The 144,179-nt window shown below is 42.1% G+C and overlaps 5 protein-coding genes, 1 long non-coding RNA gene and 2 pseudogenes across 9 annotated transcripts in view; 6 read left to right on the top strand and 2 right to left on the bottom strand.

Annotated features, from left to right (window-relative positions):
* The window catches only part of LOC143102409 (F-actin-uncapping protein LRRC16A-like), a 63,805-nt gene extending 55,462 nt beyond the window's left edge, over positions 1–8,343 (top strand). The window contains exons 32-37 of the mRNA XM_076265966.1: positions 132–241; positions 977–1,457; positions 3,849–3,897; positions 4,089–4,355; positions 4,806–4,928; positions 6,525–8,343. Coding sequence (XP_076122081.1) covers positions 132–241; positions 977–1,457; positions 3,849–3,897; positions 4,089–4,355; positions 4,806–4,928; positions 6,525–6,706 — 1,212 coding nt within the window. The 3' untranslated portion in view covers positions 6,707–8,343. The remainder of the gene's footprint in view (positions 1–131; positions 242–976; positions 1,458–3,848; positions 3,898–4,088; positions 4,356–4,805; positions 4,929–6,524) is intronic.
* Positions 8,344–10,030: 1,687 nt separating this feature from the next.
* On the top strand, positions 10,031–18,419 carry LOC143102408 (secretagogin-like). The gene is made up of 11 exons (XM_076265965.1): positions 10,031–10,200; positions 10,305–10,375; positions 11,392–11,484; positions 12,600–12,689; positions 14,471–14,527; positions 15,559–15,636; positions 16,500–16,555; positions 17,230–17,275; positions 17,448–17,507; positions 17,856–17,924; positions 18,038–18,419. Exons 1-11 carry the CDS (start codon positions 10,131–10,133, stop codon positions 18,164–18,166), a joined length of 819 nt encoding a protein of 272 aa, XP_076122080.1. The 5' UTR covers positions 10,031–10,130; the 3' UTR covers positions 18,167–18,419.
* Positions 18,420–19,439: 1,020 nt separating this feature from the next.
* LOC143102916 (uncharacterized) lies at positions 19,440–21,940 on the top strand (annotated as a pseudogene).
* Positions 21,941–25,595: 3,655 nt separating this feature from the next.
* On the bottom strand, positions 25,596–33,550 carry LOC143102915 (DBH-like monooxygenase protein 2 homolog). The gene is given in 13 exon segments (XM_076266708.1): positions 25,596–25,760; positions 26,115–26,223; positions 26,543–26,673; positions 26,756–26,815; positions 27,104–27,200; positions 27,927–28,003; positions 28,240–28,421; positions 28,841–28,943; positions 29,117–29,266; positions 29,763–29,846; positions 29,952–30,104; positions 33,001–33,147; positions 33,278–33,550. Coding segments are annotated over 13 exon segments (1,731 nt in total).
* A 35,715-nt stretch (positions 33,551–69,265) lies between these two features.
* Positions 69,266–70,314, top strand: LOC143103217 (uncharacterized). The gene is made up of 2 exons (XR_012982751.1): positions 69,266–69,373; positions 70,201–70,314. It is a non-coding gene; the product is annotated as an uncharacterized LOC143103217 (long non-coding RNA).
* A 1,594-nt stretch (positions 70,315–71,908) lies between these two features.
* LOC143102913 (DBH-like monooxygenase protein 2 homolog) lies at positions 71,909–88,434 on the bottom strand (annotated as a pseudogene).
* A 12,279-nt stretch (positions 88,435–100,713) lies between these two features.
* On the top strand, positions 100,714–133,581 carry LOC143102407 (protein MTSS 1-like). 4 transcript variants are annotated; one of them, XM_076265962.1, is made up of 15 exons: positions 100,714–101,324; positions 103,126–103,187; positions 106,627–106,700; positions 119,022–119,106; positions 120,290–120,381; positions 121,165–121,239; positions 125,163–125,320; positions 125,913–126,020; positions 126,461–126,558; positions 126,779–126,998; positions 128,585–128,653; positions 129,024–129,278; positions 130,066–130,248; positions 130,716–130,884; positions 131,254–133,581. In XM_076265962.1, the coding sequence occupies exons 1-15, from the start codon at positions 101,253–101,255 to the stop codon at positions 131,886–131,888; spliced, it is 2,355 nt and encodes a 784-aa protein (XP_076122077.1). In that variant the 5' UTR covers positions 100,714–101,252; the 3' UTR covers positions 131,889–133,581. The 4 variants fall into 4 exon arrangements, with proteins under 4 accessions (XP_076122077.1, XP_076122076.1, XP_076122078.1 ...); XM_076265961.1 differs by having other exon boundaries at positions 121,165–121,248; XM_076265963.1 differs by lacking the exon at positions 128,585–128,653 and having other exon boundaries at positions 121,165–121,248.
* Positions 133,582–135,723: 2,142 nt separating this feature from the next.
* LOC143102406 (transmembrane protein 65-like) lies at positions 135,724–143,750 on the top strand. Its single transcript, XM_076265960.1, has 8 exons — positions 135,724–136,125; positions 136,307–136,612; positions 137,202–137,246; positions 138,766–138,833; positions 139,122–139,176; positions 141,592–141,634; positions 141,949–142,054; positions 143,060–143,750. Exons 2-8 carry the CDS (start codon positions 136,339–136,341, stop codon positions 143,189–143,191), a joined length of 723 nt encoding a protein of 240 aa, XP_076122075.1. The 5' UTR covers positions 135,724–136,125; positions 136,307–136,338; the 3' UTR covers positions 143,192–143,750.
* The last annotated feature ends 429 nt before the right edge of the window (positions 143,751–144,179 follow it).

The following is a 144,179-nucleotide window of genomic DNA, read 5'->3' as shown; positions in this document are numbered from 1 at the left end:
CACTCTTTGTCTTTTTTTTTTGTTGCTTTTTCTGTTTGTCTATTTGTCTGATTTGTGTCGTCACGTTTGAATGCATCCTCGTGAAGGCCTTTGAGGCCATGTTGAAGAGAATCTTCTTGTTGTTTTCGCAGCAAATCGCCACTGCTCCTCCCCAGGAGGGCGAGCAGAACGGCCTGATGGGACGGGTGGACGAGGGAGTGGACGAGTTCTTCTCCAGGAAAGTCAGCAAAATGGACAATAAGTGAGCGGTTTGGCTGCCATTTCCATTTCCTGTCTAATTGTACAATGTGTGTCCCCACCACCACCTCCACCTCCCCCTCTCTGTGGTTACCGAACCTCGTTTTCGTAATTATGTCAATTATGTCATTTAGTTTTTCATCTGTGTACAGTATGGCAGAGTCTCTTGGATTACCCTTGTGGCGCTATGCCAGACAAGTGGAGTTACAAGCCATGCTCACTCAATTGATTTGAGATAAACTGTGTTTGACCATTTAATCACTCTGACGCATTCAACTTGTGTATGCCACTAACGACACATAAATAGTTCTGTTAAATTCACCATGTATATCAATCAGAGAAAGAGCTTTCTATCTCTCACCCAGCTCTCCTTTTTAATGTTGGCCTCAAAAAACGTACCTTAGGCAACACAGAGTTGATGCCTTGAATGTTGAGCATTGGGGAGCATTCCAGAAAATGAAAAACAACAATGTTGGCTTGGAGGCTGTGAACCAGAAATATGTTGGTTTTGAAATATTTTGGCATGGGCTACCTCCTGCTTGGTTTTTGTTACGTGCCTGATCCCATCAGTATGTCTCTGAGGTTTTGATAGTTTTGACTTGTCTGAATGAGCTAGGGTTTGGTGTGCTTGTGTGTGCGTGTGTGTGCGTGTGTGTGCGTGTGTGTGTGTGCGTGTGCATGCGTGTGTGTGTGCACTGCTCTGAGCTGAGTGTTTGACTCTGACTGACCTCTGTCCCAGACGGCCTTCCCTCCGGAGCTCCGACTCCCAGGACGGAGAGAAGAAGAAGAAAGGAGGCTTCCTGAACCTCATCAAGTCCCGCTCCTCCAGGTCCGACAAGAGCCATGCCTCCTCCAGCCCAGCCCCAGCCCCAGCCCCTGCTCCAGCCCCGGCCGCCGCCACCGCCACCGCCACCTCTGGCCCCTCGGCCTCCAGCTCCACGCCTGCCTCTGCACCAGCGTCCATCCCCCTGATCTTGGAGGAGCCGTCCTCACCCAAGGTCAGGAGTCCGGCACCGGAGACCAGGGGCCGACCCCCCGCGGCGGAGCGCAGTAGTAGCTCGGACCGCTCGGAGGAGCTGAAGACGCCCGACTCCATCGACTCGCTGGACTCCGAGGGCAGCCCCCAGAGCGGCCGGCGCTACGGCGTGCAGGTGATGGGCTGCGGCCTGCTGGCCGAGATGAAGGCCAAGCAGGAGAAGAGGGCATTTGGCTCCCCGAAGGTTTGTTTCAGTGAGCGTGTGTGTGTGTGTGCGTGTGCGTGCGCGTGCGTGCGTGTGTGTGCGTGTGTGTGTGTGTGTGTGTGTGTGTGTCTGCACGTGGTTGCTCTGGGTCTGCTCCAGATGGATCACTATCACTTTCACCAGCACATAGATTAACACAGGATGACAGTCAGTGTGATAAGTGTGCTAATGGGCTTGGTTTGGGAGTGAGTTGAGTGACAGAGAGCTTTTTTTCAGTTTGATTTTACATTTGTTTTTTTATATTGATTATTATATTGACATTCTAATGTGACACTATGGTATGATCACTGAATTTTAATGTGGGTTGTGCTGCTGTGTACGTCTGGACAGAAAAAGGTTTGACTTTTGTCTTCAAATTCATCAGTTAGGTGGTGGTTCCCCCTAGTGGCCAAGTCGTAGTTTGCAGTCCAGCTGCAGGCTGACTGAAGTCTAAAGTGTTATTGGGACTACTGTATGCAGTTGTATGCCACTTTTTGAATGCCATGTTTTCATAGGCATTGAACATGGCACAACTGCACTTTTTTTTCCACTATGGAATGCAATGGGTCTGGATGCAAATGACCAATACCAGCTGGCCTGAATGCCTTTTGAAGTTGTCTCTGGGCCATTTGTGACCAAAGCATTTGAGTAGGATCAGGCGACGTGGAATTCAGAGCGCTTTCAGAAAGAGGAGTGTGTGTGTTGTGCTCTCTGTGTAGTGATAGTTTAAAAGGCGAATACAGCCACAGACTGTGCAACGTTAGGAAATAACAACAACAGAGATAGTATAGAGCTGTCCACCACAGAGAAATGACACAGGTGTGTGTGTGTGTTTGTGTGTGTGTGTGAGAAAGTAAGAGGTTTATGGTGTTTGCCTGAGTTATGTTTGCTCTGACCTGGCCTCACTGTGCAAAGCTGTGCCTGCCATCTGTTGGCCAGATTGTCACTGGTGTCAACAGGCCTTAACTCTGTCAGTGGAGCGCCATCTACAGGGGATGGAGAGAAATGTTGACCATGACACACATGGGTGTCCTGTTGTGTTGATGGCAAAGTGATATTATCACATACAATCAAATATAAGCCAGCATAGCTCATTATTTAAATGGTACAATTTGATTTGTTTTAGCTTAAAGAGATTATCAGGCAACCAGGGTTTTACAAAACTATCAGTCACCCAAATGCAGAAGCACTTTGTCAAAAGAAGAGAGTGATGTGTATTTTTTGGTATTACTTTAGATTTGCATTTAGCAGGCTGTCAGAATCATTTTAAAACTCGTTCATGGGGGGCGCTGTGGCGCAGCAGGCTGCAGCTCCCCTACCATATACGGGTCCGAGTGCCCACGGGGACCCAGGTTCGAATCCGACCTGCGGTCATTTCCCAATACCACCCCCATCTCTCTCTCCCACTTGCTTCCTGTCACTCTCCACTGTCCTGTCCAAATAAAGGCAAAAAAGCCCCAAATATATAAATATATAAAAAAGACATGTTCATGATCAGAACCTTCAATTTTCAAAGTTGAAAGTCAAGCGTTCCCCTCTTTCTTCACCTCCTTCACCCCGTCCGAACCTCCTGCTCGCCTGCCTGTTGTGGGAGACGCTGGGGAGACCTAACTAATGGGTGGCGTAGCCGTTCCGCCACCTTAGCTTGTTAGCGTTAGCACGGGCCATTGCCGCTCACATTGAGCCTGCAGAAGTGAATGAGGCTTGTAATGTGCTGTTGAAACCCCTTTCCCCCCGTGAGCGTCACTCTGGTCTTTGGCCTTTGGAAAAAAGGTAGAGCAAACAGAGCGTTCTTGCTAAGCCGTGCTCATAACTCTTCCTGAGGTGTAGCAGTGCTTCCAACTGATGTTTTTGGCTCTGAGTTGAGTTGACATGCCAATACCACAGCTGTGAAATATGTCAGGGCGAGGTGTGGCGGTTGGTGCCGCTGGTTAAGCCTTTGCTGTGTCTAGGTGGTACCGCCTAAGGCCCGGCGCCTGGAGGAATGCTCTTGGCTGGGCTCCGGATGGGAGGGATGGAGTGTGGGTGCTGGTGGACTCCCTATAGAGACAGAAGTGATGTTGATGGAACTATTTGTTCCTCTATACGGGTCAAATTCGTCCATGCAGTGCTTCCCCCATGTGGTAAATTATGAGTTAGTTGATGGAATAGGCTACTGCTGTGGTCTAGAGGAATCTGATGTACTCTACTGTAGGTTTCAGATTGTTGATAGATCTGTTAAGTTCTCAGGGTTCAGATGTTTAGGTCATGACTGCTGTATCTATGAGTATATTAACAATGCATGGAGACAGCTGTTATGTGATGGAGTGGATTATAAACTATGTGTAATAAATGTGACCTATCTGATGTTGTTAACTGTTGTCTAATGATGTTTGTTTGCTCTGTTCACAGATGCCAGACTCAGGGTCCAGTCTGGAACGACCAGAGACTCCTTTGGCAGGTGGGTGCTGAGGGTTTAATTCGCAGATGTGGTCAGGGGACAAAATGAGAAGAGAAATGTAGAGTAGTCAATAGTTTGCTCCAAAAGTCTTAATATGTTTTGTATAAGTGTGTTGAAGTATTCAGATTCCCATTGTTTTCAAAGAATGTCATGTGTATTCTCTACCTCACTCTCTGTCTCTGGCTGGTCAGTTAAGGGCCAGTCCCTCAGCACTGAAAGCAGATCTGCTTCTGGAGTGAAGAGTGACGGAGCCGTCAACTTAGAGAAGCCTGCGCTGGCCGAGGCCAAGCCAGACAAGCCCGAGAGGCCGGAGAAACCCGACCCTTCTTCCAAACCCAGGGCCCCGTCCACCTCCCAGACGCCGCCCAGCCCCAAGCCCCCACCGCAGGGCACCAAACCGGCGCTGGCCGCCCGGCCTGCCATCCCTCAGAAGCCGCGGCCCGGCTGCAAGAGCACCGGTAAGCAGCCAGGGGCACAAGCCCTGAACTGGTACTGCACAGCGCTTATTCATTATGACAGTCCTATAACTGGAATTTGCAGAGCAATCAATGGACCCAAAACCACAGGCCTCACCTGCCATTTAACGCCGCCTGCTGGGGTTTTCTCTGGGCTGGCATTACGTGGAAGGGAATTGGAGAGCTCTTAGAAAGTGAAATGCTGAAGTTTGTTTATGTGTGCGAATTAGGTTTCATGTGTCTCATATCCTGAGATTTATGTCAAAATTGGACTGTTATTTCAGTACACTACAGTCTGCCTGTCTGTCTGCCTCTCTGTCTGTCTCCCTGTCTGTCTCTCTGTCTGTCTCTCTGTCTGCCTGTCTGTCTGTCTCTCTGTCTGCCTGTCTGTCTGTCCGTCCGTCTTTCCGTTTGTCCATCTCACTGTCACACCGTATCCCTCTCCTCCTTCAGACGAAGCCCCTGACTCTCCTGGCGCTAGTGCCCCTAAAGGGCCTGGCTTGCCCCACAGCCTGAAGAGAGTGCCCTCACTGAAGGAGGGGACCACACTGGCGAGCCGGCGCTCCCCTCAGGACGGTAGGTACCAGGGGGAGGGAGCTGGAGAGGAGCTGCCTCTGGCTAGGGAGGTTCTCCTCTTCGAGAACAGAAGGTTTTAACAAATGAATTTATGCGGGTTGTTTTGGGTTCTTTTGAAGGTCAGTGTGCGATGCATGTTAACGTCTTTCACTGTCAGTGCATTGTCTTTTGTCTTTTGCCTGCTAGCTCTGTTGTCCTGAATTCAAAATGTCTTTCCATCTTCACTTTTCATTTCATGTTTTGCCATTATGTCAACACCACAACTCCCCCAGTTTAAGGAAATCTGCAGAATTTGTGCAGAATCTGCAGAATTAGTGTTTGTGGTCATTGATACCTGGTCATTTCAAGAGAATACTGGGGCCATGTCCTGTTTTACTAGACTACATTACTGGTCAAAATCATATCCCTCTGACCATCTAATAATCTTTCTTCAAATCAAGTCATTTTCTGTGAGCTTGTGGTGGCCTGGTTTCACTACATTTATACAGCAAGGATGGCTCCATGTCATCTCCCCACTATAGACTCTTCTAAAAACATGTTGGTTAAGTAAAGATTGACACTACTAGTTCTGTTTAAAGAGTGTTGCTTGAAGCGTAGTTTCATTCACAGCTGGACTTAATGTGGTTGTTTTTCTTCAATGCAGAACTGTGGAGGTGGGTTTATTTAGTGTCAAACAGTTGTTAATTATTAACAGACCGGTTACACCAGGGGAATATAAATGACTTGGTAGTTAGAATAGACCATAGACCTTGCTGACTGATTATCTAATTTATTTCTGAAGGTTAGGCTATAAAATGGGGAGAGCTAGGGTAAGAGTCCACAAAGCCTTTACTCTAAGGAGAAAGCCATCCTCACTGAGTAAAAACATTGAACGTAGAACTCTAACCGTAAGAGTAGGAGGTCGGAGCTGGTTGGAGATTGAGGCTAAATGGCAGCCTGCGCCCCCCTTTTCTTCAGCGGAGCTTCCATCAGAAGGTAGTGTGTCCAGCCTAGGCCAGGACCCCGAGCGTCCAGCCACGGCCCCCAGGGTCCGATCCCTGCGCCGAACCTCCAGTGCCACAGCTGAGGAGGACACCCTGCAGAAGGCAGGCCGGACGTCACACACATGGCCCGGTTAGACCTCCCTCAACCCCCAACAACACCAACACAGTCTGCACACCACACACACACACTACCTACGCCTCCCCACCCACCCACTGGCCCTGCATCTCTGTGTGTCCAGTTCCACATCACATCTTCATCCTAGCGCACTCAGATTCTTGCTCCTTTCTATGCTTCTTCCTGCAATGCTTCTTGTCGCCTTATGGATGTTAATTGTAACGTCATGCTTAAGTTACATGTCATGTTTAAGTGTCATATTTTAAGTGTCATGTCCTGTTTAAGTTACGTGTTTAGTTTCACACAATAGTCATTCTGGGTTTGCCATGTATTTCATTAAAGTGTCAAGTAGACAGAGCCCAATAAGAAGCTGAATGTGATGCCTAGTGGTGTGTAGAGCCGAGCACTGCTGTGGCTGTAGGCCTCTCCTGAGTGCTGCCCCCTGCTGGTCAAGCTCTTTTGTAACCTCTTTTATTTTCTCTCCCGTTGAACACACAGTGAAGCAGGGATCCACGTCCACATCTGACCCCCCACTGAGCTCCAGCCCAGGCCCCGGCCGACTGGCCGCCCGAGAGAATGGCACCAAGCCCAAGGACCGCTCACCCGCTGCTGACCGGGACAAGGACAAAGACAAGAGCAAAGGGGAGGACGGGGGCAACAAAGACTTTGTATTTATCTGAGAAGCATGTGCAGCGACGTGATGTCCCCCCACTGTGTCCACTTCCTTCCTTCTCCACAAGAGCCATCAGGAATTGCTAAGAGACTGTTTGAGAAGCTGCCTTCCACCTCTGCTGTAGCGTTAACCCTCAGGTTCCACCCTTTACACCAGGCCTCTCTTTGTTTCGGAGGGCTAAACTGGGATCAGTTTAACCTTTTTGACTTTCAATTAATGAGGTTAGTAATGTGCAGGGAATCCCTGGTCACAGGTCAGCACTCTTTTAAGAGTTTTCATGAGTACTGGTCCAGGTTTTGGACAGGCATGTGTGCGGACGGTGTGCATGTTCTAGAAGTTTGTGCTGTGTGAATCTGAAAGGACAGTCCTGGACTGTCCTCTCTCTCCGCCGCAGGGCCAGTGTTTGTCTGATTTGCCCACTCCTCACGCCCTGTGCTTCACCGGCACATTGGTAAGGGAGATTTGATTGTTCTTCCAGAAGTTTCCATTTTCTTTTTCCAGGCCTTAATCCTAAGATACTGATCTTAAAACCTCCTCCTCCTCGATCCCGTCCTTTACTGGGGTTACCTGCCATTGCAGTGAAGTGTCAGGTGTCTGCAGTAGACCTACTGCAGTGGATCACCTCAGCCCTGTAATGTGGCAAAAGGGCTCAAAGCACTGTGATCAAAAGAACGGCGTTTAGCCACTGTGTTCAAACCAGTTACTCTAAGGTCATCACACCCCAAATGCACTGACATGGAATCTTTATCATGACATGGCGTCTTTCCTGAGCTAGTCAGTACTGTGATGTTCCTCCCAGACATAATGGCTGGACAAGATATAGACCAGGAATACAGACCACCTCTCATACACATCCCCTCTTTGCCTCGGGCCTCTATTTTTCTAGATTGCTTTCCCTGTCTCTCTCTATTTCCCCACTCGCACACACTCAACGCTTGCACACACAGTCCCAAGTCCACGTGCTCAGCTGCATTATTAGTGCTACTGCGGAGTTCTAGTCGGCATGTTGTTGAGCTCAGCCTGTGTGTGGAACTAAAGCAGCTGGCAGATTTCTGTTGTGTCTCATGAATGAAGGAGTCATGTTTTCTTTTCCCAGAGGACAAGCGATGTGCTCTCACATGTCCTCTTAACAGCCCATTCTATGTTTGCCACTTACGGTTTGCGACATGCATGTAAGGTTTATGTGTATATATGTGCATCTCTGTCTGTATATGTATGTGAAATGTACAGTACCTTGGTAAAAAAATAATAATAATGTAATATATGCACACAAGTGTGTGTAAACAAAGTCCTATATTAATATGGTACTAAGCACACTGTCATCAAGACAGTTTATGATTTGTTGTTATACAAACTGGTTGTCGGTGATGTCTTTTTTACCCATTGCAATAGGCTTATCCTTCTTTCTATGTACATAATGTCAATACCATATAAAATCAATTAATTTTAGTTTTGTTGTTGCGCTGTAAGCACAATAAACATTGTTTTCTTTATGGGCTAGGAAAATAAACATGTGAGATGAATCTGAATTGTTTACTAAAAGAACTTGAATTGATGTTACTTATTGAAGTAACCACATTATGTTTGTCCCTTTTGTCCTGCTGGTTCTGATTATGGCACCTTCTATTCATAATGCATTCTAGAGAGTGGACATTTATTTGTGTATATTTATAACAATTAAAATTCTTTTACATAGCAAAACAATTGACCCTGTGTCCGTTATCTACATGCACAATGTTAATAGGGAGAGAGCAGGTTAGAAGAAGTGAATCCACTGACTCTTCATTAAGGAAACTATATGTACCGCAGAGCGGTACAAAATATGACCGCCGCCCAGTCCAGCACATTTTTTCCACAAAAAGAAATCACGCTGAAAGGCCTATATGATTCTAACTGTCTCACTAAATTGCATTATCCACACTCAATTCTCACTGGTATCTGCTAGACAACAAGTCCCAAAACATGATTAGTTCATAGATTTCACATGTAAAATTCATTTTATACAACCCCACCTCCATCTTGCCTGTTAATAATTCTGAGAAATTCTTGATTGTTTGTGTTATGTTTATGTTATGTGTGTGGGTGTGTGTGTGTGTGAGTGTGTGTGTGTGTGTGTGTGTGCGTGCTTGTGTGTGTGCCTGCGTATGTGCCTGTGCATGGAAGCGTACATATGTCTACTGTGTGAGTATATGTCATACGTATGATTACTGTGAATGTGTGTGTGTGCGTGTGTATCTGTTTGTGCACATGTGTGCACATGAAATGGGTTAACATGACCCCTGGAGACAAATATACGGAAAAGTAACATAAATTAATTTATTGTGTGGCCCCCCATGAACGGAATTCCACGAAACTTGGCGTGCATTCAGAGGGTGTCATAATGATCCTACACTTCCAATTTCGTGCAGTTTTGACTATGTTAGGTCACAGATACCTGCGATTACAACACCTCATTTTTACTTTTTTGTGTTTAACTAGGTGGCGCTATACATGAAATGAGTGGTTATGGAATGGGTTGACATGGCCCCTTGAGATCAACTTGGTCCTCCTAAACCTTACGGTTCTCGAGATATTCACAGAAAACTGTGTCTGCCCTACCCTCCTTTCGGGGGGTGCAGTCCAGCGGGGGGGCTACAGATCAAAACGAAAAATGATGGTTCCATGCTATCCATATGGGGTTACATGCCCACCAAGTTTCGTCTACCCCGGTCTTTCAGTGTCCCGGGACTCATTGACGGAAATTTGGACATGCGAAAAAGAAAAAAAAAAATCTGACTAAACCTATATGACCGCCGCTTCGCTGCGCGGCGGTCATAATTATATATGACGTGTAAGGAGGACACATTTGTATTGCCTTACACACCCTACCCATTTGTTTTATTGGCCCATACTCTGAGGTAGGACAGCATCGTGGTTAACTAGACACTAGATGGTGCTATAAAGCATATTTTCCCATTGTGTTCTCGTGTTTGCAGCAGTAATTACATCACTTTTATTCCCGCAAAACCACCACTTGAAATTGTATTTTTAGAAAAACAATATTAGACATACATTCACATTTATTCATTTGGCAAATGTTTTTTGCAAGACTTTGCCTACAACGGAAAGGCAACAATCAAGCTATATAGGCGATTGTGCTTACTCTGAAAAGGTTTCCTGACTTGCAAAGTAATTTGTATCAGTCTGACAAAGGTGCCGTACCAAATGTGTGCAATATAATGTGAATGTCTTTAGGCTTACAGTAATATGTTGAGAGACTTCTTTGGGTTCCGGAAGTGGGACATAATTGCACGGCAAACCTGACCACAAGTTGGTTGTCAAAAGCTGACAGCAGTCAGTTGCTTCCAGTTTCTCAGTGGAGAGCATACGCGTAAAGTCTCTCGCCTCTTCTCTCCATTCACTTGACTGGCATCCGAGCCCAGTTCTTCGCAATGGAGAGCGCTTTCGACAACTTGGACGCAGCAGGATTTCTGGAAATTTGGCAACATTTTGATTCTGATGGTGAGTACTTTTCTATTTTGATAAAGCTGTTTGTATAGAATGTTTAACCACAAAACTCGGGCAGCATTTAAAGACGATGTAAAACGGAGTTCTTTTTTTCCTAGATAATGGCTATATTGAGGGGCAGGAACTCGACGATTTTTTCCGGCATATGATGGAGAAACTGGCACCCCAGGTGCGGCACCCAATTGTCTCTGCAGTTGCAAGTCTTATGGAATCATTTGCATAGATCACCAGATGTTGTTACCTAATTGGTAAAATGAAATTAGCTGTTGGTAAAATGAAAATAGCTTTCTTTATTTCACCCATGTGTGACATTCAAATACAGGCTAAAATTGTTATAGTCAGGAAATGTTGAATAACATCCTTTAAACATTCATTTATTCTGCTTCAGCGGGCACATGGATCCACCCATAATGTAATAAAAAACACAATTATGAGGTTCTGCTTAGTGTCAGAGAGTGTGGCCAAAGATGCAGCCTGAGCTGCATGAGATGGGATTCATTATTGCCAGCACAGGCAATCAGCATATCGAAAGCTCCCACTAAAAGCGGGGGTTGTGGTCACAAAAGCAAACATTTATTTAGTTATATACTCTATGTTTTAGGCTTTAAAGATTATTCTCTTATCTTGACAAATGCAATGTAGCCAATTAGTCAATTCTTGAATTTCCCCTTGGGGATCAATATCTATAAATCTATCTATCTAGCCTATTATATCTGTTGAACCTCACTTAAAAGGCTTGACAGATCTACATGAAACACTTTCTGTTACAGTTTATGGCACCTAATGTACTACAGTGTAGTGTTTTAATGAATTAATTCTGCAGCATATCCTCATGAATCTTGTTTAACAGGAAGACATTGTTCAGGAAGTGATTTCTATACTGATAATCAAGAAACTGTAGTCAGATTGCCTTCCTTGACAGCCATAAGTACACAGTGTTTAGTTCTCCGTGAGCTCTCATGAGGCACAGGTCCAGGATGATGTTTCAGAACTCACAATTCAGGATACTCACATCTTTACTGCAGACCTTAGTGAACCCAAAGTGTATGACTCAATTGGATCTGTGTTTGTTGCATCCACGATAAAAGGGACACTCTTGAGCAGTGACATAATAATATAAGGGCACCCTGTGTCCAGCGGTGAACACTGTCATGGCAACCCTGTTAATGCCATGTCTCCCACTAGGATCAGGTAACAAAAGAGAAGGTCCAGCAGCTCAAGCAGCGCTTCATGTCCGCCTATGACGACTCTGCAGACGGGCGCCTACAAATTCAAGAGGTATTCCGCCAGTCTTGACCCTCACCTGTTCCCTGTCACCTGAGCGCTAACTCCCTCTCTCGCCACCTCGGGCCTTTATGTGTCAGTGTGCTAGCTGTCATGAGGACTGTTGTTGCACAGTCTGTGAGGTCTTCTGATATTATCTCTGACACAATTTTGAAGCCATAACTGTCACTTCCTGTTTTCACTGAGTGGGTTGGTTTACACTAGTGCCATGGTAATAGGGTCTTACATAGACATGGTCATCAACCTAAAATTACATAAATCAGTCAACTTCATTTAATGTAGCATACCTCAAGAAGCGTAAGGACCGATCTTTCAACCTGTAAACCCACTGAATCCACACTTAACAATACCCTATAGTCCAGCACATTGGTGCACTTGAATCACTAAGCACTTCACTGAGTGAAAAACTATTATGTATAGTTAGCTTGCTGATTGCATTTATATCCACACAAAGTAGATGGTTCACAGTTTTTCTGTTTGATAGCATTCATACATATACGTTTGATCTTTAATAAAAGACAAGAAATGTAGTCTCCACTTATTCTTGGTATATTATCTGCCGTGAGGTCTGCAGTGATAACTTGGGCACAGGCTGGGTCTATTTAGCTTATGTGAGTTTTGAACGCAGTCCAAGTCATTCGTCTAATGCATATGAAACATTGTTAAAAACAGACACAAGGAGGATAGCCAGGGCGGGGCCGCAAATGGTCAGCTCTCTGCCCACATGCATTACCCTTGAGTGGTTGGACAACTGCTGTCTTGGGCATGAAAGTGATTTAAAGGGTGGAGCGAAGAGAAGAGGGAGATTTCGAGGGTGCGGTGAAAAGCAAGTCTTTATAGGGACATAGATAACAGGTGGTGGTGCTGATGGATATGATACTAATATATGGCCATTTATGCATATGCATATGCACAGGTTGTTATGATATTGTCTTAGTATCTACTTGCCTCGGTTGCATAATGAAAGTGTATAGTTTGCATGTTTTGTTGATTGTATTCAATTTTCATTTGAACAGGATGTGGTCCCCAGCATCACATGTTCAGCATATGAGGACTACTCGGTGACTTGAATGTCATGAATCACACTCTATATTCATGCTCTGTTCTAGCTGGCAAACATGATTCTCCCAGATGATGAGAACTTCCTGTTGGTCTTTCGTAGGGAAGCCCCTCTGGATAACAGCGTTGACTTTATGAAGGTGAGCTCACAACTTGCAAGTTGGTTTTGCCATTCTTGGAATTCAAGGAATTCTTGTTATTCTAATACACCAGAGTAGAAAACAGAATGTTGTGGCCCTAAAAGTTGAACATCATCAACCAGTAAACTCTTTTTACCACCTACAAACACTTAACACAACCTCAGAAGCAGCGTGACATTAGAGCATACATGGGCAACATACGGCCCGCGGGCCACATCCGGCCCGTGGGCTTTCCCTGACCGGCCCGCGTAGGTCCGTGAAAAAACAATAGTCAAGAGCCTAGCATAAAGATAATGCACAAAAAATCAATATCGTTGCTTTTATTTTGAAAGCGACTGCTAATTGTATGCCCATACATTTGTGCGTGGATGCAGGCGCGCCTGCAGGTGTACGTCCGTACGCACTGTGCGTACCATCAGGCTCAACAGCGAGATAAAATTTCCCTTGTGTGTGTGTGTATTCACACCAAATTGGCCTACCATACCTTCCCAACTATGCACAGTATCCCATTAGCTGCATGCCATCAGGCTATTTACCATTTTCTATTACGTAAAGTTAGTGAACACGTTATCAAAATTAACGTGCACACATTTTGTTTGAGCAGGAGAGAGAATACGCACGCAGGCACGCAATAGGCTACTTGTTTTATTTTACTCGGCGTGGGTGTGCGTACCATAGCATTAATTCCTGCAGGCGCCCCTGCGTGGATGCATAGGCTACTCGTAAACACCCTCACTGATGTGCTGGTGAATATAATTTATGCTTCTGCGTCGACACAATGCAGCTGCCTTCACGTCGGCTTAAACCTTTCAAAGTTTTGTGTCTCTTATGTCTGCGTGGCTCACCACCGCAAAGGTTGTTAGAACGAACTCCTATACTACTGCTCGTTGGCGATACGAAGTGTTCATTTCAAAACGTTACTGGCAGATAGACAGTTTACAATCGGATAACCCCGTCATTGTAACCAAAATATGTCTGAGTTTATTCGCAAAGCTTATGTTAGCGAACTGGTATGATGCTATACCCACAGGTTGCTTGAAGCAGCCTGCTCAACACACAGGGCGAGTTGACCAATCACAGTTTTGTGCATAAAGTTAAAACAAAAACAAAGCCTACATTTTCGAAATAGTTTTATTTGTGCATGTTGATTAACTAATGACAGCCTACTATTGTCTGCTCCACATTTTCATAGTCTAATTCGGCATAGAGTTAATTTAATGATGGTAATGATTTAATGATGAAATATTGCTGAGTGTTGATGAAATGGTGGCACAGGCCTGGTTGTACTGACTCCTTCACATTAGGCCTAGCCTAATTATATAGATATTGTAGTACTTTTTAATATCAGTCTTTGAAAACTGAAAAAAAATGTCAAAAAAATCATTTTCGAGAATGAGGATTAAATACTGGACATAGATTAAATATTGCTGTTCTCATTTGTCTCCCTCACATTTTCATCTGTTCTTACGAGTAGTAAACAAAACCATATAATTTACTTAATGTTATACAAGAACAGAATAGAATTTAACAGAATTGAGTTCAGACTTGAGTTTGGTATTTTGGGTCCGGCCCTCCTCAACAGTCCCAGTTTGTCATGTGGCCCCTTGGGGAAATTAGTTGCCCACCCCTGCATTAGAGTGATTAAGCTCGCTAGATCCCTCCATTGCTTAGACACTGGTGTAGATAGTCAGGCAACACTTTCAGGAATACTGGATTGATCAGTTCAACCAGACAGGTGGCATGTTTCGATGGGTGCAATTGAGTTCTTCATCTCTCCACAGATCTGGAGGAGGTATGACATGGACAGCAGTGGCTATATCAACGCCATGGAGTTAAAGGTAATGTCAGGGCAAAACAGCCAACACAAGTCACATGACACAGCACACTGGCCTTACCACTTCTTATTTTATACTCTGTGGTATAGGGCTTTCTGAATGTGGCAATATGTTGAGTGACGAATGAGTTGACGGTCATATTCAAAATTAAGAGACCACTGCAAATTTGAATGTGACCTTCAACTCATTCGAATGTCACTCAGCAACCATAGGATGATATCAAAAACATGTGCAGTTGTGAAGAACAGTGAAGTGAAGAACAGAGCACCCTGTATTTTACCCTGTATTTTAATGAAGAATATTTATTTATTTATTTACAATACATTATTCATTCACAAAGAAAATCGGTGTCCTTAAAGGTTGGAGTTTTCCTTTTTTCCTTTCCTTTTTTAATTAAGGCATTAAGATCAATTTCCAAAAGATGATTTTTTTTATTCCTCTTCTTAGTCAACTTTAGCATGGGGGTGAATACTTTCTACTGCAACCCACTGTATGTAAAAGCATATATTATTTACATGGAAAAGCAATAACAAAATGTGATGTAATAGAAAATTAGTAGACTGAAAAAGGAAATCAAAAAGAGAATAGAGAAGAGTTACTGTATGAGCAGAGCTCTTGTTATCTAAACAGACATGCATGCATGCAGTTACAGACTCAGATCTCCATAAGTGGAATATCTCTTCCTGCAATTGTATTTTAGCTAATGAATTGATCATTATTAAACCTCTCCATGTTTTCACATTGCAACATACTGCAGATGCATGCATGGCCTTGTCTGTGTTCTTAGAAGCCTGAGAGTAAGTGCGACATTTGGCACTTCCCGTGTTTAACACTTAGCTGAAGTGCTTGAAGTGCCTGCTTAGATGCTATGTCTGTGTATTTGTGTATTTACTTGTGAAAAATAGAGTTGACACTGCTGTTATTATAATGGACATCAAATGGCGCCAATTCATCCATTCAAGTCATTGGTGGTCCTGTATTTTTATCAGTAAACAAATACTTAATTTATTCTCTCCCCCCCCACCCCCCATCAGAGTTTCCTAAAGGACCTGTTTGCCCAGCATAAAAAAGATGTCCCCTCCTCTAAGTTGGATGAATACACGTATGCCATGGTAACCACAGCCTCCTAAGCAACACATACACATTCCAGGCCCACATTAAAATTGTGACTCTTTCCTTATAACCAAGACAACACACATGCTAGCCTGTAAAATGTTGCATTCCCAGAGACTATTGCATGCAAAACAAACCAAAACCAAAACAAGTGTTGAGTGATATAATTTCCTGTTTGAGAGACCCATGACTGGGTTTCAGTCTGAGACATGCCTTTGTCATAGATAGTTGAGCAGTAGATTGAAATGGATATGATATCCTTGCAACATATGGCCCAGTTGAGGCAAATTTGAATTTATTGACCAGAGTTGTTTTCTTAATGCAGTGGAAGGCGTGCTTGGAAGTGTCTGAAGTGAGGGTAGGAATTGACTTGACATAAGTCACAAAATATTTAATTCAATGAATGTCAAATCCATTTTCTACTGGTTATAGGAAGTATCTTGAAGGCTACCATTTTTTATCCACAGAAATGATTGTTGGTTTAAAAAAAAGCTCTCCAGAGTGCCCTTTGCAGAGAACAATAATTTTGCTTGCAGGTCTCCATCAAGACTGAGATGTAGGACTGAGGATCAGTTCAAATCAGATTTGCAAATGTCTCCTTCAGTACAGATATACTGTCGCTCTCTTGAAAAAGATTTTTAGTTTATAGCACAGATTCAAGCTGGCATGTGAAGAGCAGCATTAGTCAGCAAACTAATCTGATTTTAATATTAATGTTAGATTCCTTGTCCATTTGAATATAATATTGAGTACCTACCTATATGTGCAAATGTATAATGTTTGTCAAAATTCCATTCTTTGTGCTAATAATTGTGTGTGAACCCACTAAAATCATTTACATACCTGCCTTGTGTCTTTACAGATTAAAACTTTTGACAAAAATAAAGATGGGCGTTTGGATCTAAATGATTTAGCCAGGTATGTACATCCCTGGATGTTTATACCCAAATCACATAACAGCACAATACTGCACTGTTGTGAATGTACGGGAACCCCATGTGGCTACAGGGCTTGATTCATTTTTGACCAGGAACTCAGCTCTTGTTTTTCTCTAAACTATTGATCAATATTACACCCCTAATGCAGTCATTATCTTCACAATCTGCCTCACTCAGTCATTCATTCTGTAAGGACTGATGCTCCTAAAAGGATGAAAGCATTGCCAGTTGTTTATTAAATGAGTGAGGTTGCATTTTTTGTGTGCATCTCTAATGCAAATGTAATAAGTCCATTTGGAATCCTACAGTTTACATCTCACTTCTCACTGCAGCACTGCTCCTTTCTCTGTTAGCGATTAATCATAAATTAACTTCCAAAAAGACTGGCACCCCCACCAGCCACTTCTGTTGTATGTGTGATCTAGTATGTGCTGTACAACATTTAAAAAAAGGCTTATGATTCTCATTGTATCTATGCTTGGCAGTGGTTAACCAAACCCATTATGTCGACCACAGTCGGTTTAGGTTACCTGTTTCTCAGTGAACCTACGATGAATGTATGGAATATCAGATGATCCTTGTAACAGTTAAGCCTTATGTATACTACATGTGTTATAAACGCTGTGTGATGTCCACCTTTGTATATTTTTACAGGATTCTGGCTTTACAAGAAAACTTCATGTTGCAGTTTAAGATGGATGTGAGTTGTTGTCCTTGTAGCTTTGCCAGTAATCCAGCCATAGAGCCAGAAACAAACTGAACTTTTCATCTTAAATGTGTAAATCTTCATTTATGCTTCCTGCTCTTCCACTGCCACAATGCACAATGAAATAAACATGAAAAAGAAAAACATTTTTTCCTGATATTCACAGGCATCCAGTCAAGAGGATCGGAAACGTGACTTTGAAAAGATATTTTCCCACTATGATGTTGTAAGTACTTACTATTAAAGAGGGAGATATCCTGGCAACAGTATAATGAAACTATGTTGCCTATTATGTTTCTCCTGGACCTCGTGGGGTCCATTATTGAAACAGCAAGTCCCCCTATTCAGTTTGCTGATATTAAGACTGATGCCTAGCAACTATTTCTAGCCATCTCTTTTTTTCCTATCACTCTCAGATGTGTTCTGTGTCCATTTATTTTCCTCTCTGCTGGTCTCCATGCTGTTTAGCTTTGTTATGTCTGTGGCTCGTATGATTCTTCCCAGTGACATCAGTCTTAGTGCTCTCTTAAATTGGGTTATTTTCCGTTTGGTCCTAATGGTTTCTGTGTTCCAGAGCAAGACTGGAGCCCTAGAGGGGCCGGAGGTGGACGGCTTCGTAAAGGACATGATGGAGCTGGTCAGGGTGAGTCATGGGGTCAACACTGTTCAATATCATCTCTGTGGTGTCTTGAAATCAGGTTGTAGTTCGTTATTGATCACATAATGAAACAGATTGCCATGTCCTCTGCCCTCCAGCCCAACATCACTGGACCTGAGCTGGACAAGCTTCGGGCCATCCTCTTGCGCCACTGCGACGTCAACAACGATGGGAAGATCCAGATTAACGAGCTGGCCCTGTGTCTGGGGTTGAAGTCCAAACCCTGAAGTTCTGACCCACTGCTCGGGCTCATCTGGGTATCTGTGAAAAGCACTGACAGGATCTGCATGGGTCAATGGACCAAGTTAGGAAGTGTATGTATTTGTGTTAGACTTATATGAACTGAAGAGATGAAGCTACTCGATATTTCCCTTGGTAGCAATCCATTTTTAAGCTTTGTGAATTGTGAGTGTTGTGTTACTACTTCAGATAGCTTTCTTGGTGTAGGTAAATACCTATTAAAACTGCAAATCAATTGAAGTGCTCTGAGCCTCTGCTTTTGATGAATGTCCAGCTGGTGTGACTGCTGCCTCTCTCCAAGTGCCCCCACTGCTCAACACACCTCCGTGCAGGCAATCTGCCCTCAGGCTTCACTCTGCTGATATCAGCCCATTAGCTTCCAACAGATAAGAGTGGCGACATACAGCAGCTGTTGGCAGCCCTGGGCTTTCACAGACTAGCGTGACACTGCAGCAGGTCTGCAGCACTTAGATACCACTGGAAACTACTGTGGACACCGGGCACAGAGAGGGGGCACTTAGCGCTGTGTTGAAACTAGTCACTGGTCAGATGGTGGCTGCCACTCGTTGCAAGTGCAGACATTCATAATCATCTCTGTTCTCTGCGCAGCTACTGCTGCTGCTGAAGGCCAGTGTGCGAAAAAGCCAGCAGCTGTTCGGTCCGGCAGAGTGTTTACTGTCTGCCTCCCTCGTGGTTGCCAATAGCACAGCTGCCTCTAAGTCAACAAACACCGCTAGTGACAGTCAGGTGTGCCATGCATGACATGGTGCTGTGTGGGAGGGGAATCCGACATCAGTGATCTATACATGCACCTTATGGTTTCTTATAAAAATGACAGAGTGTATTGTTTTCAACAGAGCAAGATATTAATCTATATAAATTCTGTTAAATACTTTAGTGCAGGGGTTCTCAACCTTTTCTGCTTCAAAGCCCACCTATTCATACTTGTAACAGGCCAAGGCCCATTAAAAAAGATCCCCACTTTGGGCTAGATTTTTTCTATAGCCGAAGTCTGTTTTCTTTTCTTTTGAAGTAGTTAACCGGCTTGTCTCTAGATGCCGCTTCAGTTTTGAAGGCTCATTTGACAGCATTAATACACATGCAATACACTGCGCTTTGGACTCAATATCATCACCTCCATTGACAAATTCATATTTTATGGAATCCAGATTGTATTTTCGCAGAACCTTAGTAGTTTTAGGTAAAATATTAGGCCGCTGGCTTCTCCGCGGGCTGGAGAGGCTAATCAAGTGGGCAAGAATGGCCTTCAAGCCAGCCAAATCTTGGTCCTTGGTCCTGAGGAAAGGGAGGGTGACAGATAAGTATCGCTTCTACCTGGATGGAGTTCTAATCCCATCAGTGTCTGACAAGCTGGTGAAGAGCTTGGGGAAGATCTTCAACGAGACCCTGAAAGACACCGCAGCGGTCCAGTCAACACAGAAGGAACTGAAGACATGGCTATCAGCTATGGATAAGTCAGGGCTTCCAGGGAAGTTCAAGGTATGGATGCACCAACACGGTATCCTGCCAAGACTCCTTTGGCCACTGCTGGTATATGAAGTCCCAATAACCACTGTGGAGGGCTTCGATCGAAACATCAGCCAGTTCCTGCGGAGGTGGCTGGCCCTGCCAAAGAGCCTCAGCAGCATTGCACTGTATGGGCACACCACTTTCATTTTCTCCCAAGCTTTTAATCTACCTTAATACCCCCCCCCCCACACACACACACACACACACACACACACACTTTATTCTTTATTTTATTTTTGACCAATTTGTTTATTATTTCAATTATGTATTTATTTTTCCCCCATGTTATGTTATTATTGTTGTTGTACCATTGTCATTGTTTTATGTTTGTTTGTAAGCACTTTGGTTCAACATTGTTTTTAAATGTGCTATAGAAATAAAGTTGACTTGACTTGACTTGACCAACAAGCTCCAGCTTCCCTTCTCCGGCCTGACAGAGGAGCCAGGGGAGGTGTTACTTTACAGAGACTCTGTTGACACCAGCATCTCCTCTGCTGGCATCATAGTGAAAACTGGGAGGAAGTGGCCGGCTCAGGAGGCAGTCGAGCAGGCAGAAGCAAGGCTAAGGCATGGCGTTCTGGTAGGCTTCGTGGCAGTCGGACGAGCAGGGCTTGGTAGTCATACAAGACCACAGTACCACAGTGTTCAGGGGAGAGAGAAATGGCGGCTAATCCAGGATGAGATTTGTGCAGGGGTGGAGGAGAAGCGCCCCAGCAGCACAGTGACCATGCGCCAGCAAGGAGCTTGGACCAACTGGGACCATGTTTCTACCTGGAAGATCACCTGGACTTGGAAAGGCAGAAACAGCGAGACTCAAGTTCTTAATTCAGTCTGTGTACGATGTCCTCCCAAGCCCTTCCAATCTGCATTGTTGGAGCTTGGCAGAAACACCTGCGTGCCCATTGTGCTTAGCAAGAGGCTCCCTGGAGCCTATCCTAAGCTGCTGCCCAAAAGCCCTGGGAGAGGGAAGGTTCACATGGCGCCATGACCAGGTGTTGAAGGCAGTAGCGGAGACCATCATCACGGGTATTCAGCAGAGCAAGCATCAGCTCCCAGCAAGGCACAACATCGCTTTTGTCAGGGCAGGAGACAAAACACAAACAGGGCTGAAGACCTCAACAGGGCTGCTAACCTCAGCATGTGATTGGCAGCTGAAAGCGGACCTCGGGAGACAGCTGAAGTGCCCGGAGCACATCGCTAGGACATCACTCAGGCCTGACTTGGTTTTAACATCTGACTCCTCAAAACAAGTGGTGCTTATGGAACTTACAGTTCCCTGGGAGGACCGGATGTAGGAAGTCCATGAGCGGAAAAAGGCCAGATACCTTGAGCTGCTAGAGGCCTGCAGAGGGAATGGGTGGAAGGCATGCTGTGAGTATTGAGGTGGGCTGCAGGGGATTACCTAGGCAGTCTCTGCACCGGGCACTCAGGCTCCTTGGCATCAGAGGGTTGCAGGAGAGAAAAGCCACCAGGAACATCACTGAAGCTGTAGAAAAGGTGGTTGTGGATGAAGAGGGGGGATCCATGGTGTAGCGTGCCACTTGGACACAAGCCGGGGACTGATTATCCCCGGTTGGGTCGCCCAGGTGAGGGTGTCTGATGATCAAAGACTTGACACACCCAATGACCTTGGGTCCATTACTGATGATTTGTCCAAGCTGCACCATCTACAGGTAGATGGTGTTTCTCCGAACTGGCCTGTCACTAACATCACTATCTGTCCTACGTGCACCACAGCACAGAAAAATGTTTCTCAAACGTTTTCATACCAAGGACCACTTAACCAATAAAAAAAAACCTCACGGAAAAAAAGAGGCCTACTTCAACAGTATTATACAATAGGCCTACTCACTGAACCACCTGCTTATGATCTTTGCACCTTGTTTATTGTATCAGAAGATTATGATTTAAACTGGCATAGCTTACTTAACTGTTTGGATTTACATACAAGTTGCTTCAATATTGCAAACAACTCATCTATATTATATTTTACCACGTCTGCTCGCGGACCACTTGGGATAGCTTGCGAACCACACTTTGAGAAACACTGGCATAGAACATTAGCTTGTCAAACTGAGCGTCTCAAATTGATGAAGTTTAAACATTTCCCGACCCACTTAATTGCTCTACACAGCCCACTAATGGGCCCAGTGTTGAGACACACTTTAGTGAACTTCCTTTTCTCTGATACAATTATGTAAACTTCCTTTTCCAGATACAATTATGCTCAAATAAAACCAACTTACTATTATTATTCTTTTTTTCATGTGTAGATATATATTTACTGTATATAAATGAACTTTGCAGTTTTGTGTTTGGGAAAATTCAGAATTTGATTTACCTAGATAAATGATAAACTCTATCCTCCTATCAAACTTTTTTTATCTTCATTATATCTTCATCGTGTGATATTTCATCATTTCAATATCTATTTATTTGATATCCATTTTAACTATGTCTATTTCTTTTGGTGTATCTGTATAATTATTAGTTCATCTTCTGAACACTCTAGGTGTACAGAAAGAGACATTAACAAAGTAGACCCCCTGTAAATGAGAGAGATTGAAAACTACAAGTGGTCTCAGAAACGGTTGTGTGAGTCACAACCCCAGAAATGATCTAGCTGATTTATGGCCTGTATCCATAGAAACACTGCTCTGATATAATAGGAAGGGTTAACGTCCTGAGACCCGGGGTATAAATTTGAATGCATTTTTTATTTCTCTCAGTTATTTTGGTTTATTAGGGCTTCATGAGTATACAAAATAAATTTCACCTCTGTACATCAAGTAGTTTTTGAGAAAAGTGATGTCCTCATTTGAGGACATTGGATCTATTTTACCATAAAACACAACTAAATCGCCATTGTGTACAAAAAATAACTCTGTTTATTTCATCAGAATAGAATAGAGTTAAGAGTAAAACAAACGTATAAAGTGTGTGTGTGTGTGTTTGTTAGTGTGTGTGTGTGTGTGTGTGTGTGTGTGTGCGTGCGCGCATGTGTGCGTGCGTGCGTGTATACACAGGTATATGTGAGAGAGTGCACCTATGCATTTTAATTGATTTTTTTATTTATTTAAGTAACAAAAACAAAAACAATGAAATTAAACACTAAATTCAAGGATGTGCAAAATAATGCAAACTGTGTGTGTGTGTGTGTGTGTGTGTGTGTGTGTGTGTGTGTGATAGTATGGCACCCTGGAGGTGTCGTTGCAAGATATTTTGTGTGTATATCAAGATAATGTGCACTCATTTTACTAAAAATGTGTGTAATTTAGCTAAATGCAAGTACAATTTAGCTAAATGAGCCCACAATTTAGTAAAATGAGCACACCATTTATGAAACTGAGCACATCATTTGCTAAATTCAGTGCACATTCTAGTACAATGAGAGCATGATTTAGCAAAATTAGCTATTTTTGCCAAATGAGCTCACAGTTTAGTAAAATGAGTGAACTATTTACTAAAAAGAGTGGACAATTTAGTAAAATGAGCACACTATGTACTAGAATGAGTGCACAACTCAGTAAAATGAGCGCATGATTTAGTAAAACGAGTGCATATTCATTGGAACATATAATTAAAAAAATCAATTTTAAGTTTAGTTGACAAAACTTTGTGAAAACAACAGTGCAAAATGGAAAAAAGTGAGTGTGTGCATGTGTGTATTGGAAACTGCTAAACTTTTAGAACTAGCACCATAGGTCTATTATGTGGAAGCAATCTGGAAGCATACATTTTAAGTCCCGATGTGTAGCACCAAGTTTATTTGCGTACTCCCACAAAGAAAAAAAACAACAACTCTATTCTTTAACGCTACTGTATGTGTTGACAGGGCCATCAGTATTCCCTCATAACTTTGAAGACTCATTTGTGTTACCATGTTAGCACTGTGTCACAACAGGCATTGTTAATTTATTTGTGACAGCTTACTAGCGGTGACACATCTGTGGTGTTGATTGGTGGATGACATGTAGCAGCAGACCTTGTAGGTAGGCTATCCAAATAGAGTCTAACAGGGACAGGTGGAAGGACCTGCTGCACTTTACAATCAAACGTGCATCGTTCAATACAAATATGTTTAAGTATGCTACACTATTAAATATTTGTGTAAGGCTTGGATTTTGGGCCAACGCAGCCAAATGCGAGCCGATTTGAGGTTTGTTTAAATGTTTGATGAATTGTTTTATCTGGTGTATTTGACATTCTAACTTGTTAACTTGTTAAAGGAATTATATGTAAGATTGTGGCCAAAACTGGTACTGCAATCACTTTCAAATTACTGTAGAGCGATGTATCCCCTCCCCCCTGACTCGAGGTTGCCAACCCGGATGCCAAAACACTACTGACTTTGTGATTAGTAGATAGGTGGAGGGTGGCGCATCAGGCCAAAACACAACATGACATGACAAAACACAACATCAACATCAACATCAGTTGAGGGCTGCAAGTTCACTTTTTAAATGACAATATCCTGGCCGGACTACAGTTGTCAGTGATATAAGTATTTGAAATGAACATGATTTCTTAATGTCTAGTGACATATTAGGGCCATTTTCTGATTAATTGAAATACATTTCTTACATACGGTTCCTTTTAGTTTGCATTTAAGTTTGTTGTTTGGTTAAGCTTACTTTGTTTCTTTGTTCCTTTGATACAGCACCGTTGTATGCCTATCTGAGTTTTACCTTACATTCAATTTAAGTGATATTGGTCACATTTACCTTTAAGTTTTACTGGTTAAATAAATTGTAAATTTACCCACCAATTACATATCTCTTTTCTCATATGCCATATCAATACTCCGCTATAGTTGATACATTACTTGGTGATAATTCGAGATGCAAGTTCTTAATTTTATGGAGTCAGATTAATAGTGGTTTCTCGTAATATTACCATTGCTTCACCAGTCTGTCTTATTGTTCAACATGTACAAACTTGTGAGCGCCCAACACAACTCTCCTCGTGAGGAACGTGTCTGTGGCCTCTCTCTACTTTCAGTGCTGAGCCAGACGTGATCTCATGTCGCGGCCTCTCTTACACTTCCTATAAGCAGTTTCTGTTTTGGTAACAATAAACAGCAAAACATGATTTGAACGGACTATAACATGAAAAAGAAGTAAGGACTATTAGGATTGGGAATTAGGAATTAGGATAGGCCTATTCATCATTGTGAAGTTATACCTGTCTGAATTGCATATTTGTGGTTATCAGCTGTAGGTCAATGTTCTATTAAGTATTAGTTTGAGCATACGGTTTTAAATCTTACTGAAATTATTGAGTGTTTTTAACTCAATGTTATGAACTGAAAGTGCATATCTATGTTTTTCATTTTCCATTTCTACTAAGTGGGCTATGATGTGTGAGAGTTTGAGTGCCCCCTTGTGGCCTAATATTTTCACTACAGATGGTACTGCTCTACTGACTAAAATCCTTTGACCCTCACCTCACCATCTCAAATGTCCAAACGTTGATTTCAACAAGAAGATGATACTAAGATGAAATGGATCTAAGACTAATATTCTAGGAGGAAACACTGTACAACCAGTACTGCTGCATCAGTCCATTTACTATGTTTTTAGTAATGCAAACATACAGAATTACAAAATTACAACTGAAGCTGTGAATCATATTTTATTGCAAAATGAACCAGGAAAATTATATATCAGATGAAGAGCAGGATAAAATCTTAATCTCATTTTATTTTATCTCACACAAATCAACTGCTTAATAAACTACATTTAAAGTGTACAAGTATTAGATTACAAGGTATCACTGCATGACAGAACAACTAGGATTTAATGTGACCAAACACTTGATTTATATGGTGCTTGGTGTGGAAATTTCAGACACCTGACCTGAAAAGACACAGGGATGGTGCTAACATTAGAATGCACAGATCACTGCCCAGATCAACAGCAGCAGAATCCAGGACACGCTGGCCATGTTGGATGCGTTTGATGGCGCTGGTAGCGGTGGAGTTCTGTCACAGCTGGGTGTCGGGCTCTCCATCATGTCACTGATCTTGTCAATGGTGCCCCAGTAGGTGTTCTGCCAAAATAAGAGAGGGAAGTATATCTGTTTATTTGCATTTTAGATTTGTAATTATATATGTTTGAAATAGGCCTAGGGTATAAGGTCTCCAAGAGTGTGTAAACTGATGTTTGTGCTTTCACAATTTCAGTGAAAACTTGAGCCTTGAAAGAGTCTCATTGAGAGGGAGGTCAGTATCTAAATATGATATGAATATGAAATTTATGAAGAAAATGCATGCCTTGAATAATCTGTCTATGCTATGATAGGGCGTTTTGATGACCATAGAATATGTTGTCATGATTTGAGCTTGGGTCTTGGCCTACAGAAACAAATATGGCATTTTGGATGAAGTATTTGTGTTTCACTTGCCTCTCCATCATCTACCATAAGGTCTTGCGGGATATCTTTCAAGGTCCTCTCATACTCAGTGACTGCCTCTTCATCCCATGTCTTCTGGCTGAGTATCATGTAGAATTCACTACAACACAGTCAGCACAATATTAATACAAGCCACCCAGATATAGTAGAGATGGAACAGGTTTTCCATTCTATTTCATAGAATTCCAAGATATTATGTAAGGGATAATGGACGACACAGCTTCGGTTCATAGAAATGAATACACGTTCGAGGTTGTAAAGTGGCCCCGACGCGCAGGTGTGTATATGGTTAATACACGTTCTAAAGAATGTAGGACAGTGGGAAATTCAACCAAGCAGTGTAATAAATTAAAATAAACCAGGGTAATTAGTGAGGTACACTCCAATTGTTATGTTTAAGTCATAGTCCTGTGTCTTACTTATTGTTTGATGCTCCCAGGTTAGTCTTTAGAGCGTCCATGTTAGGAAAACTGACGCAGTTGGTTAAATTGGAGGCAGGATAATAGAAGAGGAAAGCCAGACACATCTCGTCCTGTGTGCCCAAGCCACCCTGATGAGAGAAAGTGACAAAGTTTTAGTGATAAAGTGGAATTCAAAGCTGTGGTTAAAATACTCAATATTTTCATACTGACCCATGTGAGACCTGTGCGATTAGCGGTGTCATACGTGCACTCTACCAGAAGAGTATCTCCCTACAAATTAAAGCCAGGCATAATCAGACAGCAGTTAGCAGCAAGTGTTAGCACAGACTTTTAAGAAAGTTTGAAATATTGTTATACTGTCACAATCTAAACCATATCCATATTCTCTAGGTCTCTCCAGGTCCTATTCACCTAGAGAACACATTATAATACACCAACTGTGAGGTCTACATTTAAAAAACAACACCCTCACATTTAAGTAGGCCTACAAATATTTGATCTGTCATGCATGTCAATCTCATAAAACAATCTACATGATAATAAACCATAGATGCAAACCATTTTAAGAGTTTTTGTTTTGCCCAGGTTTTTGACTTCCTGATATTCAAATTCGTAGTGATCATCAAAGGCCATAAATCCAATCTGTTCGCCATCCCTGAAACATAGTAGATAAGAGACTGAAGAATTTGCAAACTGTTTTGTTCCCTCCAGTGATAGATCCTCTTCCTCTAACTGCATAGTTTACATGGACATTAATATACCGATATTAAACCAATTTAGACAATATTTTAATACACTGGCATATACCGGTAAACAACATTTTCTGATTACCTTAACCCAAGTAAGTTCATAGTTGGAATAAGCAATAATTGAATAAAGACAGGAGTATTCCGAATCGAATAAAGACAGGAGTATAATTATAACGTCCTATAACAATTTTCATTGCAGAAACTTTTACAGAATCAACCGTCTTTACTAGTAATAATTGGGTTATGCTGCATTACATGTACACAGGAATATGACTGGAATAGTCAATCAACAAATAATGTAAACCCCATAATTGCAATATTGACTTATTCTGAATAAGGTCAATAGTTAGAATATTAATGTCCATGTTAACATAGTCACTGATGCAATCATATCCCTTTGCTGCCTTTGGTATATTTTAGTATAAAATTCTTCATGTAAAGTGGTGGTAGTATTGTGGCTAAGGAGCTGGGCTAACATGCAGCAGCCAGAAAAGATGTGGGTTCTATTCCCAACAAAGACCTTGAACCTTGTGCCCTTGGACAAGGTACTTAACTCTGAGTTCATCTGCTTTCATTTTATACTTGTAGTTTTCTCTTATATGTTTTGTTGACATGAAACATCTCCATCTCACCTAAAGTGACCCACCCGAACCTTCCGCCCTGCCAGGTGAGTGTGCAGTCCAGTTGCAAACACCTGCATATCCTTAGCCTGAGGAACCCACACATGCGAAAAAGAAAAAAAAGACAAACAAGAGAGAAAAAAGAGAAAAACAAGAAATAAAAGGATTAAGTCACTCAGTCAAGACGTTTACGTTAGTACCTCCGACGCAGGCGTGATAAACATCTGCAGGATCTGCAGTTTTATGAAGATGACATTTAGCAACTTCCATCATTTCATGAATCGGAACATTCTGCAACATTGCAATGTTACATGATCGGACAAACTGATGATTAAAGTACCTCTGTGTTAATGGAAGTGTTACACACACCATATGTGTGAAAAGATGTGGCATTGGGTGGTATGCTGTACCCAGGGGCCACTGCTAAACCAGCCATCAGAACACCTGCATCATGCTTGCGGAGCTGGGATGTGTAGTGAAAGCGCAGCCCTGAGTTGTCCACTCGACCTGAAAGAGGACGAGACACGGCAGACATTTTGGACATTACCGTTGTGACATCTTACAACTTCGAATAACAACCAAGGGTGTTGCTGTGGTAGCGGATGCCATGCAGTCCACTTAAGTTAACATTAATTAATCCTTTCAAATCATTAATTAATCATTACAAGTCATTTGCTTTGATTTCTAGAATTATTCAGAGCAAGACATTCTTTTATACTTAGATTGAAAGTGATATTCAAACCACTTTCTATCCAACTAGCTGTAGTTTTCTTTTTAAAAAGCCCACAAGAGGACTTTACTGAAGAAGGGTATAGCAGCATTTTTTCTGACATTGTGAGGCAACGTTGTTTAAACTACACAGAATCTATCTCTGTGCAATCACCTGCTATACAACGGAGTTTAGACAGTTCTGCATAGTACTGTACCTTCAATCAAGGTTGGATTATTGTAGTGGATCTCAAGCCTATACAGATAGTCCCCCTCATCTCCTCCAATAGGAATCCCCACATGCTCTGGGACCTCGAAGTCCTGTGATCAAAAAGATTCACATTTCCACATCAGTGTTTAGAGAGAGGTAAAGCAACGTCCTTGCTATTTGAGAGGCATCATGCATGAACCAGACAAAACATGCACTTTGACTCTTACATTTCTTAGTTTATTGTCATGCTTAAAAACCTTAAAAAACAACAACAAAAACTCACCCCGCCCCCAACGCCCCATGCAGCCATGACTTGGAAGCAGACTGTGTGACTAATGTAGCATTGCCCCTGAAAGGTTTCGTTCATCTGCGGCGGACATTTGTAGAGAAGCAAATGGTGCACGAGATCCAGGTGATCAATCAGTGGTTGGATCTAGATTATGGGCAAGGACAGCACAGCATCATCAGGTAGTCTCAGAAAACAACGTCTTTCAATCTAGATAAATCACTTGCATTTAACTTGAGCAAACGTGGATTTACATGTGGAATCATTTTCAACAAAGTAACAAAACCTTGAGTGAAACATGTTTCTTGTTAAATAACTCGATTTGATTCGATTCACTCATATGGAATACACAACATAAATTTAGTTCAAACCAAAAAATATGAACTCTTTCCCTATAAATGTATTACTTCATACATTTTACTTCATCCCACTGTAGTACTAACTTTCTGCCGCAGGATTTATTTTGTGTGCCATAGTGTAGACAGGAATGCATTAGTATCCAACTATAGTCATCCATTAGTAATCATCCATTAATAAACATTATTGATAACTTGAAGCAGAGAAAAAAAAATATTGTAAATAATGAATTTCCATTTTTTCAGTCTCATATCCATTCAGTTCCAATACAAAGTTTCTTGCCTACCCGATAGATGTGCTGTTTCTCAGCAAATGTGGGAGCGTTCATTATCTTGCACTCATAACGGGTTTTCACAGTAGGAATTGTGAACTGCAAAACAAGGAGACATCATTCAGTTCTGATTTCACTGATTGCTTTTTGCCAGGTCTGTTCTCATATTTGGACACAATAGGAGATATGAGAGAGGTCGTTTACATTTAACATGGTCATGTCGAAGTACTGGCTCTGGGTGGGGTCGGAGCGAGGCATGTACTTGAGCAGATTCACCTCCTTGGTGCCCCGGCGCTGTCTGTGATACCCAATCTGATCAGTCTGCCCATACGCATAGATCAGCTTGACTGGAAGCTCCTGCAGTTCAGGTGGGAGGAAGATGTGGTTAGACAAGTCTTAAAGATAAACTGCGCAATAGTGTGTAGATCAAACTGGGAGATGAGCGATGATTGATATTGATATTTGATATATGCCACATTACTGTATAGTCTCCAAGAGGTCTAAGAAAAGGAAGCATTTTGATGAAGGAAATTTTGGTCAAAATATTATAGTGAAAATTCCAACAGTAGGCCTATTAGTGAGATTTATTCTGAGTATTGTTCTCAGTAAGTAAGGGTCATTTATCACCACAAATAAAATGTAGAGTGGTCACCAATTTCCCACTGAACTTTGCCAGTTGTTGACAGTTTGAACTTTCTATAGGCCATTGCCTAAGGTAATCACAGCGTAAGTATTTGTCAAACTGAACACAACATCTGATGATGGGGGGAAACATCGTTTTTGTGGTTGTCTAGGTCATCAAGTAACCTAGAAACTAAACTAACAGTGTTACACAACAAACACAACAAAACCAACTCCATGAGAAACTGATATCCATCTCCACCTCTTCTGAACTCTTCTGAACTTTCCTATCCAGCTTCCACCATGCTCTAGCACTCTCATTTCACACACTCAAATAGCTTCATTTAATACAGCTAAACTCCCTGCACAATGGATGAATCTTTTACATCACACTTTGTGCCTATTACACATAACATCTTATATAACATCTGATGATGGGGCAGTGTTTCCCACAGAATTTAATTCTATTTGTGGTGGTAGGTTTGCAGAATTAACTTGAATGCACCAGTTTTTAACAAATTAACGCAGCGTGGTTATGATGCAGATTTAAGCACAATTTAGCCAGTCGACTTTTATGCCAACAATTGCAGGATTGTTAATGTTTTCTTTAAACATGCATGTAGGTTTGTTGAGAGACAAGGAGAGGCTGCGCAAAGGTGTACATAGCTCTTCAAAGAACGAATTCCATCCAATTTAAACAGTACAACATGGAAAATCATTGTGTGGTGGTCAGTGTTCATATTGTGGTGGGCCGCCACAAATAAGTCAATGTATGGGAAACACTGTGGGGAAACATCATTTTTGTGGTTGTCTAGGTCATCAAGTAACCTAGAAACTAAACTAACAGTGTTACACAACAAACACAACAAAACCAACTCCATGAGAAACTGATATCCATCTCCACCTCTTCTGAACTCTTCTGAACTTTCCTATCCAGCTTCCACCATCCTCTAGCACTCTCATTTCACACACTCAAATAGCTTCATTTAATACAGCTAAACTCCCTGCACAATGGACCACAATGAATCTTTTACATCACACTTTGTGCCTATTATTTACAGTTTATGATCAGACCATGTTTAAGAAGGTGTGCCAAGAACTTGTTTTTCTCCTATTTTAGAATCACCAGTTGTGACATGGGTGGTCCTATGATTCCTTTGAAAAGAAAGTAAACTGATGCCACGAGTGTTCCCACAGCTTAACTGGTAGAGCAATGTGCAAACAACGTCTAGCCCAAGAACTGAGCAGCCAGAGAGCCGGCACACACGTCTGCACTGGACTGTAATGGTCTCCTTTCATTAAGTAATTTGCTATGAATAGTCTACATATAGTATATGGAGGGTAAATGTAAAAACACCATATGTAAAATGAGCCTAAGTCTGGTAAATTACTCTCTACTGTCCTCAATAACCATGATAAATTAAAGACATTTTATGGGCAATGCATCAGAACTGGCTGAGCCTTAAGTGAATGAAGTAGCCCAAACGGTCCAATCAAATGACAGTTCAACAGTCATCCAGATGACAATCATGACTTTATCAATTTCTTTGAGATTTACACAGTAAATATAGGCCTGTCTGTATTGTATATTATTGAATTTATATCGTACATTTTTAGACGCACAATGAACTTTACAGAGAGAACATAATAAAATATAACAAACAATTATTTTTAAAAATCCATAAGTTAATTTAATTATTAACTAGAAATGTAATGCCAGAGGAATTACAATAGTGGATGGAAAGCTGCTGGCTTAATGTTGGTGGGGAGATTCCTGGAAAAAAAAACATTGAATCACTTAATCTTTGAGTTCATACAAACCCTTGTACCAAAAACGTTGTGTGTCAAGGTGTTCTTGAGATATAACACTCAAGGTGTTTTTGACCTTGATATTTGACCTTTGACCTCCAACATCAACTCACTTCATCTTTGAGTCCATACAAACACTCGTACCAAATTTTAAGCATGTTCGTCAAGCCGTTCTGGAGATATAATGCGCAAAGCATGAGATATGACTGACTTTTATTTTGACACACGGGAAACACTTCAACAGGATGTGTAGTTCAGGGAGAGTCAGATTGTATGCTTAGAAGCTGAGACAGTTGGATTCACAGGTGACACCTGTGCCAGTGTTCTGATTAGACCAGGAACTACTCTGGGAGCTTAACGAGCGCAGCTGGCTTTAGGCCATTATGACATCACAGCCTCGATTCAAGTCTATGGGGGAAAAAGCTTTTTAACATTTTTAATTTCCTATTTCTCAAAAGTCTGAAATAATAACTCTCTTGCCCCACTCCAGACCTAGACAATGGTTATTTCAACATGTCTGTACGTTAAGCGGTTAGAGTCGCATTCATTCTTGAAAAGGTAAAAAGAAAAGGTTATAAGAAGAAGAAGAAGCCAGGAGATTTCAAGATAGTGGATTCCATCCACTATAATAATAAGAAGAAGAAGCCAGGAGATTTCAAGATAGTGGATTCGATCTACTATAAATATTGAATATTTGACACAGTGGAAACAGTCAAAGCATATCAACCACAAGCATGTATCGCTAGCTTCACCTAAGCATATCACAAGCTGATCCTAATTAATTAGGGAAAATAACGATTGCTTGGATGAGTTTGTCCCTTACAGTAATAGGATGGTCATCTGTGTCACAAGACTTGATGGACCTCTCGAACCTCATGGTGGTCTGTCCATCGGTCTCAGTGAGAGAGAGCAGACTGTAGCTCTGCTTCTGGTCAAGTACAGGCATCTCATTTCCACTGGCATGGTAGTCCTGCAAAGGGTCATAAGAAGATGGTGGAAGATCTTTGAATATTGCTGGATGAATGATAAAAAAGAAAGATAAGAAAAAAAGATTAAAAAAAGTATGAGTTATCCTCATACTATTTTTTTCTGTTCTTTACCCCAAAATAATATCCATCTGAGTTCACTCCTCCAATGACTATATCAGCCCTAGTCATGCCCCCATTGGGACTCAACCCAAAGCTGATCCAGCCTGTGGTATTTACGCACAACTCGAAGGTAATGTTGCCTTGGACGTCGTCAAAGCCCCATTTCAGCATTACCAGCTTCTCTGCATCCAGGCACTCTGTAAAGGGTAAGAGTGGGTCCTCTTGAGCTCGGGTCTCCATGGCAAGAACCAGGACAAGGAGAGGCACGACTATCGGGCAGGTCATACTGCTGACCAAAACTAATCTTGTGTTCTCACTCTGCGTTCCTTCCAAATTGCCTTGCTCTGCCTTAATCTTCTGCTCTCTCACATCCACCCTTTGTCTGGATAGGTAGGGTCACCTGCTCTCATTCTTATAAAGTTTTTTTTTCTCAGTCCTCTCAAATTTCTGTTTTGGCTCAGGTATCAATAGGTGACAATGTGTGCTGTACATGACACTTTACATGTTATTCATTGCTTCTCTCTGTCTCTCTCTGTCTCTCTCTCTCTCTCCCTCCCTACCTCCCTCTTGACTTCGCAAGACTTTTTAGATAAATTGTTGAAATCAAATTTCTGTTTTGGCTCAGGTATCAAGGTGACGAGGTATGCTCCGTGTATGACACTTTACATGTTATTCATTGCTCCTCTCTCTCTTTCTCTCTCTCTCCCTCTCTCTCGCTTTCTCCCTAAAAATTCCCTCTCCCTAGAAATAGTTGGAATCAAGGTTGGGAGCCTCCTTTTTGAGAAGCTCTCGCTTCATTGAAGTATGGATGTCTACAAATGAATTGTGAAATAAGGTAGCAGTAGGTGGCTGTTAAAGCTGGAGGGTCTTAAGATTTTCCCACATAAATACCAGCTACCCAAAACTCTAAAAATGTGGATTTTCTTTAAAGATGTAGATCTTCAAAAATAATGGGATATCCTCAGAATGCACTGTTGCAATGACAATACAGCTTCCAATCTTGTAGGACACATGGTCTACAGTAATGGATCTGGTTTTAATCGAGTCGAGTGTTATATTCTCTCCAAGTTTGCACTGCAAAGCTGTGACTTAGTGGCACTGGAACGGCATGGAGGGGCACATCTCTATCAGCAGTGACTAATTTTTCCCCAAGCAGTTGGTATTGTCTGTTCCCAGCATTGCCGTATCTGATGTCTCTTGGCTAAACTTTTAGCAATATTCTTGAAATTGCAGGACGTGCGTAACCTGACTCTCGCCAGATGAATTTCGTTCCGCCTAGCTCCACTCATCCATCTGGGATCGATCCATTGGAGTGGTGTTTCAGAAGGCTGGGCCTTATCAAAAATCCTTGCATATGATTGGATAAGCCACTTGCCCGTCATCTATTGACGTGCTACTTCAACCACTCGCATCGAAGCCAACCCGTGACGCTGAGAACAGTCTCACAGTCGCTTCTACGCTACGTCACATCTATGAAACTCCCGCCCTGCGTCCTGATTGGCTCTACCATAAAATCTGGTGCCGAAATCACTCTGAAGCGATCCCAGATGGATGTGAGTGGAGCTAGGCAGATCTAGGCGGAACGAAATTCATCTGGCGAGAGTCAGGTTAGGACATGCGGGCTATGACCTTGAAATACTGCTGCTTTGCTTCAAACGTAAACATGAGAGGTGAATCAAAGGTCCATATGCCATAAGAAGGTGAGGATAATGAATTAGAATATTAGATAATGCATTTTTGCCGTTTGTGTCCCTGGGAAGATTATAAAACTGTTATTCTCTCCTGCAAATATGGTAGCCAGCTTTTCTTCACTACCGGGGCCATGATGAAGTCACCTATATCCCTTAAGCATAGATACACATCCCATGCAGAACTTTCCTGAATTTGATTTCCAATTAATTCTGGGAGTAACCTGAAAAGCGTCCACTTCTCTGTGGCTGTACCAGCCAGACATCCACCAGGCCTAAGTGCATTTTCAGATATTGGAGGGGGTTTGGATACTCTGTCATTAACTCCATAAGGGAAATTTTGGATTTCATAGTTGATCTGTGCCAATTTCATTTTTTTTTCTCTTTCACCAGCTCTCCTAATACTGATGATTTTGGGGATAATGCCTTCCATGAAATCATGCATTATGTCAGGGGGGAACAAATAAACAATGGGTGAAGGAACTAATTTCAATTTCGAGAAGCAGCATGCATGTCTAATTCCATACATGGCAGCATTAGTTGCATTTTCTGTTACAGCCTCTAATTGGTACTGGTAGTGTTGGGAATTTCTCATAACATACAGTAGTCATCTTCTGTAATTTTATGGGAAATGTCCTGCTTGATAGCATTACAACACCGGCAGACCCTTCTGAAGCTAAATGTTCTAGTCAATCCAAGAACAGCATGAGCCTATAGGTTGTCTGCAGAGATTGTAGCTATTGTGCCACGGAAGACCCTCTCCTCCCTTCCATATATCTCAAGGACACTCCACATGTCTTAACATCGGACAGCAAAGGTTGAAATACTTCAGAGTAGTTGGTGAAACCAGATTGATACTTGTGCTCAACAAGTGTTGATAGATATATGTTTTGAAGTTTAGTAAAATATTTAGTGTCCAAAATGCCAATTCTAAAATAGACTGCTGTTAACTTATGTTGGATGGTGTTATTCTGACAGAGAAATGGGTTGCTTTTACAAATATCACCATCTGTGAAGTCTGTAAGCTCATCCTCATCCCTAAGGCCATTGTTTCTGTTTATCATAGCCCATACATCTTCATTTTGTGCGACTAGTTTCAACATGTCAAGCAGTGGAATATACTGAAATGTTGCCCTGGGACCTTGGTCTGCCCCTTTAAAAGAACTTCTACTGGCTTCACCATTCTGTACTGCAGTACTGCTCCAGAGTCCACTCTGAGTTGATTGTTCGAAAACACCTTTGTTTGACTTAAGAGTTCACTAAGATCATCATCATCTTCAACATTAATGTTGATACTCTGCAGGTAAAAGCGTATGGTAGTTGGCTGAAGTTAGTCAAAATGAATCAAAAATTGCCCGGAGATCCTCTATTATGCTTGTGTGGACAACAGCTGGGACACAATGTTTCTCTTTAATTTTTAGGATGAAGAGGCAAATGTTTCTCTTGAGGCCGCTGAGTAGATCCCAGTTCTGCGATTGTACAACATTCTGAGCACAGAGTCCATGACCTCATAATTTTCCTCGTCATACTCCAGGAGGCATTCAGGAGTAGACTGACTCACACCTAACACCCTGTGTTTTCGGTATACTGTATGTGCGAAACCAAGACATGATTTCATGCATCAGTTTAGTCCACATATTAATGAGAAATTTGGTTCACTTTGGTGGTATAATCCAAGGTGCCTAATTTGTTTGATAATTAAAAAGATTTTTTTTGTGCACATAGGACAGTTAAATGAAGTGGCCATTATAAGTCTCTGATCAGTTAGAACAAGAATTCCTCTAAAAACCTCGAAATGCAGTCACACAATCCTCCAATCCATTTAACTCCAGCCACTGTATGACATCTTCCACAGTCCATATGTTTGTTGAACTTGGAACAAACAAAACAATTGCAAACTGTTACTTATAGCAATTTATCTGCACTGCCAGGTAAATGTAGCCATGACGTTAAAACGTCATTGCGTTGTATTGTTATTTTCTAATGGTAATACATAGCCTACAGTACAGTTGAATTAAATAGGCCTATACATTGTTATCGTTGATACAACACAAACAACTTTTGTAAAGAAATGGACATTTCTTAGAATATGCCTACCTATTGGACAAGCTCCCTGTATTAAATTCCATTTTCCTGGCCTGTAGAAAAAGTCAGAGCTCCTGTTTAACATTAGGCGTAGGCTAGCCTACTGATAGTATATTTTTTACTACCATATTTCTCTTGAGACTTAATCAGGACGATGCAGATCAGGATCCAGGCTTCATTCTTTTCAATGAGGGCCAGTGGCCCTCAAGGGAGAGAGGTACATGTTTGGGTCACCCCATCATTGGTTTCCACCAGATGTTCTCAGTATTTCTCTTCCTTCTCTGACTAACAGAGACCATATTTAAAGTTACACACAAAGAGAGGGAGTGACCTACTGGTATGAATATGCAAGGTAAAGGTGTGGTGTATGGGGGATGTGGCCTTTTGGGTGACATCTGGCCAGCTTCTATTGTCTTTTAATTAAAACTACCCCCTTTCCTGGGAAGTCCTTCAGAGGCTTGGACACATGCGGTTCTACAAACATCAACATTTCACACCTGGTGATAGGCAAGGGGCTATAGACAGGCTTTCACTGAATTCAAGGATAAACAAAGGATGCTTGCATACAGACCAAAGACACACACACAGGGTACACATGGGTACAAAATCACAAATGACCATAAGAACTACACAGTATTCAAGTCATAAAGACTTGAATCATTAAACCATTCACATAAAATATGAATACAGAATTATTTCCTTCACTACGTTAACGTTAACTTATTACATAGCTCTTCGCAATGCAAGTACCATGGAAATCCAGAGTTCTCTGCGAGACACTCTGGCAATGAGTCACTCTGGCAATTACCCCTTGCATCGCGAGGAACCAATCACATCGGTGTATCTGATATAGGCGGGCCATGAGGTGAGCTAAACAGATGAGAACAGGGCTGCAACGAGTCAGTAAACATTGGTCTTAGTGTTATCCAATTGCATCGAAGTCCGGAATCAGTCAGTAAACATTGGTTGTAGTGTGATCTAATTGTGTGCAGGGAGATTTTCAAATGCATGCTTGGTGCCACCCCTTCAGTTGGGCCATTGTCATTATTCTTGGTCAGACCCTTAATATTTCTAGATTTCCAGGGTCTGGATTTTCCAGGCTACAATGCAAGTAGAACGCTCCATTGACTTGAATGGGATTTCCCAAAGTTCTAGCGGTCATTGTTTTCGACTAGAGGACCTCTGAAAAAAATAATGACCACTGTCAATGGCAACGGCGTTTGTGCTTCTAATTCAGGTCTTTCATACCACTCCGCAACTACTGGAACTCAAAAGTGAAAAGCAGACGGTTGATCAGCTGTGTTTTAAAGAATGTTTGATTCAAGTTCAGTGTGTGTTGTTGCGAACTATTTGTTTCTCAGCAAAAACCACGACGAATGGTAACAAATAGGCTATAGCCTAGGCTATGTAGGCTAAATAGTCATATCGTGGGGAGTTTATTGTTTCGTTTTGGCAAGTAGCCGTGTAATAAGCGGGATAATGAACGCTGTCATTATTGGGAAAATAAGTCCCTTCAGGGCGGAACAAGTCCCCTCCGCTGCGCGTCGGGGTCCAGTTCGCCATGTCGGGACTTATTTTCCCAATAATGACCGCCGTTTCTATACATTATCCCTTACTTAACGTAGGCTGCAGGACCAGTATGTAGGAAATAATGGAAAATAAATTGTAACCATTCCTAAAATTATCACCATACTGTATGTCGTCAGAGGGAAACACAGTGAATTGAAGTAACGGCTCAGCCTATTTGACAACATTACTATAACCCGGAAAACCCTTGAAAAAATGAGTTAAGGGGCGGAATCTCTTGGAATTTTCATTTATGTTTTGAACGAGCGGAGCGCTCTAGAATCTTTGGTTTAGATTTTGGCCTACAGAACGTTCGGTAACAATCCTACAAATCGCTCCTTTAACTTAGCCTGGCCTCCGCCTGCCTACGTACTTCCGCTCATTTTCTTTTCTCTACAGTACTCCGTCTGGAATTGCTCTCGTTCACTTTGTTTACTTCGGCAAGTTGTGTCCGAACCAACCAGTGAACAGAGGGCGTTCCTGAGAGCGATTACGTTTAAGTTGCAAGCCTATCATTATCGTTGTGTCCCCCGTGGGTAACATACGTCATTACCAAACATTAGTGATTGAACTCCAATGATTTCAAACTTCAGACCAAGGGAGCAAGCGAATTCCCGGAAGTAGAAGAATCAATGGAGGCTGGAGGGACCACTTCTCTGCGAACACCCATAGAAGCCCATTCATTTTAGGATTTTTTTTAAATGCCATAACTTCATATAGCATATATCCTGTGCCGACATTGTATTGTTTATGTAGATAATACAGAAGCTACAAGGCAAAACAGACTCGACTACCTCATACGTAACGTTTTTCCCATAAGAAGAATGTTTAGCATGTCTGGTTGTAGGGAAGCTAACGCACCGTAGGGAGATAACCGTATTATTTGGATAAGAAGCTCAGTCCAGCCAGCACGGAAACTCATGAACAAAGCTATGTAGCCTACAATACCATTGTATGTTAAGGTAAAGCATTGCATAGAGGCAAGTAAACCTTTTGAAACGATAACGATAAATCATTTCAGAGGTTTTCGAGGGATTGACCGTAGGTCGGAAAAGTGGAAAGAAGATTAGCTTCTAGGTAGCCTATAACTTTTTTGTTTGTTTAACCATGACTGTTTTTGAAGATGATCGTGTGTGGTAGTTTCAACATTAACACGACTTGATATCACTTGTGAGGATGATGTTAATAATAATACTTAAATTGATATTAAAATTATATTAATAAATATAGCCGCAAGCGGCAATGGCGGGCCCGAGCACCTGCGGGCCGCAACCCGTGACATGTCGGAATCCAACAAAGCACCGACGTGGTGCGTTTGTGAAATGTACATATTTGATGCGTGTGCTATTTGTTTTTGTATTTTATTTTCTGCCACATTTACTCGCTTGGCAAGGTGGGGGCGCAATGCAAGGCAGGCCCATTGGGTGTCATCATAATCATAATATATATTAACCTGAGAAATTTCAGACCATTCATTTTAAGCAAAGAACATTTCTGATACACTTTTTGGTTGGCCAGATGGTGGCGCTATGTTAGGCATGAAAATTACACATGTGAATATCATCACAATAATGATATCCAAAATGTTTGTAAACTTTCAGATCAATCACTTGAGGCATTGTCCATTTCTGGCACATTTCCTGCTTGGCCAGGTGGTGGCGCTATGCCAGGCAGGCCCATTGGGTGTCTGGATATCATCATAATCATAATATCTATTAACCTGAAAAGTTTCAGACCATTTATTCAAAGCATAGAGCATTTCTGGCACATTTCCTGCTTGGCCAGAAGGTGGCGCTATGCTAGGCCTGTGAATTACGCATGTGAATATCATCACAATAATGATATCCAATATTTTATAAAGTTTCAGATCAATCACTTAAGGCATTGTCCATTTCTGGCACATTTCCTGCTTGGCCAGGTGGTGGCGCTATGCCAGGCAGGCCCATTGGGTGTCTGGATATCATCATAATCATGATATCTATTAACCTGAGAAGTTTCAGACCATTCATTCAATGCACTGTGATTTATGACACATTTCCTGTTTATGTGGTGAGATATTAAAATCATATCAAATATATTACAACATTCCAAAATCCATTCACAATTCAACATCAGCGACATCTTGGCATAATGTTTGCCAAATTTCAAATGAATCTGACAAACCGCCTAGGAGGAGTATGTTCAAATTGATCATGTGAAATCAGCATAATTGCCATTCTTTCTGTTGCCAGTTGGTGGCGCTATGCCAAACATGCATTATGGGCATGTGAATATTATCATTAACATGGTCTTTAATGACCTGTGAAATTTAAAACATTTCAAGCCATGTATGGTGAATTATGACACATTTATTGTTTGTGTGGAACGGTATTAAAATTAACAATTTCGCCATTTTGTTAAATTACAACATATCAAAAAAAGGCTTCACAATTTAGAATCAGGAACATCTCAGCGTCATGTATACCAACTTTGACATGAATCGGATCAACCGTCTAGGAGGAGTACGTTAAAATTAATCATGTCCACAACGTACAAATTCTCAATTACCTCACTTCCTGTGGGCGTGGCTAATGGCATGTTAATACAAAAGTTGTTTGTTTTTGGGAGTTACATACACCCCCCAATTTTGGTGTGTGTATCTAAAACTATATGCCAACCACAAGTCACAGTGACATAAGGGGGCGCTAGCGAGTCTGTGGGCCATGCCCGGGGCCAAGCTTTTTTACCTAGCTGCTTTGTATGACACCTGATGTGTGTGCCAAATTTCAAGACTTTTCGATTATGTTAACCACCTCAAAATATTTGCCAACCACGGGATCAGTCACCTGAGGGGGCGCTAGCGAGTCCCTGGGCCACGCCCGGAGTCAATCTCTTGTTCCTAACTGTGATGCGTAACACTTGACGTGTGTGCCAAATTTCAAGAGTTTTCGACCATGTTAACCACCTCAAAAACAGGAAAGCAAAAAAGTAGAATAACAATAATAATATAGAAAAATAATAATAATAATAATAATAATAATAAATATAGCCGCAAGCGGCAATGGCGGGCCCGAGCACCTGCGGGCCGCAACCCGTGACATGTCGGAATCCAACAAAGCACCGACGTAGTGCGTTTGTGAAATGTACATTTTTGATGCGTGGGCTATTTGCTTTTGTATTTTATTTTCTGCCACATTTACTCGCTTGGCCAGGTGGGGGCGTAATGCAAGGCAGGCCCATTGGGTGTCATCATAATCATAATATATATTAACCTGAGAAATTTCAGACCATTCATTTTAAGCAAAGAACATTTCTGATACACTTTTTGGTTGGCCAGATGGTGGCGCTATGTTAGGCATGAATATTACACATGTGAATATCATCACAAGAATGATATCCAAAATGTTTGTAAACTTTCAGATCAATCACTTAAGGCATTGTCCATTTCTGGCACATTTCCTGCTTGACCAGGTGGTGGCGCTATGCCAGGCAGGCCCATTGGGTGTCTGGATATCATCATAATCATAATATCTATTAACATGAGAAGTTTCAGACCATTTATTCAAAGCATAGAGCATTTCTAGCACATTTCCTGCTTGGCCAGATGGTGGCGCTATGCTAGGCCTGTGAATTACGAATGTGAATATCATCACAATAATGATATCTGATATTTTATAAAGTTTCAGATCAATCACTTAAGGCTTTGTCCATTTCTGCCACATTTCCTGCTTGGCCAGGTGGTGGCGCTATGCCAGGCAGGCCCATTGGGTGTCTGGATATCATCATAATCATGATATCTATTAACCTGAGAAGTTTCAGACCATTGATTCAATGCACTGTGATTTTTGACACATTTCCTGTTTATGTGGTGAGATATTAAAATCATATCAAATATATAACTTATCAAAAATCCCTTCACAATTTAACATCAGCGACATCTTGGCATCATATTTGCCAAATTTCACATGAATCTGACAAATTGTCTAGGAGGAGTATGTTAAAATTGACCATGTGACATCAGTATAATTGCCATTTTTTCTGTTGCCAGGTGGTGGCGCTATGCCAAACATGAATTATGGGCATGTAAATATTATCATTAACATGGTCTTCAATGACCTGTGAAATTTAAAACATTTCAAGCCATGCATGGTGAATTATGACACATTTATTGCTTATGTGGAAGGGTATTAAAATTAATAATTTCGCCATTTCGTCAAATTACAACATATCAAAAAAAGGCTTCACAATTTATAATCAGGAACATCTCGGCGTCATGTATACCAACTTTGACATGAATCGGATCAACCGTCTAGGAGGAGTACGTTAAAATTAATCATGTCCACAACGTACAAATTCTCAATTACCTCACTTCCTGTGGGTGTGGCTAATGGCATGTTAATACAAAAGTTGTTTGTTTTTGGGAGTTACATACACCCCCCAATTTTGGTGTGTGTATCTAAAACTATATGCCAACCACAAGTCACAGTGACATAAGGGGGCGCTAGCGAGTCTGTGGGCCATGCCCGGGGCCAAGCTTTTTTACCTAGCTGCTTTGTATGACACCTGATGTGTGTGCCAAATTTCAAGACTTTTCGATTATGTTAACCACCTCAAAATATTTGCCAACCACGGGATCAGTCACCTGAGGGGGCGCTAGCGAGTCCCTGGGCCACGCCCGGGGTCAATCTCTTGTTCCTAACTGTGATGCGTAACACTTGACGTGTGTGCCAAATTTCAAGAGTTTTCGACCATGTTAACCACCTCAAAAACAGGAAAGCAAAAAAGTAGAATAACAATAATAATATAGAAAAATAATAATAAATATAGCCGCAAGCGGCAATGGCGGGCCCGAGCACCTGCGGGCCGCAACCCGTGACATGTCGGAATCCAACAAAGCACCGACGTGGTGCGTGTGTGAAATGTACATATTTGATGCGTGTGCTATTTGCTTTTGTATTTTATTTTCTGCCACATTTACTCGCTTGGCCAGGTGGGGGCGTAATGCAAGGCAGGCCCATTGGGTGTCATCATAATCATAATATATATTAACCTGAGAAATTTCAGACCATTCATTTTAAGCAAAGAACATTTCTGATACACTTTTTGGTTGGCCAGATGGTGGCGCTATGTTAGGCATGAAAATTACACATGTGAATATCATCACAATAATGATATCCAAAATGTTTGTAAACTTTCAGATCAATCACTTAAGGCATTGTCCATTTCTGGCACATTTCCTGCTTGACCAGGTGGTGGCGCTATGCCAGGCAGGCCCATTGGATGTCTGGATATCATCATAATCATAATATCTATTAACCTGAGAAGTTTCAGACCATTTATTCAAAGCATAGAGCATTTCTGGCACATTTCCTGCTTGGCCAGAAGGTGGCGCTATGCTAGGCCGGTGAATTACACATGTGAATATCATCACAATAATGAAATCCAATATTTTATAAAGTTTCAGATCAATCACTTAAGGCATTGTCCATTTCTGGCACATTTCCTGCTTGGCCAGGTGGTGGCGCTATGCCAGGCAGGCCCATTGGGTGTCTGGATATCATCATAATCATGATATCTATTAACCTGAGAAGTTTCAGACCATTCATTCAATGCACTGTGATTTATGACACATTTCCTGTTTATGTGGTGAGATATTAAAATCATATCAAATATATTACAACATGCAAAAATCCATTCACAATTTAACATCAGCGACATCTTGGCATAATGTTTGCCAAATTTCAAATGAATCTGACAAACCGTCTAGGAGGAGTATGTTCAAATTGATCATGTGACATCACTATAATTGTCATTCTTTCTGTTGCCAGTTGGTGGCGCTATGGCAAACATGCATTATGGGCATGTGAATATTATCATTAACATGGTCTTCAATGACCTGTGAAATTTAAAACATTTCAAGCCATGCATGGTGAATTATGACACATTTATTGCTTATGTGGCAGGGTATTAAAATTAATAATTTCGCCATTTCGTCAAAGTACAACATATCAAAAAAAGGCTTCACAATTTAGAATCAGGAACATCTCGGCGTCATGTATACCAACTTTGCCATGAATCGGATCAACCGTCTAGGAGGAGTACGTTAAAATTGATCATGTCCACAACGCACAAAATATCAAATACCTCACTTCCTGTGGGCGTGGCTAATGGCATGTTAATACAAAAGTTGTTTGTTTTTGGGAGTTACATACACCCACCAAATTTGGTGTGTGTATCTAAAACTATATGCTAACCACAAGTCACTGTGACGTAAGGGGGCGCTATGGAGTTCCTGGGCAACGCCCGGTGCCAAGCTTTTATCTCTGTCTATTCACTGTACCACTTGATGTGTGTGCTAAATTTCATGCGTTTTCGATTATGTTAACCACCTCAAAATATTTGCCAACCACGGGATCAGTCACCTAAGGGGGCGCTAGCGAGTCCCTGGGCCACGCCCGGGGTCAAGCTCTTGTACCTAACTGCGATGCATGACACCTGAAGTGTGTGCCAAGTTTCAAGAGGTTTTGACCATGTTAACCACCTCAAAAACAGGAAAGCAAAAAAGTGGAATAACAATAATAATAATAAATATAGCCGCAAGCGGCAATGGCGGGCCCGAGCACCTGCGGGCCACAACCCGTGACATGTCGGAATCCAACAAAGCACCGACGTGGTGCGTTTGTGAAATGTACATATTTGATACGGGTGCTATTTGTTTTTGTATTTTATTTTCTGCCACATTTACTCGCTTGGCCAGGTGGGGGCGCAATGCAAGGCAGGCCCATTGGGTGTCATCATAACCTGAGAAATTTCAGACCATTCATTTTAAGCAAAGAACATTTCTGATACACTTTTTGGTTGGCCAGATGGTGGCGCTATGTTAGGCATGAAAAGTACACATGTGAATATCATCACAATAATGATATCCAAAATGTTTGTAAACTTTCAGATCAATCACTTAAGGCATTGTCCATTTCTGGCACATTTCCTGCTTGACCAGGTGGTGGCGCTATGCCAGGCAGGCCCATTGGGTGTCTGGATATCATCAAAATCATAATATCTATTAACCTGAGAAGTTTCAGACCATTTATTCAAAACATAGAGCATTTCTGGCACATTTCCTGCTTGGCCAGAAGGTGGCGCTATGCTAGGCCTGTGAATTACGCATGTGAATATCATCACAATAATGATATCCAATATTTTATAAAGTTTCAGATCAATCACTTAAGGCATTGTCCATTTCTGGCACATTTCCTGCTTGGCCAGGTGGTGGCGCTATGCCAGGCAGGCCCATTGGGTGTCTGGATATCATCATAATCATGATATCTATTAACCTGAGAAGTTTCAGACCATTCATTCAATGCACTGTGATTTATGACACATTTCCTGTTTATGTGGTGAGATATTAAAATCATATCAAATATATTACAACATTCAAAAATCCATTCACAATTTAACATCAGCGACATCTTGGCATAATGTTTGCCAAATTTCAAATGAATCTGACAAACCGTCTAGGAGGAGTATGTTCAAATTGATCATGTGAAATCAGCATAATTGCCATTCTTTCTGTTGCCAGTTGGTGGCGCTATGCCAAACATGCATTATGGGCATGTGAATATTATCATTAACATGGTCTTTAATGACCTGTGAAATTTAAAACATTTCAAGCCATGCATGGTGAATTATGACACATTTATTGTTTGTGTGGAACGGTATTAAAATTAACAATTTCGCCATTTTGTCAAATTACAACATATCAAAAAAAGGCTTCACAATTTAGAATCAGGAACATCTCAGCGTCATGTATACCAACTTTGACATGAATCGGATCAACCGTCTAGGAGGAGTACGTTAAAATTGATCATGTCCACAACGCACAAAATCTCAATTACCTCACTTCCTGTGGGCGTGGCTAATGGCATGTTAATACAAAAGTTGTTTGTTTTTGGGAGTTACATACACCCACCAAATTTGGTGTGTGTATCTAAAACTATATGCCAACCACAAGTCACAGTGACATAAGGGGGCGCTATGGAGTTGCTGGGCAACGCCCGGTGCCAAGCTTTTATCCCTGTCTATTCACTGTATCACTTGATGTGTGTGCCAAATTTCAAGACTTTTCGATTATGTTAACCACCTCAAAATATTTGCCAACCACGGGATCAGTCACCTAAGGGGGCGCTAGCGAGGCCCTGGGCCACGCCCGGGGTCAAGCTCTTGTACCTAACTGCGATGTGTTACACCTGACGTGTGTGCCAAATTTCAAGAGTTTTCGACCATGTTAACCACCTCAAAAACAGGAAAGCAAAAAAGTAGAATAACAATAATAATATAGAAAAATAATAATAAATATAGCCGCAAGCGGCAATGGCGGGCCCGAGCACCTGCGGGCCGCAACCCGTGACATGTCGGAATCCAACAAAGCACCGACGTGGTGCGTTTGTGAACTGTACATATTTGATGTGTGTGCTATTTGTTTTTGCATGTTATTTTAGGGCACATTTACTTGCTTGGCCAGGTGGGGGCGTAATGCAAGGCAGGCCCATTGGGTGTCATTATAATAATTATATATATTAACCTGATAAATTTTAGATCATTCATTTTAAGCAAAGCACATTTCTGATAGACTTTTTGGTTGGCCAGATGGTGGCGCTATGTTAGGCATGGAAATTACCCATGTGAATATCATCACAATAATGATATCTAATATTTTATAAACTTTCAGATCAATCACTTAAGGCATTGTCCATTTCTGGCACATTTCCTGCTTGACCAGGTGGTGGCGCTATGCCAGACAGGCCCATTGGGTGTCTAGATATCATCATAATCATAATATCTATTAACCTGAGAAGTTTCAGACCATTTATTCAAAGCATAGAGTATTTCTGGCACATTTCCCGCTTGGCCAGATGGTGGCGCTATGCTAGGCATGTGAATTACGCATGTGAATATCATCACAATAATGATACCCAATATTTAATATTTAATAAGTTTCAGATCAATCACTTAAGGCATTTTCCATTTCTGGCACATTTCTTGCTAGGCCAGGTGGTGGCGCTATGCCAGGCAGGCCCATTGGGGGTCTGGATATTATCATAATCATGATATCTATTAAACTGAGAAGTTTCAGACCATTTATTCAATGCACTGTGATTTTTGAAACATTTCCTGTTTATGTGGTGAGATATTAAAATCATATAAAATATATTACAACATTTCAAAAATCCCTTCACAATTTAACATCAGCGACATCTTGGCATAATGTTTGGCAAATTTCAAATGAATCTGACAAACCGTCTAGGAGGAGTATGTTAAAATTGATCATGTGACATCAGTGTAATTGTCATTCTTTCTGTTGCCAGGTGGTGGCGCTATGCCAAACATGCATTATGGGCATGTGAATATTATCATTAACATGGTCTTTAATGACCTGTGAAATGTAAAACATTTCAAGCCATGCATGGTGAATTATGACTCTTTATTGTTTGTGTGGAACGGTATTAAAATTAACAATTTCGCCATTTTGTCAAATTACAACATATCAAAAAAAGGCTTCACAATTTAGAATCAGGAACATCTCGGCGTCATGTATACCAACTTTGACATGAATCGGATCAACCGTCTAGGAGGAGTACGTTAAAATTGATCATGTCCACAACGCACAAAATCTAAATTACCTCACTTCCTGTGGGCGTGGCTAATGGCATGTTAATACAAAAGTTGTTTGTTTTTGGGAGTTACATACACCTACCAAATTTGGTGTGTGTATCTAAAACTATATGCCAACCACAAGTCACAGTGACATAAGGGGGCGCTATGGAGTTCCTGGGCAACGCCCGTTGCCAAGCTTTTATCCCTGTCTATTCACTGTATCACTTGATGTGTGTGCCAAATTTCATGCGTTTTCACCCATGGGAAGCACCTCTTTTGGCATCATGATTCATCACATATTTCATCACATATTAGTCTGCACAAAATCCCAAATACCTCACTTCCTGTTGGGCGTGGCTAATGCATTGTACATACGAAAGTCATTCATCTTGGGGAGATACAGACACCTACCAAATTTGGTGTGTGTAGCTGAAAGTATATGCCCACCACGGGATCAGTCATCTAAGGGGGCGTAAGGGGGCGCTAGCGAGTCTCTGGGCCATACCCGGGGCCAAGCTTTTTTACCTAGCTGCTTTGTGTGACATCTGATGTGTGTGCCAAATTTCAAGACTTTTCGATTATGTTAACCACCTCAAAATATTTGCCAACCACGGAATCAGTCACCTAAGGGGGCGCTAGCGAGTCCCTGGGCCACGCCCGGGGTCAAGCTCTTGTACCTAACTGCGATGCGTGACACCTGACGTGTGTGCCAAATTTCAAGAGTTTTCAACCATGTTAACCACCTCAAAAACAGGAAAGCAAAAAAGTGGAATAACAATAATAATAGTGAAAAATAATAATAATAATAATCCTTACAAAAACAATAGGGCCTTGCGCCCTTCGGTGCTCGGGCCCTAATAATAATCCTTACAAAAACAATAGGGCCTTGCGCCCTTCGGGTGCTCGGGCCCTAAATATAGCCGCAAGCGGCGATGGCGGGCCCGAGCACCTGCGGGCCGCAACCCGTGACATGTCGGAATCCAACAAAGCACCGACGTCGTGCGTTTGTGAAATGTACATATTTAATGTGTGTGCTAGTTGTTTTTGTATTTTATTTTCTGTCACAATTACTCGCTTGGCCAGGTGGGGGCGTAATGCAAGGCAGGCCCATTGGGTGTCATCATAATCATAATATATATTAACCTGAGAAATTTCAGACCATTCATTTTAAGCAAAGAACATTTCTGATACACTTTTTGGTTGGCCAGATGGTGGCGCTATGTTAGGCATGAAAATTACACATGTGAATATCATCACAATAATGATATCCAAAATGTTTGTAAACTTTCAGATCGATCACTTAAGGCATTGTCCATTTCTGGCACATTTACTGCTTGACCAGGTGGTGGCGCTATGCCAGGCAGGCCCATTGGGTGTCTGGATATCATCATAATCATAATATCTATTAACCTGAAAAGTTTCAGACCATTTATTCAAAGCATAGAGCATTTCTGGCACATTTCCTGCTTGGCCAGAAGGTGGCGCTATGCTAGGCCTGTGAATTACGCACGTGAATATCATCACAATAATGATATCCAATATTTTATAAAGTTTCAGATCAATCACTTAAGGCATTGTCCATTTCTGGCACATTTCCTGCTTGGCCAGGTGGTGGCGCTATGCCAGGCAGGCCCATTGGGTGTCTGGATATCATCATAATCATGATATCTATTAACCTGAGAAGTTTCAGACCATTCATTCAATGCACTGTGATTTATGACACATTTCCTGTTTATGTGGTGAGATATTAAAATCATATCAAATATATTACAACATTCCAAAATCCATTCACAATTTAACATCAGCGACATCTTGGCATAATGTTTGCCAAATTTCAAATGAATCTGACAAACCGTCTAGGAGGAGTATGTTCAAATTGATCATGTGACATCAGTATAATTGTCATTCTTTCTGTTGCCAGTTGGTGGCGCTATGCCAAACATGCATTATGGGCATGTGAATATTATCATTAACATGGTCTTCAATGACCTGTGAAATTTAAAACATTTCAAGCCATGCATGGTGAATTATGACACATTTATTGTTTATGTGGAAGGGTATTAAAATTAATAATTTCGCCATTTCGTCAAATTACAACATATCAAAAAAAAACTTCACAATTTATAATCAGGAACATCTCGGCATCATGTATACCAACTTTGACATGAATCGGATCAACCGTCTAGGAGGAGTACGTTAAAATTGATCATGTCCACAACGCACAAAATCTCAATTACCTCACTTCCTGTGGGCGTGGCTAATGGCATGTTAATACAAAAGTTGTTTGTTTTTGGGAGTTACATACACCCACCAAATTTGGTGTGTGTATCTAAAACTATATGCCAACCACAAGTCACAGTGACATAAGGGGGCGCTAGCGAGTCTCTGGGCCATGCCCGGGGCCAAGCTTTTTTACCTAGCTGCTTTGTATGACACCTGATGTGTGTGCCAAATTTCAAGACTTTTCGATTATGTTAACCACCTCAAAATATTTGCCAACCACGGGATCAGTCACCTGAGGTGGCGCTAGCGAGTCCCTGGGCCACGCCCGGGGTCAATCTCTTGTTCCTAACTGCGATGCGTAACACTTGACGTGTGTGCCAAATTTCAAGAGTTTTCGACCATGTTAACCACCTCAAAAACAGGAAAGCAAAAAAGTAGAATAACAATAATAATATAGAAATATAGCCGCAAGCGGCAATGGCGGGCCCGAGCACCTGCGGGCCGCAACCCGTGACATGTCGGAATCCAACAAAGCCCCGACGTGGTGCGTGTGTGAAATGTACATATTTGATGCGTGGGCTATTTGCTTTTGTATTTTATTTTCTGCCACATTTACTCGCTTGGCCAGGTGGGGGCGTAATGCAAGGCAGGCCCATTGGGTGTCATCATAATCATAATATATATTAACCTGAGAAATTTCAGACCATTCATTTTAAGCAAAAAACATTTCTGATACACTTTTTGGTTGGCCAGATGGTGGCGCTATGTTAGGCATTGAAATTACACATGTGAATATCATCACAATAATGATATCCAAAATGTTTGTACACTTTCAGATCAATCACTTAAGGCATTGTCCATTTCTTGCACATTTCCTGCTTGACCAGGTGGTGGCGCTATGCCAGGCAGGCCCATTGGGTGTCTGGATATCATCATAATCATAATATCTATTAACCTGAGAAGTTTCAGACCATTTATTCAAAGCATAGAGCATTTCTGGCACATTTCCTGCTTGGCCAGAAGGTGGCGCTATGCTAGGCCTGTGAATTACGCATGTGAATATCATCACAATAATGATATCCAATATTTTATAAAGTTTCAGATCAATCACTTAAGGCATTTTCCATTTCTGGCACATTTCCTGCTTGGCCAGGTGGTGGCGCTATGCCAGGCAGGCCCATTTGGTGTCTGGATATCATCATAATCATGATATCTATTAACCTGAGAAGTTTCAGACCATTCATTCAATGCACTGTGATTTATGACACATTTCCTGTTTATGTGGTGAGATATTAAAATCATATCAAATATATTACAACATTCAAAAATACCTTCACAATTTAACATCAGCGACATCTTGGCATAATGTTTGCCAAATTTCAAATGAATCTGACAAACCGTCTAGGAGGAGTATGTTCAAATTGATCATATGACATCAGTATAATTGTCATTCTTTCTGTTGCCAGTTGGTGGCGCTATGCCAAACATGCATTATGGGCATGTGAATATTATCATTAACATGGTCTTCCATGACCTGTGAAATTTAAAACATTTCAAGCCATGCATGGTTAATTATGACACATTTATTGTTTATGTGAAAGGGTATTAAAATTAATAATTTCGCCATTTTGTCAAATTACAACATATCAAAAAAACGCTTCACAATTTATCATCAGGAACATCTCGGCGTCATGTATACCAACTTTGACATGAGTTGGATCAACCGTCTAGGAGGAGTACGTTAAAATTGATCATATCCACAACGCACAAAATCTCAATTACCTCACTTCCTGTGGGCGTGGCTAATGGCATGTTAATACAAAAGTTGTTTGTTTTTGGGAGTTACATACACCTACCAAATTTGGTGTGTGTATCTAAAACTATATGCCAACCACAAGTCACAGTGACGTAAGGGGGCGCTATGGAGTTCCTGGGCAACGCCCGGTGCCAAGCTTTTATCCCTGTCTATTCACTGTACCACGTGATGTGTGTGCTAAATTTCATGCGTTTTCGACCATGTTAACCACCTCAAAATATATGCCAACCACGGGATCAGTCACCTAAGGGGGCGCTAGCGAGTCTCTGGGCCACACCCGAGGTCAAGCTCTTGTACCTAACTGCGTTGCGTGACACCTGACGTGTGTGCCAAATTTCAAGAATTTTCGACCATGTTAACCACCTCAAAAACAGGAAAGCAAAAAAGTGGAATAACAATAATAATAATAAATAATAATCCTTACAAAAACAATAGGGCCTTGCGCCCTTCGGTGCTCGATATAGCCGCAAGCGGCAATGGCGGGCCCGAGCACCTGCGGGCCGCAACCCGTGACATGTCGGAATCCAACAAAGCACCGACGTGGTGCGTTTGTGAAATGTACATATTTGATGCGTCTGCTATTTGTTTTTGTATTTTATTTTCTGCCACATGTACTTGCTTGGTCAGGTGGGGGCGCAATGCAAGGCAGGCCCATTGGGTGGGCCTGCCTTGCATCATAATCATAATATATATTAACCTGAGAAATTTCAGACCATTCATTTTAAGCAAAGAACATTTCTGATACACTTTTTGGTTGGCCAGATGGTGGCGCTATGTTAGGCATGGAAATTACACATGTGAATATCATCACAGTAATGATATTCAAATTTTTTGTAAACGCTCAGATCAATCACTTAAGGCATTGTCCATTTCTGGCACATTTCCTGCTTGACCAGGTGGTGGCGCTATGCCAGGCAGGCCCATTGGGTGTCTGGATATCATCATAATCATAATATCTATTAACCTGAGAAGTTTCAGACCATTTATTCAAAGCATAGAGCATTTCTGGCACATTTCCTGCTTGGCCAGATGGTGGCGCTATGCTAGGCCTGTGAATTACGAATGTGAATATCATCACAATAATGATGTCTGATATTTTATAAAGTTTCAGATCAATCACTTAAGGCATTGTCCATTTCTGGCACATTTCCTGCTTGGCCAGGTGGTGGCGCTATGTCAGGCATGCCCATTGGGTGTCTGGATAACATCATAATCATGATATCTATTAACCCGAGAAGTTTCAGACCATTCATTCAATGCACTGTGATTTATGACACATTTCCTGTTTATGTGGTGAGATATTAAAATCATATCAAATATATAAGTTATCAAAAATCCCTTCACAATTTAACATCAGCGACATCTTGGCATAATATTTGCCAAATTTCAAATGAATCTGACAAACCGTCTAGGAGGAGTATGTTCAAATTGATCATATGGCATCAGTATAATTGTCATTCTTTCTGTTGCCAGTTGGTGGCGCTATGCCAAACATGCATTATGGGCATGTGAATATTATCCTTAACATGGTCTTCAATGACCTGTGAAATTTAAAACATTTCAAGCCATGCATGGTGAATCATGACACATTTATTGTTTATGTGGAAGGGTATTAAAATTAATAATTTCGCCATTTCGTCAAATTACAACATATCAAAAAAAAGCTTCACAATTTTTAATCAGGAACATCTCGGCGTCATGTATACCAACTTTGACATGAATCGGATCAACCGTCTAGGAGGAGTACGTTAAAATTGATCATGTCCACAACGCACAAAATCTCAATTACCTCACTTCCTGTGGGCGTGGCTAATGGCATGTTAATACAAAAGTTGTTTGTTTTTGGGATTTACATACACCCACCAAATTTGGTGTGTGTATCTAAAACTATATGCCAACCACAAGTCACAGTGACATAAGGGGGCGCTATGGAGTTCCTGGCTAACGCCCGGTGCCAAGGCTTTTCCCCTATGTATTCACGGTACCTCTTGACGTGTGTGCCAAATTTCATGCGTTTTCACCGATGGGAAGCACCTCTTTTGGCATCATAATTCATCACATTTTAGTCCGCACAAAATCCCAAATACCTCACTTCCTGTTGGGCGTGGCTAATGCATTGTACATACGAAAGTTGTTCATCTTGGGGAGATACACACACCTACCGAATTTGGTGTGTCTAGATGAAAGTATGTGCCAACCACTGGATCAATCACCTAAGGGGGCGCTACTGAGTCCCTGGGCCACGCCCGGGGCCAAGCCTTTATGCCTGTGTAGCCATTGTGATACTAGATGTGTGTGCCAAATTCCAAGACTTTTCATCCATGCTAACCACCTCAAAAATAGCAAAAAGGTGAACAAATAATAATAATAATAATAATAAATATAGCCGCAAGCGGCAATGGCGGGCCCGAGCACCTGCGGGCCGCAACCCGTGACATGTCGGAATCCAACAAAGCCCCGACGTGGTGCGTGTGTGAAATGTACATATTTGATGCGTGGGCTATTTGCTTTTGTATTTTATTTTCTGCCACATTTACTCGCTTGGCCAGGTGGGGGCGTAATGCAAGGCAGGCCCATTGGGTGTCATCATAATCATAATATATATTAACCTGAGAAATTTCAGACCATTCATTTTAAGCAAAAAACATTTCTGATACACTTTTTGGTTGGCCAGATGGTGGCGCTATGTTAGGCATTGAAATTACACATGTGAATATCATCACAATAATGATATCCAAAATGTTTGTACACTTTCAGATCAATCACTTAAGGCATTGTCCATTTCTTGCACATTTCCTGCTTGACCAGGTGGTGGCGCTATGCCAGGCAGGCCCATTGGGTGTCTGGATATCATCATAATCATAATATCTATTAACCTGAGAAGTTTCAGACCATTTATTCAAAGCATAGAGCATTTCTGGCACATTTCCTGCTTGGCCAGAAGGTGGCGCTATGCTAGGCCTGTGAATTACGCATGTGAATATCATCACAATAATGATATCCAATATTTTATAAAGTTTCAGATCGATCAATCACTTAAGGCATTTTCCATTTCTGGCACATTTCCTGCTTGGCCAGGTGGTGGCGCTATGCCAGGCAGGCCCATTTGGTGTCTGGATATCATCATAATCATGATATCTATTTACCTGAGAAGTTTCAGACCATTCATTCAATGCACTGTGATTTATGACACATTTCCTGTTTATGTGGTGAGATATTAAAATCATATCAAATATATTACAACATTCAAAAATACCTTCACAATTTAACATCAGCGACATCTTGGCATAATGTTTGCCAAATTTCAAATGAATCTGACAAACCGTCTAGGAGGAGTATGTTCAAATTGATCATATGACATCAGTATAATTGTCATTCTTTCTGTTGCCAGTTGGTGGCGCTATGCCAAACATGCATTATGGGCATGTGAATATTATCATTAACATGGTCTTCCATGACCTGTGAAATTTAAAACATTTCAAGCCATGCATGGTTAATTATGACACATTTATTGTTTATGTGAAAGGGTATTAAAATTAATAATTTCGCCATTTTGTCAAATTACAACATATCAAAAAAACGCTTCACAATTTATCATCAGGAACATCTCGGCGTCATGTATACCAACTTTGACATGAGTTGGATCAACCGTCTAGGAGGAGTACGTTAAAATTGATCATATCCACAACGCACAAAATCTCAATTACCTCACTTCCTGTGGGCGTGGCTAATGGCATGTTAATACAAAAGTTGTTTGTTTTTGGGAGTTACATACACCTACCAAATTTGGTGTGTGTATCTAAAACTATATGCCAACCACAAGTCACAGTGACGTAAGGGGGCGCTATGGAGTTCCTGGGCAACGCCCGGTGCCAAGCTTTTATCCCTGTCTATTCACTGTACCACGTGATGTGTGTGCTAAATTTCATGCGTTTTCGACCATGTTAACCACCTCAAAATATATGCCAACCACGGGATCAGTCACCTAAGGGGGCGCTAGCGAGTCTCTGGGCCACACCCGAGGTCAAGCTCTTGTACCTAACTGCGTTGCGTGACACCTGACGTGTGTGCCAAATTTCAAGAATTTTCGACCATGTTAACCACCTCAAAAACAGGAAAGCAAAAAAGTGGAATAACAATAATAATAATAAATATAGCCGCAAGCGGCAATGGCGGGCCCGAGCACCTGCGGGCCGCAACCCGTGACATGTCGGAATCCAACAAAGCACCGACGTGGTGCATCTGTGAAATGTACATATTTTATGCGTGTGCTATTTGTTTTCGTATTTTATTTTCTGGCACATATCCTGCTTGACCAGGTGGTGGCGCTATGCCAGGCAGGCCCATTGGGTGTCTGGATATCATCATAATCATAATATCTATTAACCTGAGAAGTTTCAGACCATTTATTCAAAGCATTGAGCATTTCTGGCACATTATCTGCTTGGCCAGATGGTGGCGCTATGCTAGGCCTGTGAATTACGCATGTGAATATCATCACAATAATGATATCCAATATTTAATAAACTTTCAGATCAATCACTTAAGGCATTGTCGATTTCTGGCACATTTCCTGCTTGACCAGGTGGTGGCGCTATGGCAGACAGGCCCATTGGGTGTCTGGATATCATCATAATCATAATATCTATTAACCTGAGAAGTTTCAGACCATTTATTCAAAGCATTGAGCATTTCTGGCACATTTCCTGCTTGGCCAGATGGTGGCGCTATGCTAGGCCTGTGAATTACGCTTGTGAATATCATCACAATAATGCTATCCAATATTTTATAAAGTTTCAGATCAATCACTTAAGGCATTTTCCATTTCTGGCACATATCTTGCTTGGCCAGGTGGTGGCGCTATGCCAGGCAGGCCCATTGGGTGTCTGGATATCATCATAATCATGATATCTATTAACCTGAAAAGTTTCAGACCATTCATTCAATGCACTGGGATTTATGACACATTTCCTGTTTATGTGGTGAGATATTAAAATCATATCAAATATATTACAACATTCAAAAATCCCTTCACAATTTAACATCAGCGACATCTTGGCATAATGTTTGCCAAATTTCAAATGAATCTGACAAACCGTCTAGGAGGAGTATGTTCAAATTGATCATGTGAAATCAGTATAATTGTCATTCTTTCTGTTGCCAGGTGGTGGCGCTATGCCAAACATGCATTATGGGCATGTGAATATTATCATTAACATGGTCTTTAATGACCTGTGAAATTTAAAACATTTCAAGCCATGCATGGTGAATTATGACACATTTATTGTTCATGTGGAAGGGTATTAAAATTAATAATTTCGCCATTTCGTCAAATTACAACATATCAAAAAAAGGCTTCACAATTTATAATCAGGAACATCTCGGCGTCATGTATACCAACTTTGACATGAATCGGATCAACCGTCTAGGAGGAGTATGTTAAAATTGATCATGCCCACAACGCACAAAATCTCAATTACCTCACTTCCTGTGGGCGTGGCTAATGGCATATTAATACAAAAGTTGATTGTTTTTGGGAGTTACACACACCCATCAAATTTGGTGTGTGTATCTAAAACTATATGCCAACCACAAGTCACTGTGACGTAAGGGGGCGCTATGGAGTTCCTGGGCAACGCCCGGTGCCAAGCTTTTATCCCTGTCTATTCACTGTACCACTTGATGTGTGTGCTAAATTTCATGCGTTTTCGACTATGTTAACCACCTCAAAATATTTGCCAACCACGGGATCAGTCACCTAAGGGGGCGCTAGCGAGTCCCTGGGCCACGCCCGGGGTCAAGCTCTTGTACCTAACTGCGATGCATGATACCTGACGTGTGTGCCAAATTTCAATAGGTTTCGACCATGTTAACCACCTCAAAAACAGGAAAGCAAAAAAGTGGAATAACAATAATAAATATAGCCGCAAGCGGCAATGGCGGGCCCGAGCACCTGCGGGCCGCAACCCGTGACATGTCGGAATCCAACAAAGCACCGACGTGGTGCGTTTGTGAAATGTACATATTTAATGCTTGTGCTAGTTGTTTTTGTATTTAATTTTCTGCCACATTTACTCGCTTGGCCAGGTGGGGGCGTAATGCAAGGCAGGCCCATTGGGTGTCATCATAATCATAATATATATTAACCTGAGAAATTTCAGACCATTCATTTTAAACAAAGAACATTTCTGATACACTTTTTGGTTGGCCAGATGGTGGCGCTATGTTAGGCATGAAAATTACACATGTGAATATCATCACAATAATGATATCCAAAATGTTTGTAAACTTTCAGATCAATCACTTAAGGCATTGTCCATTTCTGACACATTTACTGCTTGACCAGGTGGTGGCGCTATGCCAGGCAGGCCCATTGGGTGTCTGGATATCATCATAATCTTAATATCTATTAACCTGAAAAGTTTCAGACCATTTCTTCAAAGCATAGAGCATTTCTGGCACATTTCCTGCTTGGCCAGAAGGTGGCGCTATGCTAGGCCTGTGAATTTACGCATGTGAATATCATCACAATAATGATATCCAATATTTTATAAAGTTTCAGATCAATCACTTAAGGCATTGTCCATTTCTGGCACATTTCCTGCTTGGCCAGGTGGTGGCGCTATGCCAGGCAGGCCCATTGGGTGTCTGGATATCATCATAATCTTAATATCTATTAACCTGAAAAGTTTCAGACCATTTATTCAAAGCATAGAGCATTTCTGGCACATTTCCTGCTTGGCCAGAAGGTGGCGCTATGCTAGGCCTGTGAATTTACGCATGTGAATATCATCACAATAATGATATCCAATATTTTATAAAGTTTCAGATCAATCACTTAAGGCATTGTCCATTTCTGGCACATTTCCTGCTTGGCCAGGTGGTGGCGCTATGCCAGGCAGGCCCATTGGGTGTCTGGATATCATCATAATCATGATATCTATTAACCTGAGAAGTTTCAGACCATTCATTCAATGCACTGTGATTTATGACACATTTCCTGTTTATGTGGTGAGATATTAAAAGCATATCAAATATATTACAACATTCAAAAATCCATTCACAATTTAACATCAGCGACATCTTGGCATAATGTTTGCCAAATTTCAAATGAATCTGACAAACCGTCTAGGAGGAGTATGTTCAAATTGATCATGTTACATCAGTATAATTGTCATTCTTTCTGTTGCCAGTTGGTGGCGCTATGCCAAACATGCATTATGGGCATGTGAATATTATCATCAACATGGTCTTCAATGACCTGTGAAATTTAAAACATTTCAAGCCATGCATGGTGAATTATAACACATTTATTGTTTATGTGGAAGGGTATTAAAATTAATAATTTCGCCATTTCGTAAAATTACAACATATCAAAAAAAGGCTTCACAATTTAGAATCAGGAACATCTCGGCGTCATGTATACCAACTTTGACATGAATCGGATCGATCATGTCCACATCGCACAAATTCTCAGTTACCTCACTTCCTGTGGGCGTGGCTAATGGCATGTTAATACAAAAGTCGTTTGGTTTTGGGAGTTGCATACACCCACCAAATTTGGTGTGTGTATCTAAAACTATATGCCAACCACAAGTCACTGTGACATAAGGGGGCGCTATGGAGTTCCTGGGCAACGCCCGGTGCCAAGCTTTTATCCCTGTCTATTCACTGTACCACTTGATGTGTGTGCCAAATTTCATGCGTTTTCGACCATGTTAACCACCTCAAAATATATGCCAACCACGGGATCAGTCACCTAAGGGGGCGCTAGCGAGTCTCTGGGCCACACCCGAGGTCAAGCTCTTGTACCTAACTGCGTTGCGTGACACCTGACGTGTGTGCCAAATTTCAAGAATTTTCGACCATGTTAACCACCTCAAAAACAGGAAAGCAAAAAAGTGGAATAACAATAATAATAATAATAATAATAATCCTTACAAAAACAATAGGGCCTTGCGCCCTTCGGGTGCTCGGGCCCTAATAATAATAATAATAATCCTTACAAAAACAATAGGGCCTTGCGCCCTTCGGGTGCTCGGGCCCTAAATATAGCCGCAAGCGGCAATGGCGGGCCCGAGCACCTGCAGGCCGCAACCCGTGACATGTCGGAATCCAACAAAGCACCGACGTGGTGCGTGTGTGAAATGTACATATTTGATGCGTGTGCTATTTGTTTTTGTATTTTATTTTCTGCCACATTTACTCACTTGGCCAGGTGGGGGCGTAATGCAAGGAAGGCCATTGGGAGTCATCATAATCATAATATATATTAACCTGAGAAATTTCAGACGATTTATTTTAAGCAAAGAACATTTCTGATACACTTTTTGGTTGGCCAGATGGTGGCGCTATGTTAGGCATGAAAATTACACGTGAATATCATCACAATAATGATATCCAAAATGTTTGTAAACTTTCAGATCAATCACTTAAGGCATTGTCCATTTCTGGCACATTTACTGCTTGACCAGGTGGTGGCGCTATGCCAGGCTGGCCTATTGGGTGTCTGGATATCATCATAATCATAATATCTATTAACCTGAAAAGTTTCAGACCATTTATTCAAAGCATAGAGCATTTCTGGCACATTTCCTGCTTGGCCAGAAGGTGGCGCTATGCTAGGCCTGTGAATTATGCACGTGAATATCATCACAATAATGATATCCAATATTTTATAAAGTTTCAGATCGATCAATCACTTAAGGCATTGTCCATTTCTGGCACATTTCCTGCTTGGCCAGGTGGTGGCGCTATGCCAGGCAGGCCCATTGGGTGTCTGGATATCATCATAATCAGGATATCTATTAACCTGAGAAGTTTCAGACCATTCATTCAAAGCATAGAGCATTTCTGGCATATTTCCTGTTTGGCCAGATGGTGGCGCTATGCTAGGCATGTGAATTATATGTGTGAATATCATCACAATAATGATATCCAATATTTTATAAAGTTTCAGACCATTCATTCAATGCACTGTGATTATATGACACATTTCCAGTTTATATGGTGAGATATTAAAATCATGACATATTACAACATATCAAAAATCCCTTCGCAATTTAACATCAGCAACATCTTGGCATAATGTTAGCCAAATTTCACATGAATCCGGCAAACCGTCTAGGAGGAGTATGTTAAAATTGATCATGTAACATCAATGTAATTGCCATTCTTTCTGTTGCCAGGTGGTGGCGCTATGCCAAATATACATTATGGGCATGTGAATATCATCACTACCATGGTATTCAAAGACCTGTGAAATTTAAAACATTTCAAGCCATGCATGGTGAATTAAGACACATTTATTGTTAACGTGGAAGGGTATTAAAATTCAGAGTTTCGCAATTTCGTCAAATTACAACATATCAAAAAAAGCTTCACAATTTAGAATCAGAAGCATATTGGCATCATGTATACCAACTTTCACATGAATCGGATCAATCGTCTAGGAGGAGTACGTTAAAATTGATCATGTCCACAATGCACAAAATCCCAATTACCTCACTTCCTGTGGGCGTGGCTAATGGCATGTTAATACAAAAGTTGATTGTTTTTGGGACTTACACACACCCACCAAATTTGGTGTGTGTATCTAAAACTATATTCCAACCACAAGTCACAGTGACATAAGGGGGCGCTATGGAGTTCCTGGGCCAAGCCCAGTGCCAAGGCTTTTCCCCTGTGTATTCATGGTACCTCTTGACGTGTGTGCCAAATTTAATGCGTTTTCACCGATGGGAAGAAGGTCTTCTGGCATCACAATTCATCACATTTTAGTCCGCACAAAATCCCAAATACCTCACTTCCTGTTGGGCGTGGCTAATGCATTGTACATACGAAAGTTGTTCATCTTGGGGAGATACACATACCTACCGAATTTGATGCGTCTAGCTGAAAGTATGTGCCAACCACTGCCTCAATCACCTAAGGGGGCGCTACTGAGTCCCTGGGCCACGCCCAGGGCCAAGCTCTTGTACCTAACTGCTTTGCGTGACACCTGATATGTGTGCCAAATTTCAAGCGTTTTCGACCATGTTAACCACCTCAAAAAAGGAAAACGCTCTGAGACAAAGTTAATATAATAATAATAATAATAATAATAATCCTTACAAAAACAATAGGGCCTTGCGCCCTTCGGTGCTCGGGCCCTAATAATCCTTTCAAAAACAATAGGGCTTCGCACCTCCTCTCGGTGCGCAAGGCCGGGACACCGTCGGTGCTCGGGCCCTAATAATAATAATCCTTACAAAAACAATAGGGCCTTGCGCCCTTCGGTGCTCGGGCCCTAAAAATAATAATAAATATAGCCGCAAGCGGCAATGGCGGGCCCGAGCACCTGCGGGCCGCAACCCGTGACATGTCGGAATCCAACAAAGCACCGACGTGGTGCGTTTGTGAAATGTACATATTTGATGCGTGTGATACTTGTTTTTGTATTTTATTTTCTGCCACATGTACTTGCTTGGCCAGGTGGGGGCGCAATGTAAGGCAGGCCCATTGGGTGTCATCATAATCATAATATATATTAACCTGAGAAATTTCAGACCATTCATTTTAAGCAAAGAACATTTCTGATACACTGTTTGGTTGGCCAGATGGTGGCGCTATGTTAGGCATTGAAATTACACATGTGAATATCATCACAATAATGATATCCAAAATGTTTGTACACTTTCAGATCAATCACTTAAGGCATTGTACATTTCTGGCACATTTCCTGCTTGTCCAGGTGGTGGCGCTATGCCAGGCAGGCCCATTGGGTGTCTGGATATCATCATAATCATGATATCTATTAACCTGAGAAGTTTCAGACCATTCATTCAATCCACTGTGATTTATGACACATTTCCTGTTTATGTGGTGAGATATTAAAATCATATCAAATATATTACAACATTCAAAAATACCTTCACAATTTAACATCAGCGACATCTTGGTATAATGTTTGCCAAATTTCAAATGAATCTGACAAACCGTCTAGGAGGAGTATGTTCAAATTGATCATATGACATCAGTATAATTGTCATTCTTTCTGTTGCCAGTTGGTGGCGCTATGCCAAACATGCATTATGGGCATGTGAATATTATCATTAACATGGTCTTCCATGACCTGTGAAATTTAAAACATTTCAAGCCATGCATGGTTAATTATGACACATTTATTGTTTATGTGGAAGGGTATTAAAATTAATAATTTCGCCATTTCGTCAAATTACAACATATCAAAAAAATGCTTCACAATTTATCATCAGGAACATCTCGGCATCATGTATACCAACTTTGACATGAATCGGATCAACCGTCTAGGAGGAGTACGTTAAAATTGATCATGTCCACAACGCAACAAATCTCAATTACCTCACTTCCTGTGGGCGTGGCTAATGGCATGTTAATACAAAAGTTGTTTGTTTTTGGGAGTTACATACACCTACCAAATTTGGTGTGTGTATCTAAAACTATATGCCAACTACAAGTCACTGTGACGTAAGGGGGCGCTATGGAGTTTCTGGGCAACGCCCGGTGCCAAGCTTTTATCCCTGTCTATTCACTGTACCACTTGATGTGTGTGCTAAATTTCATACGTTTTCGATTATGTTAACCACCTCAAAATATTTGCCAACCACGGGATCAGTCACCTAAGGGGGCGCTAGCGAGTCCCTGGGCCACGCCCGGGGTCAAGCTCTTGTACCTAACTGCGATGCATGACACCTGACGTGTGTGCCAAATTTCAAGAGTGTTCGACCATGTTAACCACCTCAAAAACAGGAAAGCAAAAAAGTGGAATAACAATAATAATAATAATAATAATCCTTACAAAAACAATAGGGCCTTGCGCCCTTCGGGTGCTCGGGCCCTAATAATAATAATAATAATAATAATCCTTACAAAAACAATAGGGCCTTGCGCCCTTCGGTGCTCGGGCCCTAATAATAATAATAATAATAATAATAATCCTTACAAAAACAATAGGGCCTTGCGCCCTTCGGTGCTCGGGCCCTAATAATCCTTACAAAAACAATAGGGCCTTGCGCCCTTCGGTGCTCGGGCCCTAATAATAAATAAATGCAGCGTGCCGGCCAATTTTCAAAACCCAATGTGGCCCTTGAGCCAAAAAGTTTGCCCACCCCTGTGCTATAATGTAGCAGACTCTGAAAAGGAGGACAAGTTATCTATAAAGGGAGGACAAATTGGCCAAAATGAGGACACCCCCAATGTCTGCTCATAGGCCTATTCCAGTTGAGTACCTGTAGCTAGCTGGTACATATCTGTGTAGTGTGTATACTGTGTGAACTTCCTTCCTAACACCTTAACTCATTGAATGCCAAGCTGTTTTCGGGAGCTTTGTCCTAGAGTGCCAGCAATCTAGACCATTGTTGATGATTTTTGTACAGCCACAGCATATAGAGCTGCACAGTCCCGCCCACAGCCGATGCCGGATGTAAAAAGTCAATGCAATTTCTCCATTGACAATTGCGGTGTAAGCCATAAAAACTTAACTGCACGTGGTAGACTTAAAACCAGCTACGGTTGTACTAAGCGATTGTATATGCTCCTATAGACACCAAGAGTTCGTGGGGCACTAACCTTGTTTTGAGATAAATGCCTTTTATTCGCGATCTCTTGGATAAGTACTTCATTACCCACAATCCTGAACAATCCCACACCCACAGTGATGCCTCTGATTGGTGGAAAGGCCGTTATGGTCATAGTTTTAAACTTTCTCAGCGGAAAAATATTGACAAAGATGGAGGAGTTTTTTACTGCCTATGGCGAAAATCTTAATGTGATTAAAAACTTTCTTGACGAATATTGGTACTTGTATCAACAAGGATTGGGGTTTATACATCACACGAACTTAGTCAGGGCCAATACACTATCAAATAGACCACTGTAAATGTTAGTTTAAACACTCAAACTTTTCAGGTAGGCTAGCACTAGCCGACAGGCTAACCTTCGGCATTTCCGATATTGTATGTCATTACATAATGCAGCTAACATTAGCCTACATGCTGCAACACAGACTATGAATATTATGTTTTAGTGAGTGTCCAAAGGGGTGAAAGCCACTTTAAATCGGGTCACATTGTTGACTGTTGTGTGTCCGAGAGTCAGTTTGTGGGTTTTGTAAGGGTCAGCAGCATGAGGGACAAGACCTACAAAGTTGTGGTGAGTTAGCTAAGCAGGGAGGTTGTAATGTTAATGCTGCTAGCAGTGCTAGTTAACATTAGCTAGGCTACTGTAGCCTTCATACTGTATGATTCATATTAATCATTAACCTAGGAATACTTCGTGCATTTAATGAACATTTTGTGTAATAATTCACGGCAAATTAATAAACTGAATATGGTGGTCCAAGAGCAGACCATGCATCAGCCCGACTGAGCAGTGATGACAGCATAGGATGAGTCAGGTAACGTTAACGTTATGAAGCACTGCCGTTAACGTTAACCGCTTTCACACACACGATATAAAATACACGATGATAAATATAAAATTAAATATCAAAACACTATTATTTACACGATTACTCCTGAAATAACTGCTATTAACTGCACAATCACTATATAAATATCACTGTTTGGAGGAAAGGGTTCGCTGCTGTCGCCGGTTGGAAATGAAATATTTCGCGCTGGTTCGTGCTGCTATATATTTTTCAGTGAGGCCCGGTGGTTTATGGGATGAGTAGTTCCTTCGCTCGGAAATGAAAATATGTACACAGTCTTGTACCTTTGACTTTTTTTGGATTTTCTCTTCGTTTTTTCACTCGAAATGATATGTTGTATGCTTATGAGTTATGCCGTAGCTGGTTAGCCTAAGACATGCTGTAAAACTCTTTAGATACGGATTTTTCCAAACGTCAATGGGACAAATGAATGGGAAGCTTACATCCGGCACCTAACCACGTTTTGGCTGTGGGCGGGACTGTGCAGCTCTATTCTGTGTTATAGCTATGAACACATACAATGGCTCGTTTAAAAGGTGAGACTTTAAGCTCTCGGTGGGTGCAAACCGTGTATTTCTACACGCCTCTGTTGCTGAGAAATCCCAAGCTGGCTAGTTTTCATCAAAATCGCTGTTTTTTTTTTAGAAATGGAGATATAACGTCTTTCATGAAATATGAAGTGTTGCCTGTTACTTACTTGTGTAAACTTTCCGGGAAGTGATCAGCGAGACCTGGCGAGACGGCCACCTAGTGATAGACCCACGAAAATGGCCTGGTTTTGACCTGACATGCATGCGTCACTGATTCGACCCAAAGCAGCAACCGAGTTATGATAAAATGTCCAGATAAAATGTCCAGATTGTGCGTTTTCACATTAATCACAGAGTTCCCAAAATCACATATAAGGTGTGTTAGAGTGTCTAGTTTCGTAATTTTAAAAAAAAAACTAAAAACGTAATATTACTTTTTGGCACTCAACGCACGTTTTTGGCATTCAATGAGTTAAGAGTTGTGCTAGTAAGAGAGACAGCAGACCAGGCTTTTAGCTCGATTGTTAGCACGCTTGACTCCCGAGCAAATATGCGGAGCAAATCCATCTGGCGGTCAGGTTACCCGAAATGCGCTAATTAAAGCCCACTACAGCATAATACCCCTGAAGCGTGTTGAGTCCTAATAATAATAGCGGTTTATTGTTATGTGGTAGCAAATAATGTTATCAAAGAAATAGACGTAATGTACACTGATATATTGCAATAGGTAATGGTGTAGGCCTATCTGGCGAAGACCTGGTTGGAACGTCGTACTTGTACACTGGGACTATCTTCACCTTTGCAACTGTCAAAGAAATCCCATATAGCCTACATCAGATGGCCTAAAGATTATGCCTCTGCATAGCATTCAGTGATTTGCATGTGTTGCAGATTCAAAAGGGGAAAGTAGTAGCAGACTACGCCACCTAGGGTATGTCACCACTAGGAAATTAGTCACCAATTCACACACACCCTTGCTAATTGGCAACACAGGTTCGACACATGCTAGACAGAGACGTGTTTTTATAAAAATATATCTATTTATTATACAAATGGAGCTACAGAATTTGACCTAAAAACAATAGACAGGACAGGGGCTTGATCACTGGTGGAACAGCAGAGGGAGAGAGACAGAGCTATCGTGCACACAATTTACACTGCACTGCAAACAAGTTATGACACTTCAACACAACTCACACTGCAACAAGTGACGAAAATTCACGTCAGGCACACCAGGTGAAACTAAAGACTGTAACCACCAGTCAAGCCCCCCTGTTTCTAGTGGTACTGAACTGGGACAAACAAATAACACAAAATACAACAGTTGCACAAAAGAATATAACATCCAGAGACAAAACAGCAGCCCGTTGGTGATGGCAGGCAATGCACCAGGTGGCCAATCTTCGACGATCAAATGTGCCGTCTCTATAAAAATACAAAGATTATAGTTAGGCTACTCCTTTTACCTATTTGATAAAAAAAAACGGCGAGTAGGTGAGCCTCAGCGTGAAGGAGCTTACCTTCAAGCCACACAGAATAAAATCCTGGGAGGGACCAGCCCTGTCCAAATCACGTCGCCCAGTAGCCGCAACTCTGTCAATCATGGTAATCAGTGAGAGACAGACAACAGCTAGCAGGACCTGAGGGGTATTTCACAAAGGCAGAATTAAGACATCCAAGATAAGTGATAAAGTGATTTTTGACATAGCGTTGTCTGGTCATCCTAGCTCAACTCATTTCACTAACGCCAATCCATGATCAGTAGAAGCGACTATGTCAAGCCAGGTGTAAGTAATTCAGGATGTGTGCGCGTTCTCGTTTCTGCCCCAAAGAACTCACGGTTGGAATAAAAAAAGACGCGGAAAATAGCGTCATTCTCACAAAGTGAACAGCCGCTTTTGATATAGACTAACAATGAAGTAAAGTTGTCCTTTTTGGAATGGGGAATCATGGCTATTTCTGTACAACAGCAGGAGTAGGCGTGGTAGACCAACTGAATGCAAATTTACGTATGCACCGACGTGTGAATGCTTCCTTGTCTCGACACCCAACGTCATTAAAAAAAGCGCTTTCCATTACAAAGATGCACATAGTATGATATACCTTTATATTATAGTTGAAAACACCTTCGAAAACTTGCCCCTCCACTTCCAATCAACTAGCCTACAGTAGGCTATTCATCAAACGTCTAATAAAATAAGTAAACAATGAGTACCTAGTCCTATGTTAATAATTATAAGGCTATCACAATTAAAATAATAACCATATGGTAGTAGGCAGACAATCCTTTTTGTTTTGCGAGCAAATACATTTAGCAAATAGTGTATAAATGGAATAAAGCTCTTTAAAAATGAGCACGGAGGTCTGATGTGAATGACAGCTAGCTGAACCAATAAGACCACATAATTACCATTAGAATTAACTTAGCTTGGCTGTTAGCCTGGTCGGGACCAGGCTAGGTGCAGAGAATAAATCCCCATGGTAACTGTGCCATCTCTTTTGTGAAACCTAGGCTAAATTCATCCAGGATAACCAAAAAATCCCAGCTTAATCCCTTATCTAGGTTTTGTGAAATACCCCTCAGCTTACCCTGATACATGCAGTAATTTCAACACTGACCTTGATCTAGCTACTTTGGCTTTTTAAAGGTACTTTATTGCCAAAACACAACACAATGTAAATGAACTATAACAAACAATAAAGGACTTAATCACAAACAAATTACTATTTGACTGACTATAAAAAATAATCATCATGTAGGAAGTTTAGAACCCAGAATTTACCTGCACACTACAAAAGTGCACACTCTAAAAAATACTGGGTTATTTTCTCAACCCAAACGCTGGGTTGAGGCTGTCAGGGCATTTTGTGGGGTTGTTTTTACTCATGTTGGGTTATTTTCTGTAACCCAGCTTGTTGGGTTGATAGTTTAGGACAGCGCCCCTCCTCTCTCCCACCTGACGTGGAGTACACTACCCATATATCTATGCACTACCCAGCACCTGGGTGACTTTAACACAGCTGCATAGTTATTTGAGAGTTCGAAAAAACATCGTTATTCTTCCAACTGTCCAGTCCACCAGCTGTCAGCATGCAATGGAAATCAGGCGATTTCGTAAGGTATGTGTCTTTAACTTTTTTTAAATGTTTTATCCAGACGGATTTTAAAAGTCCACCCAGAGATGTAGAAGCTACCCTTCATGATATGAATGGATATTCTGCCTGCCCATTTCGTTCAGCCTCAAACAGGTTATATAACCTGTTATGAGTCTGCTAACTAACGTTAGCTAACATTAACTTACAATTACTGTTCATGTTAAATATACACAAAGACAGACTCATAAAAACATAGTTCTTTGTTCACTGGGTATGAACTGCTGACAGAAACAAAACGAACTTTTACAACGAACTAAAATGAGCATACCAAGCTGGTTAACATTAGCAGACCATATAGTTAGCATCAATGCTAATTAAATATGCTTCGTGGTGGTTGTAGCCTAGACTTGCAGCTAACGTTTGTCAGCTAATATTAGCCAACACAGTTGAAGTAATGTTAGTCTCTTCACAAGCCACACGTACGGTAATAATAATGGCAAACAACATCTTATTAATTCATTCAGGGTAGCTTCATATTATAGCCATGTAACTTAACGTTACTGGGTGTTTTTGGTTGTAGCAGAGAAGACGGGCTCTGGTTGTAACATCAGACAGTCATTTAGCTAACGTTACCCGGTAACGTTAGCATAGAACTTCTAGAAGCTACAAGTTATTATAACAACTCCTAGGTGGTCATGGTTTCCGAGTGTGTTGCGCTAATATTTTGTCTCCTGGTGGATTTTTAATGTTTGTCAACATCATTCAATGATAATGGTTCATGAAAATCTTGATATAAAGTTCTGTAAATAACAGTGATTAATGCACTCTTTTTTTTTTTCTTTGATTCACAGGGGTGATCCCCAAAACAGACGGTGGAATCTGCCTGCCTTCATGGAAGTATCACAAGCTTTTTCTAGCTATCTGTTCAAAAAATAAACTGCCAAATAAATAAATGTCGAACTGTTTTATTTCATTGCATGGCTATTGTTGCCCATTGGATGGATTTTAAAACATTATATTGTAACATTAATGATTTGCAAACATTTATTTGAATTATTATCAATTAATAGTGATTGGATTAAGGAGAAAAATAAGATACTTAGAATAACCCATAGATTAGGTCAGCATAACCCAGAAATGACAGTGAAAATAATATAAATCCTGGGTTGTATAAGATAGCCTACCCAACAATTATGTAGGTTTAACCTAACAGTTTTGTTACGATAACCCAATGTTTGGGTTAGACTATCAACCCAACTCATTGGGTTGACCGAACAACCCAATTTTCGGGGCTAATATAACTCAGTGCTGGGCTCGACCACTATTTACCCAGTGGGTGGGTTGAAATTGGGTTGTTTTTAACCCAATGTTTTTTAGAGTGCACCAAATTCAACACAAATGTCTCAATACACAAAGGAGGTCTGCCTCCTTTCTTTTCCAGATATTTTAGGATTTCGCCGTGGTATCGTTTCAGTATCGAGCATCGAGATATTTGCAGGTATCGTATCGAAGTCATAATTTTGGTATCGTGACAACACTAGTTTCTCGTAATATTACCATTGCTTCACCAGTCTGTCTTATTGTTCAACATGTGCAAACTGAGCGCCCAACACAACTCTCCTCGTAAGGAACGTGTCTGTGGCCTCTCTCTACTTTCAGTGCCAGACGTGATCTCATGTCGCAGCCTCTCCTACACTTCAATAGTATAAGCTGTTTCTGTTTTGGTAACAATACACAACATTTTTTTAACTGACTATAACATGAAAAAGAAGTAAGGATGGCTTTTATTTTGAATAGAATAATTAGGATTGACCCATTCATCATTGTGAAGTTATACCTGTCTGAATTGCATATTTGTGGTTATCAGCTGTAGGTCAATGTTCTTTTAATTATTAGCTTGAGCATACGGTTTTAAATCTTACTTACTTACTACTGAGTGTTTTTAACTCAATGTTATGTACTGAAAGTGCATATCTATGTTTTTCCTTTTCCATTTCTACTAAGTGGGCTATGACGTGTGAGAGAGTTTGAGTGCCCCCTTGTGGCCTAATATTTTCACTACAGATGGGACTGCTCTACTGACTAAAATCCTTTGACCCTCACCATCCCAAATGTCCAAACGTTGATTTCAACAAGAGCTAAAATGAAATGGATCTAAGGCTGATACTCTAGGAAAAAACACACAACCAGTACTGCTGCATCAGTCCATTTACTATTATTTAGAGTCTCACAAAAAAATTAAAAAATAATGCAGCGTACAGAATTACAAAATTACAACTGAAGCTGTAAATAATTTATTGCAAAATGATTGCAAAAAAAATCTTCATCTCTTTTTGTTTTATCTCATCTTTTTGAAAACTACAAGTACATCTCTTTTTGTTTTATCTTTATCTTATCTGTTATTACTGCTTAATTTAAAGTGTACAAGTATCAGATTACAAGGTATCACTGCATGACAGAACAACTAGGATTTAATGTGACCAAACACTTGATTTATATGGTGCTTGGTGTGGAAATTTCAGACACCTGACCTGAAAAGACACAGGGATGGTGCTAACATTAGAATGCACAGATCACTGCCCAGATCAACAGCAGCAGAATCCAGGACACGCTGGCCATGTTGGATGCGTTTGATGGCCCTGGTAGCGGTGGAGTTCTGTCACAGCTGGGTGTCGGGCTCTCCATGTCACTGATCTTGTCAATGGTGCCCCAGTAGGTGTTCTGCCAAAATAAGAGAGGGAAGTATATCTGTTTATTTGCATTTTAGATTTGTAATTATATATGTTTGAAATAGGCCTAGGGTATAAGGTCTCCAAGAGTGTGTAAACTGATGTTTGTGCTTTCACAATTTCAGTGAAAACTTGAGCCTTGAAAGAGTCTCATTGAGAGGGAGGTCAGTATCTAAATATGAAATAGATGAAGAAAATGCATGCCTTGAATAATCTGTCTATGCTATGATAGGGCGTTTTGATGACCATAGAATATGTTGTCATGATTTGAGCTTGGGTCTTGGCCTACAGAAACAAATATGGCATTTTGGATGAAGTATGTGTTTCACTTGCCTCTCCATCATCTACCATAAGGTCTTGCGGGATATCTTTCAAGGTCCTCACATACTCAGTGACTGCCTCTTCATCCCATGTCTTCTGGCTGAGTATCGTGTAGAATTCACTACAACACAGTCAGCACAATATTAATACAAGCCACCCAGCTGAGGATATAGTAGAGATGGAACAGGTTTTCCATTCTATTTCATAGAATTCCAAGATATTATGTAAGGGATAATGGACGACACAGCTTCGGTCCATAGAAATGAATGCACGTTCGAGGTTGTAAAGTGGCCCCGACGCGCAGGTGTGCATATGGTTAATACACGTTCTAAAGAATGTAGGACAGTGGGAAATTCAACCAAGCAGTGTAATAAATTAAAATAAACCAGGGTAATTAGTGAGGTACACTCCAATTGTTATGTTTAAGTCATAGTCCTGTGTCTTACTTATCGTTTGATGCTCCCAGGTTAGTCTTTAGCAGCAAGTGTTAGCACAGACTTTTAAGAAAGTTTGAAATATTGTTATACTTTCACAATCTAAACCATCCATATTCTCTAGGTCTCTCCAGATCCTATTCACCTAGAGAACACATTATAATACACCAACTGTGAGGTCTACATTTAAAAAACAACACCCTCACATTTAAGTAGGCCTACAAATATCTGATCTGTCATGCATGTCAATCTCATAAAACATTCTACATGATAATAAACCATAGATGCAAACCATTTTAAGAGTTTTTGTTTTGCCCAGGTTGTTGACTTCCTGATATTCAAAGTCGTAGTAATCATCAAAGGCCATAAATCCAATCTGTTCGCCATCCCTGAAACATAGTAGATAAGAGACTGAAGAATTTGCAAACTGTTTTGTTCCCTCCAGTGATAGATCCTCTTCCTCTAACTGCGTAGTTTACATGGACATTAATATACCGATATTACACCAATTTAGACAATATTTTAATACACTGGCATATACCGGTTAACAGCATTTTCTGATTACCTTAAAGGAACACACCACCCAATGTCAGTAGAAATATATGTTCTTACCTTAACTTTCACGAGTTGAGTCATACCTCTCCCGTGTCGGTACATGCACTCAAACGCTCTGGTGTGTGGCGCGAATGTGTTAGCATGTTGCTATGCTAGAGGGCTCAGACGTAGCCATAGAGGGAGGAAGATAGCAGTAATCAAAAACATCCACGTTTTCCCTACTTAAATACAGTTGAGAGTAGTTGATAAAAATGTGTAAGGTCACACAACATGAAACATGGCGATTTTCCAAGCGAATAAACAGGAGAACTACAATGTGTGGCGCAATAGCACTTGGGAATACTTCGACCTAGCGTAGTAATATTAATTAACATCTAATTGTAGATCCTTTCCACCACAGAGTTCAGCCGACCCCTCAGCCTCCCCCTCCTCCCCCCCCCCCCCCCCCCCCCCCCCGCGGCACACAGTCATTTCCGTAAATAGAGACAACCTGCCCTGCTGGCGTTAGTTTGAGCTGAACTGACAGGTAGTGGTAAAGTAGATTGTGAACAATCATGGTTAAAACATGCATTGTGAAGGGTTGTGATAACAAGCAGAAGTATTATATTGATTTCATGTTTCATAGAATTCCGCTTTGCTGCAAACGGCGGAAAGCATGGCTGGGATCTACAATTAGGTGTTAATTCATATTACTACGCTAGGTCGAAGTACTCCCAAGTGCTATTGCGCCACACATTGTAGTTCTCCTGTTTTTTTGCTTGGAAAATCGCCACGTTTCATGTTGTGTGACCTTACACATTTTTATCAACTACTCGTGCAACTGTATTTAAGTAGGGAAAACGTGGATGTTTTTGATTACTGCTATCTTCCTCCCTCTATGGCTACGTCTGAGCCCGCTAGCATAGCAACATGCTAACACATTCGCGCCGCGCACCAGAGCGTTTGAGTGCATGTACCGACACAGGAGAGGTATGACTCAACTCGTGAAAGTTAAGGTAAGAACATATATCACTACTGACATTGGGTGGCGTGTTCCTTTAACCCAAGTAAGTTCATAGTTGGAATAAGCAATAATTGAATAAAGACAGGAGTATTCCGAATCGAATAAAGACAGGAGTATAATTATAACGTCCTATAACAATTTTCAATTGTCTTTACTAGTAATAATTGGGTTATGCTGCATTACATGTACACAGGAATATGTCTGGAATAGTCAATCAACAAATAATGTAAACCCCATAATTGCAATATTGACTTATTCTGAATAAGGTCAATAGTTAACATAGTCACTGATGCAATCATATCCCTTTGCTGCCTTTGGTATATTTTTGTATAAAATTCTTCATGTAAAGTGGTGGTAGTATTGTGGCTAAGGAGCTGGGCTAACATGCAGCAGCCAGAAAAGATGTGGGTTCTATTCCCAACAAAGACCTTGAACCTTGTGCCCTTGGACAAGGTACTTAACTCTGAGTTCATCTGCTTTCATTTTATACTTGTAGTTTTCTCTTATATGTTTTGTTGACATGAAACATCTCCATCTCACCTAAAGTGACCCACCCGAACCTTCCGCCCTGCCAGGTGAGTGTGCAGTCCAGTTGCAAACACCTGCATATCCTTAGCCTGAGGAACCCACACATGCGAAAAAGAAAAAAAAGACAAACAAGAGAGAAAAAAGAGAAAAACAAGAAATAAAAGGATTAAGTCACTCAGTCAAGACGTTTACGTTAGTACCTCCGACGCAGGCGTGATAAACATCTGCAGGATCTGCAGTTTTATGAAGATGACATTCAGCAACTTCCATCATTTCATGAATCGGAACATTCTGCAACATTGCAATGTTACATGATCGGACAAACTGATGATTAAAGTACCTCTGTGTTAATGGAAGTGTTACACACACCATATGTGTGAAAAGATGTGGCATTGGGTGGTATGCTGTACCCAGGGGCCACTGCTAAACCAGCCATCAGAACACCTGCATCATGCTTGCGGAGCTCGGCTGCGTAGTGAAAGCGCAGCCCTGAGTTGTCCACTCGACCTGAAAGAGGACAAGACACGGCAGACATTTTGGACATTACCGTTGTGACATCTTACAACTTCGAATAACAACCAAGGGTGTCGCTGTGGTAGCGGATGCCATGCAGTCCACTTAAGTTAACATTAATTAATCCTTTTAAATCATTAATTAATAATTTCAAGTCATTTGCTTTGATTTCTAGAATTCAAATTATACAGAGCAAAACATTCTTTCATACTTAGTTTGAAACTGATATTCAAACCACTTTCTATCCAACTGGCTGTAGTTTTGTTTTACTTACAAAAAAGCCCACAAGAGGACTTTACTGAATAAGGGTATAGCAGCATTTTTTCTGACATTGTGAGGCAACATTGTTTAAACTACACAGAATCTAGCTCTGTGCAATCACCTGCTATACAACAGAGTTTAGACAGGTCTGCATAGTACTGTACCTTCAATAAAGGTTGGATTATTGTAGTGGATCTCAAGCCTATATACAGACAGTCCCCCTCATCTCCTCCAATAGGAATCCCCACATGCTCTGGGACCTCGAAGTCCTGTGATCAGAAAGATTCACATTTCCACATCAGTGTTTAAAGAGAGGTACAGTAAAGCAACGTCCTTGCTATTTGAGAGGCATCATGCATGAACCAGACAATAAAAGCTTTTACATTTCTTAATTTATTGTCTTGCTTAAAAACCTTAAAAAACAACAACAAAAACTCACCCCGCCCCCAACGCCCCATGCAGCCATGACTTGGAAGCAGACTGTGTGACTAATGTAGCATTGCCCCTGAAAGGTTTCGTTCATCTGCGGCGGACATTTGTAGAGAAGCAAATGGTGCACGAGATCCAGGTGATCAATCAGTGGTTCGATCTAGATTATGGGCAAGGACAGCACAGCATCATCAGGTAGTCTCAGAAAACAACGTCTTTCAATCTAGATAAATCACTTGCATTTAACTTGAGCAAACGTGGATTTACATGTGGAATCATTTTCAACAAAGTAACAAAACCTTGAGTGAAACATGTTTCTTGTTAAAGAACTCGATTCGAATCGATTCACTCATTTGGAATACACAACATAAATTTAGTTCAAACCTAAAAATATGAACTCTTTCCCTATAAATGTATTACTTCATACATTTTACTTCATCCCACTGTAGTACTAACTTTCTGCCGCAGGATTTATTTTGTGTGCCATAGTGTAGACAGGAATGCATTAGTATCCAACTATAGTCATCCATTAGTAATCATCCATTAATAAACATTATTGATAACTTAAATAATGAATTTCCATTTTTTCAGTCTCATATCCATTCAGTTCCAATACAAAGTTTCTTGCCTACCCGATAGATGTGCTGTTTCTCAGCAAATGTGGGAGCATTCATTATCCTGCACTCATAACGGGTTTCCTCAGTAGGAATTGTGAACTGCAAAACAAGGTGATATGATTCAGTTCAAAACACTGATTGCTTTTTGCCAGGTCTGTTCTCATATTTGGACGCAATAGGAGATATGAGAGAAGTCGTTTACATACATTTAAAATGGTCATGTCGAAGTACTGGCTCTGGGTGGGGTCGGAGCGAGGCATGTACTTGAGCAGATTCACCTCCTTGGTGCCCCGGCGCTGTCTGTGATACCCAATCTGATCAGTCTGCCCATACGCATAGATCAGCTTGACTGGAAGCTCCTGCAGTTCAGGTGGGAGGAAGATGTGGTTAGACAAGTCTTAAAGATAAACTGCGCAATAGTGTGTAGATCAAACTGGGAGATGAGCGATGATTGATATTGATATTTGATATATGCCACATTACTATATGATCTCCAAGAGGTCTAAGAAAAGGAAACATTTTGATGAAGGAAATTTTGGTCCAAATATTATGGTGAAAATTCCAACAGATGTAGGCCTATTAGTGAGATTTATTCTGAGTATTGTTCTCAGTAAGTAAGGGTCATTTATCACCGCAAATTAAAATACAGACCTCTTGATTAAGTGGTCACTAATTTCCCACTGAACTTTGACAGTTCTTGACAAACTTTCTAGGCCATTGCCTAATCACAACACCTAATAATGGGGAAACATTTTTGTGGTTGTCTAGGTCATCAAGTAACCTAGAAACTAAACTAACAGTGTTACACAACAAACACAACAAAACCAACTCCATGAGAAACTGATATCCATCTCCACCTCTTCTGAACTCTTCTGAACTTATCCAGCTTTTTTCTTATCCTATCCAGCTTCCACCATCCTCTAGCTCTCTCATTTCACACACTCTCAAATAGCTTCATTTAATACAGCTAAACTCCCTGCACAATGGACCACAATGAATCTTTACAATCACACTTTGTGCCTATTATTTACAGACCATGTTTAAGAAGGTGTGCCAAAAACTTGTTTTTCTGCTATTTTAGAATCACCAGTTGTGACATGGGTGGTCCTATGATTCCTTAGAGTAGAGCAATGTGCAAACAACGTCTAGCCCAAGAACTGAGCAGCCAGAGAGCCGGCACACACGTCTGCACTGGACTGTAATGATCTCCTTTCATTAAGTAATTTGCTATGAATAGTCTACATATAGTATAGTATAAGGAGGGTAAATGTAAAAACACAATATTTTAAAATGATCCTCAGTCTGGTAAATTACTCTCTACTGTCCTCAATAACCATGATAAATTAAAAACATTTTTATGGGCAATGCATCAGAACTGTCTAAGCCTTAAGTGAATGAGGTTGCCCAAACGGTCCAATCAAATGACAGTTCAAAAGTCACCCAGATGACTATTCATAATATCATGCATTCCTTAAAACCACAGTCATGACTTTATCAATTTCCTTGAGATTTATACGGTAAACAGAGGCGGACAGAGTACACAGCTTCATTACTTGAGTAAAAGTACAGATACCCTTTGCTAAATTTTACTCAAGTACAAGTAAAAGTAGAACAGTCAGATGTCTACTTAAGTAAAAGTACTGAAGTACTTGTTTTGAAAAGTACTTGAGTATCAGGAGTACAAGAGTAGCCTACATTTTCTAAATATTGCATTACTACTGCCACAGTGCTTACATTTATGTACAGAAACGTCATACATGGAGTTATGAAAAATGTTAATGTTAATACCTTGGAGAATGTAAAATGAATTGGAAGTAAAATCAAGTCATTTTCATCTTTTTACCATGTTGCCAGGGATGGGCAGTATTTCTAATACATGTATTTAAAATATGTATTTCAAATACAAAATACTATTTTGTAATTGAAACACTTCAAGCGAAAACTATCATTAACTTGTTTCACAAAATTGAAATAGTCCTGCGAGGTGGGGCCACAGGTTGGCACATTCCCGGGATGGACCTGTTGCGTCTTCATCCATTGTTTCGTCCATGGTTTCGTCTCTTATCTAAATCTGACCATGAAGTTGACTTTGGCGGAAATAAAGGTGATTGCTGATAGGCTGTCCCAATCAGTGGCGCCTGCACAATCCAATCACGTTTGAGAGGGAAACAACAAATTGAGGGTTTCCGAGATTTTTCTTTTTTCCTTTTTTTTAGAAGTAGTAACGGGAACTCACGGTTATGGATAGAAATGTAGTGGAGTAAAGAGTACAATATTTGCCTCTCAAATGTACTTGAGTAAAGTCATGAGTACTCCCCAAAAATGATAGGTACTCGAGTAAAGTACAGATCCCTCAAAATTGTACTCAAATACTGTACTCAAGTAAATGTACTCCGTTACTGTCCGGCTCTGACGGTAAATATGGGCCTGTCTAGTAATATTGTATATTATAGAATTTATATCGGACATTTTTAGACACACAAAGTGCTTTACACAGAGAACATAACAAGACATAACAATTATTTTTAAAAATCCATAAGTTAATTAAATGATTAAATATTGAATATTTGACACAGTGGGGACAGTCAAAGCATCAACCACAAGCATGTATCGCTAGCTTCACCTAAGCATATCACAAGCTGATCCTATTAATTAGGCAAAATAACGATTGCTTGGAGGAAATTGTGCCTCACAGTAATAGGATGGTCATCTGTGTCACAAGACATGATGGACCTCTCGAACCTCATGGTGGTCTGTCCATCGGTCTCAGTGAGAGAGAGCAGACTGTAGCTCTGCTTCTGGTCAAGTACAGGCCTCTCATTTCCACTGGCATGGTAGTCCTGCACAAGGGCGTCAGTTTGTTTTTAATAGTGGTGGGGACAATAACCATAAGCTTGAGTGTGGTTTGAAAAGTGCTTGCTTCACGCACAAATGATAACCTAGGGCAAAGAGAATGGACATCTCGACATAAGGATACATTAGAAGATGATGATTGGTGTAAACTTTGTCACACGACGACGACGTGATAAGCAGTTCTGGCGCATAAAAACGCAACGTTCCATTCAGTCATAAATCATTCAAAAGTAGGCCTAGTGCTCGTCATGAAAAGAAAACAGCAGCTTAATATTTTTCAGGTGTTTAACAGTAGGCCTAGGCGCACTGTATCAGTTATGCCATAGGCAGTGAGATTATTAGGCATTGCATCCTGTCACTCTGTTTGGAACATCGCAGTTCGGGTTGATAAGATTCAGTTAATGCGAGTATAGGTCGTCTCAAAGTTTGGGACAACTTTGGGACAACTAACTACTTGTTAGGTTACCAATAGCTGTCTTTTCTCTAGGACTAGGCATATCGGAAATCGTGACATAAGCTCGTTGGTTTCTTTTTTCTTTTCTTTCTTGTTCGCGTGTTGGGTAGTAAAGCGATAATGCATTTAAATCAATGTAGCCTACATCAGAGCCGATATGGCCAGCCCTGATCTGCTGCTCTGTAAAGGTATTTCTGTCCCACCCAAATTTGCTGAACAACTTGCGAAATAGCCTATTCATCACAGACATCACATGTATCACACGAAAGAGCTTTTTCTCAGCTTTTAAACGATGTTGGTGGTTAGTTGTTGTGGTAAACGGTTCGCGAGAAAAGTAGCTTTAATTTAATCATATTTTCTGCGCCCGTCTCCCTACCCATTCATCTTGGCTTCGCGAACTTTCCCTCAACACATGACAAATATATCAGAATAAACAGCAGACCTTACCGAACACAAAGGTGTAATTAAAGTTTAAAGTTTTAATTAAAGTTTAAAGCACTCCCCTGTACAGTTAGCCATTCCAGAGTAATCCGGTTTTACATTTGCAGCAATGTCTCTCCAACTTTGGGGTTCACAATGTGTTTAAATTGTTCAATAGGCCTACATGATTTTATAACAGGCCAAATACAAAATAAATGTTACAAATATCGCCTAGATAGCCTATCTGTAATATACATATATAGGCCAGACCGACCCTCGAGTTCATGGTTTGTTTTATCCCTGGATTTTAGGATAGCCTACTATGGCAACCGATTGCATTCCGAGCTACAGTCAACTCTAGCAGGCATTATGACTGGAGGGTCGGGTGGGTGCGGATGTTAAAAAACCTTAACCACGCAACACTCGATCCACACATATCCAGGCAGGTGTGCATGCTGTGAGGATGTCATTGTGCGCGCCTATCGCATGGTTTAGACTCGATGATTTCATATGTGGGGATTTTTTCGGTCGCAATTGGTTTGCACTTTTTTAGAAGTGGTGGGGACAAAATTCAAATTATAAATATAGCCGCAAGCGGCAATGGCGGGCCCGAGCACCTGCGGGCCGCAACCCGTGACATGTCGGAATCCAACAAAGCACCGACGTGGTGCATCTGTGAAATGTACATATTTTATGCGTGTGCTATTTGTTTTCGTATTTTATTTTCTGGCACATATCCTGCTTGACCAGGTGGTGGCGCTATGCCAGGCAGGCCCATTGGGTGTCTGGATATCATCATAATCATAATATCTATTAACCTGAGAAGTTTCAGACCATTTATTCAAAGCATTGAGCATTTCTGGCACACTATCTGCTTGGCCAGATGGTGGCGCTATGCTAGGCCTGTGAATTACGCATGTGAATATCATCACAATAATGATATCCAATATTTAATAAACTTTCAGATCAATCACTTAAGGCATTGTCCATTTCTGGCACATTTCCTGCTTGACCAGGTGGTGGCGCTATGGCAGACAGGCCCATTGGGTGTCTGGATATCATCATAATCATAATATCTATTAACCTGAGAAGTTTCAGACCATTTATTCAAAGCATTGAGCATTTCTGGCACATTTCCTGCTTGGCCAGATGGTGGCGCTATGCTAGGCCTGTGAATTACGCTTGTGAATATCATCACAATAATGCTATCCAATATTTTATAAAGTTTCAGATCAATCACTTAAGGCATTTTCCATTTCTGGCACATATCTTGCTTGGCCAGGTGGTGGCGCTATGCCAGGCAGGCCCATTGGGTGTCTGGATATCATCATAATCATGATATCTATTAACCTGAAAAGTTTCAGACCATTCATTCAATGCACTGTGATTTATGACACATTTCCTGTTTATGTGGTGAGATATTAAAATCATATCAAATATATTACAACATTCAAAAATCCCTTCACAATTTAACATCAGCGACATCTTGGCATAATGTTTGCCAAATTTCAAATGAATCTGACAAACCGTCTAGGAGGAGTATGTTCAAATTGATCATGTGAAATCAGTATAATTGTCATTCTTTCTGTTGCCAGGTGGTGGCGCTATGCCAAACATGCATTATGGGCATGTGAATATTATCATTAACATGGTCTTTAATGACCTGTGAAATTTAAAACATTTCAAGCCATGCATGGTGAATGATGACACATTTATTGTTCATGTGGAATGGTATTAAAATTAATAATTTCGCCATTTCGTCAAATTACAACATATCAAAAAAAGGCTTCACAATTTATGATCAGGAACATCTCAGCGTCATGTATACCAACTTTGACATGAATCGGATCAACCGTCTAGGAGGAGTATGTTAAAATTGATCATGCCCACAACGCACAAAATCTCAATTACCTCACTTCCTGTGGGCGTGGCTAATGGCATGTTAATACAAAAGTTGATTGTTTTTGGGAGTTACACACACCCATCAAATTTGGTGTGTGTATCTAAAACTATATGCCAACCACAAGTCACTGTGACGTAAGGGGGCGCTATGGAGTTCCTGGGCAACGCCCGGTGCCAAGCTTTTATCCCTGTCTATTCACTGTACCACTTGATGTGTGTGCTAAATTTCATGCGTTTTCGACTATGTTAACCACCTCAAAATATTTGCCAACCACGGGATCAGTCACCTAAGGGGGCGCTAGCGAGTCCCTGGGCCACGCCCGGGGTCAAGCTCTTGTACCTAACTGCGATGCATGATACCTGACGTGTGTGCCAAATTTCAATAGGTTTCGACCATGTTAACCACCTCAAAAACAGGAAAGCAAAAAAGTGGAATAACAATAATAATAATAAATATAGCCGCAAGCGGCAATGGCGGGCCCGAGCACCTGCGGGCCGCAACCCATGACATTTCAGAATCCAACAAAGCACCGACGTGGTGCATTTGTAAAATGTACATATTTGATATGTGTGTTATTTGTTTTTGCATGTTATTTTCTGGCACATTTACTTGCTTGGCCAGGTGGGGCAATATGCAAGGCAGGCCCATTGTGTGTCATCATAATCATAATATATATTAACCTGAGAAATTTCAGATTATTCATTTTAAGCAAAGAACATTTTTTATACACTTTTTGGCCAGATGGTGGCGCTATATTAGGCATGTGAATTACACATGTGAATATCATCACAATAATGATATCCAATATTTTATAAAGTTTCAGATCAACCAATAAAGGCATTACCAATTTCTGGCACATTTTCCTGCTTGGCCAGGTGGTGGCGCTATGCCAGGCAGGCCCATAGGGTGTCTGGATATCATCATAATTATAATATCTATTAACCTGAGAAGTTTCAGACCATTCACTCAAAGCATAGAGCATTTCTGGCATATTTCCTGTTTGGCCAGATGGTGGCGCTATGCTAGGCATGTGAATTATATGTGTGAATATCATCACAATAATGATATCCAATATTTTATAAAGTTTCAGATCAATCACTTAAGGCATTGTCCATTTCTGTCACATTTCCTACTTGGCCAGGTGGTGGCGCTATGTCAGGCAGGCCCATTGGGTGTCTGGATATCATCATAATCATAATATCTATTAACCTGAGAAGTTTCAGACCATTCATTCAATGCACTGTGATTATATGACACATTTCCAGTTTATATGGTGAGATATTAAAATCATGACATATTACAACATATCAAAAATCCCTTCGCAATTTAACATCAGCAACATCTTGGCATAATGTTAGCCAAATTTCACATGAATCCCGCAAACCGTCTAGGAGGAGTATGTTAAAATTGATCATGTAACATCAATGTAATTGCCATTCTTTCTGTTGCCAGGTGGTGGCGCTATGCCAAATATACATTATGGGCATGTGAATATCATCACTACCATGGTATTCAAAGACCTGTGAAATTTAAAACATTTCAAGCCATGCATGGTGAATTAAGACACATTTATTGTTAACGTGGAAGGGTATTAAAATTCATAGTTTCGCCATTTCGTCAAATTACAACATATCAAAAAAAGCTTCACAATTTAGAATCAGAAGCATATTGGCATCATGTATACCAACTTTCACATGAATCGGATCAATCGTCTAGGAGGAGTACATTAAAATTGATCATGTCCACAATGCACAAAATCCCAATTACCTCACTTCCTGTGGGTGTGGCTAATGGCATGTTAATACAAAAGTTGATTGTTTTTGGGAGTTACACACACCCACCAAATTTGGTGTGTGTATCTAAAACTATATTCCAACCACAAGTCAAAGTGACATAAGGGGGCGCTATGGAGTTCCTGGGCCAAGCCCAGTGCCAAGGCTTTTCCCCTGTGTATTCATGGTACCTCTTGACGTGTGTGCCAAATTTCATGAGTTTTCACCTATGGGAAGAACGTCTTCTGGCATCACAATTCATCACATTTTAGTCCGCACAAAATCCCAAATACCTCACTTCCTGTTGGGCGTGGCTAATGCATTGTACATACGAAAGTTGTTCATCTTGGGGAGATACACATACCTACCGAATTTGATGCGTCTAGCTGAAAGTATGTGCCAACCACTGCCTCAATCACCTAAGGGGGCGCTACTGAGTCCCTTGGCCACGCCCAGGGCCAAGCTCTTGTACCTAACTGCTTTGCGTGACACCTGATATGTGTGCCAAATTTCAAGCGTTTTCGACCATGTTAACCACCTCAAAAAAGGAAAATGCTCTGAGACAAAGTTAAAATAATAATAATAATAATAATAAATATAGCCGCAAGCGGCAATGGCGGGCCCGAGCACCTGCGGGCCGCAAGCCGTGACATGTCGGAATCCAACAAAGCACCGACGTGGTTCATTTGTGAAATGTACATATTTGATGCGTGTGCTATTTGTTTTTGCATTTTATTTTCTGGCACATTTACTCGCTTGGCCAGGTGGGGGCGTAATGCAAGGCAGGCCCATTGGGTGTCATCATAATCATAATATATATTAACCTGAGAAATTTCAGACCATTCATTTTAAGCAAAGAACATTTCTGATACACTTTTTGGTTGGCCAGATGGTGGCGCTATGTTAGGCATTGAAATTACACATGTGAATATCATCACAATAATGATATCCAAAATTTGTGTAAACTTTCATATCAATCACTTAAGGCATTGTCCATTTCTGGCACATTTCCTGCTTGACCAGGTGGTGGCGCTATGTCAGGCAGGCCCATTGGGAGTCTGGATATCATCATAATCATAATATATATTAACATGAGAAGTTTCAGACCATTTATTCAAGGCATACATTTCTGGCACATTTCCTGCTTGGCCAGATGGTGGCGCTATGCTTGGCCTGTGAATTACGAATGTGAATATCATCACAATAATGATATCTGATATTTTATAAAGTTTCAGATCAATCACTTAAGGCATTGTCCATTTCTGGCACATTTCCTGCTTGGCCAGGTGGTGGCGCTATGCCAGGCAGGCCCATTGGGTGTCTGGATATCATCATAATCAGGATATCTATTAACCTGAGAAGTTTCAGACCATTCATTCAAAGCATAGAGCATTTCTGGCATATTTCCTGTTTGGCCAGATGGTGGCGCTATGCTAGGCATGTGAATTATATGTGTGAATATCATCACAATAATGATATCCAATATTTTATAAAGTTTCAGACCATTCATTCAATGCACTGTGATTATATGACACATTTCCAGTTTATATGGTGAGATATTAAAATCATGACATATTACAACATATCAAAAATCCCTTCGCAATTTAACATCAGCAACATCTTGGCATAATGTTAGCCAAATTTCACATGAATCCGGCAAACCGTCTAGGAGGAGTATGTTAAAATTGATCATGTAACATCAATGTAATTGCCATTCTTTCTGTTGCCAGGTGGTGGCGCTATGCCAAATATACATTATGGGCATGTGAATATCATCACTACCATGGTATTCAAAGACCTGTGAAATTTAAAACATTTCAAGCCATGCATGGTGAATTAAGACACATTTATTGTTAACGTGGAAGGGTATTAAAATTCATAGTTTCGCCATTTCGTCAAATTACAACATATCAAAAAAAGCTTCACAATTTAGAATCAGAAGCATATTGGCATCATGTATACCAACTTTCACATGAATCGGATCAATCGTCTAGGAGGAGTACGTTAAAATTGATCATGTCCACAATGCACAAAATCCCAATTACCTCACTTCCTGTGGGCGTGGCTAATGGCATGTTAATACAAAAGTTGATTGTTTTTGGGAGTTACACACACCCACCAAATTTGGTGTGTGTATCTAAAACTATATTCCAACCACAAGTCACAGTGACATAAGGGGGCGCTATGGAGTTCCTGGGCCAAGCCCAGTGCCAAGGCTTTTCCCCTGTGTATTCATGGTACCTCTTGACGTGTGTGCCAAATTTCATGCGTTTTCACCGATGGGAAGAACGTCTTCTGGCATCACAATTCATCACATTTTAGTCCGCACAAAATCCCAAATACCTCACTTCCTGTTGGGCGTGGCTAATGCATTGTACATACGAAAGTTGTTCATCTCTGGGAGATACACATACCTACCGAATTTGATGCGTCTAGCTGAAAGTATGTGCCAACCACTGCCTCAATCACCTAAGGGGGCGCTACTGAGTCCCTGGGCCACGCCCAGGGCCAAGCTCTTGTACCTAACTGCTTTGCGTGACACCTGATATGTGTGCCAAATTTCAAGCGTTTTCGACCATGTTAACCACCTCAAAAAAGGAAAACGCTCTGAGACAAAGTTAATATAATAATAATAATAATAATAATAATCCTTACAAAAACAATAGGGCCTTGCGCCCTTCGGTGCTCGGGCCCTAATAATAATCCTTACAAAAACAATAGGGCCTTGCGCCCTTCGGTGCTCGGGCCCTAATTGCGCCCTTCGGTGCTCGGGCCCTAATAATAATAATCCTTACAAAAACAATAGGGCCTTGCGCCCTTCGGTGCTCGGGCCCTAAATAGTGGTGGGGACATATCCCACCCGTCCCCACCGTAATCTACGCGTATGGTCCTGCAAAGGGTAATAAGAAGATGGTGGAAGATCTTTGAATATTGCTGGATGAATGAAACCTACTTGGCTCCATGATTCTGAAATTTAAAAATGATCAATTAAGCGAAGTTTAACTCAATTAAAGACTTCCAAGATGTCTGTGACAGAGCGCAGTGCGTCTGTCACTGGCAAAGGCGGCTTACCCGCCGCAACGTGAACAATGGCTTTACAAACATTTTCACAAAGACTGCGCTATTAAAGCATGTTGCGATGTTGATTTGTTTGATGACATGTTGTGAATGGTACAGACCTAAGGCGTGTCAAGACGGGGGTAAGGTAACACTAGAAATGGGTTTAAGTTAAACATAGGGAATCAAAGCCGCGATATGCGGTACAGAGGTTGAAGCGTATCTATTTATCAGTAATGTAAGCGTTCTCTAAAAGCGCGCAGTATAACATCAATGCTTACTAGCTGGGAGATGGAAGTGCTTTGTCCGAGTGTATGTATGATTGTGTGTATGTACTTGCCTGTTGTCGGTGCTTCAGTTGCTTTCCGGGTGCAGGGGAGCAAACTGGAGTATTGGGCAAGGGACACTTTTCTGCGCATCAGACGTGGGAGCGCTTATTGGCGCAGGTGTGTTTAGAGTGGCAATATTATTTGGTGCTTAGTGAGGTTTATTATGGCATTGTATGGAAATAACATGAACGATTGTTAGTAATGTGTATTGCCTATGTCATGTGTTAACCAAAATGTGGTGAATTTGAATTAATTGATTTGTTGCTATGCATGGTTTAGTCCAGTGTTTTAAATGGTGTCTGCATAGCGCAGTCAGGGGTTTCGATTCCTCCTCAGTAGTGAGAGGTCCTGCTGAAAGGCCTCTGAGGTAGGCATAGAACCTAGTGGGCATTGTCCCGGTGTTTTCCTTTTTGTATCAGTGTTTGTTTTGTCTGTTGCCTAAACCTGCCGGTAGCTTGATATCAATAATAAAAATTAAAAAAATTACATCAACGTGAATTTCATTGCCTGAGTCTCACCATCCGCTTGGACACATTACTACAATGTCACATTAAATGTTTCATTACAAAAGCAAGATGAAAAATGGACAAAGAAAGATAAAAAAAGAAAAGTATGAGCATAATTTCTGTTCTTTAACCCAAAATAATCCATCTGAGTTCACTCCTCCAATGACTATATCAGCCCTAGTCATGCCCCCATCGGGACTCAACCCAAAGCTGATCCAGCCTTTGGTATTTACGCACAACTCAAAGGTAATGTTGCCTTGGACGTCGTCAAAGCCCCATTTCAGCATTACCAGCTCCTCTGCATCCAGGCACTCTGTAAAGGGTAAGAGTGGGTCCTCTTGAGCTCGGGTCTCCATGGCAAGAACCAGGACAAGGAGAGGCACGACTATCGGGCAGGTCATACTGCTGACCAAAACTAATCTTGTGTTTTCACTCTGCGTTCCTTCCAAATCGCCTTGCTCTGCCTTAATCTTCTGCTCTCTCACATCCACCCTTGGTCTGGATAGGTAGGGTCACCTGCTCTCATTCTTCTAAACAGTTTTTTTGTCAGTCCTCCTCTCAAATTTCTGTTTTGGCTCAGGTATCAACTATAGGTGACAATGTGTACATGACACTTTACATCATATTCATTGTTTCTCTCTCTCTCTCCCTATACCTCCCTCTTGACTTTTCAAGACTTTTTAGAGAAATTGTTGAAATCAAGGTTGCAAGCCTCCTTTTTGAGAAGCTCTCGCTTCATTGCAGTATGGATGTCTATAAATGAATTATCTATCAATGACAAAAACAGCCATTTTTTAACTTTGCACCTCCCACCTCCCCTGACACACACACACACACACACACACACACAGTTCTGTTCAGGGGTGTGCAGAGACCTTTGAAGGGGCAGGGGCTCAAATTTAAAAAAAGGGCACATGGAACAAAATTTTCAGAAAACGTGTTAACTTTATTTAAAACTTAATTTTGATTACAACCCAATAGAGAATACATAGGCTACATGCAAATTATATCAAAATAAAACATCTTCCATCTTATTGATTAAATTCAAAGCTAATTTTAATAGCCTAGAAATCTAGACGCACCCTAGCGGCAGCAAATATGTTATTGCCTAGTCTGGCTTGTCAGGCTATAATTTTAAAGTATATATATATATTTTTTTTTGATGCCTTTAATCAGATAGGATAGTGGAGATTGACAGGAAGTGAGTGGGAGAGAGAGTCGGGATGGGATCCGGAAAGGACTACGGGGCGGGAATCGAACCCGGGTCACCGGCGTACGGTGCAGGTGCCCCAGCCAGTCGCGCCACTGCTAGGGCCGTCAGGCTATAATTTTAATGTTTATCACAGTGAACTACCACCATTAGCAAGCTGGTGTCTTGCAGATTCACGTGCTGTGCGTGTGGCCACTGAGTGAAATGACGCGTAATAGCCTACTGTAAACAGAGAACGACGTGTGGAATTGGTTTAGTTAAACAACTACAGTAGCCTATGTCGTCAGCTTATGACGATTTAGAAAAGGTTTGCCTACTCTGTTTTATGAACTAGGTCTACTAACTTATAAACATAGTAACCTAAACAGAATATGTTATGAACGTTCAGCCTTAGATTTTCGAAGCTGCCAGGTTATTGAAATGGATGGACCATGACATGGTTAAAACGGATTTGATAGCCTACTTCATTAAACATGACACAACTTTAAACATTTTATTCTCTATCTCTAAGTAAATACTATTGCATGTTCAGCAGGGGCGGAGCTACGTGGTGGCCAGGGGGGCCACGGCCACCACTGGTCAAAGCTTGGCCACCCTGCTGGCCCCTCCAGCTCCGTTCAGTGAAAAGTAAAAAAGAAAAAAAAAATTGCTGCCGTTTTCGACGGCACTTTGCCAACAATTTGCAAAGCAGGGACTGAACCAATTAGGCCTACTGCACTCTATCTACGACCATTGGCCCAGTCAGGAAGTGTAGCCCATGGTTGTGATCAAATCGTAGGCCTAGTGCAGCAGCAGCAGCGGGACAATTCAAGTCATCTGTTAACAACACTTGACAGTAGACTAGCCTAGCCTACTACTTAACCTCAGTAACAACAGGTGAGTTGATGATGAGTTGGAACATTAATGCTAATAAGATTAGAATGTGTCACGAATCATAGCCAAGTGAGCTGCGTTGGGCTGTCCTTAGGTAGGCTCTTGACATTGACATTGACGTGTGGGGCTGATCAGAAATAATCGGATGCCCGCGGTAACGCTGTTACAAAAATATTTCGATAAAATTCGGGTGAAATGCAAGCATATTAGGCACATATCATGGCTCCAATAAAAGTAGCTAATAGGGCCTAGGCTAGGCTACTTTATAAAAAAACATAATTTGCTGACTGCGTGTGGTTCTTGCCATACTGGTCAGGCAGAGGCTGCTTTGCCTGAGTTCTTTGTTGCATTGCTCCAGAACTGTTCATCGCAGCGAGATGAAACTTTAATTGTGTGACAGAGCAGAAGTGGGGCTTTCCAAAGAGACTAAACTCTTGCCTGTGCGATCAAGTATGAAAAAAAAAATCATGAAATTAAATCAATTGATTCATATTTATAGTTTACCTGCGCACCCATTACTCTCGTTTGAATTACTCGCGAACCCGTGATCGTATAGATATGGCAAGCATATCAGAAGAAAGAGGAGACGCGGGGCTATCTATTGGTACCAAGTATATCGAAGCTTCTGGGCTATAAAAACAGACAAGGTGACTGCAAAATAACATTGTGTACAAAAACCAACTCTCGTTTGAATTAGGCCCTACTCACCAACCCGTGATCGGATAGATATGCCACGCATGTCAGATGAAAGAGGAGATACAGAGCTATCATTTGATACCAAGTACATCCTTCTGGGTTATAAAACAGACGAAATGACATCAGCAAATTCCTGCATGGCATCCAATTCGAGACTCACATTGCATCCCAATTTATTCGACAAAGAAACACCTTTTTGCATTCACTTTGTTCATGACAATGCAGTAAAAAGTTGTTTTAGAATCATCATTAGTGTACACACAGAACACGCAAACTCGTGTTCAGTCAGGTCAGATCAGTTCGTGTCACAGATATGGAGCGCAGAAAGGGCATTTTTCATTACTAAAAAAAAAAAAGGCATTTATTTCTGTAAGGCGCACACCACATGTCTGTAAATTGCTCAGCCCTAAAGCCCCCCTCCACCATGGTTCTTATATTGCCAGATACAGGACAGTCTGCCCTACACATAGATGAAAGTCATGTCCAGCTGACAGAGATACATTTCAAAATAAGAATGGTATAATACGCTTTTTGTCTTTGTATTATTTAAAAATCAAAATTAAATCAATGCAAGTATTAATATGAATTGGTGGCAGATTTGGGTAGCCTAGACTGTTCTGAAAAAAATATAGCATGTGTAAATGGCACTTACAATGACCAGGTTAAATGCTTACAACTAAAGGTAGTGGAAAAGCCCTTAAAACAGTCTAGGTTCTAAGGGTTAATTTCTTAATTCAGAGCCATGTTACTTACAGCCAAGTACTTAGAGTGGATATCAGAAAGAAATATAGTTTGGCCATCAGTATAAGATTAAATATCTGAATACAATATTTGTAGTATTTATTATTGTTCTTTAACATCATTTGAATAAGACTGATTAAGTAAGGTGCATTGTCATAATGTACTTTTTATAGCATTGGCTTATGGAAAATTATTTGGAGTGGACAACAAACTGACCTGTGTATCAGTGTTGGCTTTACACAATTTATAACCATTATTAAAATAGGCTATCCTAATCTTCAAAACTTTTTGAGTAGTTTTTAAATAGTAGTTTTGATTCCCAATAGTGGGGTCGTATGTATGTGTAATTTTTCTCAGTCATTTCAAATTGGTGTTAAAGTTTGGTTTTCACTTCCAAGTTGAAGTGAAGGGTCTATAGAACAATTTGAGTCCGAGTGTCAAACACACAGATAACAAAATAGCCTCTACGGGGGCGCTGCAAAATATTTAAACTGCTACAACTTTTGACTAGTTTAACCAAATATAACATATGAGGTATGTATGGATTCAGAATTAAAAGGAGAAACTGGTGAGCTAAGGTGGTTACCAGATTAAAAACACACTTTATAATAAACACACTTTTAGCCCATGGACAGCAAAATTGTGCTTTTTTTTAGATAAAGGGTGGAAATGCCCTCAAAGTTGCAATGAAACCTCATTTTTAAAGTTATTGTAAATAAAGCCTGGGTAATCACTCAACTCGATTTAATATCGTTGTTCAGAATATCCCTGAAGCACAAAGATACCTAGGATACCCATACACAAATATGGCTGCATAAAGCCGATGTGATATTAAGCACCCAACTTGCAACTTTGAGTTTATGAATTTAGGATCATGAGTACCAACTTTTTTCAAACAAGCCATCATTTTATTCACAAAAAGAACTTTATATCTGGAAGAAAGTAAATCAATAATAATGTGCGTGGAATTTTGAGGAACCCATTGCGTAATACAGGCTTGTGAAAAAGGCTAGAGGGCTATTTTTGAGTACATAAATCACAGTTTCTGAATAAAGACGGTTTTAGGTAGTCATGAAGTAGTCGTGATAACCCATTACACAGCTCAGTCATCATCATGGGCATTGCCTAGCTCTCTATATCAGGGCCGTGCAGAGACCTTTGGAGGGCCAGGGGCTCAAATTGAAAAAGGGGCACATGAAACAAGATTTTTAAACATATGTCAGCATAATTTACAGTTCACAGCGACCCATATTGAAACAAAATTCAACATGGAATCTTACAACTACTATACTGTAGATCATTTACCCCACCAGGTGAAATCTTTATCTATTTGTTTGTATGTGTGGTGTGTGTGTGAGAGAGAGAGAGAGAGAGAGAGAGAGAGAGAGATCCACTGCCTTTTGTGGCTTTCTTTCTGCATTTGTCTACTGTCTTTGAGGCATCTTGCACTGCATAATTCAATATCATGATTTATAAAACAAAACACAATTTAACTTTGTAAAAACCAACCTGAATTGACATGAATCTAGCTTTAAGTCAGTTTTATAGCTGTAGTTCAGCTGTTGTTCAGTTGTTCAGCTTTGAATCAGAAAATATAGTTTAAAATTATAGCAATAATTATAGCAATTATATACAGTACCCTCCAGAATTATTGGCACCTCGGTTAAAGTTGACTAAAAACTGGTATAAAAAACAATCTGTTGGTGATTTATTGTAATCTCACGCTGAAAGAAATTAGGAAAAATCCAACCTTGAAGGGAAGCAAATTTATTTGGAGAAAAAGGAAAATCTCATAAAGAAATAAATATTTGTAACAAAAACACATTGCTCACAATTATTGGCACCCCTGCTTGTAATAACTTCTTAAGCCTCCCTTTGCCAATAAAACCCCATAGGGATTTAAGACCAGATCGTCCAGATTCCTAGGTCCACACTCCTCTGACTCACCCCACTGTTTTCCTATGGAGTTTAGATTAGGGGACTGAGATGGCAATGTCTGGAGCATGATTTTGTGTTCAGCAAACAATATTTGTTTTGATCTGGACATTTGCTTTTAATTCATTGACCTGATGAATGATCCAATCATGACCAACTTTTAGTGTCTTGGCAGAGATTGGCAGATTTCCTTTGAAAATGTTCAGGTTTTTCTTGGTGTTAATGACACCATGCACCTTAATTAGGTTCTCAAGGCCTTTGGGAATAAAAACAGCCCCACAATAGCACAGCCCCTCCACCATAATTCTCATTAGGCATGGGGTTCTTCTCAGTATAGCCATTCTTCTATGTACACCAAACACATCTAAAGTTTCTAGCCAAAGAGCTCAATTTTCATTTCATCTGACAATAGACCACACTTCCAGACAAAGTCACTGTACCATTCAGTAACTCGTGCCGTTTACATTAGTAGTTAAATGGCTGGACAGGCTTTTACCTGCATGCCCTCTAAATAAGCTATTAGCAGTGAGGTCACTTTTGAAGATTTTTTGGGGACTTGGTGACCCTCAAGATGATACATCATCGGTTTAATACCGCTATTATCTGGCCCTATAGCCCAGAAACCCCCATTCAACCCCATCTTCCACCTTTACAATTTATCTTCATTCACTTACATAAACATACTGTCTACTGTTTTAGCCAAAATTGTACAAAGTAAAGAGGCATCATACAGGCCCCTCTGATTGGACAGACAGTCTATCAGTCAATCCCCGTCAACAACCATTTCCATTGATTCAAAGGGCCAACATGTAAAAATAGACACCAATTTTGCAACAAACCAGTCTGAAATAAGCATGAGAAATGTACTAACTCTTTGAAAATAAAAGAATGTTCCTCAACAATGCAATATTCTAAAAATCAGATATTCTAGAATGCTTATTCTACAACATTCTAATGCAATTTGTGTCAGTATTTGCTGAAAGATAATGCATAAAACAACCCTCATTTTAACATATTTCCACCAACTGGATTTTCATGGACTTTTACTATGGTGTTTAAATCACCAATTGAAATATAAAAATGTGAAAATAAATTCTGTTGCAATAAGTTTTAGGTCAGACCTTACTTTGCCTGGACTACATGAAAAATTGAATTTCTTGAATTTCCCCTAGGGATCAATAAAGTATATCTATCTATCTATCTATCTATCATGCATGGGATATCATAGGCCTAATGTTTGTTTGTGGCAATTCAAGGGATTAGGCCTACGACAGTGTTTTTCAACCACTAGTGTGCCGTGAGAAATCATCAGGTGTGCCGCAGGAAATTACCCAAATGTCACTCACTGGTCCAGAAAAACAACTGTTGCATCAAAGAATTTAGTTAAAAATGATGTTTCATTGCAACTTTGAGGGCATTTCCATCACCCTTTATCTAAAAAAAAGCACAATTTTGCTGTCCATGGGCTAAAAGTGTGTTTATTATAAAGTGTGTTTTTAATCTGGTAACCAAATGCTTAGCACACCAGTTTCTCCTTTTAATTCTGAATCCATACATACCTCATATGTTAATATTGGATAATCTAATGAAAAGTTGTAGCAGTTTATATATTTTACGGCGCCCCCCAGAGGCCATTTTTTATCTGTGTGTTTGACACTCGGACTCAAATTGATCTAGTACAGTACGCTGTGTTTGGAAAATAGGGTCCCGCTGGATTTTCATGTAAAAATTGTTTTTTTTGCATATTTTGCTAATATAGAGTCTAAGGAACAAGATTTTTTTTGTCTTCAAATTTTCACGATCCATCTTTAGTGTTTTTTCCTGTATGTTTTAAAATAAGCGATTATATCTAGTCCGAAAAGTGATTTTCACATTTTCTTCTAATTTTTTGACAATTAATTCCACTTTTTGCACACAAAACCCCCAGATAATGTAGAAAGGTTGTTGGTTCTAAAACAATATCCATAGTTTTCAAACTTTGAGTGTCTGAAAAGTGTAAAAACACCTCCACCCTTGTTGCCCATGTCAAAAAACGATTTCTTAATCTTTGCTTTTCTTGATGCTTTCCTTGACCTGCCATGTCATTCTATTGTCTACCTTAAGAGAAATTTGTCTTGGAAATAATCTATAATAGTACAAATAGGCAACACAGTACACCACTAGGGGTCATAGGCATGGGTAGTTGAGTAACAGTAGGCAAAATTAAGAAACAAAAGAATATAAGGTACAAACAAACAGACAAACCACGGATGGCCCTCTCACAGCCTGAACTAATACAAAAAACAAATAACTCAAGGGAAAACATTGCTCAGACACTAAACCATGTGCATTTGCTCTCTTTAAAAGCAACGGGTTATCCACAGCCAACAGGCCGGGCGTTTGAGAGAAGCAATGAAGTCTTAGAATTAAGAATAAAGCCATGTTCTTCCAACAACAACAACCACAAACACCCATGCGGCAAAAATATCAAATGACCGGCTGTGTTCTCCCAGAGAGGAAGCTACGTATATGATCACCACCCACGGGTGGGCGTGTGCGCCAGCGCTGCAGGTCAGCCTTTCTGCATGCAGTACACACCTGGCTTTAAAGTTCACCATCCTTGTAGCATACCTATCTGCCAAGGCCTGAAGGGGACGGGGAGAATATTTACTTCTGCTAAATACTCATGTGAAACAGACTGTGGGAGGTGGAAGGGGATTGAATGCGGTCCGGCAGTATTATGAGTGGAACGTCTTAAGGGGGCCCTTTTCCCCATACAGCCTGATCTTATAGTGTGTGCCAATTCCATCAAGACACTCCACAATTTAATACTTGGTAGACACCCATGTATCCTGGATTTTGTGGCGACCGTGAAAATGGTTCTTGCAAAAGAGTTTACATGTACATTATATTTAGCAGACACTACTTGACCAAAGTCACTTACATACTGTATGTCAGCTATATTACAAGGGATCACATTGTCCCCGGAGCAACTTGGGGTTAAGTGCCTTGCTCAAGGGCACAACAGTGAAAGCCGGGAATTGAACAGACAACTTTCAGGCTACTGCACGCTAGCCTAGCTCCTTAACCACTACACTACCACTGCCCACTTGAAAGACTAGAGTGCCAGGTGGTAATATGGGTACAGTGTCAGGACCGCACACTGCAATCTCCCAGAAGAACTACATTTATTGAGCTAAAAACATAACGCAACATTTCGACCCACCAGGGTCTTTATCAGGCCTGATGATGACCCTGGTGGGTCGAAACGAGCTGAGGGAGCAACTGGGGCCATTTACACTTCTTTTCAGGGGGTAAGGTCCTGACCAAGTCATGAAGTGTCCTGTTGAAACGTTCACATTGACCATTCCCCTCTGGAGGATAAGTGGCGGTTCTAGTCTTTGTTATGATGTAGGTGTCACACAGGTGCTTCAACAGCTCCCCCTCAAAGCTGCGCCCCTGATCAGAGTGGATTCTCCTTGGCACGCCATACACATAGAACCATCTCTCAGTTAGAATCTTAGATACGGTGGAAGCTCTCTGATCAGGGGTGGGAAAGGCCTGGGTAAGCTTTGAGAAAACATTTGTGATAACCAGAACATTCTCTTGTCCTATGCTCAATCCAAGAGAGTAAAGTCAATGGAGATTATCTACAAAGGCTTAGTGGCTAACATATTTCCCAAGAAATGGGTTGTCTTGCTTTAGCAAGCACAGTGCTCACACTCAGAACACCACTTTTGCACCTCATGCCACATCTGGGGCCAGTAGCACCTCTGTCATATCAAATCTGTGGTCCTGTCCACCCCCAGATGGCCGTGGTTGTTGTGTAGGCTAGTGAGCACTTCGACTCGCAACACCTTTGGCAGTAAAAGCTGCAGCACTGGATCCCTAGAAGGAGGAGCCTAGATCGCTCGGTACAAGGTCCCACCCACTTCCTGTATCTGGGACCACTGCTTTATCAACTGCGGACTTCCCTTGGTTCACTCCACTTGTCTTAACGGGTATGTGGTCGTCCCGGTCACCAAAACCACAGGTATCTGGAAATACAGGGATCAGTCCCTTGCAGGACTTTCAGGTCTCTTTTGGTTCGACCAGGGATGGTGTCCACCATACAAGATTCTGTCATCCAAGAGTCTTGGATAGGTGCACTCGAGGCTTGCATGTTGGCTATGGCAAGCGGCAGGGGAACGTCAAGGGCAAGCTGAGAAACCCAGCAATAATCCAGAGTGCCCAGTTTCGCTGACTGCAGGTATTGGAGGAGATTGTTGTCAGTGTACATGGTGAACGTGTTGCCCAGGAGATACTTGCCATTTTTTTCTGTGATTGCCCACTTGACTGCAAGGAGTTTGAGTTTCATGGCACTATAATTTGACATGTTCCTCTCACTTGGCCGCAAGCCCCGGCTAGCAAAGGCTATTGGTCGCTGTAACCCATCCTTCTCCTGTGACAGAACTGCCTCCAATCCATGCATCCGTCTCTAAGATAAAGGGACGACTGAAATCGGCATAACCTAGGACTGAACAAGCCATTCTTTTCAGGCTCTGAATCCAGAAAAAGTTCTGAAGGCAAACCTGAACGTCACTTCATTCAATGTTAACTATCCAATATTCAGATGTCTGTAATTGAAATGTATGCAAATTAGCGCATAATTAATGATATATTGTTAAATTACATGCATAAACATATATTTTCAGAAAACTTGTAATGCAAAAAAATATTGTCTCTACATAAATAATCAACTAGTAAAGTTTCATAAGAATATCAAAGAGTTACATTTTTTACCCTATTCACCCATTCTATGTTGCCTATGGAGGCCAGTTTTAGGCCGCAAATGCTAATTAGCAGGTTTAAAACTAAAAAATCAGCTAAGTAAATATGATATTTAGAATCAGCACCCAAAAATTAGGCAGAATACCCTCTTTGCCAGTGTTTTCTCACATTTGACCCCCAAGTGATAGTAGTCCCAGTCTTAATTATGCATTATATAAATGATGATGTCATCTAAGTGTGAAAATGGATCGTGAAAATTTGAAGACAAAAAAAATCTTGTTCCTTAGACTCTATACTAGCAAAATATGCAAAAAAATCAATTTTTACAAGAAAATCCAGCGGAATTACACAAGACACCGTACTAATCTATAGACCCTAAACTTCAACTTGGAAATGAAAACCAAACTTTAACACAAATTTGAAATGACTGAGCCTTAAACAACCCCACTACAAGTGCCACCCCAATAAAAAGTCTGGACCCAGCTGGCCCCCCCTATAAAATAATCCTGGCTACGCCCCTGATGTTCAGATAGGCTAATGGTGCATTCAGAGCACCTCGGAATGACAAGGACCGCCCCCATGGCTACTTTGTTTTTCCGACAGCAAGTGTTCAAGTGCTTTGCCATTGAATGTGTGACAAATATGGATGCCACAACAAAGGGTAAAACATACACTCACTAATCCTAAACAAACAACTGTATTTGCTTAAAATATAGTGTAAGATGCTCGTGAAAGAAAGATGTGCAGCTTTTCAAGTGATAAAAAGGGCAAATTCCCAAGTTCACATTAAAACTGTTGGACATGAAAGGCCACATGGACTACAAACGAACTACAACGTGACGACAAAAGTGATGACGAGCCCCTAACTGGGCAACTCTGTTAGCAAAATCTAGCCCCAGTTTCCGACCTCTGACTCATACATTACGTGACGTGAATGACGCGGAATGATGATATTTTCACTCGGAGAAAGGTTTTTACGAAGCCCATGAACGCTAGGTAACTGCCTAGTGAACTTACCGTGCTCCCAAACGTCTCCTGCAGCACTGTGCCTGCGTGCATCTTCTGAGAGTTCACTGAATGTATGACGTCACGGATTGGTGACCGCAAGGCATTTCAATTAACACAGAAAATTTTTATTTTTGTAAATTTCTAATTTCACAAACTATTAATGAGAACTTTCAGCGAATATTCACGTTGGAACTAGCGGACGTATCACACATTTTAAAAAGCAAAAATAGTTGTATCCATGGGCAATTTCATTTTAAATATCTTCAGGGTAGGACTGGAATTTTCCCATTTATTGGAAATCTGTTGGCAATATTTAATTTTCCATTTTAAACACATCATGAAAGAATGAACAATAAATAAATAATTATTATTTTTAATTTATCACAGCTAATTGTGTGATTATCTAGCTTTTTTTATGAACAATGTAGGTTGTATGTCCTCAGTGTCAGTCGTCAGTGAGTCAGGGGCTGGCTAGTCGCAGTGTCCTCCATCTGATCAGCGCACCGGTATACTACATCAGACAGTGCATGTCTCTGTCTGTCAGTAAGCACTAAGCACAGACAAACCAGCATCCGGTTTAATACATCAGACAGCGTCTCTGTCTGTCAGTAAGCACAGACAAACCAGCAGCCGGTTTAATACATCAGACAGTTTCTGTCTGTCAGTAAGCACAGATAAAAAAAAACAGCAGCCGGTATACACCAGACAGTGTCTCTCTCTCTGTCAGTAAGCACAGACAAACTAGCTCCACCTGGTATACTTAAAAACCTCCTGAAGACCCAACTCTTCAAGTTCCGAGAGTACCTCCTCTTTTAGCACTAAATACACGCTGGCACGACGACAAACACCACATCAACAGCTCTCTCCTGAACATCAACGCTGCAGGGGTGCACAGGGGGGACTCCTGCATTTCCATCTGGTATGCCCAGGACCTGTCGATCCCAGTCTCATTGCCAGCAGCTGGACAGGATCGTCAACTGCGTGGCTTCTCTAAACACAGCAACCTCAAAGTTCCACCCCTGTGCAGGCTCCAGTCTCGCAGATGCTGGAGTGTCTTTGCAATCCCAAAGTGTCCTCACAGAGCCATGGACAAGGCATCAGACTGGGCTTGTAGGCTGAAGGGCACCAGCAGGTGCAGTATAGGCTATCGTGCCCTTTATACACACACAGGCTTCTGCTTATCACCCAACAGAGCTTGTTGTATGATAAAAATAAAAATTGAAAATCAATAATAATAAAAAAAAATGAAATCACACTGTATTCCAAATCAATAAACAAAAGTAGGCTACTTTCTTTTGTGCAAATAGGTGCAAGCTGAAGTCCCTCTGATAGCCACCAGAGGCTATCATCCACAACTTTGAAAACAAGTCATCCCTCCCAGTATCCACCCCTCCCCCAATGTTGAGAGGGGCGGGGTGACGAATGAGGCACGCGCTTGGGTTTTCTGGGAGAAGTCATGGACGCGCAATCACAACTGGGCTCACAACTCTGGAGCTGCGGCTGATGTTCGTAGACGCGAGTACTACACTCACTGGGACCTCCGTTGGAATTTGTGTTATGGATACTACTTGTCCCCATATGAGTCATAGGCTTACGTTTTCAGACTGGAAATACAATCAACGTCAGTTTTTTTGTATTTAAACGTTATCAGATTTTTGGGGGCTGTGCATCCTACAGTCATGGAATGCGTACCATTGTGGGGAAGAAGTGGGGTTTTAAATCTCGCCGTCCACTCTTTGCATCCCCCAATGTTTGTTCGTTAGTTCTCATTAGCTGGCTCAAGTCAGGGCTCTACGGTGACAGAAAAATAACTGTAGGCTACTCTCATTATTTCGAATAGAAGCATAAAAAATATATCAGTTTTGTCGAAGGACTTCTGAAGTGGGCAATTTCTTTTGATCTGAGCGACACCTAATAATACAAGCCTCTTTGCGTGCTAACCAACCAAGCGAAGAAGTCGTCGGCTAGCCAGTGAGAAAGGCATACCTGACCAGGTTGTTTGTAAAAATGGAGGCTGTTATTGAAAAAGAATGCAGTGCACTTGGAGGCCTTTTTCAAACTATTATCGGTGACATGAAGGTAAGGGAACTTCTGTATTGTTTTGTTGTTTTCATTTATTCAACAGGGCTGACATAATAACGTTAACTTGTTTAGTCGTCTGAGTGGATTTTTTGTGGGAACCTTTGAAATATGCATAACGTTATCATCATCGTCTAACGTTAAGTCGCGCCTTTCCTGACCTTTTCCTGATGTTGACCTTTAGCTAGATATTGAAGCAAAATCATAACGTTGGTCATCAATTACGCCAAATGAGTTTGTGCCAACGCTAAAACGTGCTGCAAGGTTGTTTGGGTAGCTTGTCAATGGTGTGATTTACCTTAAGTTGCTCAGGTCAAGGCAATGGCATAAGTTACAAAAACCTTCTGGACTTTGTTGCTATTCGATTAGTTTCTGCACAACTGAGAACCAAAAGGTGAACAGTAACAAACAACTTCCTGCAGTGGTTTACTGTATGTTCCTCTTTCCTTTAGCACACCTGCACTTGCTCTATGTGATGTTGATTTGACCACTAATGTCATGTAGGCCTCTAGGCCTATGCTGAGGGTGATAACATCCATTGCAAACTTCCACTGAGTGTCAGATGTTGGCTGGGTGATGAACATGGGGAACATTGTCTGACCATATCAACTCCAATCTTGAATGCCCTGTATCTAATTGAGTTTGTGTTATAATTGCCCTACAATTACAGGTCCCATGAGTTCGATACATTTTGCCATTTACAGAGATGTGGTGATGCGTAGCATTGTTTCTTTACCACTACTCTCTTTCAGTGGGGGGAATCGCACAGTAAATCTGTAGAGCTGGCAGAACTAAGCTAGTAGAGATTACTGTACAGTGTACACCATTAAGGAGCCCAGCCCTCTAGGGGTCTGGAACACTGAGGAGCAGACACATGCAGTAGTCTTGAATGCTGTACAGGGAAAGATAACTCTGTAGTGCACACAGTGCTTAATTTGTTATTGTATATTGTAGAGTTCAGCATTTATGGCTGTCCCACTCCAGCAGGAATTATGTTTAATGTCATCTGGAATAACATGGGGGTTATGTGCTGCCCTAGTGTCTCTCTCTCTCTCTCTCTCTACACACACACACAGAGACGTCCTTACACATACTCACATTTTCAGTCAGAATACCAACCCCTCTTCTTGACATAGGTATAGAATTGCATGGAGTGACATTTTGAGGACAGTGATGGCAACAAATCAATGCCAGACATCTCAAATGTATTCCTGCACCCCACTTGTATAATGGCTCACTATAGGAGCAGGGTTTTTGGAATGTGAAGTATCTCATTAGCACTAGTTATGAGCCCTCAGGGCAACCCGCAAGGGTCAAAATTTGTTGTTGATAGAAGGAGTGGACCCCCATCCCACCCAGACTCTTACCCTGACCCATATAGGCTAGTGAGACCGTGCGGTATGCCCATTTCCTCTGAAATGTTGAGTGACTGTCTATCTTTCTACAGTCTTAACCGAAAGACAGGTACCTGACATACATTTCGGTGCCCTCTGAGCTTAGCCTAGTTTTATTAACCCTTAAAGGTGTAGGTTTTTGAACATTCTAAGTTCCGCAACAATTGAAGGTTCTAAAATTCTATGTTGAATTCAATGAACCCAGATATTCTTTAGAACGTTCATTTCTCAACATTCCCGTCACACCGGTGTGACGCTACACCTTTAAGGGTTAAGGCCTATGTGTGTGAGCTAAAGTTAAGGTCAAAGTTGAATGCAGAGCTATTTAGCAGAGCTTCTGAACTTTCAAGATGCTTTGCACACAAGATTTTGACATGGCTTTTTTGTTTTGTTTTCTTTTTTTACAGAGCAGTTATCCAGTCTGGGAGGATTTCATAAGCAAAGCTTCAAAGCTGCAATCCCAGCTAAGGTGAGTCATAATTGCGGAGCCTTTCCGGAGTTGTGATGCAAATAATTATAACTAATGGGACAGACCATAATTCATACAAAATTAGTTCCAAGAATGGTGCAGAAGACAATGAACAGGTCTTGCATGAGTGGTTGTGGTTGTTTTCTCTTTGCTTTAGCGTAACAGTGAATGACACACAGAGGCCATTGGTCTGTCTGAAGTTATGGAAGTACCCAGCATAATACAGCAGAAGTGGCTGGATGGTCACCATGGTTCTGTTGATGTGTTAGTTCTGCCCCCATCATCTTAAAACCCATTAATATGTTGCTTAATCCAATCAGAAGTCTGACATTTGAAAATTGTTTCAGTTCGGTGACGCTGTCTGAAAACGTGTAAAGCATTTCCTCAAGTGTCCCCATGTTAGTGTGCTGAAAGGTATGATTACAGAGTGATGAAATGTTTTTTAAACACCACATACAATCCAAGACGTCCTGTCTGGGGGGTTGAAAGCCTATTGGTGTCTGATACTCCACTTCTGGAACATTCATTGAGGGTGGAACGGTTACAGGACTGGAAATGGCCGCTCCTAGGCCTCCAAATGAAGCCCCGAAGGCAAAAGCTCTGTAATTTAGTCTGTGCACTCGAACTACAAAGCTCCATAATTACTGTTTTTTAGTCAGCTCTGCTTCTTTTCCTGTGGTGTAACCTCAGCGCTCTGCTCCGACTCTGATCTCTCTGCTTGACATGAGTCAAATCAGGAGATTTGTAAACAAAATATTTTTTTAGGCAGAGGCCTGATGTTCTTTTCCCTCCAACGCAGTGTGACCCCTCCACAAGACTGCGTCCCATGCTGGAGTTCGACACATACCCAATGCCATAGACAAGAATAGAGCCTGACCCTGTCTATGTTCATCCTATGTCAACAGTGTGTGTGTGTGTGTGTGTGTGTGTGTGTGTGTGTGTGTGTGTGTGTGTGTGTGTGTGTGTGTGTGTGTGTGTGTGTGTGTGTGTGTGTGTGTGTGTGTGTGTGTGTGTGTGTGTGTGTTTCAAGGGGGGCGGTAGTGAAAGTTGTTTGAGTAGTTTTAGATCACACATGCTTCTCAGTTCTCACTGGTGTTTTAAAGCCATCCTATGACCTGATTAGGGATCTTGCAGCTGAAGCCAGAAGCTCTGTCTCCTCCCAAAATAGAAAAGAATTAGGAGATCCTCATTTCCTTTGTCCCAGGGAGGAGGAGGCATTTATTTTAGAGCGAGGGAGTATTTTTATCACCCTGTGAAGAAAAGGCCCCTCCTGCACTGCGTCCTCTGCTATGTCGTCCTGCTGCCTCTCTCAGCAGCTGGGCTCGACTGAGGCTCGCATATCCCCAGTCAGATAGTGGACAGTGCTGGACGTTTATACGTTACAAAATATATTTTGTAAGATGAGTGCACCAATGCGCCAGCATCTGTGGCTGTAACATCTTTGTAGTCATGATTAGAGTCCAAGTTTGTGGACGGTGTTGAGCTGTGAAATAGTCAGGGAGGTTTACAACCAGCTCATCTTAATTGTGCCACATCGTGTGGTGGGTAGACCGAAACTGGGCTGCGCTAAATAACTTTTACACTGTCAGGCTCACAACTCACCCAACGAGAGGCACATGTTGTCCAGTTGTGCGGTTGTCCACATGACGTTAGTGTTTTGATGAGACGGTGGTTGAGTCTGCGCCAGGCCAGCGCTCACGGTCTTGCTCGTGCCCCCTAAGCGGCAGCCTCTCTTCCCCCCCAACTCGCTCTCACCCAATCGCTTGCCTCACTCGTGGCAGCCAGTGGAAACACTGAAACACATGATCAGATTTCACAGTTGTCTGCCCCCGTCAGACATTCCAAACATTGAGGAGAAATCGCTGTGCTAAGCGAGTGCACTTTTCTTCCCTCTTCTTTTCCTTTTTTCCATCAAGGTGTAAGGGTGGGGGAAGGATTTGTCTTGTGCTGGAAAGTGAGTTACTTATCAGTTACTGTACACCTTAAAGCCATTATATCAAGTGTTATAGAGGGTATGATTGATCAAAGACAGATAACCTAAGGCCACGGTTGTCAAACTGGGGTACGCGTACCCCCAGGGGTACGTGGACTGATTTCAGGGGGTACGCGAAAAAAGATCTAAGTCATATGCCTTTTCAAACGTTTTCTCTATCCCACGTTGGTAACTTAACTTCCGCATTTGCACTGCACATTAAAAACTTGTTTTCTCCGCATTAACAAAATATTCGAGAGTGGAGACAGAGAGGGTAAAACAGCGTTTCTCAAACTGTGGGTCGCAGAGACATGCCAGGTGGGGTGCGAACTGACGTGAAAAACAGGAGGTTTTTTAAATTATTTTTTTATCTGTAGCCTAGGCCCAGGTAGCACCCGATTCGCAATGGACGCACTGTGTTATTCATAGGGAAGCGCTCGTGTCAAAGCAGCTTAGTTTAGTCCCGACCTGAATGAGATTTTGAACGAGGTTGTGAGCGTGGTGAATTTCATCAAAACCCGGCCCTTAAAAGCGTGTCTATTCTCCGCACTTTGAGAGGAGATGGGAGCTGACCAAAAGGCTGTACTGTTTCACAGCGAGGTGGCTTTCCCGAGGTAAAGTGCAGTCGCGTGTTTGAGCTCCCAGTCGCCTCTTCTTGGAGGAAGAGCGCATGTTTGAATCTGCAAGCATGTTCACTAATGAACATTTCTTGACGAAGCTGGCCTATCTTAGCGATATATTTGGAAAGCTCAATGAGTTAAATCTCCAGTTACAAGGCAAAGACATACACCTAGCAGATAAGATCACTGCATTCAACAAGACGATTGTGTGTGAGATTAGGTGCAGATCTATTTAAAATCATTATATTCAGCACATTTGTAGGCCTATCATATGTTGACTATTGTTGAGATTTGTATTATATGTTTATGATCCTATTCACTATTCTTGACAAAATTGATAAAAATAAATATTATTAAAAAAATGAAAAAAGAAAACTTGTTAAAAATTGTTTTTTGTTGGGGGTACTCCGGAAGATCATAATGTCTCAGGGGGTACATGCCTGTTAAAAGTTTGGGAACCACTGACCTAAGGCAACCAATACTCCAGCACCTGTTTGCCCTGATGCATATTTACCTGTGTTTTTGTTTCTCCCACTATTTTTTGCTGGCGGCTCTGCACCAAAGAACTCCTAAGAAGCAGCCTACCATTAATAAGCCTTCTACTTGAACCTTCACACGGCCTATTCATCTCGGCTGACTCAAAACATTGTGTACATGCTCTTGGAGGAAAGCTTTTTATTGCCAGTGCTATTAAAGATGGCTGTGGATTTAAACAATGATCTGGCCATTAAATAGCCTTAGTTGGTGAAATGGCTTTAAATTAAACAAACAAACAAACAAAAGATGGCTGTAGTGAGAGGTGGGTGATCCTAACAGTGACCCCTGTGCTGTTCCTCTGTCTGTCCAGAACCACAGTGGTGGCCACGGCAGCCTTCCTCGATGCCTTCCAGAAGGTAGCCGACCTGGCGACCAGCTCTCGAGGTAAGCAGCATATTTATTGCGTCTTGGTTCTGTGATGATTGTCACCCAATCTCTAAACTGTACTGGGAATGAAGGGGGGGGGGGGGTGCAGTCAATAAAATTCCTCTGAAGGTGTTGTAGTGCTCTCCATCCCCCTGCGTGTGTGTAAATCATTCAACTATGACGAGCACATTTAAGATTGGACATTTTCAAATGTGAAGTATCACACACACACACACACACACACACATACACACACGTACACACCCTCCCTCCCTCCCTCACTCCCTTCAAGGCAGCCTGCCTCATGAGTACCTAAAAATAGGCCAGGCTCAGAAAGACATTCATCAAGCACGCCAGCGGAGGAAATGGGAAGGGTAGAGGGTCCTTTGGCGCTCACATCCTGTGTGTGTGTGTGTGTGTGTGTGTGTGTGTGTGTGTGTGTGTGTGTGTGTGTGTGTGTGTGTGTGTGATGGACTCTACAGTGCTGGAATATTTTGCTGACTCACTTGCAGGGTCTCATGCAGGTAGCTGGCAGTGATGGTGCAGATGGCTGTGACTGTCTCTCTCTGTCTGTCTCTCTCACACACACACGCACACACACACACACACACACACACACATAAACAATGTCCCCACTGAGCCAGAGTTTCACTAGAACCTTTCTACTAGAATTCTATATGTTGTTTTTCACATAGCCTCATAGTGCTGCTTCATTGCACACACTGTGGCCATGAAACCCCACTGAAACACAAGATTACCTTTAGGAGCACCATAATCAAATAATATGGCCAAAATACAGTATATCAGTTGACTAGCGAGCTTCTATCAGTCCCTGTCGGCATCCATGGTCCTGAGAGTACTTTGGGTGGAGTTTGACCGGCCAGAACCCTTTGGCTAGTCATCTGTCTAGTTTTAGACTTTCTGTCTCCTAAAATAGCACTGAAACGGAGCTTACCTGAGCTTTGGGTGTAATCACGGACATTTATACAAAATATATTTCATCACGCACATTTATACAAAATATATTTCGTAAGATGACTACACCAACGCTCCAGCATCTGTGGCGTAATGTCATAGTTCTAGTTTGTTGGGGCCCCTCACCGATGGCTTGTGTGTTTGACGTGTTTTAACATGTTTATCTGGTTTAGCAGAGAACAGGGCAGTGACTGTACTCCCAGAGTTTCTTTCTCTTTTTTTGCGCAGTCCTTCTGTCAGTGTTTGTTTTTCATTGAGCTCGTGGTGAAGGGTGGTGTCTATATTTGTGTGGTTTTGTTTTTGTTTTTATGCTGCTGTTATGCATCAGCAGGTCAGGTACACGTACCTGTCAAAAGATGATGAGTGACGTTGTCAACGGCAAGTGGTAAACAATGAAATGGCTTCTCAAATAAATCAAAATAATAGCAGCACCAACAGCTACATACTATTAGACTGTTTTCTAAAACTGATAGTTCTGGTCCTTGATTGTGATTGGCTGAATCGTGTTCGATGCCGTTGTAAAATGCAGCATAAACATACACCTTGACCGCATTTCGTTGTATATTACTGCGCTACCATAACTTGATACAAAAGTTAAAGTAGCTACGTTTCGACGTTGCTTGGCAACCATTCAGATAGAGGAAACATATTTCTTGGCGGAAGAGGGAATCGGTTCCATTTCTAGTTGCTGTGCCTTTACTTTATCAAACTGCCAGGTATTTATGGTAACAGTTTTAGAAAAGCAATAAGCCACTCTCTGGGCTTAATTCTTCCCTAGTCTTCTTTTCATTGTTGTTTTTTTGATTCCAGAGTAGTGTTTTGTGTTAAAAGAAGGTTTTAAGCCTCTTGCAATACTTGAACATTGGCCTACTGCACAGATCATTGTTGCTTAAGAAATTTTTACTTCCATTTTTAATATGAACACAAATGAAAATGATATGTGTTTGTTGCCCGGCTCTGGTGTTCGTTACTCACAGGCCCAGTGACTTCTAGCCTCCTTTTTCCTCTAACAGCGGTCTATTATCTTTTCTCTTTTTGACTTTATGAGAATCTTTTCCGTGTGCTCTCATGTGAACTGTGTGATGGACAACATACATCATTGCCTTGTGTCTGGAGATGCATGCTCACCCTTCAGTTAGGGTCTTCCTCACAGCTGGGCCGAAAGCCTAGATCTTTGCAACGAGTTTGAGTTTGTTTGGTGGAATTGAATAAGCGTTATTGCTTCTACCCAAGAATGGGAGCCAAGGGAATATGTCATACATTTTAAAGCACCTCAAATTTGTGTTAACAACTGACAGAAATGTAAGGCTATCCAATCAAATTCAGTTGAGTGCCAAGACCTCTTTGTTTGTGCAGCTTAACATTGCCTGTTGATAGCTGCCAAAAGTGCTCTAATCAGGAAAAAAGACTCTCCAGTCTCTCCATAGCTATCCCCTACAGGCCACACAACATACAGTATACAACAGCATAACAATGTAACACACTCATGCCATATGGTAGTAACCAGTGGCTGTCTTCCTGTGTAGTTCATGATTTTCCATCGAGATAGAAGTCTTAATCTGATGACTCCCTGTTTGCCAACAAGGGGTCTGATAGCTGTAATGGTAAACATGTGTTTGTGATTTTGAGGAGAAGTGTGTGTGTGTGTGTGTGTGTGTGTGTGTGTGTGTGTGTGTGTGTGTGTGTGTGTGTGTGTGTGTGTGTGTGTGTGTGTGTGTGTGTGTGTGTGTGTGTGTGTGTGTGTGTGTGTGTGTGTGTGTGTGTGTGTGTGTGTGTGTGTGTGTGTGTGTGTGTGTGTGTGTGTGTGTGCAGTTTGTGTATCATTGACTGCCTACTCTGCTGAGTTGAGCTGAAAGGTGCCTGTTTACTGCTTAGAGTTAGCTCATTCTGGCTTAGTGTCAATTCCTATCAAGTAGGTTGTTTATCCATATCCTCAAATGGCCAGACCTCATTTGTGTGTTTACATGATGTGTACACCCAAAGGTTTTTGGCCCGTCAGCTTAATATTTAATGTCTGTAGCTATTTGAAATGTGGCAGTGCAATTAGGAAGCGGTGGCTCTTTGATGGGGCCATATTTCTTGGGAGTAAGGTCCAACCCAGAAATTCAAGTATTGCACTAGCCTATTTGAATATAAACTTTTTTGACCAATCAAGGTCACTTTTACAACCCAGACTATACCCCACCCTTTGCTTATTGTGTGTGCGTGCGCGTGTGTGCGTGTGTTTGTGTGTATGTAGGCACGAGCCCTTATGGAGGTTACCCTTTGGTCTTAATCATGTAGCACAGCTGCAAAGCTCCTCAGGCTGGTCTGGTGGCCTCTCGTGTGTGTGTGTGTGTGTGTGTGTGTGTGTGTGTCCGCCTCCCCCCATCCAGCAGTGGATCACAGGGTAGCAGACCCCTGCAGAGTGGTGTGGAGGAGATGGCTTCAACAGCAGACAAGACACACACACATACACACACACACAGGCCCACATGCAGACACAAGCACTCCCATTCAAAGCAGACAAGACACACACACACACACACACACACACACACACACACACACACACAGGCCCACATGCAGACGCAAGCACTCCCAGGCAAAGCTAAATCACTGTACTCTACAGCGTTTAGCCCTCCTCATAACTTTTCCTCCCGCTCCTGTCCACCGTTTGGGGGTCGTGTACACGTCACACGTTTGGAGCTGGCGATGACGTCGGCGATGACGCCACAGTGGTGTCCACCCTGCACTCAGTCATCTGCTCACGGCGGTCTGTCTTGTCAACTTCTGGGGCGTTGACAGTCGCCATAGAAACCGCCCGTCTCGTATGAGGCAACTGCAGACAGGAAGCGGAGCTCGTTCTGCAGGTTTTGACTGATTACCCCCACGGTACAGCTGTGCCGCGCCATCTCCGCCACGAGCGAGTTAGGAGGTTATTAGAGCAGGATTATAATAAGCCCTACAGCTGTGGCATCCGTTGGCATGTGCCGACGGCACCCTGCTGTCTGCCTGAGGGGCGGGAGGAGGAGGAGGAGGAGGAAGAGGGGTGGGGGAGGGCAGAATTGCAGCCGACATGCCCACCCACTGGCCTGATTATAGTAGTAGTAGTAAATGTAACGACTCATTTGTGTACACACATATAAAAAAGGTGCCACTTAGAATACATAAAGGATTTTTAAAGCTTAGGGCGCCTGTGGTGCTGTTAGTCATAAGTGCTTCGCTTCTTTTAGCTGCAAAGCATAAGGTACTGTAGACTTGGTGTGGATGATGAAATGGAAAGAAGGCGAACGTATGCTGGATTTGCATGTGACGCAACATCCTAGTGTTTGCGCACACAAGTCGATATGTAAATATTGAGTGAAGTGTACAAACAACAGCTGTGTACTTTTCCACTTTTTGGCCATTGACGTTGCAGAAGGGGAAGTAAAAAATACTTTCCACTTGGATTTTTAGAAAGAAAAAAGAAATCCAAATGTCTGCTAGAGTGGCAACACTGAACTTTTCTATTATTAATGAAAAAAAAATGGGAAAAAAAACAAACTATGAAAAGCCCCACCCTATCCCATAATTTAAACAGCCCCTGATGCACAAATAAAAGTTATAACAAACATGTTCCTTATCTTTCACAGGTTACTTTTATAACCTGCCATAAAAGTACTAAAATTACTATCATACTGCTCTCTGAATCAGGTGTCAATGGCCTCTCTTCAGGATCCGGTTTCTACTGGAAGGAATTTCCCTCGCCACAGGAGTGTGTCTTGTCACCGATCAGACGTCTTGTCACATACTGAAACCAGACAGTTGTCTAAGATTTGATGATTGAAATTATATTGTTTTTCACCCCCGTCACGTGGACTGAGTTCATGCGGACTCAGACGTGCAAACTGTGTCGTGCGTGTAATGGCTGAGTGGACGCGAGATATGAGTGTGACTTTCCATCTCGTGTTTTCTAGACAGTGGTTTCCCCACAGCTTGGGTAGAGTCAGAGTGTAGCCCGAGTCTTTGATTTTGTTATTCAAATGAGACGCTGGACGTGCAAATTGACTGGAATCTTTGCACTTAAGATGACCTCTCCTGCATGTCATAAGACCGGCAGGTGCTGTGCAAACTTTGCACCCTGTGAGTGAATACCCTTGACACCTTAAATTAACAACAAACACACCCTAAGCGTCCTATAGTTGGAATGCTGTATACATTTTTTGCGGGGGTTTTTGTGTGTTGAGATTCCAAGTAAAAAGAAAATACACTGGAAAGGTTCTTTTTTGTCCACATTAAACATCTGTGAAGTGTGTCTGTTTTCAAGTTCAATATGGGGATAAGAGATTGTGAAAGATAATGTGTCGTAATGTTTACTCTGTCTGGCTAAGGGTTGTGTTTGTTTATCTTAGCCTGAGGCTCGGAATACACTTCTCATGTCTGGCTCATCAGAGTGGTGAGTCTAATGCTGTTGTTATAATGGCATGTTGTTATGCTCAACCTATCATGGCAGGATATAATTTGCTCTTTGAATCTGTTATCATAGTTCCACTGGTTTTCAATCATGCTAAAAAAAAATGTTCCAACTTTATCAGAGTTTGTTGAGACATGTTACTTCTATCAGTTTGATCTTGAAGGTGGGTGTTTTCAATGGGATTCTTTCCAATAACTGACTGGTGAGCATTGTAGTCCACTCATTTGTTGAGGGTGCCTGTGTTATGTGTCTACGTGTGTGCAGGTTTGTTTAGGTACACTGCGTTGTGCAAATCAGGCCTACACGCCTTTATGCAGATCTACCCTTTTTATGTAGCAGTGCAAGACTACCATCTTATTTTGTTTACTTCCCCTTTATCAGTGTTTGTCCAGAGTCTCTGGGCAAGTCTCTTCCCATCGCTCTCCCATGTCTCTGACTGGTCCTTTTATCAGATTGCTTTTCAGGTCTCTTCACTGGAAACCCCATGACTTGTTTACCGCAAGGCCATTAATTATTAAATCAGATTTGGCTGATTTGATCACAGAGTTAGGGCTTGTCTCAGGCATCGCTCTTTTCTAAATCCCAGTCTGAATCACGCTGTGTGTGTGTGTGTGTGTGTGTGTGTGTGTGTGTGTGTGTGTGTGTGTGTGTGTGTGTGTGTGTGTGTGTGTGTGTGTGTGTGTGTGTGTGTGTGTGTGTGTGTGTGTGTGTGTGTGTGTGTGTGTGTGTGTGTGTGTGTGTGTGTGTGTGTGTGTGTGTGTGTGACCTGCTCCATACTATGCTTCTCAAGTGGTCACTTCGCATGTGATGTGACATGTACACAAATGTGCTCTCTCATGAAAGCAACACGCAACAGACAAATGCTTAATTTGGTCGTGCAACTCTCTTAGCAGAAGCAGTCATGTGCTGGTAAAGAAGCCCTCATGGCTCATGCTTTGTTTTTTGTTTTGTTTTAGAAGCCTGGTTCATTTTTCCCATAGATACCAATGGTGCTCAGATCATATTTTCCTTGAATGGATAATGGTTCCCTGTGGCTTGCTGAATGGGCCTGTGTGCATGTCTGTCTAAATGCTCTGACTTTATTATGGGTCTTTTGTGAGCCAGGCGAGGGGCCTTCTTAGGGTCCTGCATAGGCTACTACTGTAGAACCCCCAACAGTGGAGGCCTTTGTGAAGGTCCCTTGACTTTCTCCAACACGAGGCCATGCACCCCTGTTTCAGGCCAGCGGATGGTGTCCATCTGCCCTGCTGGTTAATGAGCGAAGATGAAGTCATGCAGCGCTCTCTGAGAGGAAGCTGAGGCCAGTCGTGGGATCCTACGGTCGGTCTCCGGGCTCAAACTGGCGCGATCGCCTGGACGAGGCGCGGCCTCTGCCCACTCTGGCTCCAGCTTCGGCTCCAGATCTCTCTGGAATCTTGGCACTGAGCAGTGCGGGCTCATTTTAGGAATGGAGTAGCCTGACATACCAGCGCCAGCCATTACGAGCAGTGATGAAGCGTGTGTGTGTGTGTGTGTGACCGAATTTAAAGCACTAAAAGGCATCAACTGATCACAGCAATGCTTGAAAGGGATTAACGTCACATCCTTTCATTTGGCCCATTTAGCTATTGGTTTCCTTCTGTTTGCCCTCTTTGATTTATGCCCTTGAAATCCCGAACCATGTCCACTTCTGTGAGTAATCTAAATGAGTCTCTTGAGACTGAGGGAGTACAGGGCCTGAGGTTTCCCTCTGATTATCTAGGGTCAAGTCTAATCCACATGTTGGGGAAAAGCTATTGCATCCCAATTCTGTCTAGCTGTCATCCTATGTGAGGATATGAGCCAGATTTAAGATTTGGGTCAAGTCGACTTTATACTAATCAGCCGACTACATCTTGAGTGAAACAAATCAAAAATTAGTTAGTAGAGGTGGTGTATGGCCTTGAGGCTGGTTTATATGCTCAATCAGATTGCTCATTTTTATGATGTGTGATTTTTTTATATGGTTTTCTCACCAAAGGTTTCGACAAGGGATTTTTTTTTTCCACACACATGACATGAACATTAACTGGACTGACACTTTTAAAGGTTAAAGGTCACCAGACAGAAGTGCTTAGTCTCACCCCAGTACTAAAAAGAAGACAGCAACACAAATTAAGACTGTCAAGTCTCGATAGTCAAACTTTTGAGTTCATCAAGGACACTACAAGCTAAATGAAACATTTCCGCTCCCCTTATAAAATCAGCCCTGGTCGTACAAACTCATTCATTCATGTGAGATTAGAGATGTAGAATTATAAGATTTATGTCTTATTGCAGATTTGTTGGATTTAAGGTCTTGTTGACATCCCCGGATGCCAGTGCTAGCAAGTGTTTGTCATTGAGTTGTGGTAATTCGGCATAATCCAGATGTGTTCTGTTTCTCCCTAAGCCAGAATTATCACATAGTCTACTGACATGCCTCTGGTGTGTTGGGGATACCCCTGGGTTCACTGGCTCTAAACAAGAAACGGGTTCTAACTGAATAAATGCCAGAGATTCGCTGACTGATATCATCGGGTCAGGTTCATCTGATAAAGATGGCTGAAATCAGTGTGGCTTTTCAGTCAACGTTTACTCATCTTCCTAGTTCATTGCACTGAAAGGACCTATCCCTTGGCTCTGTGTCTTGGCCCCTTTATGTATGACCAGTTTAGGAGGAGGCCCAGAAATACATCTCCAAAATTAAACATAATGCCAGAGTGTCATTTTTAGTAGTTGAGCAAGAATATTCCTCCGAGTTTGACCATTCCCAAGGTTTTAGGTACTTGTGGCAGCATGTTATTTCAAACACTTTTGTCTCAAAGCTGCTCCTAGGTTCCATGTTTCTGTTGGCGTGGAGTGTATGGGTGTATATCTGCAGTAGTACGCCCTAGTTGCATGGAGTGGAACGTAAAAAGCCATGCTGGCCCTGGCCTTAGTTTGGACTCTTGTGCTCCTCCTCCTGTTACTCTGGCATCATTTATTCATGTTTTTATTGAGCTGAAGTTGTGGGAGCTGAAAACAATGTCAGAACGAGAGGCTAACGTATGGGAGCTGTGACACATTTGTGGCAAATTGCCCACTGAGGGAAGTTTGTCACACACACACTGTCCACTGGGGTGACGGTGGATGATGCTGTTCTCACTCTGTGGGTGACCGTGGGTGGCCTAAAGGCACTCTGCCCCTACTGACACAAGGACTCCCCCCCCCCCTTCCCTAATTGGGCTGGGGAGCAGTGGAGCTGGCATGTTGGAGAGTGTTTCTCACTGGGTTTAATTAATGGTAATGAATCATTAGAGAATGGCTTGGGTGGCCTTGTCTTGCCAGGCAGGCCAAAACGTGCAGCTGACTACGTAGCTGAGCCCCATTGAAAAGTGCCATTCAGAGTTTTCTGTGAATCAGCCACCTTGTTTTGGCCCCAGCAGGACTGGCCTCACACCGATGTGTCAAATACACTGCATGAGAAGGCATGTGCCCAAGTTGTTTTTTAGGGTCAACATGATTGATAACCGAAACCATCTGTCATGGCCTGACTCTTAGTGTTTTAGTGTTGTTTTATGGTTTTATTGGAATAGAAGTACGCACACACACACACACACACACACACACACACACACACACACACACACACACACACACACACACACACTCACGAGTTTCATGATTACTTTCATCTAGCAATCATCATCCTCTGGTTTTAACGAAGCTGTGCCTACATAAAAGCACTGAAATTATGTGGTTTTTACTTATTCAACCCTGTATTATTGTGAACTGGTCGATATTTTTGGGTGCTAAAATGCAACAAACAAATGAGAAAGTAGCTTTAATGGTGTTTTGCTGTGGGACCAATCTGTATGTGTCCGTATGGTATGTGTACAGATCTCTATCTTTTTAACGCTTGAAGGGGTCTGCATTGTCTCTCTTTGTGACTTGACCATTCAAGCAAAAAGGAAGACGTGCTCATTGGCTGTGTATATCACAGCAGTGGACATTTGAAACCTCTTCATTCAGATAACAAAAGGCAGGAAGCAAGAGTTAGATAGCACGCTGGCCAGAGACTCCTGGCCCTCTGAACTATGACCAGCTTGTTATGATCTCGACTTTATGACTATATAAATTCTGCAAAAAGTCCCTACGTGTCCGAATGCCCCTAATGTGGCCGTGCCAAGGACCAGTACAGGGAACACTAAAAATCCAATCTCTCATTTAGAAATTAGAAGCTTTGCATTTGTTGCACTTTGCTCACAAAATGGGCAAAAACAGACATACAAGTATTTTGCAGGTGAAGAAGCTCAAAAGACATCTTGTCTAAAGACTGAAGCTTGGACTAAAGACGAACCTTAAAGTTTAAAGGTCAACAAGCGAGAGAAAAGAAGCGTCCTCTTGGGGGGGCTTAGGTCCTGAGCAGACCCGTATGAAGTCCATCTGCTCTGAGTTTGTTGTGCTCGTGTCCTGGACTACAGGGGCAGCGAGCGTCACGGTGTTTTCAGGCACGAACCAAATGCAGCTCAGGTGCGGAGAGGCCAGCCGTGGTCAACCAGATCCAGCAGGCCCTGCCTACACTGCTGAGGGCTTTTAAAGGGAGTGTGTGTGTGGAAGCGGTAGCTGCTCTCTGAAGGGGGTTCAGGGTCTCCAGGCCCAGGGGCATTAGCTAATGGCTAAAGATCTGCTGCTGAGGTGTGTGTGCGTGCGTGAGTGTGTGTGTGTGTGTGTGCGTACTGCCCAGGAGCCTCTGGCTCTGTTCCTGTAATTAGCAACAAAATGGGCGGCTGGCTGCTGTTGCGCACAAGGGCCTTCTCTGGGGGTAGGGCCTGTGGAGATGGAGAACATCTGTGCTGAGTGGGGGGGGGGGGGGTGTTGTGATCTGCAGAACTGAACTCAGCCCATCTGAAATGACACGGCCAGGTGCTCTTTCAAGTTGGGCTTATCTGGCTCCGAAACCCGGCAGATTTGTTCAATTGGGCGTCCAGCGGTCTCATTAAGGAAGAATGCCAGTAGATGGTTGTGTTGCAGTCACTGTGCTGTTATCGTAAAAGATAAGTTGTTGTGACATTGTTGGGTGTGTGTGTGTGTGTGTGTGTGTGTGTGTGTGTGTGTGTGTGTGTGTGTGTGTGCGCGCGTGTGTGCGCGTGTGTGCGTGCGCGTGTGTGTGTACTCTTTCTTTCTGCCGCCATCAGAAGCTCTGAGATAAGAACAAGTCTGTCCCTTGGTAAGAGATACTGGCCCACGCCTCATTGCTTCCATGTGCGCAAGTCATTTTCAGTTTGCACTCTGAAACGGCATTTGTGATGGTAGCTGATAGACGTGACCAGAGATCGTTATCCGTCCCGAGACAGAACGCTCTCCTGATGAATGGCATTAGTGTGGATTTGACACATGGGCGTTTGCCTAAACCCGCCGTAATCCTCCACGCAATTAAAACAGGAAAGCTGCTTTATTTATGGGGAGCCCCCCCAGCCATTGAGGGAAGTGCGGAGACAGGAGTGTAAGTGTGAGCGTGCAGTGTAGTGTTTCTGCCACTGTGCACTCACACATGACAGGCCAGCGGTGGCGGTGGTGGTGGTGGTAGCGGGCGGCTCCTGAAAAGCACTATTTATCTCTGAGGACCGGCGCGCCCAGAAGTCACAAACAACAAGTGAAATGTCAGGAGAGCAGTAGCGGCAGCGCTCCACTCCGCTCCGCTCCTCTCCGGCTGGAACAGTCCCGGGTCTGTGTGTATTGTGCTGGCCGGCCGAGGAGCGGAAACAAAAGTAAGACTATCTGAGGCCCTCTGTGGGAGGGAGGGAGACTGTATGAAGGGAGCCGGCCTGAATAGACGGACTGTGGGCTCGTGTAGAAAGAATACAACGCACCGATTGACCCAAGACGGAAAGCATTCATGAGGTTTGCCCCCCCCCCCCCTTTCTTTTTTACATCATTTAATATTTTAGGTTTTTAGTTTGGGGGAAAGCATAAAAGAGAAACTCTCTTTTTTGAATCTTTGAATCTTCTTTGGAAGTGAAATCATGTTAACTTGTTTTTCCACAACCAAGTTGTCGGCTAATTGGGGCTAAACCTTCGTGTGTGTTGTTTGTGTGTGTGTGTGTGTGTGTGTGTGTGTGTGTGTTGTGTGTGTGTGTTGTGTGTGTGTGTTGTGTGTGTGTGTGTGTGTTGTGTGTGTGTGTGTGTGTGTGTGTGTGTGTGTGTGTGTGTGTGTGTGAGATAAGCACTTCTCCAGTCACGTGAAGGTGTCTGCTGTAGGTCAGCGGCGTGCCATGCAGAGTATAGTAGCTTTTCCAGACGTGTTGACTCCAACATGTTTGTCCATCTCACACACACACACTCCTGGCCTGTGTGGAAACTTGGGCTGGAGCGCAGTGGAACATCCAACAGACACAGCTGCTCTCCCGTCTCTCCTCCTCCTCTCTCCAGCCAGTGTGAACTCAAACTCAGGCCTCTCTCCATCTCCCTCTGTCTGACAGGCATCACTCACGTGTGTTCATTATGTCCAGCTTCTGTGCCTCATCTGTGCAAGATGAGCCTCAGCTGCCTTAAGAGCCGTTTAAGCAGCGGAAGTGATATCTTTGTGAGTTTGAATAGGCGCTGTTCATCTGCATCTGCTGCTTATTCTGCACGTCTGAGGCAGAGAACAGTCTTAAGAAATATGCCATCAGAGCAAAGAGAAGAGAGGATGTTTTATGTGGGGCAGGCTTAAGAAACTGCCCTTATTGAAAGAAAAAAAGGATTCACTGCAGACATTTTTTGTGTTTAATGAGTTGTTGTGTCTATATTTTAGTTTTCTACACCTTTTTGAATGTAATTAAATATCACCTTATTGCTCTGTGTGGTATTAATACTGTCTGGTTGTGTTTGGTGTTGCAGGGAGCATCAGAGACATTGGCCCTGTGTGGTATTAATACTGTCTGGCTGTGTTTGTGTGTGTGTTTCAGGGAGCACCAGGGACATCGGCTCGGCCCTGACCAGGATGTGTATGAGGCACAGAAGCATCGAGGCCAGACTGCGGCAGTTGTCAATGTAACATATTCACATCCCACCAACACCTCTTAATACTCTGTCGCCTCAATACCAATGTGTAAATGGATAATGTTCCTGATAAACAAGAGGTCTACAAATCCCCCTCCCCTTGAAAATGCAGCAGTGAGCACAGAGGACGAAGCTGTTTTGTTTTTTTTGGGGGGGGGAGTTTGAGTCCAGGTCATTTTCTGATCCCACCCCATCGCTTCCTGTCACTCTCCACTGTCCTGTCACATTAAAGGCATAAAAAGACCCCCCTAAAACACTGTACCCCGCTCTGATATCTGACTTAGGGCTCGATGGGAGTGGAACTTAAAGCAAGGACTCAGGTCTCAGACGGTCAGGAGGCCCTGCTGGTTTTTCCGCCTCTTCTCGGCGGCCTTCGAGCCGCCCTTACACACACAGCACACAGGCGTGTAATTTGAGAACGGTACTTTGGAGGGAGCTCACCCTGCGTCTCCGCTGCCGTTACTGTAAATCAGAGACTTGTGGTCGAGCTGTTGGAGAATGGAGAGAGAGAGGGAGTGGGAGACAGAGGGAGGGATGGAGGGATGGAGGGAGAGAAAGAGCAGGAAAATCAGAGACTAAAATAAAAGTCTGCAGACGGAGTTGCTATTTTCGCTTCATTCCTGCATTGGAGTCACACAGTGCCGTGGGACAGACAGATAGGCAGACGGGTGGGCAGACAGGCAGACAGACAGACAGATAGGCAGACGGGTGGGCAGACAGGCAGACAGACAGACAGATAGGCAGACGGGTGGGCAGACAGGCAGACAGACAGACAGATAGGCAGACGGGTGGGCAGACAGGCAGACAGACAGACAGATAGGCAGACGGGTGGGCAGACAGGCAGGCGGGCAGAGGCTTGCTCAATGGTAACATCACTACAGTGATGCAGTGGCCAATCAGTCAGACATTCAACTGCTCCATCTCAGGATACATTTGAGCTCCAATGCATCTTCTGTTTTCTACCACTTCCTTGTGACCTTGTGAGGTCATATTTGTGGTGGGTTAGAAGTCGTATAGCATGTAGCTCCAGAGCAGGGCTGTAGAGCAGGGCTGTACACAACATAACTCAGGCTGTGAGTTCTTTTCTCAGGGAGTGCCCTTGGATGAAGGCATGTGGTATAGGTATGGGCTGGTGGCATAGGCTAAAAAGTCTTCTATGCGTGTTCCCTCACAGGGCTCTCATAGACTGCCTCATCAACCCACTGCAGGATCACATAGAGGACTGGAAGAAAGGGGCCAACACTCTTGACAAAGACCATGCCAAAGGTGAGCTGTCCAGTCTCTTGTGCTGGCCATTCCTTAGCTCTCCTCTTGGCTGCTTAAATGTGACCGATTGACAATTTAAAAAATATGTAATTGTGAGAGGTTTTTTGCCTTCTAATAATCTATGTCTATAATGCTCCTTTGGGGTTTCTGGATTGAACAGTGTAGTACAGAAAAAGACAAATAAGGTCAATCAAAATGGTAATAACTGCCACCCATTAAGGGCCATTCACATCAAGAATGATAACTATAAAAAAAAATTGTTCTCGTTAATATGAATGACGACGTTCACACAAACTATAACGACATGAAGAACGGTGTTGTTGGGGATCACTTTCAGAGCGATTTTGAGAAAAAACTAACTGCCAATCAGCACCCATCACATTTTAGCCATCACATTCATTAACACAAGGAGAGACTTTGCTTATCGTTGGTCAGTGTGGACACTTTTATCGTTATGGTTATAGTTATCGTTGTAGTTATCGTTCCTGGTGTGAACGCCCCTTTACTATTATATTTCAAGTTAAAACATGAAATGATCCCCAAATGCCAAAGCACATATGTCAGGACGAGGATTACATATGACCTATATTTAGTGTGAGGCCCCATGGAATCGTCTTAGTTTAAAAGACCATCCCCCATCGTTGGCAATATTGCTCAAATGTTGCGTTTAACAGCTGTTTAAACACATGAACGATTTCCTACATATTTGTGTTGTTGTTGTTGTTGTTGAGTGTACTTCTGCTTTCCATAATCTGGTGAAACTGTTGTGTCTGCATCTCACAGAGTATAAGAAGGCCAGACAAGAGATCAAGAAGAAGTCTTCAGACACCCTGAAGCTGCAGAAGAAGGCAAAAAAAGGTAGAGGAAGTAAGAAGGTCACCCCCCTGCACACACCCCCAGTCATTTCAGCTATCTTCATCCTAAGCAAACAGATGGCTGCAAACAAACGCCCCCAGCTGTTTGCCCAATAGAGAGACACAGTGACCGTGAAACACTGAAAACAGATGTGTTCTAGGTCAGCCAGTTTGTTCAGTGGGAAGGGCCAGACACTAAAGTGTGATGAATTAGCCCATAACAATACTTGAAAGAACTTTTGACCATTTGCTAACTTATTTGAGTTTTTGTGTGTGTGTGTGTTTTTGAGTAATTAAAATGAAAATATGTGACTGCATCATCCCACAAATGTTCTTGCAGTAGTTCTCAGTAGTTGCAAAAAGTTCAGAAAATCTCTTGCTACAGAGGAATCTTGGTAATCTATTTGCTATTTAATCTATTTTTGTTTGTTCGACAATATTTATAATAATAATCCCCCTGGCACAAAATGGACACAACTTTAGAGAAAGACACTTTCTATATTTAAGGCGCACAAGCTTTTTTTTTTTCTGCCACAAATAGGCGTTTCATTGAACACATCTGCCTGTTTAGAAAAAAAATCTGCAAAGCCTCAAAAGCATTTGCATATACATCGCCATGGGGTTTTTGATCTGGGTGGACTGAATATAGTGGAACCAGGGCAGTGAGTGAGCGAGTGAGCGAGCGGTCTGTTGTGGGCAGCACAGGGCAGGTAGAAGCACGAGGAAACAGGTGAAAGAGGAAATGACAGGTGATTGAGGGTCCAGGTGGTGTCTGAACTTGCCAGAACAGGTGCAGCAAAAGAGTCTCAGAGCAACCTGCAGAATGCCTAGTTTTAATGCAGTAGGCCAACACCTTACAGGGGACAGTTGTGACCATGACCTCACTAATCAAACACACTAATCACTTCATCTCTTAACATCCACACTCACCACCACAGAATGTATTGGTAGGAAGTCACACCTTCAGGTGTTAATCAATTAAGCATATTGTTCAGTTTTATAGGCCTATATCTTACACAAGGTCTATTGTAATAACGTTTAGGCTTGGCTCCTGCCAGGGAAACTCACCTAGTTAGAGGATGGTGACTCAGTCATCTGATCTCATTTGTTTTGCTCTTTTACACTCATACTCTCCCTTCTCCCGGCCAGTGCTGTTTCCAGCTGATGCCATGGGTAAGTCCCTCAGCCCCTGCCCCACTGTCCCTAACCCCCGTCACCGCTCCTCACCCCCCCCCCCCCCTCCTCATTCCACCATCTCCTCCCTCTGTGGAGCTGAGGGGGTTTCACCAAGCAGCTGATCAGATTTAACATGGCAGCAATCCAAGTCTGTGTTCTCCACATGGATCCCACTCAGGCCAAGATACGTGTACACTACTCATGACACAAAGCTGAAATCAAATCATGTACAATTCCAGCTCTTGGAGGAGTGAGTAAATGTTTGAATTAGTCTCTGCAGGGCTGGTTTTCCTCCTCAAGTGAATGGACAAGGGGCAATTAAGAACACCAGGGCATGTTGTTCCACTCTAAAATGTCCTGCAAAATATATGTCTCATTTTGTCATTGTGGTTAAATAGCCTCCAGTTTGTCCACTCTAACAGAGGGATGACAATTTATGTAGGATGTTACTTGTAGGTGCACAAACACGAAACTTCTTTAAAACTAAAATTAAAGTTATTTTTAAACAGGCATACCCAGCCTAATATACCTTTTAAAAGTCTTAATCCCACAAGATGTGCCACAAGAGAGTGCTACAGTATATTTAGACTTTAGGATGCTTTTGTCACATCACAGCAATCTTGTGAACCACAACAAGACAGTGTAAAGCAGTCTAAGTAAGGCTTTAGTGGCAATGCAGGCTGTCGCCTGACACCTCTCTTTGGTGGCAGCTCTCCACACGGAGGCTTCCTCATCTGAATGTTGCCTGTCGAGCGCAGAGCTTAGAGCTCCGTTCGCCGGAGTTAACGCGGGTTCACGTTTGGCCTTCCGCTGCCCTCCCCCCTGCAGTGCCCGTCCTATCAGATGTGTGTACACAAACCCTCGCAGTCCTGTTTGTGTTGTGGTGTTGTTGTGCATGTCTGCATACGAACGCTCTGTCTCCCCCGCGTTCATGAACACCCAGCCAGTCTGTGTTACGTCTTGTCAACAAGCATGCCCCGGTACTGCACCAGCTGTGACGCATGCATGCTGGGTCCCGTGTCGTGGAGTCATTTTCAGTGTTTTGGTTTGTGTCTGAACTTAAGAGTCACATCTTGTTATCATGCCCCTCTGCTTAGATGACGATGGGGAATTATGTGTAACCATGATATATCTGTTAATCATTATGTCGTTAGGACAATTCAGCTGTTTATAGACAGTCAGCTTGAGTCATTCATTCCTCGTCAATGATCAGCCAATGCTCTTTTTAAAAAAAGCTAACATTGTCGGCATATTATGGGCAATCATCTTTTTCTGCATCCTCTCACCGAAAACGTTGTGGTGGACCGATGGCTATTTGGAATTCTGCCACAGTTAAGAAAATGGCCACAATAAATGATAAAAGCCACAAACTGGATGGCTGCTGACCCATACAGCACACTTCTTCTTCCCGTGGTTTCAAACAAGGAAACTCCAATCTAGATGCATTTAATAAAAAAGACACAGACATAATAAGAGCAGCTCTGCCTTGGTTTAGCAGTAACCCAAACTGTCGTTTCATGTGGGGAACTCTAAGTGCTTGGTATGACCAGAGCAATTGAGAACATGTGCTGAATGTCATTTTCCCGCCAGACTCTCGGCTATTGTAGACGGAAGACTGTGCATTCCTTGGCCAGAGAGGAATACCGCATCATGTGTTTCTCACTGACAACAAAAAAAAAATGTGTCTGAGTCCGTGCCACCTACCGAGCCGCCTTCCTGGGAATGACAACTTTTAATGGCATATTTGGGAACTTCAAAGCCGTGTTTGCCCTCAGAGGACAGCTCTGAGGTCCAGGGGTCAGGAGCTGCTTGGCGGTTGTTTGCTCTCGTCGGCCCTTGTCATGCTCCATCTCCTCGCACGCCCCTTTCCAAAGAGAAGGGGGGAAACCGGTTTAAAACGTGATTATTTACCCTTCTCTGACCTGGCCAGCGTGCTTTATTAAGCCCTGGGTGGATTTATGAGAACTCTTGATTTCGAGATGTGGGTCAGCGTTCGTGTAAACGAGCTAATCCTACAAAACACACTCGTACCGTTAGCCACTTTTCCTCCGTTTCTCTGCCATACGCTTCAGCCCCAACATCAGGCTTAACTTATCACTACATGTGCAGATTTGTACATAAGCTTTAGACCTATTCAGAATTTGAAAAGCATGCACGAGCCGAGCTTTACCAGTTCATCCAAACATGGGCCTGTTGAAGGCCGACTGAGAGAGTGTTTATATTTTGACCGTGCCCTTGAGAGGAGCAGTGGGCACTTGGGTGCATGCCAATAACCTTGGCAACAGTAAGCCCAGGGTGAGGTAATGAACCAGGCACTTGGAAAGTACACTCTTGTAAATTAGGCTTTGCAACTTTTAGGTTGTTGATCATTATTTTAAAATTGGGATGCTATTTCTGCTGTGCCGATTCTCTCCCCTAAAATGTTGTCTTCCCTGAAGATAAATAGTGATTATGCATTTTTTGATTAGTGTTGTCTGATTTGCATTTATTTGCCTTACTAAAGGTGAGCAGAATGCACCCATCATTGCTTTTATTTCTATCGCCACACCTGTCACGCTTGTCATGCCATTATATGAAGCACATCTATCATAAGATTAGAATGTGTGACCATGGTTTGTTTCTCTCTCTCTCGCTTTCTCGCCCTCTCTTTCTCTCTCTCGCTTTCTCTCTCGCTCTCTCTTGTTCACTCACTCTCTCTCTCTTGTTCTCTATCTTTCTCTCTCTCTTTTTCTCTCTCGCTCTCTCTCTCAGGCCGCGGTGACGTCCAGCCCCAGCTGGACTGTGCCATGCAGGACGTGAGTGATAAGTACCTGCTGCTGGAGGAGACGGAGAAGCAGGCGGTGAGGAGGGCCCTGATAGAGGAGCGTGCGCGCTTCTGCTCCTTTGTGTCCATGCTGAGGCCTGTGCTGGTGAGATACGCAGCCGAGTGCACTCACACACACGCGCACACACACACACACACACACACACATACGCACACACACATGCACACACACACACATGCACACACACACACATACACACGCACACAAATGCACCCACCCACACGCACGCACACACATGCACACACATGCACACAACCCCCCCCCCCACACACACACACACACACACACCCACCCACCCACACACACACACATGCGCGCACACACACACACTTGCACACACACACACGCACACATGCGTACACACACACACACACACACACACACACACACACACACACACACACACACACACACGCAACTTGCTGAACTGCAGAATGTCCAGAAAAGACCATATAGCTTTCTGGGTCGTTCTGGTCTGCGCCCACAGTGGCACTCCTATCCCCCACAGGCCAGTGCCTGTGCAGGCATTCTAGGCCATAATGAACATTGTGAAGATTGTGGGTTGAAAATGTCAAGACTGTCAGTGTAATAATCATTGTTCATACATTTAAGAACTTTGAACGTTTTTCTTGCCCTTTGCAGACGGATTGTGAAGAATTGTGTTTGTGTGTTCCAGGATGAGGAGGTGTCCATGCTGGGAGAGATCACCCACCTGCAGACTATTGCAGATGACCTGAAGTCCTTGACTATTGACCCACATAAGTTGCCCGCTGCGAGTGAGCAGGTGGGTGAACTACAGACCTATCGGCCGTATTGGCTGGACTGAAAACAGGCAGCTCTCCAAGGCTTTGACCCATCATGAGAGCTTAGTCCGTTACAAAAAAGTGATTTTACACAATACATGTCAGACTAGTTTACATACCGAAATGAAACAAATATTATGGATAAACTAAATGTAGTGTTTATTTGATTTTGAACCATTTTGATGTGAACTTTCACATTATCTGTTGTTGTTATCATATTCTGTTGAGCCAGGGTTCCTACACATTCATAATAATAATACAAAATCCCCCTAAACTGATTGCACACTAGACGAAACAAAATGACTAATCACTAACCATAGTTGAGCATGTAGCATTCTTTATGTTTTTAGTGAGTGCTTTAAAGTATGCAAGAGAACCAGTTTTGACATGACTGACACATGCTCTCTGCCCCCACCTCTAGGTCATCCATGACTTAAAAGGCTCCGACTACAACTGGACCTACCAGACCCCTCCGTCCTCACCTATCAACGCTGTCTCCAGGAAGTCCAGCATGTGCAGGTACACAAAGTGACAGTCACAGCTCCACATACTGTCAGATCCAGCAGGCTGGGACGAATACTTTTTGTATATATGGTGACCAAGAAGCAGTGGAGTGGAACAGGACAGTTTCCCCTTCATTAGTCCTCCAGGTCTAAAACTGTTTGTGTGTGTTTGTGTGGCTGTGTGGCTGTGTGTTTGTGTGTGTGTGTGTGTGTGTGTGTGTGTGTTATTCCTACAGCGGCAGTCTGACCAGTGTGACCAGTAGCGATTCGCGGTCCAGTGGCTCCTACTCGCACTCGCCCACCAGTACCCCGCACTATCGGTACCGCAGCTGCACTCTGCCACCCCACTCCTCCAACCGCCTGGCCTCCATCTCCTCCCACGACTCCGGCTTCATCTCGCAGGACGCCGGACAGTCCAAGTCCCCCTCGCCCATGCCCGCGGACGCCGGCACACAGGTGAGACGTCACAACACAAGCACGGGACGTACCGCTAGCACAGCTGGTACAAACTCTCCCCTGCTCCGGGAAAGTGCTGTATGAAGTGAAGAAAGTACAGCTTGAAAAGCAAAGATCGGTCATTTTGAAGTGTGTTTTCACTAATACAAATTAGCTGCGAGGCTAACTGTTCAAAGGAAGCTCTGTGGAGAGCTTTATACTCACTAGTCACTACTGTGGCAAAATCCTCACTTCCAAAATAAAAGTGAACTAAATCCCTCATGTCTTCATATTCCTATTTTGGAGGGTGTTCCTCTGAAAGAGTTCTCTTATCTGACAGTTCCCCCTGGTCTCGTGTTGTCTCGTCCCCTCTCTGGGGTGGATGTGTCTGATAAACAGAGCCTGGGGAGTCCTCCCACATTCCCACTGCACTCTAAACGCATTACCATACTTCATATCAGCGTCCCATCACAGGGCAATATATGGAAACTACTAGGGAGCCTATAGGGTTCAAGATAATGTCAGTGACATTGGCTTATGTTAAGCATGGAGCTCCCCTTTCCCACACAGATAGAGCGAGGCCATGAACTTCCTGTGTCTCCTCCTCGCTCTCCTCTCCTCCTCCTCTCTCCTGCTCTCCTCTGCTGGGTCTTGAATGATGAAACTTCATCACCCTAAAGCCGTGAGCCCTATTTGGCCTTCTTATTTCCCCTCCCATGAGCCTCAGTGGCCTTCTCTCTCTCCCCCAATCCAACATTCTAGAATCTAGTGGCGCTCCCACCTCGTCACGTCCCTCCTCTGGCTCCGACATTTCTCCTCACTGCCCCCATGACCTCATGTCTGGTGACAGGAGTGTGCTCTGTGCTCCTCACAGCCTGGAGGCAAATGAAAGCTCAGGAGGTTGAGGTTTTGGGAGCAGAACATTCGGCCTTTTTCCTCAACCATGTGAAGAGCTGAGTTTTTTTGGATAGGTGACCACGGCTTGGCGTACTAGCCACTTCCTCCCCACTGGCAGTCGGGTCTGCACCTGCGGTCGCTTGTGCTGGTGCTGCCGCGCTTGCCTCGAGGTTTCCACGGCAACTGCCAATAAGGATATCACGGAGTGCACCAGCACCCAATCCACCATCCCCACTCCCCCTGGCCCAGTCCAGATCCCAGTGCTTCTGCCCAGAGCCTCTCCGTCTGATCTGGGACCTGTGCACCGGGCCACCGCTGCTGCTGTTTCCACAGCTTAACTGGAGCCCAGGAGACTGACTCACTCACTCCACGACTGACTGACTGAAAATCCTTTGGCTCTGGCCGAGCCCCCAGCTGTCTGTCTGTGTGTGTGTCTGTGTGCGTGTGGAGCGGTCTCCAGACCGGCATCCTGTCAGCTGTCAAATGGCGTGTGTAACCTCCTGCTCTGCTGGCCGAACTAGATCTCTGACTCTTAACTCCTGCCCACTGCCCGCTGGCCTTTTCTCTCAGCATCCGTGTGTGGCTTTGAACTTTCTTGCTGTGTCTGCTGTACTGACGTTTTCCCTTCTCTTTCTAACACTGTGTGTGTGTGTGTGTGTGTGTGTGTGTGTGTGTGTCCTGTGTTCCGCTCCCCTCTGCATGGCTCTCAGCACCGCAGCTCTGGAGTTTCTGACACACCTGACGCCACCGATGGCAGCTCTGGAAGCCCAGCAAAAAAGGTGACCCCAACCCCTCCCCATCACTACAGAAAAGGCTATGTGGCCAGTGTCCCGCTCACGTCACAACCTAAGCATGTCGCTAGCTCTCCTTCAGTCATCACAAACCTCTTATTTTCATTTTATGACTTTTGGACATGACCTCAGTTGAACTCATGTTTGTCTGTTTCATTAGTTCTTTGTTTGGAAGTGTCTTCATCTTTACTTTTAGTATTGTGTTTTGTTGTGTTTTCCATGTCATTATTTGAACCATCATTGACATTGCCAGCTCATTTTTGTTTTAGTTCTTTCTTCATTTTTTGTGTCTTGTCTTTTGTTCTTGTTTTTTGTTTCTGTCATTGGGTGCCATGCTCCATGCACGCTCCATGTTCAGTTGACCAATGGCTTTGAGCACTACGGGCTGCCGGACTCCCTCTACCTGGCCGGGGTGGGTGGAGGTGGCAGTGGCGGCGGCAGCAGCCTCTACCCCTCCTTCCCTCCCCCCGCCTCCCCCTCATCCTCCTCCTGCTCGTCCTCGTCCACCCTGCGCTCCTGGTCCCGGCCCCTGTCCGCCCTCATCCCAGACTACCCCCACTACTGCACCCTGGGCCCCGGCATCATCCCCTCCTCCAAGGTCCCCAGCTGGAAGGTTTGTTCTCCGCTCCTCCATCGCACTCCTCCATTCTCCTCCCCCGCTTCTCCTCCTCATCTCATCGAGCTGGGAGGTTCCAGGTGCCTCTCAATGTGCAATTTAGAGCATGAATAGCCAGACTTTATGGAGTTAAAGGAGAACTTAAAGGTAATTTTTCACATAGATGTTTCTCTAGGTCACTGAGTACTGTCGGTACAGAAAAAAAACGGTGCTACCTGGCTCAAGTTGCTGCAGCCAACAGCTAAAGCAGCCAGGCAGTTACAGAGCTACTCTCTGGGGGGATGATTTTAAAGATGCCCCAAAAGTGTAGCACTGTAGCTGCCTGGCTTTTCGTTTTTTTTCCGTACTGACAGTACTCGGTGACCTAGAGAAACAGAGATCTGTGTGAAAAATTGCCGGAGTTCTCCTTTAAGTGTGAGATATGATACAGTGTTTTTATGTTAACCACGAAGTTTCACACCATATAATATTCTGGAGGCACATTGCCAGTAGGTTGTGTAGATGAGGCACATGGAAACCCATAACATATCATTTAGGTCAGAAGCTTATCACCTTCACTGAGCTCTGAGATTCTCCTTTTACCCACAATGTGATGGTGTACTCAGAATGACTACTATGGTATTCACCTTTTATAGGCTATTTATAGGTTAATTATTGTGTGGTGGAAACTACAGAATGCTGTTGAAATGTGTGTCATAAGGATGATGACATTGTGTGTGTGTGTGTGTGTGTGTGTGTGTGTGTGTGTGTGTGTGTGTGTGTGTGTGTGTGTGTTTCTCTGTAGGACTGGGCCAAGCCTGGGCCCTATGACCAGCCCATGGTGAACACGCTGCGTAAGAAGAAGGGCAGCGGGAGTGTGAGTGTGAGCACGGAGCCCCCTCCTCCAGCCCCCGCTCAGCCAGCGCCCCCCAGCAGCCACTCCACTGACCAGCCCCCCAGAGTGTGCCGGATGCTCGCCATGCCCAAGGTAAAGCCCACGCATGTCCACAAACACCCGGACTCATGCAGCCACATGCATCCGTGCATACCAGTAACCCTAGCCATGCAGTAGAGAGAGCTGGGTGTGTCTGTGCAGGAATGCATGTATGTATTGGCTATGGGGGGGGGGGGGGCATTGGGCTTGTCTGTGTATGTATATGTATGTGTGCCTAAGGTTAGATGAAATTGAGACTTCTTACTGTCTGGTACATGTAGGTTTGTGGAAGTTTGTTTGTTGTGTGTTTTATGTGAGCATGTGTAGCTTAAATGTTATTATTTTGCTGTTTGCCTTTGATTAAAGTGTCTGTCAAATGAATAAATGTAAAATGTAATGTAAATGTATGGAAGTATATAAATATATGCTTGCATGTAATTAATGGCAGGGGCCAAACAGTTTGTATGGGGATTCCAGCAGTCTGTCTAATTCACGTGTGTCTGTGTGTGTCCCTCCTCCAGCCTGCGGAGGACCCAGACCCCCATGCAGAGCTGGCGCTGGCCCTCTCCTGTGGCCTGCAGCTGGATGCACACGCCCAGGGCTCCAGCCAAGACTCCCTGCAGTGCTCCAGCGGCTACAGCACCCAGACCAACACACCCTGCTGCTCCGAGGACACCATCCCTTCACAGAGTACGACCAGCACACGCACACACTCTCACACGCACACACACACACACACACACACACACACTCTGATGCACACATGCTCACGTACACACACACACACACACACACACACACACACACACACACTCTCATGCACACATACACACACACACACGTGCAACCATGGACACACTTGCATGCACACACTCAACCACATGCACACTGTCACGCGACACATGCAAAAACATGTGTTCAAACAGTAGCACATAGGCAGCAAAATATGTCTAATCCAATGTAAAAACAGACAAGCACAAACAAGCATTCTGCTGGCCTAGCAGTATAGTGATATGCAATTGCTGTCCTCACATACCGTCTCTCGGCTATCTGTTTTAGTGTCCGACTACGACTATTTCTCCATGGGCGGGGAGCCGGAGGTGGACCAGCAGGACTTTGACAAGTCCTCCACCATCCCCCGTAACAGCGACATCACCCAGTCCTACCGCCGCATGTTCCAGACCAAGCGGCCGGCCTCCACGGCCGGCGTCCCCTCTGGTCCCGCTCCGGTCATAGTTACGCCCGGAACGGCCACCATCCGCCGCACGCCCTCCACCAAGCCGTCGGGCCGGCGCGCCACCATCTCGGGAGGTGGGCCCATCCCTATCAAGACCCCAGTCATCCCGCTCAGGACCCCCGCGGCGCCGGACGCTCGGCCCAGCCTCTGCTTCGGTCAGGGCGGCTGCGTGGCCAGCGAGGAGGAGGAGGAGGAGGAGGACCCCCCCAGCCCGGAGTCGCCGGCCTCGGGGGAAGGAGAGCAGCTGGGCATCCTGCCGGTGTCCTCCTGGAGTGGACAGGCCTCCACCAACCCCCCTGTTCCCGTCGGTCAGACGGGGAAGGGCTCCGACGGGCTGCTGGACGGGATGGACCCTGATGACCCTCAGGGCGACACGATGCTGCTGGCTATTCGGCGCGGCGTCAAACTGAAAAAGACTCCAATGACCAGTGACCGCTCTGCCCCACGCATTGCCTGAGTGCGCAGCAGAAGGCCTCTCTGCTTACAACAGTATAACAGGAGGCACCAGAAACAAGACTCTAATTTACTGAGACAGGCGTCCAGCTGATAAGTCAGTAAGACTGTGTATGTGTGTGTAGATTACATGTGTAACCATCACAATATCATAGCCCACCTTTTTTGGTTGTTTTTTTCTGTGGTCAACCAGTGGCTATAGTATGTATGATAATGATCCATCCCAGAAGAGCACAAAAGGCCTGGTTAGGAGCAGGGACAGGAAGAACTTCTTGGGACCCTAATGATTTGAGCGTGGGCAATGACGCCTTATTGGAATTGTGTATATCAGTCCATCACTTTTCTCTTTCTGTCGTGTTAAGCAGCTGAGGCCAACACCTGAGGTGCTGTATCATGAGGCGTTTTCCAGTGGTGTCTTGAACAAGTCCGGTTGTGCAGGTGGCAGGTACCATCCTCATCCTAGATGCTTATAATGGAACCTGATCCTCTCTGCTGATTCCTAGCTAGAATTGCAGCAATTCAATGGTGCAGCAGTTCAATCACTTAGTTTTTACTCAGAGATCATTAATGACCTCTTTCGAAGCAATATGCTGGCTCATAATTTTACATGTTATGGTTGAAAATATCTGTACAGTTTGTGTCATAATGGTACAAAGAAGCAACAGAAATGGGAAAAAAAAATACTATGGATATCTGTATAAAGATGAAAAAGATTTCAGATGGTGACACACTAAAGATTTTACTCACTGCTTCTGCTTATCGGTTTTGAGCAATTTTTGTTCAATATTAGGAATGCATGACGCCTTACCTCTGTAAACTGCGCATTACATATTATAATGTTGTTTATCTCAAAATAAGCTATGGTTTACTACACAAACCTTCTGTGATGTACATGAACTGGTTTGTAATGGACCCCCCCCCCCTTGCATCAGTTTTTGGTTCAGTTTTAGAGTAGAGTTGTGCTGGTAAGGGAGTGATTTAGCCAAACGTGAAACGCTAAAAAGACTCATTGTGTTTTTAAATGACCTACTGTCTCTCATACCTCCGTACCTTTTTTGTGATTTAATTTTGTACATAGTGTAGATAGTTTTTTTGTAATTTTATAGGTTGATAAATAAAATGATCTCTCCTCCCCTAGAAGAGATTATCCACAGTTTAAATTCATAGGTGGCAGAGTATTAAAGCATTCAAATTTAGGTAAAAATAATTCAAATATGATATTAAAGCACACATTAATAAAAATAAACTATCCAAAATGGTATTAAGAACATATTAATTACGTAGCTGACTTCTTTGATGTATTGGTTAGTAGATTTCTGAAGTTGGCCAAGTTGAATTTACGCATCAATGTTGGTATTGGTCTGCAATAACAAAGCTATTAATATTTTCCTTAGCTCACAATGGAAATGCTGTGTGCGAGCTATAGATAGTGCAAATATAGCATACCCTTTATCAAATGCATCATATTGAAGAAAATATGTAGTTTCAAAGTTTCCACAGACTGTTTATGTATGTAAGCCAACATCAGTGATTTATAAGAATCTGCATTTTTGACCTGTTCATTTAGTGCTCTGACCTTTGTGTGAGTCTCCTGTTGCTTTTAAAATGTTCCATTCTACCAGATTCAGTGGTTTTATTTATTTTCACGTTTAATCACAGCTTTGGCACCAAATAAAAAAAAAAAAAGTGTTTAAAGAGTTTTGTGTGGGTGTGATTTTTCATTTCCTCGCCAGAGTCGCCACCTATCACAAAGATGTAGCTTGTCCTGTTATTCCATTTAAATTAAATATTTTTAGACATCCCAGTGTAATCCGTTACCTTTTCACTACTCCTGTCAATTATACTCTAAGTATTAACTAAGTATTCTGACAGTGTTCTAAAATACTTCCTTAAAAACTAAAAGGTCATTTTACGATGTCACTATTTAGATTACAAGAAACCACTGGTATGTTGATTATCGAACTGCCTATTAATCACACTGAGAGTGCCAGTACCTCATAGGATAAAGATAAAGAGCTGTCCTTTGTTCTCAGGTCTAACAGGAACATGAAGGCTTTGCTGTTGGTTCTTTTGTTGTTTATTATGGTTTATGTCAAACACAATACCTAAATAAATATGACTCAAAGGTACCTATTCTTAAATACTGGTGGAAGTTCTATCATTATGCATTAAAAATTAACGTGTCTAAGGTCCGCAATGAGCTGTGATGTCTTTGGAACTGTCCTAATGGCCAGATGCTGATTCCAACTGCAGTGTAAACTTTTTCTTTCACAGTGTGCCCCCTGGTGGCAATGTTGTGAAATTGGTGACTGACTTTCTACACAAGCACGCCCAAGTGTCCCAGTCATTCCAGATTTGCAATGTGGATCATTAGTTGTTTACTTTTTTTTCTTTTCTTTTTATATAGACATCTTGTTCAACTTGACACATACAGCAATCGGTTCTTCACACATAAGTATTGGACAGTTTAAATGTGGATCTGTCGTCTTGTACCTCTAACTGACTGAAGAAGTTAAAAAGGATTTCTGACTCAAGTTGACCACATTTTCTGCTCAAATTATACTACCAGGTACCTTCTGTGAATTTTTTAGTGGTTGTGGAATATTTCCCAGACAGACCCAGCCATTTCAGCAAACAGGATCATCCCTATATTTTCCCAGGGTTCTTTTGCCCAATGCAGTCCTGGCCAAACAAAGTGTTTCAGGCTGATGCATACAATTCCAACCAATCAACATGTTGCTTCAGGAATATGCCAAGGTGGGGTTTCATTTGATTGGTTATTGGGTTCAAATCTCAACACAATGTCAAATATCAGAATTACATACTGTACCTTTAAGTGTCCTCTTGAACCTACATGTAATGTTGTCCCTTTACATTTAATCCTGCATTTTTTATATAAATAATGGTAATCTGTGCAGATGAGAGTGATGGAGGTGATATGCAAATAATCTTTTAATCAAACATGTTCCTTACAAAACAATACAGTAGTGCATGGTAAGAAATGTCAGAATAATGTATAACTGGATGACAACATAAGGTCACCATTATTAATGCACCATATAATTATTCTTGATGCCTTATGTTTCCTACATGTCAGCCTAACAAAAGAAAGAAAAAAGATTATACAAACCCAGAAATATATCATAGCAAACTATGATTTTCCCCAGATCATGTCCTGGGCTATTCCACTGAAAATTTACTTTTTACATCCATAACGCCAGTGGAATGCCTTGGCATTTGTATGATGTGAATGATAACATTCATTTTTTGTGCATTTTTTCTCATTTACATTTTTTAGCCAAAAATAGCAAATGCTCAAATTTCATGTAATCATTCACATCATACCATACCATCATATATTGGTGTTATGGATGTTACAATTAATGTAAACATTTATAAAATGGAATTGCCCTCCTATATTTATATATGCTCAAGTGTCAAGGGCAGTCAGTGAAAATCGATTGAAATAAGGTCATGTCTCCTGATAAATGTGTTGTAGTTAGTCCAAAATCGCTAGGCCTGCATCATGTTGTTGGTGTTGGTAAAATGTCTATCCCAGCCTATTCCTCTGAAAAGGAGAACATTGTCACAATGACTTTTTCTGTCTGTGATGTGTTTGTGATTTTTCTGAGTTTTACCTTGATTTTCAGAAATAAATGTATCTATCCCGAGTAGTTTTATTATTCATCAGTGGTTGGGGTCACAGACAGTAAAAGAAAGGTTGGGGTTACCCCTAACACTGCTCTCTATGTTTTCCTGGACGACCTTCCTCTTTTCATGGCCTTGCCTTTCTAACCACGCCCACCCGCGATGACATCACAGTCCAAACAGATTTTGGATAGAGGGACCTTCCTGCCCGCCGGGTGACAATCTTGGAATTGCGTTAATTTTAGTTTTTTCATTTTTTTTTGTGCAACCCGCACGATACCAATGGGTTAACAATCTACAGTTGTTAAATGAGGACAACGTAAGACGAAATCGTCTGTGTACGTCTGTGAAATCGTCAGAGGCTACGTAAGGATCGTTTTACCCAGTGGAAAATGAGAGGCCAGTGAAACAGCCTCCACCATCATCAGGGTGACGGACTCCGGGGATGGGACCTATCGCTAAAGCTATGTGGAAAAAGATAATGCATTCAGTGTACAGTAACTAACGATGTTCAATTCACTCCAGCCTGGTTCGGAAGAATAGGCCTATTGGATGTTCTGACTGAACACGTAGCCTATAGCATCTCTTTGCAGGTAGGCTACACCATAGACAAGCTACTGTTGTGATGATGTAGGCTACATGATTCAAAAAAGCAGAGAAGTGAGAAAGATGTAGATGGCGAACACATTCTAATATGTTAAGATACATACCTATAATATTGTTACGAAATGATGACGTGAATAGCTAACATTTATTTTACGGTTTCCTCCGTAGGTTTCCTTGATGCTATTGGCTCCATCCGCAAGATGCTGCCTTGTTTGTGGAGAGCCGTGCGTCCTGCCTTAACCCTGCGGACGGGAATATTTCCTGGTCCCGTGCGAGGAAACAGTTCACCTATCTACCGCAATACTACGTCCGTTATCCAAGCCTCTCACTTGGGCACCCATCCTCTTAAAGAGCCTATGGAGCCTATGACCTCTCCGCAAGGAGCCCGGGAGTTTATTTATAGCCTCCATCCCACGGAGCGAACATGCCTTTTGCGAGAACTCCACCGCTTTGAGTCTATTGCAATGGTTCAAGGTAGGATATGAGTCTTAACAAGGCTAAATAAACCAATGTCCAATAGTTGCGTGTTTACACATGCATACATATTATGTTTACAATGAGGGAAACTGCTGTAGGCCTGTAGTGCACTGCAATTTACACGAATGCAAAGAAGAATGCAATTTACTTTGTTGAACAAAATAGATGATTAATTTATGATGTGTGAAACATAAAGGCAATTGGAAGTAAGCAGATTGCCTATTTAAGAATGACAGACTGACAGTACAGCAAACAATGTAGTTGACCAAAATGTTTTCTTTGAAATGAACAATGTGACTGTAAAGCCAGTCACAGCTGGGCTCTGCCATGCACAGTGGGCACATTTTTTGTACTGTAACGTTACCAGCATGTGATTACTAGAGATGGGATACTGCCCCTGTCATCAGAATCACCAGTTGTGTTCGCAAGAGGTGTCATGCAAAGGACACAAAGGAGATTTCAGGTCACAATAATGATGTCCTGATATTGACTTAGGTTATGCTGTCGGTAATGCAGTACAAACTACAGCTATTTCTTTATCTCTCAAGTAGACCTCACCCGATGACATTATTTCTCTTCCTGACAGAGCAATTGGAGATGGCACCTCCAACTTCTGCACAACTTAGATACGGTAGGAGTACGCAGAGGCTAAGTGTTATCTGTATGCTAAGTGTTATGTATAATACACTGATTCAGTGTACCATGTCACTCAGAGCCTGAAGAGCAACATTACTAGTATTTTTCCTGTCAACCTGAAAAAATCTAGCAGTGATCTCGGCTTAGCTACATTTTTACACAGTCCACCTACCGTGACATCTCACATTGTTTCCATGCCTGTAATTGTCAGTGACTTTTCCAGACGACCTCAGTCACTGTTTTAGCACGTGCTGTATTTCAACCGTCCTTCCCGGTTTCCCACTCTCCCATGGTGGGGTTGAATGCTGACTCAGCATATTTGTGTGCATGTTCTATCATCCAGATAAATAAGGGCACGACTCAGCGTCACACCAAATGCAATTAGATGTAATGTGATATAATTTCTTGTTGCCTTTGCCTTCTATTCATGGCTTTGTCACGCATATGATTTAGACCTAGAATCACTCCCATGTGAAAATGTCGGCTCCTACTTGTCAGAGTTGATTTAGTGAAAATTGATTCTGTCCCCTTCATCCTACAGCCTTCGCATGAAAAGGAATCAGTTATCTCGACTTTATTTTTCCCTTGAGAGTGCAGTTGTGTGTTTTACCATAGTGTGCAATGAGTTGTATTGTCCTTTGTCTATATGTGCAAGTTGTCTTACAGTTTGTTTTATATCAATTGGTTTTTTTTCATATTCGGTAGAAAATAATTGAATTTACTTCGATTACAAGGTAAAAAGAAACTACAATATACTGACACATTTAAATGTCAACTAATAGGTTCAGAAATGCAGTGCTGTTGCTTAACCCATTTACTCCTAAAATGCCTGCTAAAAACGCCTATAGAATCCTATGGCATTCTAGACTAAATAACCTTATTTCCTGAGGGTTTTCTGAAAACATACTAAAAATTGTCAACGTCCACCAAAATGTTATATCTAAGCCTCTGTAGCACCTAGAAACATGAAATAAAAAGCATGCTGCGCTACGCAGCATCCAGCGGGAGGGTCAATGTTGGGCTACGCAGCATTCAGCGGGAGGTTCAATGTTGCGTCATGCAGCATCCAGCGCGAATGGGTTAACAGGCAGAGTGGAAAGCCATTAAGCCTGAAAAACATTTCACCAAAAACGCAGAGCTCTTGCTCTGTATCTATTTTAAGTACAGTATCATTCATGGCCAATACACGCACTGTAGTTTCACTTGGTGGTTGGACATTTACTTTTACTATTTTTTGTTTTCTGTGTGTCTACACGTGTGTTTGTGTGTGTGTGTGTGTCCTTCAAATAGGAAGGGGATTTCACACAGCAGACAATCTACAACAAAGCCTATTTACCGTTAAAACCAAAATCACTAACAAATCACAAATCATTAACAAAAACAACACCAACAGAACAGCCTTCAAGAGCTAGGGTTATCAAGCAGGCACCTTCCTTCATAGGCATTTCATTGAATCATCATCATAATTGTCTTAATATAACCAAGTTAATTGATTTTCTGGTCTTTCATTTCAGTACTTTTCCACAATGCTCTTCCGTTCATTGGGTTTGGTTTCCTGGATAATGCCATCATGATTGTTGCGGTAAATCAGAATATTTCTTGATCTCTTTTAGTCTTGTTATGTTACTTCTCTGTGTTACGTCACACACACTATGTTACTTCGCTGTGTTACGTCACACACACACACACACACACACACACACACACACACACACACACACACACACACACATTAGACACAGTTTAACCCCAGCTGTCATTTCAAAGTCCACATATTCAGTATTTAGAAAAAGTTTCACATAAGATACCAAATATTATGTAAAGAAATAAACAAAATCATGTTTTTCAACAACAATCCTTTGATCTACAGGGTACCCAGATTGAACTCTCAATAGGCGTTATCCTTGGGATCTCTACTATGGCAGGTAAAGAATGGCTATGCTGTCTTTGGTAGAGCAAAACTGAAATAAAGTGGCTGCATGAAGCATTATACATAATAATAATAATAATAATAATTATTATTATACATTTTATTTATAAAGCGCCTTTCAAGACACCCAAGGTCGCTTATAAATAAAATTACATATTACATATTAGGGAGGGGAGGTCAGCAACTACTCACAACGTCTCATTTGTATATGTTTATATTTCAATTTCTTAGTCGACTCTTTTGTCCAAAACAACGTTAGATTTTAACCAAGGACCAAACAAAACACACCAGAAGTATAGTTCACCCCTCCCTTCTGTATTCCCAGAGAAACTCCACACAGTGTTTCATTTTTGTTTGTCAAGTCAGTCAAGTCAAGTTTATTTATATAGCGCATTTCATACACAGAGGTCATTCAATGTGCTTTACATAAACAAAACCAAACAATAATAACAAATAAAAGCATAGAAGTACGAAGCCCCTAAGGGGACATGAACAAAAAAAATCTAAAGTTTAGTTTCATGAGCTCACGTGAAACTTTCATGTGCTCACCTGAAACTTTCATGTGTGCACGTGAAAGAAGCTCCTTTCTTGTAGATATGATTTTAGCCAGCTGATAGCTATGCCTGTAAATCTAACCCAGTGTTCTAGTCTGTGTAGTAAAATATTGTGATCAACAGTGTCAAATACTGCACTAAGGTCCAGTAGCACTAGGACTGATGTTTTACCTGAATCTGTGTTGAGACATGTCATTGGAAACTTTAATGAGAGCTGTTTCAGTGCTGTGATTTGCCCGTAAACCAGACTGAAAGTAATCAAAATACCCATTTGATGTTAGGAAGGTGGTTAATTGATTAAAGACTACTTTTTCAATAATTTTGCCAATAAAAGGTAGATTGGATATGGGCCTGTAATTGTTTAGCATGGAGGCATCCAGGTTATTTTTCTTGAGTAGTGGCTTTACAACAGCTGTTTTCATTGACTTAGGAAAAGTGCCAGACAGCAGTGATACATTTACAATTTGAAGGACATCCGCCGCTATGAGGTGAAAAACAGTTTTGAAGAAATTGGTAGGCAGAGTGTCTAAGACACATGTGGAAGAGCTGAGATTCTGTACCGTTTTTCGTAATCTATCAAGCTGAACTCTGACATCAAGTTAAGTTTCCCTCTGTTTGTTGCTGGAAGTTCAGGTTGTTGAATTGGTAATTGAGCGGATATGTTGAGTCTGATTTTGTCAATTTTACCTTTAAAAAAAGATGAAAACTCATTGCATTTATTAGTTGAGAGAAGTTCAGGCGCTAATTGTGAGGGGGGATTTGTTAACTTATATATATATCAACAGTGCTCCTTTTGATATATTTCTGCACTGAATCGCTCGCATGAAACAGAAAAAAAACCCATACCTTCTATTCTCTAGCTGAATCACCGTTGCAGTGCAGTTCAAGCCGCGTCTGACACATGGTTATGGTGGAGGCACTGTGGCTGCTGTAGCCCGTTAACATGGGCACCGAAATGAAAATCTAAGGCAATGGAGCCGTTCCACAGATGCCTCACAGGCAATGAGTTCAAGCCGCTAGTCATATGAGATTATGGACATTGGAAAGGAAAATTTCAAAATGTAAGACAGTTACACAAAGTATTGCATTTTTTAATGCTGTTAATGGTACAACACCATTATAAAGCATGAAGTACATACTATACCTTTAAAGTTATTGTGGCATTGATGTTTATCACAGATAAGAACAAAGACCTGACACTTTTATTCATAATAATTATTTAAAATTTTCCTTTCATTAGGATACCGGATAGTTAGGCCTATTTAAACATAATGTCCCACCTTGATCAGAACTTTCCAATATACCCAGGGGGCAAAACCCCCATTTCTTCGGAAATCAGACATGGGTTGTTGTAAAAGGTTGTTGTACAAAAATGAAATCTAGGATGTCCAAGGATCACAATCTGGGTGCACAACCTGGTCAACGAGTTACTGGAACCCACAGGATATGTTCAAACAATGTGTGTCCCTACTGCAAAAGAAACACTTTTAACCTGATTACTCAGTCACTATCAAATGCCATCATTCTAATCTGACTGGATATCTCCACAATAGCTCATGCTAGAAATTAAATAAACACATCTACAGACACAGGAGAAAACAAGCTTTCAAATGACGCTAATATGCTAAATATTACCGTACAATTTTACATTGTGTTGAATGAATTGGACAATTTATCGTTTTTTAAACCCTCAAATATCGAAATCGGCCTTTAAAATCCCATATCGGTCGGGCTCTAGGTTTACTGGCATCTGCGTGATGCCAGTAAAAAGTAATTCACATAATGCAGTTATTTTCCAGGTACACAGGGAGGCCTAATACTCCTCAGAGACTAATACTCTTCTCTCCCTAACCTAGCTGCAGGCCTTGGAAACCTGGTATCAGATCTGGCTGGTCTGGGGTAAGCATGATTAATAAAGGGTCCTTTTATGAAGATAGTGGTATAATAAAAAAAAACTGCATTTTGTTGGCTTTGTACTTGTACTCTGCACAATGACAATAAAGCTGAATCTAATCTTATCTTGATTTTTTTATGATTAACATATAGCAACTTTTTATAAGACATAAGACAGTAAGGCATTTGTATGCATTGGCTGTATACTGTATGTAGTACCTGTAGAGTAATGTATATTCAGAGTAGTTGAGAGCTACCCGAGTGAGTCATGTTCAGTCTGTGGGTGACTTTGTTTTTTGTGTGTCTTGTTTTGTGTGTAGTCTTGCAGGTTATGTGGAAGCTTTGGCCTGCAGGATGGGGATGCAGATACCAGACTTAAGCCCCAAACAGGCCGACATGTGGCAGACACGGCTCAGCTCTCATTCTGTAAGAACTCCCTCCCCTTCTCAGTTGCTTTCCCCTTTTATCCTTCACACCGCCCCAGGTTTTGCAGTGGGTTGGTATATTTAGTTCTGCTTCCTCTAATCAGTTCCTTAGTTTTGCTGACGCTTACAGAGAGGAATTTCCTGTAGCACCGGCCATCTCAACTTCTTGCTTTTGTCCTTATATGCTGCCTCAGTGCGATGTGTGATCACACCACCACAGTAATGTGCCCCTGGACAGCTTTATTACTCAAAGCTCTGTTTCACATAGGAATGCGCTAGGATGGAGGACACTTCCCCAGGGCTACATAGAGATCAATAATATTGTGGCTTAGGCAATGGTTGGCACTGGCGCACACACCCTCCATGCATATGCTCTATCTTTTTCATGTCATTGATGCTCTTGTTTGTAAAACATCCCCCAATACATAGGATGGGCAATGGATTGTCGATGGATTGTGTCTTTTCTACTCTACCCAGATTTACATGATGTATGTGTGCTGCTTGCATGAAATATTAATTGCAGCTGAATTGTTTTACTGTCTTCCTGTCGAAATGTGTAGTTACTTTGGACATAACTTTCACACTACAGACGCACACTCACTAACTACTAATAACTAATACGCATTATTTGATAAATGGCTGTGTTCATTTTATTTACTGACCTTTACTTTACTTCAAATACTCTACTCCACTCTACTCTACTTTACTTTACTTTATTTGGCAGACGCATTTATCCAAGGCGACGTACAAACAGGTTTTGACATCAAGAAATGAAAATGGACATTAATGTCACCATAACACACGTCATAATCATCATTAAGGTTAATTTAGAAAAAGTAAAAATAACCCATAAAAGACATATGATAATTTGCCAAAAACTGTAAGTACAGCAAACAGAATTGTTAAAAAAAAGTAAAAAAGACATCATAATCATCATTAAAAATCATTAAGAAAAAAAGCAAGAAAAAGATAGAACTCTAACTGAGTCTCCTTCCACGTCTTTTAGGGAAAAGCCATAGGAGTGGCCATCGGCTGTATACTGGGGATGTTTCCTCTTTTCTTCATCAGCGACGAGAAGAAGGACAAGAAGGATGGAAAGGACGGTGCCCAGGCCTCTGTGGACCCCAAAGCTAGCTGAATAGCCTATCCAACGGCTATCTGTTCAAGGACTTGCCTGTAAAGAGATAAAGACTACCACACACAGAAAACAAGAGCAGCATAGCTCTCCAACAGCCGACGTAATATCGAGAAATTAAATTAAGACTCCAATATGCATGGTTTTAATGACGCGCTCTAAAATCTAAATCTCTTTAACATCTCAACTATTTTTTTAAATATCAAACGGGAGCACAACCCTCTACAATGTCTCTGCCACCTTTGTCTGTATTTACCTCAACTGTACTGTGCAATCTAGAGATTAGAGCTTTTTTAGCTGTTTTAATTCACAACATTGTCACAACATTGTCAGAGCTGTTCCAAGCCAGCATGCCACTGAAATTGTAGGGGGGGAAAATGGGATTTTATTGGCTTATTATTAACTTATGTGACTTTACCTCTCTCACCCTAGCTGTTTAAATCAGTCTTTTTTTTAGATTAGAGTTGGAACATTTCCATGTGGCTTCCCAATATTTGCTGTATAACGCTTAATTTGATGTGCAAGAATGTTTATAAACATTAAAACACCACCAGACATTGATTCATAATACGTATGATGTGATTCCATTTGAAATTCAAGCCTAAGTTTGTTTTTCACCCTGAAAGTGCTCTGAAATATTTTGTTTAACAGCAGGTCAGCCCAAGGATAAATATACCAGTTGTAGCTCTTTGGCATTTCATTGCTTAAACGACAGGAATGTGCAAATGATTCTGTCAAGATAGTGATAGGAGTGGATAAAAGAAAAGAAAAACAGTAATGGTGAATTGGTCTAAATCATCATTATAAATCATCCCCAATGTCAGTTCATTCCTTCACCGCTTTTCAGTATCCCGCCGGCGGGACGGTTACCCCCCCCAACATTCTAAATCAATTGTATGCACCATATTGCTATGTAGCATAGTAATGTTATACACCATTTCAAAGCTTTGACTCTTGGGAATCCAAAAATGACAACTTTTTTTTCCACAAT

This window comes from Alosa pseudoharengus, unplaced genomic scaffold, assembly GCF_046254945.1.
Source record: "Alosa pseudoharengus isolate Yale_2024_CS ecotype anadromous, Long Island Sound unplaced genomic scaffold, YU_APseudo_1.1 YU_APseudo_1.1_scf_4, whole genome shotgun sequence".
In the NCBI taxonomy this organism is placed as follows: Eukaryota; Metazoa; Chordata; class Actinopteri; order Clupeiformes; family Clupeidae; genus Alosa; species Alosa pseudoharengus.
The sequence above is the reverse complement of the archived record's forward strand: the minus strand, read 5'-3'. Positions and strand labels throughout refer to the sequence as shown.

Bases quoted from the DNA above. Each gene is read 5' to 3' on its own strand.
- LOC143102407 (XM_076265961.1), top strand. From the start codon at position 101,253: ATGGAGGCTGTTATTGAAAAAGAATGCAGTGCACTTGGAGGCCTTTTT. The intron at 125,321-125,912 runs GTGAGATACGCA...TGTGTGTTCCAG, and splicing joins CCATGCTGAGGCCTGTGCTG to GATGAGGAGGTGTCCATGCT. The intron at 126,559-126,778 runs GTACACAAAGTG...TTATTCCTACAG, and splicing joins AGGAAGTCCAGCATGTGCAG to CGGCAGTCTGACCAGTGTGA.
- LOC143102406 (XM_076265960.1), top strand. From the start codon at position 136,339: ATGCTGCCTTGTTTGTGGAGAGCCGTGCGTCCTGCCTTAACCCTGCGG. The intron at 138,834-139,121 runs GTAAATCAGAAT...TTTGATCTACAG, and splicing joins ATGCCATCATGATTGTTGCG to GGTACCCAGATTGAACTCTC. The intron at 142,055-143,059 runs GTAAGAACTCCC...CACGTCTTTTAG, and splicing joins CACGGCTCAGCTCTCATTCT to GGAAAAGCCATAGGAGTGGC.
- LOC143102408 (XM_076265965.1), top strand. From the start codon at position 10,131: ATGGAGAGCGCTTTCGACAACTTGGACGCAGCAGGATTTCTGGAAATT. The intron at 11,485-12,599 runs GTATTCCGCCAG...GCTCTGTTCTAG, and splicing joins GGCGCCTACAAATTCAAGAG to CTGGCAAACATGATTCTCCC. The intron at 17,508-17,855 runs GTAAGTACTTAC...TCTGTGTTCCAG, and splicing joins TATTTTCCCACTATGATGTT to AGCAAGACTGGAGCCCTAGA.